This window comes from Columba livia, chromosome 1, assembly GCF_036013475.1.
Source record: "Columba livia isolate bColLiv1 breed racing homer chromosome 1, bColLiv1.pat.W.v2, whole genome shotgun sequence".
Classification (NCBI taxonomy): domain Eukaryota; kingdom Metazoa; phylum Chordata; class Aves; order Columbiformes; family Columbidae; genus Columba; species Columba livia.
The window spans coordinates 13,246,387-13,368,282 of NC_088602.1; the positions used below are offsets into that span (position 1 = coordinate 13,246,387).

General features: G+C 43.2%; 3 protein-coding genes across 14 annotated transcripts; 1 reads left to right on the forward strand and 2 right to left on the reverse strand.

The window, feature by feature from the left end:
• Positions 1-19,753: 19,753 nt before the first annotated feature.
• FAM76B (family with sequence similarity 76 member B) lies at positions 19,754-33,487 on the reverse strand. 3 transcript variants are annotated; one of them, XM_065043254.1, is made up of 10 exons: positions 33,153-33,487; positions 32,956-33,020; positions 32,590-32,644; positions 30,993-31,148; positions 29,863-30,059; positions 27,144-27,191; positions 26,874-26,954; positions 26,066-26,195; positions 22,952-23,053; positions 19,754-22,309 (listed from the first exon to the last, which is right to left on the reverse strand). In XM_065043254.1, the coding sequence occupies exons 1-10, from the start codon at positions 33,255-33,257 to the stop codon at positions 22,220-22,222; spliced, it is 1,029 nt and encodes a 342-aa protein (XP_064899326.1). In that variant the 5' UTR covers positions 33,258-33,487; the 3' UTR covers positions 19,754-22,219. The 3 variants fall into 3 exon arrangements, with proteins under 3 accessions (XP_064899326.1, XP_064899255.1, XP_064899399.1); XM_065043183.1 differs by having other exon boundaries at positions 26,066-26,198; positions 33,153-33,486; XM_065043327.1 differs by lacking the exon at positions 26,874-26,954 and having other exon boundaries at positions 26,066-26,198.
• A 269-nt stretch (positions 33,488-33,756) lies between these two features.
• Positions 33,757-55,895, forward strand: CEP57 (centrosomal protein 57). 4 transcript variants are annotated; one of them, XM_065042814.1, is made up of 12 exons: positions 34,011-34,140; positions 36,654-36,734; positions 39,540-39,696; positions 43,360-43,539; positions 43,858-43,979; positions 44,646-44,762; positions 49,885-49,962; positions 51,122-51,226; positions 51,386-51,466; positions 51,820-52,064; positions 52,751-52,895; positions 54,685-55,895. In XM_065042814.1, the coding sequence occupies exons 1-12, from the start codon at positions 34,111-34,113 to the stop codon at positions 54,919-54,921; spliced, it is 1,578 nt and encodes a 525-aa protein (XP_064898886.1). In that variant the 5' UTR covers positions 34,011-34,110; the 3' UTR covers positions 54,922-55,895. The 4 variants fall into 4 exon arrangements, with proteins under 4 accessions (XP_064898963.1, XP_021147196.1, XP_064898886.1 ...); XM_065042891.1 differs by lacking the exon at positions 36,654-36,734 and having other exon boundaries at positions 33,757-34,140; XM_021291521.2 differs by lacking the exons at positions 34,011-34,140; positions 36,654-36,734 and adding an exon at positions 33,757-33,968.
• A 551-nt stretch (positions 55,896-56,446) lies between these two features.
• Positions 56,447-121,000, reverse strand: MTMR2 (myotubularin related protein 2). Of its 7 annotated transcripts, none has more exons than XM_065042310.1 (15): positions 120,811-121,000; positions 99,219-99,324; positions 82,834-82,909; positions 79,231-79,325; positions 78,943-79,053; positions 76,857-76,958; positions 76,087-76,170; positions 67,356-67,505; positions 66,370-66,558; positions 65,284-65,469; positions 64,202-64,408; positions 62,549-62,641; positions 60,907-61,020; positions 59,359-59,535; positions 56,447-58,483 (listed from the first exon to the last, which is right to left on the reverse strand). In XM_065042310.1, exons 1-15 carry the CDS (start codon positions 120,891-120,893, stop codon positions 58,322-58,324), a joined length of 1,935 nt encoding a protein of 644 aa, XP_064898382.1. In that variant the 5' UTR covers positions 120,894-121,000; the 3' UTR covers positions 56,447-58,321. The 7 variants fall into 7 exon arrangements, with proteins under 7 accessions (XP_064898382.1, XP_005505432.1, XP_064898531.1 ...); XM_005505375.3 differs by lacking the exon at positions 120,811-121,000 and adding an exon at positions 116,657-116,818; XM_065042459.1 differs by lacking the exon at positions 120,811-121,000 and adding an exon at positions 106,985-107,223.
• Positions 121,001-121,896: the final 896 nt, after the last annotated feature.

A 121,896-nucleotide genomic window follows, 5' to 3' on the forward strand; every position in this document is an offset into this window, starting at 1 on the left:
CTGCTGACTCACTTGGAAATTATGGGTTTTCATGCCTAAGTCCTTTGTTATGAAATAGAGAAAAATAAAGATGCGTCACTATTCCCTCACTCAAATAGATTTACACAGTCACTATCAGCAGTCAAGATTGTTTTCCAGTAAAGTCATGACTCCAGGGCTTTACTTTAATCTTTCTCCTTCAGAAATCTTCCAGAGAAATCTCTTACCTAGGAAATCTTTTAGTTGTTGTTGTTCACTCAGGTTTTCCATGTGAGCACTGTACTGCAGAAATTGTGCAAGGCATGCAAGGCTGCTGTACTCCTGGGCAAGCAGAAGCTACCAAGGAGTTCAGGAATAAATGGCAGCAGCATGATTTTCTCTCATAGCCTGCGAAAGGATAAGCCACAGAACCGGATACTGAGCTCAGCCCTGTGTGACGGCTCTTGCATCACCATAATCACACTCAGACCCGACAGACCCATCCATCACGTATGCTGCCTGCTCCCACACTGCCAGCTGTAGGACCTCTAACAAACCTCAGTCCCAGCGGAAGATCAAAAGCTGCTACTGTCACGGCCATAGGGAGGCAGCACAAGAAATGAACGGCATGATCAACATGCTCTGTCCCTCCAAAAGCAGGGGTTTGTTACACAAAAATCAGGCTAACCCTACAAAGTGAACCATGCCCCATACTATAGAGGAAGGCAACTCTTCACCTCCCATTCATTGCCAAGCTGAGGCAAGAGGAAATACCTGATCCCAAATCATAGTAGTGGGGAATTAGCTAAATAAGCAAAACCAGGTATCTGAGCTACAGCAAAATACCTGCACTGAAACACTGCACCAAAGTGTCAGCAAACTCCAGGGGAGGAAAACTCTTCTCCCTACCATTCCTGCAGTCAAGTTTTGTAATAGCAGAGTGAAAATACTCTCCTTGATCCTGCAAATGATAAAGCAGAGGGTGTATATTGTTTTTTTGGATTTGAGAACACACTGCTGATCAAATCAAATGATCAACAAAGAGCGGACATGTCTGTGAAGACAAGACTTTAAGTATGTTCTTCACTTCGTGTTAATTGGCACTTAAAGTCAATAAAGTTTTTCTCAGGGACTGAGCGATTGGGCCAGGAAAGTCAGATTTCTATCATCTTCAGTAGGCTTCTTTCACCTCTTGGCATTATCCTTTCTGCCACCACATACCTATGCTCATGAGCAAAGATGTTTTTTCTCCCAAGACACTTTTTCTTTGGAAGAAAGCTGATGTCTTTCTCCTAATGGTTCTACCTTGGGGAACCACAGCAGAATCATAGAATGGTTTGGGTCACAATTCTTCTGATGCAGCCCAATTTTGTATCTGCCAGCATCCATTCTGCCACTCAGATTTCTATCTCATTTATTGAATGAACTGCTGCGGTACCTAGGTTAGCTTCTGGGATTCACATCTTGGATTCAAGACTTGTAGGCCACCCATAAGAAAGCCAGTGCCCCAAAGAGTCTGACTTATGCCAGGTCCTTGCAGTGCAGCAAAGTGCCTCAAGTCTTGAACAACTCACTTAGAAGAGGGTTTTCATGCTTTCCACTCTTCAATGGGAAACATCTTCTTGCATTCTCTGGGTCTTCTACTATTACCCTCCTCATTAGCACATGCCTTCAACAGGCCCTTCAGAAAGAGCTCAGAGCCATACCTATCGCTAGGAAGAGAAAAGATGTTCTCTGGAAGTCTTACTCTACATGAGCGCAAACCTTCACCATAAACAGCAACAACTGGAATGGAGCCTTACAGATGCAGAGTCAAAACAGCTTCATCAGCAATGCAAACTGCTTAGCCTGCCTTGGCCCAAACGCATTCTCATACTCAGCTTTTCAGACCTCTCAAATTTCTTCTGAACCAGCCTGGGAGATTGAACAATGTCATATCTGGGGGAAGGGCTGTGTTGGGTCAGTGTTTTGGAGAGGGATCATAGCACTAGGGTGCTCTGTGCCTCCTAATGAAAAGTATGCGCTTTTCCATCTTCAGTGAATCTCTGATATAGGCCTCTCCAGCACTCCTAAATCTGAACATGTAGGAGATTTAATGTCACTTCAGAGGACCTCACAGAATTAGCACTCATCCTAGAAAATTTTTAAAATCTAATGTTCCTAGTTTAATGCTAAATACTGTACCTCTGCTGAATTTTACCATTTAACCTTCCTTTGCATATCTTTTTCACCATTCCTGAGACTGTAAGCTGCTTAGTTACCTCTGTTGCAAGACCTTTTGCACCTAATTTCCTCACATTTTCTATAAAAATGTAATTTAAAGAACTCCAGGGGAAAGCGATGCTTTCTAGGTAATAGAATATAGAAATCCAGTGGTTTATTTTTTGCTCAGAGATTCCGTTTAGAGTCTGCAGGTGCTCATAATACCAAGAGACTCATTGCATTGCCTTTCATAAAGTGGTCACCCAGCACCGCCACCACTCCTACCACACCACTACATATTGCCCTAGGTAGCCACCACCATGGAAAACTCTCTCTAGAAAAGTAGCTGCTGGGATTTGGAGCTACTTTCTTCTTTTTTTCCTCCTGCATTTAATGTTTGTGTTTGCTTGCCTTAGTTTGTATGCTCAAGGGATTCCCATTTCAATCCATTATTCTGGGGGAAATTAAATATTCTCAGTGACACTGAGCTACGTTCCTTCTATTGACTTCTTGCCCATGTACTGGGGAGAACATAATCTGAGGACGAGCATTTTGCATATGGCGTTCATTTAGACCATTGGTTGTTGGAGTGAAGATCAATGATGCACAAAAATAACCATGTTCCTCCACAGGGCACTGAAACATGTAGCCTGAGCTGTACCAACTCAGGAATGGAACCGGGAACAGCTGTGGCACGAGACTCTCCATGTGGCCACAATTAATTCTTGCTTCTCCCATCCTATGACAACAGCAAGTAGCAGCCAGTCTGGACTGAAAGCAATTAGAGACCCGTTCATTATCGCAGCTTTGCTCTGTGGACTGATTCACAGGAGCAAGGGAAGAAGCATCACTAGGACGATGCAGAATTGAATTTAGCAGGAGCAGGGCCCAAGTCGGGATGCAGCTTCCCATTCATGTGATACTTGCATTAGCTTATTCCCATAGGTAATCCATGCAAAGGAAAGAAGGAAAAATTTATCTTGCTTTCTTCCGCTCTGTGAGTAGATAAATTTCATTTCTCTCTTTCCCTGCAGCCTTACAGTCTCCCTTCTGATTGAAATACTAGCATTCTAACAATCTTTGCTGGAACAAAACTTGTGCCTTAACTCATCTTGGACTGCAAACTTCTAAATAACGTTAGTCAGATTCTCCTCGTTTACATTAGTTTGGCACTGGCTGTACTGGAGCGATGTCCATCAAAAAGGAAAAGTCATCTCGCTTGCTATATTATTGCTCTATACTTGATTCTTTTTCTCTCTGGTTTATCCTTTTGCAATAATAAAGAGATTTTTCGCATGATTACTAGCTAGCATAACTAAACTGCATAGCTATTCATCACTTAAATAACTCATTCCCTGCTATGAAATTCCATGCACAAAAAGAAGGCATAGTGAAAGCCTATTTGGCAAAGCAAATATTCCATGTCGGCATGTTCATTAATGATGGTCTCATAATAATTTCAAATTCTTGGCATATTATCCTTACATTTCTTCCCAGGAAGACACAGAAATTGCTTGGCAAAGCATTCATCAAATCACATAAGCATATGTCTTAAATAGATGCTTCAAGTTAGTCATATGGTCAAGTACTTTGCTAAACTGGGACTTGTATGTTACACAGTGACTGCTGCTAGAGACCTGGCCCACTAAAAAGAGTAGACAGACAAGGAAGTGTAGGGTTGACAAAAGGAAAAGCAAACTTAAGTTACATGATGACTACCTCTGCTCCAGATAACGCAGTTTTAGGAACATGATGAAGTGTGAATATAAATTTTAAAAAAAATTTACCAGTCACGACTTACCTACAGCCTTGTCATTGTCAGCCTGTAAGCATGGAAGGACATAAGTGAAAAATAGGCAGAGGCCACATGTATAGAAAGACTGTAGGGAAAGACAAAGGTGATTTAAGGAAGATGAGGACAAATGACATGTCAAAGCTCATGCCACTGGCAAACCATAAGTGACAGCTGCAGTGAGAAGATGAGAGGCATGGATGAAGCACACATACAATACTGGAATAAGGGAAGGTTTAAGTGGCACTGAATGAAATAGTAAAGCAAATAAGAACAGTTAACCACATGCAACACTTCTAATTTGACTTCCTATAAGTATGGCTCAATGTACATATGCTGTCATACTAGTAGTGAATAAGAGAAATCTGTCTCCAGCCTATTCCACAGCTCATCACCTCGACATAATCATCTCCATATCTCTTGTGAATATCAATAGATAGGAATTTCACTCCATTTCCATACATGCATTTTAAAACTGTGTTATTCTATCAATTTTTCAAAAGTGATTATTTGGCCTACCAGCCTGGCCTGACATGCTATTATCACAACAGTTTTTGAAGTGTTTTCCAAATAAAAGATAGGCACAGACATGTATTATAAAACCACTTTAAGGACTGCAGTTCAATTAAACCAGAAGTGTCACAATAACCCCTGTACCTTTTGATAAGGAATATTAAGAAAAAAATAAATTAGCTGCAAACTAGCTTTAAATTTCAAAGTACTTTTCCAAGGAAAGGGACATATTGTCCTCTACACAAAGTTCAGTGTGTACAGGTTTGTAGTGGAAGTCAACTGTTTATTAACAAGCAAAGTCCTCAGTAAATATCAGCATCTAATCATGCTATTATACAGTAACAAAGTCCCTGCTTCTATGGCTTTCCTAATAGAGATGTGCTATGAGAAATAAATGAATTTAAGACAAATTATCACCTCTACAACATGTAGTAGCAAGAGCTAGGATTGCTTTTACTCATATCTGTTTTCTGCTTTGAGATGCATGAGTTATTAATCATCACTGTACAGGGAAGTGACTTCTTCTACTCCAAGAAATGAATAATAAAGTTAAAAGAAGATGGGCCCAAATTCTTATTCAAAACATATGATTTTAACAGGAGGCTGTCTCCTCTGCCTTGAGCATAGTCTTCCTGGATTTAAACAGATATAAATGAGATCAGCATATGATAACCTTTCAGATACCTACAAGGAAAATACTCAAATAGCAAAACATCATTTCCAGGCAGTTCCAGTAAGTGCATTATGCTTGTAATTTAATGACTAATTACAAAATCTATTATCTTGGAGATGAAAAGATTTTGGAATATTTAAGATCAGATTTCAAGTTCAAGAGAAGCAGGAAACAAAAAAGAACAATAAACTGTATACTGGAAAACGCATGCATGACTCAAAGTCCTGCAATAGAAACTGTTGTAAGCTCTCATACACATTAATATGATTAAAAACAATTACCAGATATGTGGGAAAAGTTGAGCTCTGTATCAGATGTGAATCAGGAACCGCTGAAAATGAAAAGGAAGGGACAAAGAAGTATGAACTTGCTTTGCCAAAACTGAACAGTAAATGACTGAGAGGTCAAAGTGGTATCACTCACCAGGTGAGACAGCAACATCTGGAGAAGGCTTTGGAGGCCACCATGTCCAAAGGCCAATCATCATAACTGCCAGTTGTACAGAGCAACTAAGGCACTGAAACATCTAAGGCAACTTGCTCAGCCGCATACAGCTAACAGAGCAGGGGGAAAACTACCCAGGAGAACCTGGAGAACAAACTGTCATGTTAGATGTGAAAGGGCTTTTAAATACTGTTCCAGGGACCTGGTTATGTGTGAGACTGGTGGTTACACAGGGAGGCAAAGCACTAGCTCTCAGTGGGTAAGCCTAGTTTCTGTAGCAAAGGCTAGTTTTGAAGAGTCAGGTGGGACAAAAACAATGCATAAGCCTCATGATGGCTCCTCTCAATTGACTGAATTTAGCCTATTGTGCTTACCATAATGACTAGAAGGAGAAAGAGAATATTACCGGCAAGAAAAATAGGGCTGAGATAATCAAGAGTTGTTGTGTTTTTTCAAATAAGCTTTTGGGCCACAGGTTTCGTGAACATTTTGGTAGGTTTCAGATTATTTTCCCTGTGTTCTATCTCAGTCTCTGAAATGAAAATAATCTTTAATTTTCCAGACTGTACATAAGAACTTCAAGTGCCCAGGAGGCACACAAACACACAAATCCTTGGCTCATCAGGGAAAAATGAGAGTCCTGAGACTACTCACTGAAATGCTGGAAGCTATGAGCCGTTAGTCGTGTTGGAGTAGATACAGATGAAGTAAATTGATAGCACAGGCTCAAAACATTACTGCCCAAGAAAAATGAACTCTGCACACTTGTTTGTGCAAGGAAATGTTGAGTGACTGCTTTGCAAAGAATAGTAGAAAGTGGTGCAGAAGAGAAAAGCAAGTAATAAACCCTTTAAAGGAAAGAAAAGTTATGAGATGAACCTGTTGGTGTCTCCGTTTTCTTCTGACTTTGCTGACAGGCTTCTAGAGACGTAGCATTGCAAGACACAAAAGCACAGCTTATCCCTTGCAATATATAGGTGCGTTAACTTAAATAACATCAGTGCTTTGGCATCAGGAAATCAAGGAAGATAGCAAATCAGTTATGGAATAATGATAGGCAAATGAAGGTTACACACCAAGTAATTCAAGAAGATCACAGAGGACTGGCACAAAGAAAGTACATCTGATTTGAAATGAAGTTAGCAAACCCTTCTCCACCAGGACATGAAGATTCCTGAACTACTCTTACTTACATCACCACCAGAGGGTGACAAACTTCAACTAATACCAGAATCTACACATCTACACACACGCAAACATACAGACATAATAAGAACAGGAAGGATCTTCTGCAAAAACAAATCTTAGTCTGTATTATAGACTCCATGGTATGATGTTAGCCATCCCTGCAGTGAACTCTAATCACTCAGGGCACTAATTAGAGGAGCAGACAAAGGTGGGCCAACTATGCCTTTTAAGAAAATGAAACTGGGAAAGAAAACCATGGACCAAATCTCTCAACCATTCAGGTCAGCCAGAGCCAGGGTGAGATACAGTGGGAAGGGCAGGAGTGAGGCTGAAGGACAGAGGTACACTGAGAAATCTGTGTGTAGAAAAAGAGAATCATAGAATAGTTTGTGTTGGAAGGGTCCTTAGAGATCATCTAGTTTTGACAACCCTACCATGGGTAGGGTCATCTTCCACTAGACCAGGTTGCTCAAAGCCCCATCCAACCTGGCCTTGAAAACTTCTGGAGATGGGGCATGGATGACTTTTCTGGAAAGCCTGTTCCAGTGTCTTACCACCCTCATAGTGCATAATTTCTTCTTTATATCTTATCTAAATCCACCCTCTTTCAGTTTGAAGCCATTACCTTTTGTCCTATCATTAAATGCCCTTGTAAATAAGTCCCTCTCCCACTCTCTTGTAGAGGGCATTTCGGCCTTTATCAGCAGCAATTAAGGCTAATCAGCACACTAAACTGATTTAATTTGAGCTCTGAAAATTCTTTTTTCCTCCAAATATAATGCTGGTGTTAAATGTCAAAGTTATTTGTTTTCCTCCATCCTTGTTGAATGTTTTTTCACCATTGTAATGAAAAGAGAGCAATGTCAGATATTTACTGAAATCTATTTCTTTTGCTTCCTATGCTTCACAGTCCATATATCAATCGGGTCTAAGGACCTGTACTTTACTAAAATAGCTGTATTTACCACTCTTTTCCCGATATCTTCTGTTCTCTTTACCTTATCCATGTGCTTTTCTAGTCTCCCCGTGTGAAAGCAAAAACAAAATTAGTGTCTGCCGACAAAATTCACAGTGGTGCAATTCATTAATACAAACCTAGAGCAGGATAACCAGGAACTCCCTGTGGTGTTGTCCTGCATGGCATTCATTCCTCCCTTAATGCGTCTCATTCCCTGAGGACTGCTTTGTCCACTAAGAATTTCTCAAAACAGCTTGTTACTTTAGCCAGCTAATTATATTTTTGCTTTATAAAAAGCATTTACTCTTCATCATCTTAATAATTATTTCTACAGCCTCAGTGTAGAGATGTTTTGCTCTTATTCTTTTTGAAAGGTTTGTATTTCAATCAAGTCACAACATAGTTACAGTGTTTTACATTAAAATCAACATAAAATTCAGATCTTAACTACAACATCCTCTATTTAGCCATTTAGGTAATTCTGTGTTCCCCATTACTTTGGTGTTTGACCATCTCATGTTACTTAATGTATTTTCACGGGGCAGAGCTATTTGCCTGGATAGAGAACTGAAGCAAGGATGTTTGTGAGCATGGATTCACCAAAAGAATAAACAGATCCAGGTTTGCAAGACTGATGGAGAGGCTGAGCTCCTCTCCTCCCATTCCCTGTGCAGATACCAGCTCGGACACAGCGGTGCCATCAGCCGGGCTCACCAGCTCCAGAATTACATGGTTGCGCTGCATCTAGGCATCAGGACCACATACTTCCATCTGATAAAACCTTTTGTTGCATAAAACAGCTTCCAAAATACTCTCTTATGAAGTGGTTGTAATTTGATAGAGAGCTATTTTTCCATAGAATTTAATCCAACTTGCAGGATGTAGCACGTGGTAATATTCCTTCTCTAGAAGTCTGCAGGGTGCTCCTGAAGAAGCCTGCCAACTCTTTTTGGATACTGGCGACAAGCTGAACCTTCCTCACAAAGCCAGGATGTGGATCCAACAGGAGCAGCAAGCAACAATGGGCTTCCTCTTTGTCATGAACAGGTCCTGCAAATCCTTAACCAAGCTACTAAACCTTTTTTGCACTATTTGACGTAACCTATTGTGGACTTTACTGTTTCTTTGTCTTTTGCCAGAAGGGGGAAAGAAGGGCAAGGTTACCCAGCAGTGATTTCATGGAGTTCCCTCAGGAGACCCCAGGAGAGCGGTTCTGCCTGTGTAGCTGGCACACCAACCCTCTGCAAGCTCAGCCCTCCAGGAACGGGGCTGGGAGAGTTTATGCAGCAGCACGGACTGAAATGCCAATAGTAGTTTGACTGCATGTACTCCCAAAGGCTTTTCTCAGGCCACTATAACATGGCACAGATTGGAAGAAAACAGAAGTGATAAAGAACTAATTTAGGGGGAAAGGAAATTCTGTTAAAAAGCTCTGTGCTAGCAAACTGTGAGGGAGAAAAGAGCCTTAAATCCTTAAGACGGTCTGCAGCCTGATATTCTTCGCTACTCTGAGATTTCCAAATGGCTGTCAACATGGAAAGAACACCTTGGCTATCAGCATCTGGTTCCTCTTCCAGGATCCTGTCTTTGCTAGAAGTGAGCCCAGTTTCCAAGACATGTTCTCCCTCCCCAAATACAATTAATTTTTGTTAGAAGGCTAACAGCATCCCCATTTCATCCCTGTTTGAGGATGAAACTGCTTCCCAAAGTATACCAACCTGACATTTAGCTCCATCCCACCATGTCCTGAAGGTGGATCTTCGGAGAAGACCAGGGGGAGGTGGTTCCTCAGCTTCAATGCCCTGGAGACCGCTGACCCAAACAACACCTCCCTAAGTTACAGTGACTGCTACAAAGAGCTGTGTTCTAGCTAAATGATCAAATTTTGGTAGGAGGAGGCAGACTTCTTTGGACAGTAGACTTGCCAATAAACTTGAAACATCATAATCAGAAGAAATCCAGGTAGCTGTGACTCTCATGCCTTCAGAGGCAGGCAAACCGTCCCCCCAAACATTGAGTTTGGAAAAAACAGACTCATAGACAAGATAATGACAGACAACGAATTTGAGTTCTAGCTGGTGACTGGAGGGGAGAGGTAAGTACACCTTTGAGTACTCCATGATTTTGATAAGTATTAACCTAGTGATACTATGGGGGATCATATAAGACCTATATTAAAAAACCAGGGGAAGTAAAAGAGTTACTAAATTGTGTTGTTTTAGAGTATTCCTGTGATTTTGGCTCCACTGCTGTTAAAGTCATTGCTTTTTTTTTCAAACTAGCATGTTTTCATTTACTTGGCAAAACTGATGACAACAACAAAACTATCAAAATGTCAGCAGATCACATGAGAAAGTAAGTACTTTCAATAATGGTTTGGTTAAATTATCTCCTCTGGCCTCCTTGGAGGTAAGTCTGGATTACTGGGCTCTAATGTTGTCAAAAGAGGCTTTGCAGAATACCATACAGCTGAAAACATAATGAGCTTTACTAGAGGGGAGCATAATTCTAAAGTTCAGCAGAAGGTGTATGTTTGTATGCAGTGACTAAGCATATGCAAGTAGGAGGCAATTACAGATGGCTGGAAATATGCTACTACTGCAAAACACAGATGATGTTTTGCATCCCAGAGCAGAAAGCAGAAATGCTCTCAAGTACACAACTCGGCTACTACCTGATACAGTGATGCTGAATGTGTGTTATTTAGGGCCGCAGCATCGCACTCAGCAGCTACAGTTCAGCACCTTTTTTGTTGTTGTTTTTTTAATTGAAAGAAGTTAATACGATCATGGAGAATTTGCAGAGATAAGCGGAATGTACCAAGTGGAGAACAGTTCAGTAAGTTACATCCAGTAAAAGTTCCATTTGAAAAAAGGTATGAGTTAACTATGAGGCAGTATGCTTGGGGCATATAGGAAATGAAATCTCTTAACTACATTTGACAGGGTTGCTAACCTGCTTTCTCCGCTCCATTTGGAGTTGCCTTATCTATTATTTTTTTGCTATACTACAGTTCTGAGATTGGTTTGGGCCTAATAAATACTGCTGATGATGGTAAAATATTAATTTAAGGTGTATTAACTCTCTCAGATATACTTTACACGTGTATTTTTCACTTTTTTCTAAGCAGTTGCCCGTGCATTGAGAGATCAGCCCTCACAGAAGTCACCAATTTGCATCTTCACTGGGAGGTGTCCTGGAGGAGGCTTATCAAGGGATTGTGCTGGAAGTGTTGAGTGGGAGCTGTCATTAACGTGAGGTTTGTTGGAGAGAATAGGGAAATAAACAGGTCCCAGTCCCTCCCTGTCTATAAGGAGGAACAGAGACTTCACACTGGATGACAGGTTCGTATTTGGAAAAGAGATATTTAAAAACAACCAACCAACCAACGCCAAAACCAAACAAAAACTAAAACACATAAACTAACCACCCCCCACCAAACCGAAAACAAACCCCCACAGCTTTGAAACCAAGTCACTTTCTACTCCTTATTCCACCCATTGTAGGTTTCAAACCAAAGAACAACCCTACTGATGTCTATCGACCGATCAGGGGTGAGCTGAATAGAAAGAGCCACTCTGATATTAAAAGAAAACAAGTCTATGAAGGATAGAATGCATGATCAGGACTCATACTGCTCATCCCAGCAGCTTTGCATTGGGTGAGAGAAATGACAGGTAACCAGACATTTTATATAGATACAAAAATTATATAGATTTTGTAATATATAACAATAGTATATTATTATATATTATAATATATTATATATAATCTCATTTTTATATAGTTGATACATACATTATAGCTACTAATTTATTCTTTTTGTTTTCTTTTTCTCTAAGATCTGTTCAGCAGCCTTATCATAGGGTCAGCAGGGCACAGAATTCTGCCTTTTTAGCCTGGAAGTTGCACCAGTGAGTGCAGCTGCATCTTGAAATGCTGGAAAGATGAGAAGAGACAAAGATCTCCTGCACAAATACAGGAAGTAATATAGATTAGCATACTCTGACCAAAATTAAATGTGCAGCAAAGCTCTAAGAAATAAGTCAAACTGAGTCCTCTTTTGGATAAGTTACTCTAAGAGCATTCACTTTTCCTGTTACAAAATTAAGACCCATAAACAATGATGCAAAATAGACTCATCCAGAGGGCAATGTGAAAAGTCATTTTTTCATTCAAAATTGCTTACTAGAGGAATTGGGTGACTTGGTAGGAAGCCCAGGCTGACCATCCTCCTAATCCGGGCAGCATGAAAGGCCTTGAGAATGTGCTAGATGTGTTTGGTCTATTTTGGTAGAACTGGTCAATGAAAACATCTCAGCTTGATCTTAAACTAGCTAACAAAGGCATAATTTGAATAAAGTCTGCTCTCGCCGTCAGGGGTCAGCCATCTCTGTTGCCTTTTCCTTCTCCCACCAGCCTCAAGTAGTTGCTCCCTCACAGCTTCCACCTTCTGACTGTCCATCAGTAAGTGACTTTTGTCAGGTTGACAGCAACAGCTTTCAACACTCTTTCAAGGTACAAAGGGAACGAGAGAGAAAATCTTCACCAGGAAGAGTGCCCAGCAATTCTACTCTCTATCCCATACTTCAAAAAAATGAGATCTTCGTGAAGCAGCACTTCTGATTTTTCTGGATTTTGCAGTACTGTCAATCATCAAGACTTCGCACACTCCGCTACATACACTCAGTAACAAATGCATAACCAGAAATGTGGCAAAGGCACTACGCTTTTGCAGATTAGCTCCAAACTACGGAATTATGACCAGGAACCACCACTACAGAGCATCTTCTCATCACCAAGCAAGCATGGGGACATGGATCTGTTCACCCCTCCTTCATTAGAGCAGGACCCCTCTTCACTCTCTCTCTCTCATGCTCCACCATGGAGTAACCCATGGTGGCTTGACATATACAACCTCTGCTGGCCTCTTGGAGAATGACTGTAGGTGGCCATGGGCTGGACCTCAGCCAGCCCAGTGGGTGGGATGAGCTGGAGAGCAGAGTCACCCCAGGGAGGGCCAGAATGGCTCTTTCACAAGCTCCAGCACGCAAAACTGGGCATTTTTATTGTTGCTAAAACACAGCACTAGAACAAGAGTCAAAAAGATGGAAGCGTATCTTACATTAAGGTGCTGATGGTCCTTTCCTTTTTTTTTTTTCCATAAATGTGGTGACTAACCTATTGACTCCTGGAAGAACAAATCTTACCGCAAAGAGGAAAAGTCACTGGTGCTAATTAGCCACAAAGTAGTTTAATCGAACAAAAATGCTGGGAGAATCTCTAAACATGCTGATCCTGGAGAGCAGAGTTACAGGCTTTAAATTTTAAGCCAACAAATATATTAACTAAGAAAGAACCATCACAGAAATAGTGATTAAATTGGTTAATTTATGCAACTTTTTGCCACCAAATGCAACAGAGATTACAATGGTAGTAAAATTTAAGCAACAGAAATCAGGCTACAGAAAAACTTCCAATGGTGTTAAAAAGAAGACTTACCTGTCAAGAGGTTGTTTTGTATCACCTACTGCTTTCTACTGAAGTAGCAGATATTTTTAGACTAGATAAATTACTGTTTTTATAAGCTGTCTATGATTCTGGTAAATAATGTATCAATATCTCTGTTCTTAACTACAGTCCAAGAATGAAAAAACATGTTGTTCTGCCTTTTTGTAAAACACGCTCATTTTTTGTTTTTATGAGATAAAATGTGTTTATCAGCCTGATAGCAATCTTGACAGTAGAACCAAGTTTATGAGTGCACTCTGAATCACCATTTCTATTTACTGCTTTTCAAAATGATCTGGATTAGTTATCTTTTTTTTTTTTTCCACTATCACCTAGTTTACTCAAAATGTTAAGTATGACAGCATTATAAAGGGATTAAGATGCTATCTGATTTTTCTTATGATTTCTGTTTGCCTGTATTTTCACTCAGGAATAATGTTCCCTGAGTTGTTGCAAAGATACTTTTCAGAAAAAAAATGAATGCATTTGTTCATGCCACAACAATAAAACATAGGGAAAAATTATATTCCTCATTCAATGGCAGGACTTTATTCTCCCAACACAAGGAAAGAAGTGAGGAACTACTCCATACTTTGAGTTTTCTGTTTTAACTGAATCCATAGAATAAAAATACATAGTCATATGAATATTGTGTATAAATACATAATAAACCCCAAGAGTTCCAAAATACTGCTTTTCTGACTCACATGACTTATGATTTGGATGCACATGCAAAATAAGTTTAAATAATAAGTCCAAAACCTCTTTTAAGAAAACTGAAGTTGTTTTAAAAGCACAGCACTTGGGGCTTTACTGAAAACAGGGGATACATACGGAATGTGATACAGAACTCTACTTCAACCATACACATTTTAAGACATATGGCTGGGGATAAATGGAAAGCACCACAAAACTGTACACATACATCCTACATGCTTCATACTAAACTTATTTAGAATGCTTTTACTAAACATAAAGAAAATAGTGCAAAAAGGCTTTAAAGGTTTGGACAGCCAGATAAGTACTCTTGGGACATTTACTATTTTCAAACATACTTCTTCAGACTGTGCATAGTCTAAGAATTATATCATGCTGGCAACAGACTAATGGGAAAGAAATAGATGGGAAGTAGCTGCTCCCTGCTCTGTTTACTTAAAAAATGCTACCAAAAATAGCCTATAGACATGCTTCTCCATGCAAGAAGTGTCTATTTGACAAGCTCAGCAAACTATCTTGATGATTATGTAACAATCATCCACATAATTTAATAAATTTCACTAATGCAGCACTCTGTGTAACAGGTGATCCGCCAGGAGAGAAACTGATGGGCATTTTTCTGTTCTATTGAAATGAACTGAAAACACCAAATCACTGTTTACCTATTTTTTCACAACAAAATACTGTATTTTAACAGATGAATGAGAAGACTTTTGCCCTGTTTAGGTGTCAGAGTCACAGGTCCATTGAGGTCATGTGGTCCAATGCCCCTGCTCAAGCAGGGCTACCTGGAGCTGGTTGCCCAGGACCAGATGGCTTTTGAGTATCTCCAAGGATGGAAACTCCTCTGCATGGGCAACCTGTGTCAGTGCTTGGTCACCCTCACAGTAAAAAAGTGTTTCCTGATGTTCAGGGGGAACCTCCCGTGTTTCAGTTTGTGCCCATTGCCTCTGGTCCTGGTGTTGGACACCACTGAGATGAGCTTGGATCTGTCATCTTTGCACCCTCCCCTCAGGTGTTTATGGACATTTATGGGATCCCCCAGAGCCTTCTCTTCTCCAGGCTGATGAGACCCAGCTCTCTCAGCCTTTCCTCACAGGAGAGATGCTCCAGTCCCTTCACCATCCTTGTGGCCCTTCGCTGCACTGTCTCCAGTATGTCCATGTCTCTCTTGCACTGAGGAGCTGATTGGCCTGTGGTGCCCTGGGTCTTCCTCCTGAAGATTGCTCATAGAATATATAAATGCAATACACAAAATGCCTATAGAGTATATGAAGGAAAACACTTTTCCCCTCTACAACAATTACACCTTGGTTAACCCAAGACTTGTTAGAAACAGCCTGAATTCTTAAATGGTGATGAGAACTCTCCCTTTCACTAGAAAGTCACAAGACTTCAAATTCATCTACTAACAGAATCAGACTGGCAAAAATCTGTATCAGAAGTGCATCAGACTCCAAGAAAGAGGAAAACAGTAAGTCTTAAACCTTATTGTTCCAAGTCAACAGTATATTCTTCTTACCTTTGTATTGCTATCCGTTCTGTGAATAGGTCAGTTGCATTTAATAATGGTTTCTAAGGTTCAGATGCTAAGTCAGCTAACTAATGCTACAGATTTATCACATATCTATGGTGACTAAGACTTTAGCTTATCTGTAGCAGCTCCTCAAAGAAAAATGACACTCAGTCTTGTGTGACAGCAGCCAAGCTGCATTATTCCATGGATCAGTCTCCTGGCCCACAAAATAGGGATTTTTCTTTCTTAAGGTAAAGTGATCAGAGAAAACACAATATAGATACAGATATATTTTTTAGTATTTAACTATGCTAAACATGCTTAATATCGCTCTGCTTAATTTTCCAAATATATTTCCAATTTTCTAAGATATATTCTAAAGTAAAACTATTTCAGTATTTAGGATATTCTCATTCTCAGTGCTGTATTTGAATAGGAACAGCTATCCACTGTGGATGCTGGATGGTGGGCAGAAAGCATTTGCAAACATATATTTGTGAGAAATGGTGAAGTTTAAGCAGCATCTAGTGGCTAAACATATGTAGGCAGCCATTCCTATTCAGCTCTATGTTCTCTTACCAAATGTTGCACTCAGAAAGAGAAGAGGTTCATTCCATCACTTTTGATAAACAAGATCCAAAAGTGTGTTTGCTTTTTAAAAAAATCTTCACGTATCATTACCTCTAATGCAAAACAAGAGGAAAAAATGGACTAATAATCACACTATAGAAACTGTAATGGATTTATTACAGGAGAAAGTATCTTCAACCCAGGAATGCAGGAATTAAGCTTCAACTGCATCTTGCAAGGCAATTTGTTTTTCTACACAAGATAATCTTATGCCTTTCCAGTAAGAGGAAGATTCAAGCTCTCGCTCCGCTTTTGTTGATATTATTGTTATAAGAGATAAAAGATATTCTGGATAACTTTAACGAATGCTGTACCCCCAGTCAGGTAAGTGACCAGCAAGCATTGCTTGAAGGCATAATTGAAATTACTGCTCCCAGCTGCATTTGGTAACGTGCTGTGCAACTACAGCACTACAACAGGTTGTATGAGCGCTACTAGACTGCTTCAGGGCAGTCAGCTGGATTAATGTATTAGTCTCTCAGCACTGATTTAAGCTGTTCCAGCAAATACAGCCTTACAACTCTTCTCCTTTTGGGAAGGTTTTGTATATTCTACTACCTCATACCTGTAAACACGCTAATTTAAGTAGTACTACTCTCATCCTTAAATGAAGGAAAATGCCTGCTTTACATTCATATCCAACAAAAGGAATAATCTCTAACTGAAAAAGGCACTTTTCTGTTAGTAAATTGGTTCAACACGTTTTTATCAATTAATAATAATTTTTTATAAGTTGAATCCTAACCAAAATAGTCACTCAATATTTTCAAGAGCAGACCACAGCTGGACAAAAACATTCCAGCACATCATTCTGTCATTTATGCTGCAGGGGAATTTTGAGCACACAAATGTAAGGGAAAATTAACACACGTGACTCTGCAAAAAGTAAACTGCTATGCAAAAAGTTGTCTAAGAAAGTCCCAAGGAATATCTGTAAATACAACTGACCTTCAAGATTTCCATAAAATGAAAAGACTTGAAGCAAAACACATTTTGATTCAAATAAGGGAAAACAGCTTCAGGTTTTCAACATTCAGTTCAAAATAAATTGCTGTAAGTAACTACAAAGGTGGGAGTGGTACAACCAGAGGTAAAAATCAACTTAGGCTGCAAATTCTAATACCTGCAGGAGCCATAGCAGGAATACATCACATTCCTGTGACCCGATCTGTAATATTTAATCACCATGGTCCAAAGCAGCTCTGACCTATTTGCTGGTCCAATTTATTTTTGTTTGTCCACAAGTGTTCCGCAGTCAAAGCATGTCACTTAAAGAGTTGTCTTCTGCTTAGGCCTCTAAGACTGATCTTCCGTGTGCAAAGATGATGCCGGTTTATCTTCAGCCCCTTGTATTCTTCAGAAGCTGGAATGCCTATTTTCCAATTGACAATTAAAAATAAATGAACTTGTGCAGGTACTCCGAGAGTCAGGAAGCCCTAGCGGAAGGAAAATCTACACTCTACAAACAAATCTCTACCTCCATCTGGCTTGTTTAGCCCATCAGCATCCTCCACCGTACTTAAACCCCCCTCAATGAAAATGCAAAATTGCCTTTAACCACCAGGAGAGATACTGAAAAGAAATTGCCAGGAGCAAGAAGGTCAGTTAGAACAGTGCTAGCTTACTATAATGAACATTTTAAAAGGTAAACGGGCAAATCCGGACTTGTTTTCTTTGGGTTAGAGCAAGCGAAAACAGCAACAATTCATATGCTGGTGAGTAACGTATATTCAAGGATAATTTCTGTCTAATGCGTAAGGACAGACAGAAGGTTCAGGTCGTATGTTGAAACTTGCACCATTACCCAGCCGCGGCAACAGTATCCAGCCCTCTGTTACCGTTTTACCGACTTGCTAGGCCTAGACACCATGACTGCTGTTTGTAAGATGGATTTTACATTGTAGATTGTAACATTTCAATTTAATCAAGCTGTTTATTCTGTTCTTCTCTCAAATCTGGACTCTAGTACCATTAAAAGAAAAACATCTCCCGTAATGCTGCATTTTACCTTAAAGCGTTGCCATTTTTGAACATACATAGATAACGTGCCTTGGAATAAATCTAGACGTGTGATTCAATACATCACTTAAGTGAATAACATGGTATCTCAGAGGTTTCTCTTCCCCATTAGCCCTTACACCTCCCTTACCCCCTCCTTTTCCCAGGAGCACCTCAAACATCTCCCTTTTACCCCTCAACAATCCCCTTGCTTGATTCCTCCTATTTCTTCTGTGGCATTCAACAGATTTTATATATATCTGTTTTCTGTGAAGAAGCTAAAGGAATTGCACATAATACAGGAGAAAATGTATCTTCTATCGCAGTATTTTCAACAGAATCTATGTTTTAGTAACTCATTTGAAGGAACAAAAAAGATGTGAACAGCTTTTACTCCACATAAAGTTATTTACAATTATAGTTCGCAATCATAAACTTCAGTGTTTTCAAAAAATCAGTGTGGATTCAGAGCTTCTGAAGCTACTGAAGACCATTAAGAACTGCCCAAGTGCCTGTACACAGGTTATATCCATTTAAATTTTCTTTAAGGAAATTTGCTTCAAGTGATGCAAATCTCTTTTAGGGACTCAGTCTATTATGTGGCCAGTTAAACAAGTTTTGCATATGTCACATGGAAGCCGTTATCTAAATGAGGTTACCACACACGGTTTTGACTTGCTGTCAGCTTTAAAAATAAACGGCTTCAACAAAGCCATCGCAAATTTGCATTAAAATGAGGCCAAGAACAATTCAATATCAGAATAGAACTTTATTCATTGCTATACCTAATATAAAATATACACTGTTTGAAGAGTGGGGCTCTGAAACTCAAAGATCACCGCTTTCTAGATAATGGCTGTGACCAGAAATTGTTGTGACTACAAATTGCAGCCCAAGTGCTCTAAGCACAAGGAATAGGTTGGGCATCAGGAAAAGGTTCTTCACCCAGAGGGTGCTGGACACTGGAACAGGCTCCCCAGGGAGGTGTCACGGCCCCAAGCCTGACAGTGTTCAAGAAGAGACTGGACAGCACCCTCAGACACACGGTGTGAACTGTGGGGTTGTCCTGTGCAGGGACAGGAGTTGGACTCAATGATCCTTGTGGGTCCTTCCAACTCAGGACATTCCATGAATCCCCATGACCAGGAGCTGGCAGCAGGTTGGTGTGGGACCCCAATTCCTCCTGAGACAAGAAAGGGAATGGATACAGAAGCTCTTGATCTTGGAATCACCTATAACTTGTACACGATGCGTGCAAAGGAAGAACAACCTTATGGTTAACAAAACAAGACCGAAATTCAGTTACTTTTAAACACGAGTGCTGATGTTAATGAAAATATAAAAAGCCTGTTGAAGGCTTTACTAAGCTAGAATGGTAAAACCTTAAGGTTTTTTTCTTCTTTTCTAGAAGAAAATATTTCTATGTATTATAATCCTACTGTAGAAACCCATAATACTTAGAGATAAATTAATCTGAAGCTCCAATTTGTTACAATTTGTAGACAGCCCAAGGCGTCTAATCCTCCCAGAAATCTAAGTACTAAATACAAATATTAAATTCTGCCTTTTTTTTGGCCACAGACTTCCAGCGAGTGACATAGCGTAAAGCTTGAACGTGAAATATGAATTTATGAATGATTTTAAAAGGACAGATTCGTGTTTTGAGAAGATTTTATTGTGAAACATTGGATTTAGAAAAGGTACAAAATGTCAACGGTCGGATGTGTGCCAGTACAGTATTTCAACAGTCTATACATGTGGACAGCTGAACAGCTTCGCTGCAGAACGTGTATTTAGACACACTATCTAAAAAGGGGGTGCAAAATTTACAGGCTTAAAATACATAAATAACTTGAGCCAAAATGGCCATTACTGGTCAATGCTAATCAATCAACATCTGAAACAGCCTAAAAAGCACAATACAGTACAACAATCTCCTTGCAGACCCACGTTTAAAGAACATCAGTTTATTACGACAGTAACCTACAGCTCCAGGACACTCCTTTCAGGACGGGGATTCGGTTGGCTAGTTTACAACTTTAAAAAATTCATGACAAAAATGAGATTATGGAAGAAAACCCACAGGTATTTAATTAGAACTAAATGCTGGAAAGCCCCTAAAAATTGATTGGGATTTATAAAGTCAATCATTTCTAATCTAGAACTTCATTTTTTTCCTTTAAAATGTCCTTACTGCATCTTGATCAGGTATCACTAAGTGAGCTTTATTCAAGCATTTCAGTTTGCTATGCATTTCTGTGTTTTAAAATCAATTTCAGCACACATGGGTTGCCATTCAAATGGAAAAAAAATACAAAAATACTGACCTTGAATTAATGAAAGTCATAAATTTGTATATTAAAAAAAATAATAACATCTCCAAAGGATAGCAGCATTCTGTACCCCATTTTAACAAGTTTAAAGAGGATAATTTATAAACATACAAAGTTGATTTTAGGGTATAGAAATACATGAAATACGACAGCTTTTTTCTTTCCAATTATTCAGTTGTCTGTCACTGCTGGAACTCGTCTGAACTACTGAAAAACTGTTCATAGTTCAGTACATGGGTGGACAACCAAGAAGCTTTAGATTTTTGTTCTTTAATTGAAAGGTGTGTAGCTCATGCTACACAATTAACATTACTGAAATACAAGCAGTTACCCTGTTACCAATCAGCACCCAGAGCTGAACTAATGTTTATTTATGTAAATGCACTTTGCTTTATGCCGATCCGTAACTCACCTTCCTGAACAGAGACCTCGGGCTAGAGTAAATAGAAATTTCTGAATATGATTGAAGTCCATTAGGAGCAGAGCTAAAAAACTGATGTAATTTACAATCAAAATCTACCCAAAACATTAAAACAACCCACCAAGCCAACCAAAACAACCCACTCTTTGACATCCACTCCCTTAATTAATATCAAGACCATTAGTTTTGGCAACTCTCTTCTCATTGTGTATCTTTACTGGGGGATGAGAATCTCGCAATTAATTCAGAAGAATCACCATAAGTTACAACGAAGTACATTAAATCAGACAATGGGGATTTGTTTTTTTCAACTTTGAGTGTATAACACTAATTAAGGATGTAACATTGGGAATACAATGTCTGCTATGGAACTCAAATCAGCGCCGTGCCAAATGGGAAAAACACATAAACGAACCACTGAACTCCAGTGTGGCAAAACACATTCAGTTTTTTGTTCGGGAAGTGTTTGGCACGAGCAGCACTAACAAAATTCTACACCTCACAGACACAAGCTACAAGGTTATCTAAAGCCAATACTCACTGTCCATCAATTAGCTCTTAATGCTGCTTCAAGCACCGCACCAGCCACTTTGATCTTTGTTTCAGATTCCTCTGTACACACATTTATATTTACATAAAACATTTATTAAACATGATTTTAAAACATAAAAACCTTATGTACAAAATACCAACATTCCTATAAATAAACAGTTGGAGAAAGGCACTTGCAAGAAAAATCTACAGTAAATCTTACAAAAACCACACTGCCTCTGTTACTGTACAATAGATAATCTTTCAGTAAATCCCTATCACAAGAATGTAAAACACTAATTACTTGTTATAACTAAGAATATAACCGTTACAGTTGTATTTACACATACATATATGCCTTTTTTTTTTAGTTTCACTTGAGAGCACCATGATTTCCATTCTAAATTCATATTTTGATACAAAGTAAAAGAACAGTTGCCAGAAACCAGTGTTTGGTGTCACTGCAGAGTCATAAACTTTTGGCTGCCATCAGTGTAGTTTAAAAGACTTGGTTGATGTAAAAAGTACGCCTGGTTTGTTATTGCATGTTGTCCTTTTAGAGAGAGCACTGCTATGTTCTCTATGCAATTGTTTAATACTATTGCTGGCAAAAAGTTTCCAATATCAAAAAAATAAAAACATTCTTCAAGCCAGTTGAAGGATTTCATCTGAACAGTAACTAAAAAAAGCTGCATATTAATTATAAAAACGTGTAGGAAACATGCCAACTAATCTGGTGTGCAAAAATATTTTCTCCCCTACATAGGATTTTAAGGGCTTCACAGAGTTACTCAAATTTACATTGAGTAGCAAACCCCACGAATAACCAGTTCCTCAAGGAGACGTTAGTATACTCCCACTTTTATCGAACTTTTTACCCTTTGACAACGCTGCAACCTGTTTGAGCAGTTCTCTGTTTTTAGCCTGCAAAACAAGATAAAAAGAGCTTTATGAATTAACGTCTTAGATAGCACTAATTTCCCACCACATTTAAGAAACAAGTCTCAAAATGTACATGCTGAGAACATCCAAAGAAGTCAATGATCGCTTTTCAAAGATCTGTATGTGCTTTTTGATATGCATATTCCACCTTCAACAGAAAAGGTAACCACATTTCCTGTATTGCAAAAGTATCTGAGGTATCGCACTGAGTATCTGTTCCATCTGTGATTCAGATGGCAACTAATTCAGGTTTTCTTCTCGATAATGCAGGTATGTGCTTTAATAAGAAACATTTAACTGTCCAACGTGTTGCGCTGATCCATTAATCAGATCAATAGCACACTGACAACTGATTAAATATCCGAGAACAGACACAAAAAATAACAAAACCTTTGAGAAAGTGTGTGAGGTAAACCTCTATTTATTAAAGTTAGAAAGCAATTCTTACAGTAAGACTAATTTATATGGAGCTTGTCTGACCGCAGAACTGCCGTACAATGCATCCAAATTTAAATGTGGTAATGATAATTCAATAACTTGGTCTATGTCATTGCTGGGACTGAACAGACTGAATACACAATTCCAGCTGGAGGATTTCTCAAGTACTGATGTGCAGTTACTCACCTGCAACTGTTCCACAGTTTCCTTGTGAGCTTTCTCCATACTGTTCATCTTTGTCCTCAAGTTAGACTCCTGGTACTGGAAGTCTGCCTTCAGTTCTGTCAACTGAAAACCCAAATTGTGTGAACATTCCTTGGACTGCTACAGAAACCTCTTCTAACCAATCTGTGAAATCTTCACAGAAGCCTCGGGAAACACTGTATTTATTTCCTATTGCAGTATTGACAGCTCAGCACTTAAGAAGTAGCTTGAAAATTAAGTATGTCTATTTCATATGAAGAAAACAAGTATACTTGTATAACCATATTGCTTGCTCAGGATTTGATATAAAGAAGGTTAATCTTCAAAAAAAAAAAAATCAAATACAAGACTAATGTTTTATAATCTTAGCTGCTCTTTCAGCTGTGTGATACTCATCACAATCTTCAGTTATGTCTCTTCGATTACAAGGTACCGTAACACGTGAAAAATCATCCCTACAAAGACAACAGAAATTATTTGTGTCCTTTTATGCTACAACTTGTCCTAAACAGAAGCCTACATTCCAAAGTTTCACTGCTTCTCAATCCACAACAACAGTGAATTGAAATGTGTTATAAGAAATGTATAATTAAAAACTACTTTAGTTCTGAGTGTGTGGTGCAGTCTGGCTGTCACTGGCTTCCTCCTGAGGCCAGCAGAGATACAGATGACATACACTAAACCAGCTGTTTCTAAATTGTGATATGTGCTCCTATGTAAGCAGCTGAATGCCTCTTCTGGAAGCACGTGCAACTGGGTGAACTACTATCAGTTTGTTGTATTGGGAACCACTTCTTTTAAAAGTTTAGTTCCACCAAGCATCCCAGATTCACCTGACTGTTTTGAACCTCTCTGGTCAATTTGGATTTATCAGGAAGCGAAGCCTCTTTGCTGGCAGAGAAGCCCGCTATAGCAAACCAGAGCACATGGTCCTGAAATGACTACCTGGACTGTTATTGGCAACCTTAGTACGTGCCAAGTCACAAGTTGTGACACAAGGTATTCAAAAGAACTGTCAAACGGTCCTAAATAAAGCACAGGTATCTTGATACAAGGATATATACCTCCTTGTACACAGACTGCTCAAGGTATTTACTTATGGTGTTGTAAATTCCAGGGGATCTGGTACAAAACCACATACCACAAACGAAATATCAAAGAAACCAGTGACAGTATTGCATCATAGTGAAGTATAGAGCTAGATGAGCAAACACACCGTGCGAACATCCAGCAAATTGTGGTTCCTTCCTAACGATCAAGTGTCAGGGCCTCACAGCAATGTCTCAGTGTCTCACTAACATTTTGTCCATACTGTCCAAAGCCAGTACTGCACACAGCAAGCACTGGTGACATGGCTGAGATCCTGACTCGTAACAAAAAAGGATGAATAAGGATTGTCTGTAAACTGGTGTACGGAGCTGCTTTTGTTGCTATACATTATACATTTCAGAGGTTTTTCCTTTGGAGTGCTCCAAACTGCTCCAATGCTCTCCCTACGCCAATCCCGGGACAAGATCTTAACAGGGATCTCCCACAGGTCTGGCTCACACTTTTATCCCAGGACATGTCTTTACATTTGCTATCTCACCAAAAAAATCTGCAGTGGATTCATTTGTAAACTTTCCAGCTATGCAAACATTGTACAATGTGTTCAGCTTTTCTCCACCCCGCAGCAGCTGAAGAAGGTGACATTCTGAAAGTAATTCATGCCTGAAGGAGTCTTTAGGTTCAAAGAACTTTGAGGTCAAATAAACAGCTTTAGCAGTGGGGATATTAAAATTGCTAGATGATTTTCCTAAAGAAATGGCACAAAACAAGTTACTGCAGTGGTCACGCAGAAGTAGGTGACATTTCCTTACCTAACCCTTTTGTTAGCTTTGCCCAGTCAATCAAATATAAAAAGAGATAAATGACTTTCTTACTGACTCATGATCTTCTACTGGCTTTATATGGCAGAGATCTGGGCCTTAATGTCTGTCCTTGGAAGAAAATACCTACAGAGAATCCATGACAGACTGTTCAGCTCTTTCACATTGAACGCTCGAAGGCTTCAAATAGCAAGTATTCCAACACTAGGTATACTATATCACTGACATAAAAAAAAGGTTTAAATATCCTTTACACAAAACATTTAAGTAGAAATGAAGATATTGAACTGTGATTTAAAAGTGGAAGCATTTTCCTGTCACAATCAATGAGCCTTTCTTAATAATCAATATTTTGACAGGCCACCACGCATCTATAGTCAAAATTTTACTTGAAAATGCATTGAATTTGTTTTTAATACAATTCCATAACCTACTCAATCCTAGACACTCTAGAGCCATCGTTACACACACAGTCTTAAAAGCACCTCGCTAATCAGATGGCAGAGAAATAAGCTCTAATAAAGGCAAAGTATATATCTGTAGTTATTCCTCTTTCCTTGTCAGTCATTAGGTTGGTTGAAGGGTGAATCTCTTACATGAGTTTCACTGCAGCCATTTGGGCCTATTTCGCTTCACTTTGGTTGGCTGCCAGGCATCTAATCCAACTTTTCTTCTAGTCTCCGATAACTTGATAACCTACAGCACACATATGCCACCAATCAAAACACTTAATTTCCATACACTGTACATGTAAATTTGGACACCGACTCCTTAATTACAGCTACAGTTGCTTTAGTTTAAACAAAAACTATGCTAAACTGGGAACGGTTAACTACTCTTAATCCTCCTCTTATCTTCTGTGCCCATCAGCCTGCGTAGGTCCACAGTACAGTTGCCATGACTCAGTTTAGAATATGTAGAACATACAAACCACTGCCTGGCATTTTATATATCACCTGTGGCACGCAGCCTGAGTAACAGTGAAGTGGCTGGCTAGCTTCTAGATGGTTGAATTAAGGGAAAATTAGTTCCTCTTTGAGTTAGAGCCGAAATACATTAATGATACAAAAGTTGCAAACTTTTCCTTTAAATGGTAACATTTGATTAGTTGCTATATAAAAAAAATTGTATCTGATTTCTGGTTTATCTCGCCATTTTGACATTGTTAGGAGTCTACAAAATAGAAAACAAAATGATAAAGTTCTTATTAAGCAGGTGCAACTTTTACCTTTTTATCTTTTTCTAAAATAGTCTGATCTCTTTGCTGCAGAAGACGTTTAAGTGACATTACTTCTTCTTTCAGCTGACTTATGAGGACAAAGTTGTCAGTTCCTCCACTGTCTGCTTGATTTATAGAGCTACTAAAAATGAAAAAACAATAGTTAGTTACAGCATCAACAGAAAAAAAAACAGTATGCTTTTTTAAATTTCAAATTGGATAATTAATAATTCCACAAACATCCTTAAGGACTAATGCAAAAAAAGTATGTACCTGACAGAAATGGATGCAACTGGCAAATTACCTTACTAATGGCACACATTACATACACCTGCAGAAATATAATTAAGTATTAGCTTGGAGGGGGACAAACACCTTTTGACTGAAGCAGCCACTTTTACTTTTATTCCAACTGTTTGGCCAGAGGCAGAATAAAGATTAAGTCTCACACACGAAGGTCCAAAAGACCTCTTTAGATACCTGGTCAACTTAAAGCAGCAGGTTCAACCCTGCATCTAATCAACGAAAACACCAATGCTAGGGAACACTGTTTCATTGATAACTGTTGCCTCGTACATAAGTTTTATTTAATTTTGCCCCAAACAGCTTACAAGCAGGAAAACAGTGCCAGTTTTCTGCTAATAAAGTCATTTAGTTGACTGACAGCACTCAGATGCCACCCAATAACCTGTCTGGCTGGACAACAGTTTCACTTCCCTCATTCTTCAGACCTCCCCCGATAAAAAGAAAAGCAACGGCCCACAAATCAGTGCTCTATTTGGTTGAAACGGCTCAGCTTTAAAAAATATGACTTTACCTATCTCCATTTGATGGCTTGGATTCCAGTTTGGGTTTTTTCTTTGGAATTTCATTCTGAATAGCTGCAGAGGATTTATGGCTGAAATCAAACAAAATGTAAACCTAAAGCCTCATACTATATAACTCTCTAATATACCATTTGGTACACGTACAATAACTAACTCATGCTCTAGCTCCTAGAGACTAGCCAGAAATGCAACAAAAAAGTCCTTTAAATGAAAAGTGCAAGATAAATGAGAAAGAAATGAATAAATAACATTACATTTACCTCTGTTTCCATAGTCCCTGATCTTGTTCTGGACTCAGACTGCAGATTCTGAAATACATGAGATGTATTTGGTAACTGACCAAACACGCCATTATTTCTAAGTTTATGTAAGTTATATCTGTACTTGAGAAAAATCCACCCTTTTTTTAATAAAAATACAACCAATTACGAACTTCCAGTTGGACAATCATATTACCCATCATATTCATCATCACTTTTTATTATGTCAAGATGCTATAAAAATATTTATTAGCTCAATCTTTACACTATTGTAAAACAAGGGGTAAACTTCCAAACTGACAGTTACAACTTCTTTCGGTATCTCCCAATGTTTGTGCACATTATATTGCTAATCTTGCACTCAGCAAGCTGGTCTGAAAGAGCATTCCTGGGATTCCCATGCAGCAATACGAACATTGCCTAAAGTGGTACTTTTGTGATGGAATAAGCACAAAGCCAAGTTTTGGATCCCTGAAAATAACCGCTTTTCAGGTCTATAGATTTGTTTTCAGTTTCTTCAAAAGCAATTTTAATAACACCATTGATATAGGAATAGTAAAATGTAGAAGACTGTGCCAAATGAAATAGTTCAATGAACCTGGATTTCTAGCTCACTGTCTCTACTGTGTCATCTTAACACCCCCTGACATGGACAGGGAAAAATAGTTGTATTTACTGGACCAGAAGCAATGGACCCATGGCAGCCTGTAGGAAAAAGGCACCAAACTGGGAACACTATGATCTGTATAGAAATACGCTTACTTTTATAACTCTTGAGTATATCAGGAGCTCTAGTTGTGGTAAAGAGCTAACTTTTTTTTAATTTAATCCTCACTATATCTCTGCCACATGCATTAAGTAAGATTTAGCTTGTTTTAACTTGATTTCAGCAGAGAGTTGAGAGAGCAGGAACAGTAAAATGACTCCAAGCATGACAAGAATAATTTTCTTCTTCAAATTCCTAAAAAATACCCAAACTTTTCTTTTAAGTGAAAGTATGTATGGAGTATTCTCCTCATTCTCAATATCATTCCAGCTTATTTTATTTCTGTGTTTAAGTCACACTTAGGCAAGTTTCAGTCAAAATTGAAAATCATTAGCACTGGAACAGGGAAGCTTAGAATGAAAGTGTTTGTGTGTCTGGGGTCAGGGTCATTACCATTGCAGAACTACATAATTCAGAAATAAAAATAACGTAAGTAGTTCTAAAGTTACACTGCCATAACCTTACCAATGCAAATATCTATAATGACTACTATTATGCTAGCATAAAAAAAAAAATGAATCCCAGGATTTATAACTAACTAAACTAGTATATACATGAAAGTTGCTATACTGCTTACCCCATGGCCAGAGATGGCACACTGAGAAAAGCTGCAGAAGATGGGACAAAACTGTGAAATGTTATCAGACTGCCACTATCTGAACTGACAGTGTGACCTTCCTGTGTCTGTATGACAGTCACTCACAAACTGCCTATTGAAGCAGGATTTGGGTACAAAAACTAGCAGAGAGATACAAACTGGACCTAGACTGAGGTACTCCTACACTGTTGGTTGTGCTTCTCCATGTAGAGAGCAGTGTAGGGGAAAGGGACCTGGGGGTCCTGGTGGACAGCAGGATGACCATGAGCCAGCACTGTGCCCTTGTGGCCAGGAAGGCCAATGGCATCCTGGGGTGTATTAGAAGGGGGGTGGTCAGTAGGTCAGAGAGGTTCTCCTCCCCCTCTACTCTGTCCTGGTGAGACCACATCTGGAATATTGTGTCCAGTTCTGGGCCCCTCAGTTCCAGCAGGACAGGGAACTGCTGGAGAGAGTCCAGCGAAAGGGCAACGAAGATGATTAAGGGAGTGGAGCATCTCCCTTATGAGGAAAGGCTGAGGGAGCTGGGGCTCTTTAGCTTGGAGAAGAGGAGACTGAGGGGTGACCTCATTAATGTTTATAAATATATAAAGGGTGAGTGCCATGAGGATGGAGCCAGGCTCTTCTCGGTGACAACCAATGATAGGACATGGGGCAATGAATACAAACTGCAACACGGGAGGTTCCACTTAAATTTGAGAAGAAACTTCTCAGTGAGGGTGACAGACACTGGACCAGGCTGCCCAGGGAGGTTGTGGAGTCTCCTTCTCTGGAGACATTCAAAACACTCCTGGGCACCTTCCTGTGTAACCTCATCTGGGTGTTCCTGCTCTGGCAGGGGGATTGGACTGGATGATCTTCTGAGGTCACTTCCAATTCCTAACATTCTGTGATTTAGCTGCAAGTCTGTGCACATAAACACATCAGGACGAAGTAAGTCAGGGTGAGATGAAGTAGCTAAATGAAGTAGCTGTTCTGTGCTCACTGCTAATACACACCTTTTAGCCCATGGTAAATGCATGTAAAATAGCAGTTATTGCTTAGAAAGCCAAAGTCGAGTTTATCCCTAAGTAACTTGCTCTGTAGCCATTCTGTGGGCTTCTCCTCTAGACTTGCTACTAATTTTAACACAGACTTTTTTGATGATCATCAAGAATTTCTACTTTTTGCTGACCTCCCTTCATCCAAACTGTGAGCATACAAGGTTTTTGACAGACCATGGAAGAACAACATTCTGCTGCTGGTTTTGATGCTGTATTTTAAATGGTGTTTCTTATTTCCTTTGATTTGATCTCAGTACTAACAAACACAGAAGAGGAAGAGGTACCAACGGCTACTTTGATTTTTGACATACTTACTTATGATGACTGCTGCTGTGACGATGATGATGGTGGTGATGGTGGTGGTGTTTTGAATGATGCTGGTCTTTCTCGGTAAGAGATGATGATGAGGAGTTAGAGTGTGAAGATCCTAGGCTCTTCCGCTGTTCTTTTGTCTTCTGTAGCACTCTCTTGTAGGACAGTGTGCAGAGCCAACATAACAACTTTCCATCAACCTTTTGGGAAACAATTCACAGCAAGGTTTTTTTTTCCAAGTATACTTGCACTAGAAAGATGTACTTCAATGTTTGAAAGAAAAATCAGTTTCACTTCATCTGTTAACTTTAGGAAAAATCCAGACATCTCTTCAGTATGAAACAGCACTACCATATCTCCAATGCATGCATGTTATCTTTCAGTAGTGAGTCGTATTTCATTCTTTTTGTCATTTAAAGTGAAGCTAGAATTCAGTCTTAACAACCATTGGACTCGCTCTATATCATAGAAGTGACAATCGCTTTTTAAAGGGACAAACCATTTTTAGTTTAGACACCATGTACTCTCTCTCAACCCATCATATTCCAGGCAGAATCAAGATGTCCAGCCAATGTGTTACTTGTACCAAGTAAATTCTTCTGTAAAAACAGCTTTATTCTTGTGTTCAGGCAAGAGGCTTTTGAGGCCATTTCCTCAGCACCTTCTGGAATGAGAAAGTGGCACTCACCAAAGCTATTTAAGAGGACAGAACACAAAGGGCTGCTCAGAGCAGCCTGCCTCTCTGGTGCAGTGCTTTAAGGCAGGCAAATCAGAAGAGCTAAAGTGACGGATTTGAGTTATGGACATATGAAAGATTCAATAGATGGGAAAATAAAATAAAATAAATTAAAAAAAATAAATCAAAGCACCAGGAACTGTTCAGCTGCTTAACCTTTGTTCCCCAGCTACAACTGTCAGCTTACACTTAAGCTTATTCTTAGAGTGATTTAAAGTAAGTTAGGTCAGTAGCTAACATAACAACTGTAAGTTGCAAAACTTAATTCAAATATCGTAAAGCACAGCAACTTTAATCTCAGTGAACATAAGATACATTCCAGTTAATCCTTCTCTTATGAAGGAGGAACACTGTCTGTGGTCAGCCTAAGCCGCCACAGCCGTGGAACAAAGCCTACCTTCCTTCTTCCCTCCTCTTTTCGATCAAAAGCGCACTGCTGTTTGCACTGCTCACATGTCTGAGGCGGGCCGTACTTCTTCTCCGAGTTGGTGCAACGCTGACATTTGGTGCCAATAAATGCTGCAATAATGTTACAGTACTGACAAGGCTTGGGCTGGAAAACAGAGAAGTTGAACTGAAGTTAATACGTGACAGTTTCTGTAATGAAGGAAGGTATTTCAAATCACATAATGATGCTTCTAAACTATAAGGGCTTCGGACAATATAAAGAACCTTTTTCCTACCATTTCTCTCTTCAGTACTAAACTTTTCCCCTAAAATGATGCTCCTTCAATGGTCAAAACCAGCCTGGATTTTCCAGGAAAACCCTGGTAGATATTCAACGAAAGAAACACACACAATGTGACACAAACGCCATAAGTGTCTGAAACACACCCTGATTTATTTTTTAAGATCACATTTTCGCTCTGTTTTATTACATTACTAAAGAAATTACTCAAAACCTTCAAAATAATAATGAAACAATTTTTTCGACTGAAAGGTTCTGAGAACATCCCTCTCCCTTGCACCGCTCAGGGATTTCATGAACCTACAACTCCAAGATTAGTATCCTGATCCCTGCAATTCTGCAGGAAACTTAAAAAAAACCCAACCAACTTCAGATACCATCAGGTCAGGTTAGTAACTTTTATATCATAAGCTCAACTAGAATAATCCCCTGCTGGAAATAAAACTGCTGTCTGTTTTCATAGCCTAGAAATGGCTAATTATCTCCAATGCAGTTCCTTTTTTTTTTAATGAACTATTGGTTCAAAAACATTCTCGGATCTTTCACTACACTTTGGTACTTTTCAGGCTTTTGAAACAATGTTTTTTGTTCAGTTTACACTTACACTCACAAAATGCCTGACTACACACACATACCTCCAATAAGCTGAACTTAATCTAATATGGTTTATGTCAAGATATGCACTGTTGTTTCACAACCAGATTATCTTGATACCTTCCATAAACTAGTACCTGCAGGGCGCTCAGACACAGAGTGTCTGTTAATATATTAAAAAATTAATTTTTCTAACAGAACTGAAGCTGAATTCAAGATGAGAAAATGGAAAGTAACATGCATACAAGTTAATACTCATAACATTTTTCTACTTAATAGCTTACCATGATTAACACGCACTTACATTTTTTAAGACTTACATAATGTAAAGTATGTGGTATTATTAGATTTTCACATTTATCACTCATTAAAGACACAGACAGCTAATGGTTTGCTGTCAAGCGTGTGTTTGAGAATACACAAAAAACTAGTTTACATGCATAAAGCAAAATTAAGTTGTTTTTACTATGAATAGATATAGCGCAGTTATTCGTAGCTCTTCAGCTATTTATAATCACAATGGATTTCGATTTGAAAAAAGAAACTGTCACCTATGAAGGGAATGAAGAGTTGTCCATAATTTTCATCACCTTTCTGAAAGGTAATGTTTGTTTGTTTTCTCAAAAACAAAACAAGAAGTTTAGCTGCATGAGAACTTTTTAAATTTAGAACGTGACCGAACTTCAATATTCAGAACCAAGAGCCTACTCACCGTTCCAAACTGCTTCACGTTTTGGGCACATTTCTTGCATATCGTATTGGTTTTGCTAAAGGAAAAAAAAAGGCACAACGTTGAATTCGGCGACAAACACACCCCTTGAAACGCTTCCCCGTGCGGTTACCGAACACACACGCACACGCAAACGCGCCGGGGGAGCAGGTGCGGGAACAAACGCTGCGGTGAGCAGGTGAGGGGACCAGCCTAAGGCTGTGCCGCGCTAGGCGACGCGCCGGGCTTGCCGGGCGGGTATTTTACTGCCGTTCTGGTCGCTTAGCGTCTCCCCGGGTGTGAATTTCGGCGCTACCGGCGCCGTGGCCCGCGGAGCGGCTGCTCCTCCCGCGGCGGATCCCCCCGTACCTCTCCTGCTGGAACTCGGAGCGGCAGTAGGTGCACTTCACGATGGGGTGGGCGATCCGGCACTCCTGGGGGGACAAGAGCCGCGTTACCGGACCCTCCGCCCGCCTCAGCCGCTGCCCCGCCGGGCCGGCACCGCCCGCTCCTCCCCGGGCTGCCCGAGCCCCAGCGGCCCGTCCCGCTGCGCGCCGCCCCCGCACCTTGCAGAGCTGCTGGCCCTGGGAGAGCTCCTCGAACGGGTAGCGCTGGTTGCACTTGGTGCAGGCATAAAGAGCCGGGGCGGCCGCCGTGGCCGCCGCCGCCATCCGCGCCGCGGCCGGCGGGGCGGACACGGGCGGGCCGAGGGAGGGGAAGAGGGAGGCGCCGGGGCGCGGGCCGGAGCGGCCGCCTGGGAGCCGCCCCGCTCCCGCTCCGCCGCCGCCGCGCCTGGGGAGCGCGCCCGCCGCCGCCCTAGGCCCCGTGCGCAGCCCGCGCCGCGTCCCCTTGTGTCGGTGTCGGCAGCGGCGTCACCCCGCGCCCCCCGCCCTTCCCTCCGCCCCGGGCTCGGGCTGCGGCGACAGCCAATCACCGCCTCGCGCCAAACCTGCCTTCAAAACTCGCCGCCCAATCGCCGCCCCCGCGGGCCCCGCCGCCGCCAATCCTGCCGGGGGCGCCCCGCTGTGCGCTGGGCGCTGATTGGGTGGCCTCACGGCAGCGGTGCTGAGTGGTCCGATCCGCGCGATTTCTGCTTTCCGATTGGTAGAAGTGCGGGGGCTCACTTTGACAAAGACCATCCTCTTCCGCCGTCCGCTCTCCGCGCGTGCGCGGCAGGCGCTGCGCGCCCCGCACGGATCCCGATGCCGCTCGCTCCTCCCGCACGTCTCCGCCCCGCCCAAGCGATTGGCCACGGGAGGCTGCGCCCCCTCGGTCGGCTTGTCCCCTTCGATTGGCTGAGAAGCGCCGTTTTTCTTGTTTTATTGGGTGTCTCACCTGTCACTCAAACCTGACTCTATGACGACGGCTCCTGCTCCTTCGAGGTGGGGTTTACCTCTTGCTCTTTCCTTTCCATTGGTCAGCTGAGGTGTCAGTTAGCCGGGACTCGCTCGGCGCGAACGGTGCTGCCGCCGCACGGCTGTCGCGCCTTAAAGGAACACGCACCAGCGCGGGGCTCCGGCGGACATGGCGGCGGCGCGCGGGCAGCAGCGCACGGTGAGGCCCGGGGCGGGGGAGGCGGGCTGGGCCGGGCCTGCGCCTCGCTGCAGCGGGGCTGTGCGAGGGAACGGGCGGGCGGTGCGGGGCTGGGGCCTGCCCGTGCCGGAGCCGCGGGGACGGTGAGAGCCGTCCATAAGCGCCGTCTGTATACATCTGTGTGAAAACCCTTCATACACACACGTGTATTTTCGAAAAGAGACGGGAAAGGAGAAAGGTACTCTGCCATTTAAACCTCTTACTGTCCCCTTCCGGTGTCTGCAGAGCGTGTTTGTAACCGAATGCGAAGGAAACGTGATTCGGTTTGTTTTCAGAAGTGTTTTGTGCTCGTGTCGTTGTAAACGCGTGTTCCGGGGGCTCGGCTGGACGCTCGCCTGTGCAGGTGCAGGCGCGTTACGGCAGCGTGAGGAGCAGAGCGGGTAACGGGCTTGGTTTCCGCTTTTCCGCAAAGCGAAGCGGCTCCCTGAGCCTCGGAACAGGGCTGGTGCGTGTCCCTGTCCTTGGGCTGCGGGGCACGAATTGCTTCACTGGGTGCTTATGGTGCCTCTACAGAGCTAATCCAGCCAAGGCAGAAGATTATTCATTTCATCCGAGCAAATAAGCATAAGGTAATAAAACCAGAAAGCTCTGCTAGCAGGCTGCTTAACATTTCTCACCTGAAGCACTGAAACCGCTATGAAATTTCTGTACTGAGAGATTTAGAGAGGCACTGCAAAATCATCACCTGCGCAGCACAGGGAGGATTTAACAAACAAATAAAAGAAACCTACAGCAAGAGTGACCACGTTTAGTCAAGATCTCTACTCACAGGCAAAGGTCAAACGCTGTTTCCTGCTATACCCTTCACACAATAACAGTTGTTTTTTAGGATGCTGTTGCTCTCTTGTAAAGCACAATAACCTTGACCTAAGGCCTCGTTTGTTTAATGTGTGCAATTCTTATAGCAAAGGCTGTCTCCCTCAGTGAGCCATCTTGTGCAGCATTATTTCACTATTACTGTTTAAGCTACTGCTCACAGACAAGAGCAGTTGCTGGAGGGTGTAACCTAGCAGGGCACTGGAATTCCCTCCTCCACCTAAGAATTTCCTCCCATGCACCTAAGAAGTGATGAGGCTCGTGTCTCTGCTGGTGAGCGATGAAGAACCAGTGGCTTGTTGGGCACAGGCACCACAGCCTCTGCGGAGCTGGGCAGACAGAGGCTCCTGTCTGTGCCGTCTCATCGCCTGGAACAGAGATTTCCAGCTGGGTTTCTTATTTGACAGTTTGACATTTGCAGCTATCCGAAGACAAGTGGGTTTTTTCTTGGTCGCTTTTTTTTTTCTTTGTAAGTGGCCGTGACTTATGTAATACTGATAAATGTGCAACATATGTCTTGTGAGGATTTGTGGATTGGGGTCCCAATAGCTGCTTGGTGAGCACCCCGCTCTGTGTCCTCTTGTGTGTCTCCTCCTCTGCAACATGGTCCTGTGTTTACACCTGCACCAGCAAGAGGGGTGACAGATTTGAGGACTCCTAAACCCTTCCTGACTGGTATTTCTTTTAATATGCATAGAAAAAGATGTCAATAAACTAGTTTTAGTCTCAAGTAGATGCATGTAGGGTGTTTAATTAATTGAGTTAGTAGAACAAAACTTGCAGGAAATAAGCTGCCCAATGAAGACTTTTTGTATGTGTTGAAAAAAAGGGAAAAAAGCAAACTTTATGCTTCCTGAACTTTGAAAATAGTTGCTTTTAATGCATCTGGCATCCCACAGCAGAAACTTTACCAAAAAATACTGTGTTGTGCCAACAATTTTTTTTTTCCCTGATTTGATGCAATAGCTTGGCTAAGTTAAGTTTTTAATGTCTGCTTTTAACTAGAGGTGTTATTTAAATTTGGAGCACTCCTGGCTCAGGTCTGTATCAGGCAGACACAGCGCTTGTGTTGGTCCCTGGGTGATAGGGGCTGTCCTTCCCCCCCTCCCCGTAATGCGGTTCTTGAGGGCCGAGGGCAGGCTGATAATTGAGATTGTCCCTCCAAAATGGGTGTTTGGAAAGTTTCAGTAACTGGCTACTTGGATATTTTATGCTTAGTGAACTCAGTACCTGATTATTCTGTTTTTGTTTGTTTTTTCCCCAGTCTGTAGATAATTTTATCTTATTTCAGCTTTTTTTTCTTCCTCTTAATGGAGAATAACAGCAACTGAATGTCATTAAAAGTATTACCAAGCTTCAATTTTTTTTCCCCTGTTATTATTTTTTTTCTGTTCTGGGCACCCATATAAGAACTTGCAACATATCCACTCTAATTTAGTCCTTTTTCCCAGTGCCAAAGTGCCGGTACCAAAGGCATTGACTTGGTGCCGTCATTGCTTTTTTTCTGCAGTTATTGCTTGAGAGTTTTTCTGCACTTTTCTGCTTCTTTAGTTCTACAGTTCGTTTATAAATCATCATTATTTTTACTACCCAGGGATCTAGCCGAATTCTGTATGCTAATGAGAAAACCATACAGCTTTTTTTACTTTTCCTTACAGAAAACATTTGGTACACCACTGAGTTCAATAACCTTTGGGAAGGCTTTCCACGGTGTGCAACACAGAAGTAACAATGTTATGGTGGGTTGTTCCTACTACCTACACAAGTTGCTTGGATTGAAAAGTGAACCTCTGCCCCAAGTTGCTGATTCTTGTTTGAAAACTTTCCATATGAGGTTGTGTATTTTTTCCCCTGCTGTGTTCAGTCTTCAGGAGCTTCAGGAGGTCGCTGGGTGCTGCCGGTGTGTCAGGCTGTCGCTGCCTCATGGTTCTCATGTTCCCATTTGCGTGCTTGAGTAGGCAGGTGATGAGCAATGGTAGCAGCAGTGAGTTTTGGAAGGTAACATCCTCAGAAGGCTGAATGTGCTCCGCTTGCTCCTGTTGCACAGTGCAGGTGTGCTCAGCTTCTTGTGGGACCGCTAAGCTGCTTTGTTTACAATAATGAGGCTTTAGTGTGGCTTAAGGAAGGAAAGGCTACAGGGAATACCCAGAAAGAGAGGAGATTTAGTTAGCAAATGTGGCCTAGCTGAGATTCAGAACAAATGTATAGATTTCCCTGATTTTTCATATGTATTTTTTTATGTTTCAAGATTTTCCTGAGCATTACAGTGTGATGCTCCCCGTGAGACCTCCTGTGAGCAGAAACAGACTTCAATGACTTGTAATGACTTGAGAGAAAGTGAAGAGCAACGAATTGGTGTGGTATTTGAGTTGGAGATTTGTGATGGGAAATTCCTTGAAGCTGCTTCATACGCTTTCTCAATTTTTCACTCAGGTGCATTTGGAAGTCACTGTTTGTGAAACAGAATTAAAACCAGTATTTTTCTTAAATGTATAAGGAAAATATACCTGGTAGCCAGTGATTATTTAGACTGAAGCAAAGAATGATTGCCTGTACAGAGGTAATATTTCAGCACAAATTTTTCAGTATTTATTTCAAACAGATATCTATACTGACTGTTACACTCTTCAAATCTGTGCCTGTACCCTACATCCAGGTGAAATTCAGAAGACGTGATTAGGTGAAAGCCTGGGTTTGTTTTTTTGTTTTGCTGTATGTAACTTGGTGTTGAAGCATTGGAGCATGCTGTCATTGCTTTTTTGTTCGCTTCGTCTGCAGTTGCTTAGATAAGTATTACTTACACCTGATGTGGGGTTGGAATAGCCTGACTTTGATTTCATACTCGTTCCCCTTTTCTTTTGGCTGATTCATTGGGTACCTTTGATTTGAATCCATATCAGATAAAAATAGCAGGTTGATATTTGAATCAATAGTTTCTGCTGTTTGTGTTGCTCTGTTGCCTAAAGTACTTTTGTTTGTTCATTTCATTTTTACTCTGTTATTTGGTCTTCTCAATTATTCTGTGTTCAGCAATTCAGTATCCCATAGCGCTGATGGTATTTTTTTCAAGAATGAGGTTTAGGTCTTAATGTTAGCACCTAGCAGGCTTTCATCAGGTTTTAACGTTACATATTCTATCAAGCTAGACCAATATGGCTGCTGAGCATAAAATGGTATGTATACGCATACAGACAAAAATCTGGTCAAAATATTTTTATTAATATATTCTTAATTAGGGATTAGTGTTGTAATTGACTTTCTGTGGTGGCAAAAGTTCTTGTGCAACTGCAGCTTTTCCAAGAAAAGCACTTATGTTGTGTAGGAAAATGTTGTAAACACAAACTGCAAAGCATTCATAAAACTGTGCGTAGAAACACTGATCGATACATTCAGGGTACTTTGGGTCTTAATTTTCTTGTCTGTAGTGAATCACTTTGTTTATAAGGGGAAATTAGCTGTATATAGACTTTAAATAACTTACACACTTTTTTTTTCCCCTGTATTATTTTTGTTCCTCATAATGCATTTTGGGCTCTTACCTAATTTGCTGTGAGATACACAAGTACTTTCTGTATTTTAATCTAGGTCACGGTATGCTCCCAATAATTGGTATTTGCAAAGCTTTAAAAACCACTGCCATTGCTCAGTTGTCAAATTGGTGAAGTAAATACTCTGTGGGAAGCTGTAGGAGCATTGGATCTGCTGTCAGCTCTTGGGTTACTTTCAGATTCTGTTACTGGGATTGTTTAGTGGTGGGTACAGTTGAGAGAAATGACTCTAGCATGTTAAAAATAAGCATTCATTTTTTTCTTAATACATATACACAAATTGGAAATTTTTTGAAACAAAACCGTAAATGCGATATATGGGTGCTCTGGCCCTTTTTGCTTAGGAGAATCCTGTTAAAAAGCGCATGGTTTCATGGTATCCAGGCTGCCCAGCTCAGCTAGATGGTCCCCTCTGGTCACTGCAGCACCCAGGACACAGCAAGCGTCTGGGAGGGTGACACAGGGTGCGGGGAGAGATGTGGTGTGGGTGACCCTGCTTCTGAGAGCTGTCTGGAGCTGCGGGTGGTGGGAAGGGAAGGATGGGAAATATTAATTGAAGCCAGTGGAAAAGAGTGGTTGGGACTGTGCAGCTGGGAGGGGAGGAGAGAGTGTGTCCCCTGCCCCATCTACAGCCAGCGAGCTGATAAAGTGGGATGAGTGGATGTGGAACTGTGGTCCTGGGTGTGCTTTATCAGGCTGGGCCACCTTAATGTGGTGTCTTATGTGCAGTAAGTATAATCAGGAGTTAAGAATGCAGCTGTTTTCCAACTGACTGCTGTGTTACCTTCTCACAATAAGAGACACTATAAATACAAAACCAGAGTGGTAATTGGTAAACTAGTATGGAAAAAATATTTAAAAATAAATACAGCTTTTGAGGTATTAGAGTCTCCTATAACAATACTTCTACACATCATATAATTGGATTCTACTTTCTTATATTGTAACAAAGAAACAAATGTGCTGAAAAACAGCTTTGTCTTGTTTTCTTTTCAGGATGATCTGCATAAAACTCTCAATTCTACATCAGCCACAGATGGACTCTCTGCAACTTCATTTATAGAATATCCGAAGTACAAGCCATTTATTAATTCAGACTTGATGCGCTCTCCAGGGAAACCGGTAATTCCATATCCTGAAAGCAACAGCAGAGGTAATAGTCCAGCAAAGTTGTTTTCTTGCCTGTTTCCAAATCTTGTGTTGAATACTGTATGTCCCCATCTACAAAGGTTTCAGTATTTTATCCTTTTATCACTTCCCAGTAACGTGCAGGTCACTTATTTTGTAGGTCCTTTGCGCTTACCTTTCTGAAGAATACCTAATGAAAAAGGTCATGTTGCAGCTGGAGAAAGATGGTCCCCTTCAGAAGTAGAGAGTTGTAAAATTGGCTGAGTACTTTGTGAAATTGTCCTGACATGTTTTCTTTGTCCCTTCTTCAGTCCTCTTCTCCCTCAACCTTTCCTCTCCTGAGTTTGAAATAAGGAGACTTTAGTCCCCAGAACGGTTTGGAGCAAAGGAAGAAGTTTGGCCATGTTGAAATGGGAAAGTTTGCAGTGGACAAAGGGTGTGGCAAGAATATTTATGGTGTCAGTGGAGACTTACAGTATGCAGAAAAGAGTTCAGTGCAGTGCTGAACTCAGAGCTTACAACATCACGGAGGGGGAGGGTTTACTCGCATTTGTTCTTCCTTGTTTCTGGGCCATTCCTTCTCCCATCTTTCCCACTCTGATTCTGCTGTTCATCTCCAGATAAACAGATTTGTCTTGCCTGTCGTGACACGAACAAAAGCAGTCTTGGTTAGTTACTGTACTTGGAACTGTTAAGGCCCCACCTTCAGTACTGTGTTCAGTTTTGGGCCCCTCATCATAAGAAGGACATTGAGGTACTAGAGAAAGTTCAGAGAAGGGCAGTGAAGCTGGTGAGGGTCCTGGAGCACAAGTCTGATGAGGAGCAGCTGAGGGAACTGGGGCTGTTCAGCCTGGAGAAAAGGAGGCCGGGGGGAGACCTTATCACTGTCTGCAACTACCTGAAAGGAGGTTGTAGCATGGAGGGGGTTGGTCTCTTCTCCCAAGTACCAAGTGATAGGACAAGAGGAAATGGCCTCAAGTTGTACCGGGGGAGGTTCAGATTGGATATTAGGAAAAAATTCTTCACAGAAAGGGCTGTCAGGCATTGGAACAGGCTGCCCAGGGAAGTGGTGGAGTCACCATCCTTGGAGGCGTTTAAAAGGCATTTAGATGGGGTTCTTGGGGACGGGTTTAGTGCTAGAGTTAGGTTAGGTTATGGTGGGACTTGATGATCCTGAGGGCCTCTTCCAACTGAAATGATTCTGTTATGTTCGTGAATAGGCTGGTCATGCGATGAGATGTGCTCTGGAGCTGCCTTGGGGTACGTAGAGGAGGCAGCACGGGTTGCTGGGAGGCGAGAGCAGGGCTGATCCTCTGGTGTGAGCGGTTTGCTCAGGGTCACTGCAGAAATATTCCCTTTAAGACTGGGGTTGCTTGGACGCTTAAGAGTGTGAAAAACTCTATTTTGTCCTTCTAGGGAGAAACATGAGAAAGATGTAGGATGAATCCTTATATTACTCAAACTAAATAAAATAATCAGTATGATAGGCTGAAGTCCCTGTTCCAATAACATAATTTATGTCTGAAGTATTAGAAACTTCTATGTTAATGACATGGTAGATGAAATCTCAGTTATTCAAGTGCCATTTAAAATGTAGGTATATGTTCTCATATGCTCAATGCCATCAGTTTTGAGAGTGCCATTGACAGAAAACTAAAGGAGCTTTGTGACAAACAAAAAAATTGGATGTGCAGAAAACATCCTTATGAATTGCTGTTGCAGGTGTATTTGTGTAGTTGTGTTGCTTGTTGTATTACTGACAAATTTTTGACTTCTGAGTTTTTACTCGGCAGCTTTTTTCAAGCAGAGAGTCTGCCAACTCTGAAATAGGTACAGGTAGAGGGAGACAATCTGGTAACTTATATCCCTTTTTAAAAATGATGGAATGTCTTTATTTAAAAAAAAATGTTTAAATATGAACACATACTGAAAATTAAATTCAACTGGCAGATGATCCAATTTCTTAATGTTCTTGCATAGGTTTTAAAAATGCAAAAGTGTTCTGGAGTGTATATTTCGGTAAGGTTAAGGATATGGGAATTAACTTCAGATGGGAAAGTAGATTTGATTGTTCCTGGGGTCCTTACTGCTCCTCCTTTCCCCTAATTTTATTTATATTTATATATATATATATTTATATATATATTTATATATATATATATTTATATATCTATTTATATATCTATATATATATATATAGATATATATATAGATATATATATATATATATATATAAATCCTGAAGTGGAGTATAGAAAGTTCTGCTTATTTTGGTTTGAAATTCTTTGTGTTATGTGTGGGTGTGTCTCAGCATACATAATCGGGTTTAATATTCTAATAAGGCTGACTGACTGGTACTTGTCATTATGTTTGGTTTCACCTTTATCTGTTCATTGTTTGAATTAATTCATTGCTCTATTTTGTTAGTCATCATTAGAAATATACAGAGACTTCAATTTATCTCTCAGGATAACAGTCCAAAGCTGTTTATAGTCTCAGATATGCCCATTTCAGCTGCATCCTGATAACAGTAACTAAGTAAAGAGGATGCAGTTAGTGACTGATCCTGCAAACAGGGCCAAGATCTGTAACTTCTTAAGTGTGACTGCTGTCAACCTCATTTACTTAACAGTTACCTTAAAGCAGGTAGTTTTATTGATGTGATACCCTAATGTGCTATTGTGCATTTCAAGATTTGATGAGTTTCTACTCTGGGAAACTCATTCTGAGAATTATGCTCAAACAAACACACAGTCCCAGCTTCTCTGTGCTCATGTGTTGGGTAACAAAGGTGGTGCGTTCCTTCTCTAGAGTGGGCTTAAGCACAAAGGAGTGGGGCCTTGCAGGTTAGTCGGCTATATGAGCTGTCTGTACAGATGTTCCTGTGGTTTACTTTAGCGGGACTGTACGGAGGAAAGGGTGGTTCCCTTTGCAGAATTAAACAATACAGCTACGAGATGTAATACATCAGATTACCAGCAGATGGTCTAATTGCAAGGTGATGCGAGTTCTATTACAACTGCTTTTCTTTTAGTGGTGAGGAATATATAAAGGCTTTGTTGAGTAATTGTTAAAGCAGATAATGGAACAGAAAGAGGGAAAGTCGTTCAGCACAAAGGAGATGCATGTCTTGCGGGGGGAGAAGGGGAACAAAAGTGCAAACCAGAAGAATCAAAAAAGAGCTGCCACTTGGAGAAATAAACACTTTATAGCCCTTCTGATAGGTAACCTTTGTTCTGCTCTGTGACCATGCACATGGAACCGTTGTGTTTGTGTGTTTGTTGTGCTAGCATGCACTTGTAGAGGAATAATAATATAGAGAACTGCCACCGCTTTAACTGTCTAGATGTTACCTTTCATTTCCTTTTGATAAAGAGTCAGAAGATGCATCATTTGCATTTAATCTACAGAATACTTATGTGCCTTGTTCTGGGAAATGGATGCATCTTTCCCAGATGTGTCAGATGAAGTTGTGCACCAAGGGCATCTACTCATTTGAGAGTAGTGTTAGAATCAGTTATGGTTTAAAGGGAAGCAGGGCTTAATTCCTGGAAGGAGTTGTGGCTGCTGGTAAGGAACACTCTGACTTTCTCATATAACATGCTTTTATAAGAAACATTTCAAATTCAATGTTATCTTGAAGTGGTGATTTAATGGTATCTAACGAAAGGTACTTGTTCAATTACAGCAATATTTTCTGCTCTGAAGAATCTCCAGGAAAAAATTCGTCGGCTGGAGTTGGAACGGCTTCAGGCGGAGGAGAATGTGAAACACCTCAGCAGGGAAACAGCAGACTATAAAAAAGTACTAAGTGAACAAATGCGACACAAAGAGCACGACAAGACTGAAGTGTCAAAGAAAAATCAAGGTTGTTTGCGAACTTTTTATAAATATTACAGAACCCTGATATGGATGAAACTTGATTTTTATTAATGCATAAAACTGTTTTAATTTACTTTGTTCAGCATTTTCTACTTTGCAGTGACACACGAAGTTATGAAGAAATAATTTTAAAAGCCTACTTTGTTTCAGGGATTTGCATGCATACAGAAGTTCATTAGGCTTAATCTGCGAGTTTCTTTAGATGGTCCTATTCTTGTTTGGTTTGGGACGGTCCCGAAAACAGGAAAAAAAAAATCCCAGGGACAGAGCAGTGCGTGATTTCACTTTTCTGCCCTCTGTTCAGAACTGGCTGCTCAGCTGGCAGCTGCTGAGTCTCGCTGCAGCCTTTTGGAGAAGCAGCTGGACTACATGAGAAAAATGATCCAGCACACAGAAAATGAGAAGTCACAGCTCTTGGAGAAACAGGTGCGTTCTCAAGGTTTATCGCAGGGTTGAATTATAAAAATCATGAACTGTGTCATGATTTTTCCCACTTACTGTAATTTTAATATCTTTAAGTGTGGATTTGTATTTCAGCTGGCCTTTGTATACTTTGGGGTGGATAATTTCCCTGCTTAAAATTCCCAGTCTTATCAGGGCCCTGGTATTTTCTGTTGTGCATCTGTCTATAAGACAATATCAGGCTCTGATGTTAACAAATTGTTTTTCGACATGGTTGACTTACTACAGTAGCTTATCCTTGTGCTTCAGTGTTATACCCATGTGCCACTGGAAAAGAAAACAACCTCACTTTTGTGTTTTATGCTCTTCTTCTGAAGAAAAAAAAAAAATAAGAAAGCTCTCTCTAATAGTGGAGTAATGAGGTTTTTTTACTGCATCCGGTTTGGAGGGAGGAAAGACTCTGCAGAATTCTCTCTTATCTGAATCTGGTGGTGTGTGAGGTTCCCAACAGCGATGAACGAGTGGCGCACTTGCTCCCTAATTGTAGCACCATTGAAAATTGCACAGAAGCAGCAGTAGTTCCTTTAGAGTGTTTATGGGCCTCCTTTGTGCTGCACACACAAGGCTTACTACAGATGGTCTTGGTTTATTGTGCTTATAATTGTTTTGCTTTTTACTTTTTCCTTCAAGGGTTCATTGGAGAGAGATCGTCTTCTTGATCAGTCACATGTTCAGTCCAAATTGGAAAAGCTGGATATGCTGGAAAAAGAGTACAGCAGACTTACTACAATGCAATCTGTAGCAGAGGTATGTCTTTTGTACCAGATACCATATCAGATTTATCTTTTTTCTTGTAATCAGCACTTTATAGCTCTACATCAATGACAGAGCTGAGCTAAATCTTATTCTGTAGAGAAAGACAGCAACTAAACACCTTTTTGAAGCTGAGGTCTTGTAAAAACTTGCAGTTATTGTTGAAAGTCTGCATGGCCAGGTAGGCTTTTGGTCACTACACTTTGTGTAGCCTTAATGGTATCAGTTATTGTTCCTCTTTTGTGGTTAGTTGGTGCATAGGCATAGAACAATAGAATGGTTTAGGTTGGAAAAGACCCTTAAGATCAGAGTCCAAATGTAAACCTGGCACTGCCAAATCCACCATTAAACTGTGTCCCTAAGAACCTCGTCTAAATGCCTTTTAAACACCTCCAGGGATGGTGACTCCACCACTTCCCTGGGCAGCCTGTTCCAATGCCCCACAGCCCTTGACGGGAAGAATTTTTTCCTAATATCCAATCTGAACCTCCCCCGGTGCAACTTGAGGCCATTTCCTCTTGTCCTATCACTTGGTACTTGGGAGAAGAGACCAACCCCCTCCATGCTACAACCTCCTTTCAGGTAGTTGTAGACAGCGGTAAGGTCTCCCATCAGCTTCCTTCAGGCATGCAGGATTGTGTGTGTTCCTAAGCTCCCAACCTCTGAGTTTCCTTGCATTCTACTGAATGCAGTTATATTCTGTTATGACCCAGATTTTACTTGTGTGGGTTTGATATGTTTGTTTTTTCTTTTAGCCACATGCCCTCCTCCTTAAGAAACACAATTGTTACAAGTTACATTGTGTGCAGAATTTCGGAGCCCAGCGTTGCTGGGCCTCTAGCACTGCCCGGCTGCCAGTGGGGTTGAACCAGTCTGCATGTTCAGGATTCCTCTTGATTCAGTAGCTTTTACAAGTCCAACATGACTGTCCTTGGTCATTCTTTCTGTGTACTATCTGTGGTGTTGGCTTCTGAAGTCTGGTCCACATTCTACCTCTTTCTGCTGTTGTAGAGAGACTCCCAAGCATGGAAGTACAGAACACTCACCAGGGAGAGGCTTCCACCTGCAAGTTGCCTCTGTCTCAAAGGGGCAGACAGTACATTATTAGATGGTGGTATTGATGGTGGGCCCTGTCAAAACTGTAGGGTGGGCACCCTGCACACCAGCCCTTGCCAGGTACGGAAGTAGGTGGTATTTTCCCAGGAGTACATAAGGAGGTGTTTGATGGTAAATCTTTAGCTAGTTGGTGTGCTGGCAGACCTTTAGACACTACAGCTGTTCTTGGGTGTCCCTGACCCAAGGCAGCTGGGACAAGCTGTTTCAGATCTTGACACCTCGTTTGGGAAGTGGCATTTGTGGAATAAAAGTGCTTGTGTTGTTTACCTGGGCTGAACTTTCAAAGCAAGAAAAGTGTCTCCTGGGCCTTGTTCACTAAAAGGAGCAGCAGGTTCCTCCATGGTTCCCCTCCAGGGTTGAAATAACTGGCTCAGTAACATGAGTTCCTTCTCAAGGGCTTTTACCAAGTGTTTCACTGCTAACAGCTGGAGTTTGGTGGGCTGGGTTGTTTGTCTTTTTGTGCCTGGCTATAATTTCAACATAACATTTCTTTTTTATTGTGGTTGGTTTTTTTTGTTCTATTTTTTTTTCCTGAGTCCAACTAGATTTCTATTATTCTTCAATATCCTTAGGCATTAGTAGCTGTCACAGCTATATCTATTTTGGTGGAATTGGGTGTTAAACTCACACAATTTTGAATCAATTCTAGGAACTGAAGGAAATCTGGATTTAACTCTTAACAAAAGGTCTTTTTCTTTGTGATCACTTCGCTGTCATGAGACATTTTTTGATCAACAGGGCCATCTGCCTCTGCTTGCAGGCTGTGTTTCTACGTGAGCATCCATGGGCAACTTGCCAATGTTAATATTGCCTGTGAAAAGGAAATGCCGATACTCTTATTCATGTGAGGGACTCATAACTAGAGTACTTGCCTCAAAGTGTTTTCTGGTGTGTGTTTGTGACGACTGTACTCCTGCAGTTCAGTCTCTGGACAGCTGACTGAGAGTCTGAACGAGTCTGTGTCTGAGGATGGAGTAAAGGGATGGGGTTATTCCCTCAAAGCACAGTTGGGTCAGTTGGGCCTAGAATTTGAATGTGTGTGTAGATTATATGTTTGAAAAACTGTAGTTGGTAGTAATTGATCTTAATGTTAACAATAAGAATTACTAAAACCCCATCATTCTGTGAACAGCAGAAGTAACAAATCCTTGGATTCAGTTGTGGCTGTACCTGACCTACATCTCTAGTTTTTCCTCCATCCTCTAATTGCCAGGTGGTGAGAAGCAACACTTGCCCTGCTCCAGCTGGGGACATCCTGACTGCCCAGCTGCTCAGCAGGTGGTGATTTGCAAGGTAGTGAAGCACAGAGATAAGAGCTGTCTTCACACTGCAGACATTTCCTCTCTGGAACTGATTTGGATGCTTAAGTCAGCAGCCAGTTTTTATGAAATGTAGGTGCTCTGTATCTTTGAGGTGTCATACCTTTCTGTCTGCTTTGGTTAAAGTTGTTTGAGGGACAGGATGCCATCCAGAGGGACCTGGACAAGCTCGAGAAATGTGGCCATATGAATTTCATGACATTCAACAAGGCTAAGTGCAAGGTCCTGAACCTGGGTCAGGGCAACCCCTTGTATCAATAAATACAGGCTGGGGGATGAAGGGATTGAGAGCAGCCCTGCTGAGAAGGACTTGGGGGTACTGGTGGATGAAAGATTGGACATGAGCCGGCAATGTGCACTTGCAGCCCAGAAGACAAATTGTATGTTGGGCTGCATCAGAAGGAGCGTGGCCAGCAGGTGGAGGGAGGTGATTCTGCCCCTCTGCTCCGCTCTGGTGAGACCCCACCTGGAATCCTGTGTCCAGCTCTGGAGCCCTCAGTGCAGGAAAGACATGGACCTGTTGGAGAGGGGCCAGAGGAGCCACAGGAATGATCAGAGGCTGGAACAGCTCTGCTGGGAGGACAGGCTGGGAGAACTGGGGTTGTTCAGCCTGGAGAAGAGAAGGCTCCAGGGAGACCTCATTGCGGCCTTTTAGTACTTAAATGGGGCCTGTAATAAAGATGGGGACAGACTTTTAGCAGGGCCTGTTGTGATAAGACAAGGCAATAATTTTAAACTAAAGGAGGAGAGATTCAGGTTAGACATCAGGAAGAAATTTTATGTGATGAGGGTGGTGAAACCCTGGCCCAGGTTGCCCAGAGGGGTGGTGGATGCCCCATCCCTGGAGACATTCGAGGCCAGGCTGGATGGGACGCTGAGCAACCTGATCTGGGTGAAGATGTCCCTGCTCATGGCAGGGGGTTGGACTGGATGAGCTTTGAAGGTCCTTCCAACCCAAACTGTTCTATGATTCTGTGAGTGAGGTGATTGCATGAAACTTAATTTCCTTTAGAAAAGGCAAAAATAAACAATGAAATATTTCTGTTTTTTCAATTACATTTTTTGCAGTGGCTACTGGCGACTGAGCAGAGTGTTTTAAGCAGCTCGGTGCTGAGCTGCAGCGCCCTTTCCGTGCCGTGTTGTGTTTGGTGATGGGCAGCATGGCTGCAGAGTGTCTGTCTTTGCTGTTAGGTGGCCCTCTGGGCTCTTGCTCCCAGTGATGGACCAGTAATCTGAGTAATACTTTATTCTATAAGCAAGGAAACAATTTATTTTGGGAATGTAACTTGTGCAGATAATTTCTAGCAGGGTCTGTCACTGATGATGCAGTAAGAGAGTGTTGCTGTGCAGTTTGAGCTGCGCACTGCAGCTGAACAGCTGGCTGAGGGAATACTCGTTCAGTTCAGTGTGAAAGCATTGGCCCAGCTTCATGTCGTCTTCAGTTCAATCAGAAGATTTGCTGCAGCATTTTCATATTAAAATTTTTGTCATACTTGAAAAGGTCAAACAGAGATCTGTGTGAGACTTACCACATGGAAATCAAGAGTTGTGTCACATGCTGTAAAGTGCAGATGATGATTTTAAGTTACCTGGAATGTGTTTGATTTGAATGAATAAGGTGAAAATCGAAAGGGTTCCTTTATTCAATAGCAAAAGTTGGCTCCTATTATATAGTGCCTTTGTACTCAATGTTTATCCAGGGTTTTGCCTTTTAACACCTTTATATAACAGCTGATTACATTAAGCAGTTAATGCTGAAGTGAAGCAGAATGGAAACGTTTAGTACTTCAGAGTAGTGGGTTCATAAACAAACAGAAGTGCGCAAACATAGTTGTTACTTTGAGTTTTGTGCTTTTCTGCCTCAAGTTTGATTAGTGGGTTTGTGAATTCTCAGTCTATGGAGGAAGAGGAGGGAAGTTGGTTTGTGTCCTGGAGCTCTGAGTTGTTTTTTTCACTCTCCTGTCTAAAATCAGAAAGTTATTTGAAAACTTTCACATTGGGAGTTTAAGTAAGTGTTATCCTGCTTAAACAAGGTTTTCGTCTTGTTGGAGAGTTTACAAAGAACTATGTGCCTTTCCCTTGACTCTTCCATTTAAAAGGACTTTTGAAAGAGTTCTTACGTGGTTTTAACCATAAAAATATGGAATTGCTTAAAGATATTTCAGAGGCATCCTATAAACTTTTCTCCCTCTTCTTTATTAAGAAGGTGGCTAGATGTTCAAAAATTCCTCATTTCCAAGCATTTAAGTTACAGATACTAGCAAAAATACATTTAGTGCTCTAAATAAATCTTCTCTCAGCTTACAATGATATATGATATACCTTTGTTGGCCCTTTTGTAGCACAAAATCTTTCAGGACAATGTACACGAAACTACGTTCTGGGTTTATTTTTAAGCCGAACACAGGCTTATGGATCGCTCTGCCTGTAGGCTGCGACTTAGATACCAATTGCAGAAGTAAAAATAAAAAGTCAATGAAGTTTTAAACATAAGCACTTGACTGCTGTATTTATACCTATGCAGACAAACCATCAGCAATCGTTCTAATGCTGAAGTCTTCTCTTAGCTTGAGGTTGTAAGTTGAACTGATAGACTAAGAGCTCAAGCTCTTAGTATTGCTACATGAAAAAAAATAATTGTTTCACTAACAATGCTATTATTTTTTTTCAACTTTGACTAGAAAAAGATGAAAGAGCTGGAACAGAAGCTTCAGGAGGAAGAACACGCGAGGAAGCTTGTTCAGGAAAAAGCAGCTGAGGTAACCAACAGGAAATTTCTTTTGTACTGGTGTGTGCTGTAATTAACTCTTCCTTTCCATCAGCTTTTCAGCCTAACTTGCTGAAAGTGCATCCCATATACAGAATAATGAAGACCTTATTTTAGTGGTGTGGTTCTTTGCTTTTTGGGTTGTTTTTTTTTTTTCCTCTCCTGTCTGAGTTGCCAAATTTTCTGAAGTTCTCTGAGCTTTTTGGAAACCTTTTCCTACCAGCACCTATGCACTAAAGCTTGATTTCTTCAATAAAAGAAGCTAGTTGGGAAAGAGTAGAAATTCAGACTAATCCATAGTTGAGGATGTATGAGGATCTTTGCTTTAAATAGATAAAGGTCAGCAAGGGTGCTCCCTAATTGTAACTAGAAATATTGTAGATGGAGGTAAACAAAGAGGTGATATACTACTGGTTATAAGCCCATGAGGACACCGGTCTCCTAACCTTGGAGTGCATGACACATTCACTGTATGCTGAACAAGTTATTTAGTAACGTATTAGGCTGTAGTATTAACCTTTGCCTGAGTTTGGAGGGGCAGAGTGTCTCAAATTAATCATGAATAATTGTTCTCTGAGTGCTTCTAGTTGAGATTGGTTAAGAGGTGATTTCTAAAGCCAAGCCTTAGCTTCCTCTTAGAAGGAACAGTGAAGCGGATTGAGCTCACTGTTGATAGTGAGAATCCTAACCTTAACTCTTCCAAGAAGTGGGGTTTTGTTTGTTGTTGTGCTTGGGGTTTTTTTGTTGGTGTTTTGGTTTGGTTTTTACTGTCAAATTTAATAGATCAGAAGGAATGTCTGTTAACTGTGTGCTACAGGATCAATTAAGCAGGTTTGGGTGGCTTGACTTCCCTAATATTTTGTCAAGCATAAAGCCTAGCTGATGTTTTGGCACTTGTCTGTGTCGCAGTAATGCAGTAAGACTAATTCTCTAACTCAATAGGATTAGTGATGAGTAGTGCTATCACAGGAGTATTCTTATTTAATGTTTAAATTGACCTTGAACTGCAGAAACGTGCTAAAAACTTGCAGCCCTTGCTTACAGAGAGCCTGTATTTTAAAAACTGTTGTTTTGCAATTGTCAGCTTACTCTGTCTCTGATTAGTCCTGTAAATAAAATTCCAATAATTCCCTTTGTTCCCTCAACTAAAGCTTCAGACAGGCCTGGAAACCAACAGACTACTGATTCAAGCAGCGTCACCACTGCTTTCTCCAAAGGCAAGAAAACCCAGGAAGAAAACTAAACAGCCAGAGAAGGTAACATGGGGGGAAGAGAAGGACAATTACTGAGCAGTTAAATAAGGGTGTGTGCATGCAGTCATGGGGATACGTTGCCTGTTTTATTACAAAGCAATGGGAAAATGGGTTTGCTGTAGTGTCATCTTTGAAAAACATTTCTCTCCGCTTTCCTTCCAGAAACGCGGTCTCACAGGCCACCCCGCTGCGCAGCCCCATTACAGACTGTGTCTGGGCGATGTTCCCTTTGTAGCGGGGAAGGTGAGCTGCTGCCTCCAAAGACTCATTATTGCTCAGTAGCTGCAGCTCCTGAAGCGGCTTTGGCTTTGTGCGCTCCTGACGCCCAGCGGTCAGAGCTTTTCTTTGTCTTTGACTCTTCCCGTTTGTCTTCAAAAGGCTTGTTGAATATTGATAACTTGCTGAAGTGGCGCTTCCATAAATGGTCTTCTCTGTGCCGCTCGCGAGCTGTTCTTCTTAGTGTATATTCAGGCAAACAGAATATACATTCTTGGCCTCAAATCAAAGATGTTATTTTTTTTGAATGTTCCCCATTGTTATCGAGTAGGTCACTGACAATGCCACTCAAAAGAAGTCTCTTTCCGTTTTCTTTCCAGTCCACCAGTCCCAGTCATTCAGTAGGCGCCAATGTGCAGCACGTCCTGCACCTGATGAAACAACACACGAAAGCTTTGTGTAACAGTCGTGTGGTCAATGATACTCCACTAGCAAAATCCGTCAGTACTGGTCATCCTGCCAGCAAAAGCAGAAGGTCCTCTCTGCCAAAGGAATACTCCTCATCCCAGGAAGAGCTCTCGGAAGTGCTGCTGACTTTACAAGATGAATTCGGGCAGATGAGTTTGTGAGTTGGGCATATTCTCTATTGCAGATTATGAATGTAGATGCTATATATTTTTAGCCTTTGCTTTAAAGTTGGAAGGTTTTTCCTGAGAAAAGACCTAGTTTTGGGAAGTCTCTGGCGTATAATCTCTCTGTTCTGCTGGCTGCGAAGGTTGTCATTTATTTTTGCAGTTAAAAATAAATTCTGATAAACAGTCTAAACTGCATACCAGTTTTTATATGCAGCAGTATCAAATTTGTGAGGTTGGGGAGAAGTGTAGTGGCAGCCCCTGGTGCAATGGACAAATATTCTGTTGAAGGATGGCTTTCCGAGTCATTTTGCTTGTCCCGCTTTAATAGAACATGAATTGTTATCCCACCGCACAACTGCGGTAGATAAAGATACACAAAACAGTAATGGGATGAGTGCTGGGATTGTGCCCTCAGGGGGTTATTTGATCATTTTGAATGTGTGAAGCTCCTTACGTTACCAAGACTTAACGCTGCAGCAGTCTGCCACCAGGATGTGCTGCTCTAATAATGCTGCTAACCAGCAAAACAGTTCTTGCTGGTTCATTATGGCATGTTGAACATGTGTGGCTGCTGATGCTATGGTTTCCCAGAAGTGTTGTTTCTGAACTGGGTGTACAAGCACTAGAAGCCAAGGGAGCCTGATGTGTGCTTTGTTCTGTCTGAATTCCGTGCCAGTGATCACCAGCAGCTCTCAAAGCTTGTCCAGGAAGCCCCGACTGTTGCAGTGAGGGGAGATCTGGAGAGGGAGCTTGAGGCACTGGTGGAAAAGATGGAAGCCAAGGCAGACCAGATCAGCAAAGTCCAGAGGCATCGCTTGCAGGTGAGGTACTTTTGATTATGTTCATGCTTCTGTAGAATTGCTGTCTTAAATGGTTTTTTTTTTTCTTTGTTTGTTTTTGCACTGTATCCTTATCTAGCAGCAATGGAATAAAGCAGAAATGACTCCTGCAGAGCAGCAGTGCTTAGCTTTAGCTTGCATGTCCCCAGGTTAGTCTGTGTGCCTCCATCTTTCTCTGTCAGTATTTCTGCAGGAATATCCTTTCTGTCTGACCATGTCGCCCTTGTGCCCACTGTTCGTTCTGTCCTGGGCAGAGCTTTCACATCTGTTCTTGCTTTGCCTTTTACACTCATCCCCAAAACAAGGAAAGGATCATCCACTGTACAATAGTGAATCCTATGGCTGTTAATTCTGTAGACACAGCATGGGCTGCTTGGGCAATGCACAGGATGAGAAAGAGCCTGTGGGGCTGAAAGGCAGAGCTGCCTGGGCCCCCAGCGCTCTGCCCGGGAGAGATTCCTGGTGGGATATCCGATGTGCCCTGATGAGTCACGCTCCCTCCTGGCCTGTGTCAGACAGCTGTGCTGAACCAAAGCATCTGCTTTGCGGGAGGTCCCTGGTGACAACCGGCTGCCCAGGTCGAGGGGGAAAGCCCTTGTGCAATGCTGTTCCTCACACTGAGCTTACGGTAACCTGACCTGTGTTCAGAGAGAGACCTCGATTCCCAGGGCTTCCATGGCGGAGCTGAATCTTGTAGCACTTCCCCTTTGCTTCGAGTAGATGGCCTGTTTGTTTTGATTTGCATTTTACGCAACCTGGTATGTTTCAGTTTAAAACAACTTTCAAAATGTTTTGCATTAGTGTAGCCTGTTCATTCAAAGCTATATAACCTATTTATTCGCTATTTTCGCTAATCATCATTCATTTTAACTAAAATTATTCCAAAGAGTTCGGTTCATATGAACTGAGATTCACCCTCATCTGACGTGACTTACGCACAAAATACGCACTGAGAGCGCTGCTGCTGACATCCAGAATGGGCACGTTACGTGTTGTCAGACAGAAGCATTACTCACCTTTGATCTCTTACGATCTTCAGAGGAACTGTTGCAGAGAAACAGATGTGTAGGAGCTCCCCGTAGTAAGGGCTCTGCAGATACTGCAGGCCTCTGGCTGTCCACAGCAGTTCTAGGGAAACTGCTGCGTGCTGTGACGGGGAGGAGGGAGCGCCAGCCCTGGAGAGAGGGGAACTGTAGAAGCCCCTATTTTGCAGTTTGAGAGCACAAGTGTGTCTGCACACAAAGACTCTGTCCCACTCCCCACTCCAGCTCAGTCTTTGTTGCCGAGTTCCGAGTCGTACAGCTGTGATTTGTAGTGCTGTGTGTGGGTACCAGCTCTGCGCCCCTGCGGAGTTTCGCTGTTCTTTGTAAAGCTACATCTCTGACAGTGACTACCTATTAAAATCACTAGTATGTGTGTAGAAAATTTGTTTTTATTTTATTTTAATCAGTGGATTGTAACAGTGACAAAACAACTTCATATCATATATAACTTTCTATTATGTTTGTGATGGAGACATTCCCCATAATCAACTTGTCAGTTTTTAAAGAAATAACCTCGTTCAGCCTATAAGCTGAACACAGTTCTGAAAATGCAAATACAAATGCTCTGTAAGAAGAACAAAGTATTTATTTTCAGGATGACTTGGGGGCATCCATTTGTTTAGCTGGGTGAGGCGAGTGGGGGGGTAATTCAGCTGTCTGGAAGCATTGTCCAACATAAACTGAAACAAGGTCACTGCTTAATGTTTTTCTTCGGCTTTCTCTTTCAGCTAGAGAGACTAAAGAGAGAATGCAAGTCCAGAAAGACTTCTGCTAAACAAATAAAAGACAGCAGGTTCCCTGTTAATGAAGTTAGAGTAACAACTACAGTAACCACAAAGGGAAAGAACGCTGGTCCCATCAAAGTGAGACCTGGAGAGAAGAGTCGGAAGAACCTTCAGTTGTTGCGAGACATGCAGACCATACAGACTTCACTGCAGAAAGACGATATCAGCTGGGACTACTGACTGTGCTGCAGGAGATGTGCTTGACACTGTCCCGCTCAGACTTCTCACATCTGGATACAAAGCAGCTGCTGGTCTTGCTGTGTGAGACTACTGTATGCCAAGTGCACTTTTTGAAATATGGGCCCTGAATTCTCCATCCTTGCGTTTGATTGTATGTATATTATGGTCTGGCTTAAAACACATTCCATTTCTAAGGCACCCAGACACCAAATCTAACCATAGGTCTCCACCAGTTCATGTTATGGCTCCAGCAGTCCCTCTCTTTTCTTTCAGCAGCCCAAGTACCACGTTTCTGTGGGTTGGTGTGCGGATGTGCCAGTGCCGTTCTGCACTGGTTAACTGTGTGGAGGCTTCTCAAGATGTGCCTCATTGAAAATGATGCTGTGACCCCGAGTGTGAAGGGCTTTTGTCAGCTCTGCTCTGTGTGCAGCTGCAGTTACTCAGTGTTGAAGGGAGAAGAGCTAAACCCTCCTATGGAGCTCAAAAAGCTTTTCCTATCTGCTACATTGCATTAGTCAGCATTACTGGCAACAGTTGAGTACTCAGAAAAGAAGCAAAATAACTTTTCCAAGTTACTTTGCTTAATTATTGATCGAATTATTTACAGGTTGGAAGAGTGACATTTTTCTACAGGAATCCTACTTTATGAAAAAGCTATAGGATAAGGGATAATATGTGTCCTAGTCCACAGCTTTGGGTGGTGAAGGAGTTAGAGAAACCAGAGGTTTTAAACTGCAAGTGCCTCAATCATGCCTTTCAGTCCTGGCATCTTGCTTTTAACTTGAAATACGTGCTTTGATGAGCTATCTACTTTGGTAGTGGTGCGGTTCATTTTGCACTCTTGACTTGCACAGCTGAGTAAATGTTATTTATTATGTTAATAATGTAAAGAATTTCCTATTAACAGAATGTATAGAAGGACCCACATTATCTGTTTATAGTTGAAAAATAATAAAGCCGGCTTGCCTGTTGAATGAATTGTAGGGAAGCTGCACTTGCTCTAAATTAAGGTGGTGTTTGCAGCAGCGCTGTGCCCCATGCAGGGCGCTTTTTGTGGTGACACCTCCCTGGTCTGGGTGATGATGAGGGGCCAGCAGATGAGGTGGGGGGCAGAGCTGCCCCCGACTGCAGGGTCAGCACAGGCAGAAGGGATGTGAGGTTTCAGCCTAGAAATTTGGGCTTAACATGAGTTACATTCAAAAATGTGAATCCTCCTTTTACACAGACGTTACTGTGCTAATGTAAAGTGCAGAAATTGATTATTTTTTTTAATTGTATTTTTGTAATATTGAGCAGCCAAGCACTATATCTGTATTTCTACTGGTCTGTATAGGATAACAGAAACTTGTGCAAAGATTAATTTAGTTTTCCTGTCATTCTAAATTTTGGAGTTTGAACATTAGCACCTTATAAGGCCATCTGCAGAAGAAAGAGATTTGGATTTGACATACTAAATCTTCAGTACTATTTTTATATCCTGCACATCCTTTGGAGAACCATATAGTAGAAAAGAAGAGCACAGAACTTTAACCATTTGTCAATTTTTATTAGTGTTAAGGAAACCAAACAGCCTTCATCAAGAAACAAAATATACACACATACTCAATTTGCTAATAGAGAAAAATGCTATGAACCATCTTATATAGTGATTGTACGTAAGAGCAGCTCTGCCCTTCAACTTTAAAGCAAATCCAAGTCCTTCAGCAGGTGTTTTGTGTGGATTCTTTGCTCTATGGGACCACAACATCTCAGGCCACCCTATAACAAGTAGTGATGCTGTAGAGCCTGTTGCTTACCCTGTCAGAAGGCGGCTGTGGGTTTCTCTGTACAGATGGAGACACCGTTTGCAGCAGAGCAGGTGGAAATGGAGACTGCTGGGGAAATTACTGTTCCTGCCTCGGAAGGAATGTGGCTTTAGAAAGGCAGCTGCCTATGTGTAAATTGGTCCACTCTTGTACCCACTCAGAAAATACTTCTCTGTGGTGGAAGAGGGGCTGAGTGAAGCAGCAAGCTGAGGGGTGCACCAACAGGCGACCAGAGGATGGGATCCTACCACAAAAGAGCAATGTGGGCCCCCAGAGCAGGCAGGGCCCTCAGCCTGAGCACGGAGATGAGCAGCAGCCCCGAGCAAAGAGCCCTGCACGTACGTCACTTCCTTCCCTGTAAGCCTGACTTCTACAATTTGCACTTGCCTGGTTGGAAGTCCTGGTTTCACTAAGTGTGTTTCTTATCTCTGGTTCTAGAGTAAAATTTTGTATTAAAATTCAATTTGGACCCAAGTTCAGTAAGATGACACTAATTCTTGAAGTGTGCTATGAGGAAGAAGACCTAAATGTGGGGCTCAGAACCTGGTGAAGCTGTTTAGTCTACCAGAAGTAGTTGCAACGCGGCAGAAAGGCTTCTTTGGCTGATATACAGTTGCTTCCATTAGTTAACAGAAAACTGCAATACCTTAAATATGTCACTATGATCCTGCACAGACGCTTCAGCCTCACTAATTATTCTTACCCAAGCAAGATGAAATGACTGACCCCAGCAGTTCACACGTGCCCCTCGGCGTTCCGCTCCCTTTCCCCTGATGAGTAGAGGCACTGGTGGACAGAAGAGCTGCAGAATGCCTGGGGGGGCCATGCTCTGCTTCCCTCCCCAGAGATAAAGGTGCTTTAAGTTGCATCCTGGCACACCCCATGTAAACCATAAGCGAGACTAAAGCCACAGAGATGGGAGTAAACCTTGTCCTACAAAGTTAAGTCCTGTAGGTTTGTTCCTCTACCACCACGTGTGCTGGGTAGAGGGTGCCCTTTCTGTAGATAAGGCATTGTTTACATGGCTTCCTATGATCTAGATCAAAGTGGAAACAGGAAAAACGAGAGCAACAGTGATATGTTCCAGACTCTATCGCTGTTTGTCTCTGAGGATGTTGGCAAATGCTCTCATTAACACTGCTATGTAGACATAAATAGCGGAGGGTTCCATGACTTTACAGCTGTATTCTGGGCTCTGCCATAAAGTCATTATTTCCTTTTAGGAAAGGGGACATTTTTCAGACATTGGAGTAGATGTTTTTCCTCCACAGTCCTTCTTCATTCTAGCGCATGGTCTTTAAAGCCAAGTGATTTCCAGCACATAAGTGAACAAAGAGCGAGCTCTAGGTTTCTTTTAGGTGGCAAGTGCAATTAGCTTGTGTGATAATCTAGCCACTGAGAAGGTTAATTGCATAGGGGGCCTTGTTTGTTTGGTTTTGCTTAAGCTTCCTCTAGTGCTACAGTACTAATAAATTACCCTGGAGAGAAATAAATAAATAGGTTGGCATCTCCCAGACACCGCACTGGAGATCCAGAGGGTTTCAGAAAAGCTACCCTGATGGTCCTGGGAAGGTACTCAGCAAAAAAAGTCCGTATTATACAACTGTCTGTACAGGAGCGACGCACTGCGCGGGAGAGCCAGCTCTCTCCGAGGACGAGGTGGAGCGGTTGGTGATTTCTCTCTGCAGCTCCTCCACTTTCTTCTGCAGCTCGGCCCGCTTGGCAAGCAGCTCCTTGTAGCGGTTGTGGACGGGTTCCTGCAAGAGAAGGGGAAGCTGAGCGCTGGGAGGGGAAACCGAACCACAAAGCGTTGCCTTGGCCTAGGGATGCTCATTTTTATCCAACATGCACAGTGGCTAAACAAAACTTTGTGCATATTTTGAAAGATGATCATTACAGAACTCTAATCTCTGACTTTTCTGGTCGACACTGGCATTTCAGCCTGGCCATAATTTCAGGGCTTTGGGGGGAAAAAAAATACAACACAGATTTATCTAAATATTTTCACCTAGTTCTGACTGTTAAACAGTTAGTACTGGAAAGCATTTGTTTGGTTCCTGTATCTAACGCCCCGGATTTACACAGCTCTGTTAACTGCAGTTGGACACGGAAGCAATCCAGGAATTTTTGTCCCTTTCTATTAAAAAGTGATTTCAGCATTTAGAGCCATGTTCAAAGCGCTTGCCCCGGGCAAGTCAGCGTGTCCCTGCTGCCAGCGGGCAAGAGCGGAACAGGGGCTGCGGTCAGAGCCCCGCGCCTCAGGCAGCCACAGCCATTGCTGGGCATCTAAATACAAAACTCACATGTAAAATCCCACATCTGAAGAAGTCTTAGGTTTTTAGGCTCTTCTATAAAGAAGAGAGTATCCAGATTATTTTCTTCCCATATTCTAAGTGAAAAATTGTCCTAACTGCTGAATATCTTCAGCTCCTGCAGATGTCACAAGGTGGCGACCTCCGGCTGAGCACCCACACCAGCCAGCTGTCGATGCTGCTCTTCCATTGCTTCTATTTGAGTTCAGGCTTTCGGTTTTAGATGTAAGCAGCGCAGTTTAAGTTTGCACATGACTTCTTGTGTTTCAAAGGGCTTGAGCTCCAAAATGACAGTGCTAGTAGAGAGGGAAGAGATGTACCTGCGGTTTCATCCGGGGGTTCCAGCGGATGTAGTAGCCGACCCACAGCTCGAGGTGCCGCATGCTGGCCACGGGGTACAGGACGTGGTTGGAGTAGCTCACGTACAAGGGGTTGGTGAAGTCTTCCAGTTGGCTGTTGATGTAAGACCAAAGCGACACAGTCTTTTTTGGAAGGCTCTGTAAGGGAAGGGGGTGGAGGAGGCTTTATTTCCCATGTGAGTCCCACCAGTTATCTACAAAGACTAACAACATCTACATACGCTTGGCATTAATGCAGACCTGGCTGCCTTTTTGTAGCTTAAAAAAAACCCCAACCACGTTCTTTTGGGGTAAGGGAAGCAGCTGGGCGCTGGCAGGGACACGGGCAGCCTGGCACAGACACGGCCCCTCCTGCCCACCCAGCTGCCAACGCAGACCGGGAATCGCCATCGGCGCAGCGAGGGGACACCGGCCTGTGAACTCTGTGCTTCAGTTAAACTTCGCCTCTTTGAAGCGCTCCTGGAGGACTTGCTGGAGTATTTAATTGCAAAAAATCATTTGACTTAGGCCCTGATCTAGTGGAATAATTAGGCCTGTGAATAGTCCCAGTGAAACCAGCGTTGAAGTGCTTTCTAGATTAAGTGCTTCACTAGGCCTTTAAAAAAACCCTCCAAACCCACGTGCAAACACCAGGCAGGTTTTCTTTGGAAATAACAATTATTCAATCACTGTGGACTCTAGGAGAACAGGGACCCTGATTTCACTACAGTACAATGCTATCAGTTCTGTATTAATTTTTTTTTATTATTATTTTTAACTGATGTGCTGTCAAATGTGATCACCTCAAGTCCACACAGCACTGTCCTCAATGTACCTCTGTGATGTTAAGCTGCAACCTTTTGGTGCCAAAACGCTTCATCTTCAGGTAGGTGAGACAGAGGGAGTGTCACCGCTTTTCCTTCTGATTCCAGACCAGGTCTGAACAGGGCAGTGTTTGAATGGTCTGAATGTACACATCTATATGTTCCTCCCTCAGCAAACCAACCCTGACCTGACTGTGGGGTAGACCTGGCTGCTGGCAGGACCCAGAGGCACGTCCTTCCCCATACCAGCAGCTTTGTCCTCTCCCAGAAAAATGCAAACACAGCAAGAACACACATTGACACCAGTTGCTGTCACCTACGTGTGCAGAATGACAGTACACGCATGGTAGTTAAAATCAACCTAAAAGCACCACTGTGAGGAAAAGGGAGGGCAAAAAGGTAGCAGTGTCCACAGAAAAGGTTGCATTAAACTGGAGTTCAAAGAAAAAAATGCACTTCAACTACTCGGGAGACACCAGGAGCTACTGAGCCACCAGTGAGTAGCTGAAAGCCACGCTGACAGCAGCGGGTCTGTCCATTTCATTGCTCTGAAATGCGAAGTCTCCAACAGGCAGCAGTTTAAGCTGTTAAGAAAAGGGGCTTGGCATAACCCAGACCCGCACCTACCGCTGTCTGAGCACTGACAAGACACCTCCCGCAGCACCTGGCCGGCTGAAGCAATGCCGGCCCCGTGCCTTCCCCTTACCTCCTTCACCCTCTGCTGCTCGCTGCTGCACAGGAACGTCCCGAACAAGCAGCTGTACAGGTGATCCAGGATGGTTATCAGGAAGTACTCGTTGAACTCAAATGCTGTAGGAAACTTCAGACAGAACCAGAAAATTAGGTTGGGATTTTAAGACAGGAACTGCAAGTAAACTTCCTCCTGCTTTGTGGTCTTGGTGAGCAGTTGGCCTTACTTCTTTGTTTCAAAAGCACGATTTGTCTCTGTTCTTTCCCTGGCAGAATATTCAGATCATATATTTTCGTTCCAGGAGAAAGAGTTTCTCTCTTGGAAAGCTGCTTCACATGTGCAGAGAGGAATTTTGAGCAAAAGCCAGAAGTCGGAAGGGTTTGACCACTGTGTTTATACACACTGGGTGCTGCTCCAAGTGGAAGCTTGCTCTGCTCTGCCTGCCCCTCACACCGGACCACGCAAGGAGAAGGCAAACAAAAGGCTGAAGCACATGTGAAATAATGCATAAAACAAAATGGGAAACTTCCTGGGGCCAAAAGTAAAGGTTCTGTGTGTGTGACACAGCAGGGAGGGGCAGGTGTGTGGGCAGGGGCTGTGTTTGCTGTTGATATTCCATCCAGAAACAACCAGACCCAAGACAGGGAGAACTGAAGCTCCACCAAGGGACACTAAGAACATGTGCAGTGAACTGCCAAGACATGCTGGGGCTGTGGAGAGGAGAGCAGGAACTGCAAACTGCCCTTCTCTTCCCAGGCTGCCCCAGCTGTGACATCCCAACCTCGCCAGCTGCAGGTCAGCCTGCCTGGACAGCACGATGAAAGTGACTTTACTGATGGTAAAGCCTCCCCCTTTCTCTGCTTGGATACAGTACAGCTTCATGTATAGTGACAGCTTTTCCATTTCACCTGTTTTAAACCATGATGAGCCTCATTTTTTCATTAAACTGCCTGACCACAGCTGACATTTGCCACGTGACACTTTTTGTGTCACAGCACACACAAAAAACCTTCCAGGTGGTGCATACCTGGGGAGAAGCCCCCCAACCATAGGGGATTTCTCCCAAACTGTGCCTCTGCATGCCTGGTCTGAAGTGAGGCACTCGGCTCTGTACACCATGTACGAATCAGGAGCAGACTGGTTGCCTTCAGAAGTTAGAACGGATCAAAGGTACACCTTGCTGTGGGTTGGTTATAGGATCGGCTGGAGCGCAGGAAACAGGGATCTGCCGGCATGCACCGTGCTACAGACTGACGTGAGCAGCTCATGTCACTCGTGCTTCTGAAGGCAGAGTGGGCTGCTGAGGGTGGCTGGGGTGTCTGTTCCTGCCTGTGACAAGTGCAAGGCAGCTGTCCCCTGCGTCAGGGTGGGGCAAGCTGCTTCTCACAAGCTCACATTTATTACAGCAGCACACAGGTAAGCAGCACCCACTAACCAGCTGATCTGACGGGAGCTGACGTTGTGGCCTTCCTGTACACGTGCATGTTGAGGGTCTTTGCTAAACAGACTCCCAAGAAACTTGTTGCCAGACTGAAAATGAGCAGAAGCCCGGGATGGTGAGCCCATGCAGGTCAGCTTGGAAATGACTCCTGTGGCCGGACACCATGCCATGTCGTGGTACAGTGGCTTTGTGGACACGTGTCACGCAGCAATTTACCTGTCTTGTCATTTGCCAGACACAGTCGATGAACTGGAGGAAGACAGGAGAGCGATCCGCGTCTGCGTGATTCTTATCTCCATGGCCAACCCTCTGAAACAGAGCAGGACAAAGAACAAGTCACATGGGGTTTTGTGGGGAAACTGCTGGGGTCACCGCTCAGTCACTCCTCAGCCACCCCAGCCGTTACCAAGAGCTTTAAGAAGGCTGAAATGAGTCCTGGTTTTGCTTTGTTCACATCAGTGAGTAAAAGAGTAAAGGACAGCTACTCCCTTTGTCTTTGAAGTGAAATTTCTTTATGGGGATATTTTCATGCTAAATTAAAAGAAAAGTTGTTGGAGTAGAAGCTCCAGATGCTATGCTGGCACGGATTTCAGCTAATAGCTAAAGTTCAGAAGAAAAAAAAATGAGAATGCTTTTTGCTTTGGTTGCAGCTGTCGTCCTGGCTACTTCAGTAGTACAGTGTGTTAGCAGTACCTACAGGCACAGCACGCGGCGATAACCGTCACACAACACCTCGCAGCCTCCAAGCGCTGAACAAACACTGTCCCAGCCCATCTCCCGCCACCTCCTGAGAGGCAGTGATGGAAGTGTCCCCAGAACTGGCCTCCAACCCTGACCGTGCTGTGTGGCCAAGATACGTGAGGCTTGATTCCTTATAACTATATAGTACATTAGTGGCTATAGATCACGCAGGAGCTCTAAATACTGTACACAGACAGAACAAGAACATATAAGTCACAAAGACCCCTACCTCTGCCATAATACTGTTCTCCCCTCACCAGAGGAAACCAATATCATTATCTTCTTTGTATAGACAGGGAACCTAAAATACTCATAATTCACAGACCAGATAACAGTTTTGCTGCAGCAGAAGGTCAGTTGCTTAGTGCCTCTGTTTCCCACCTTCCTCGGCGCATTTGACGACACAGCCCACCACTGCACGTGCTGTAAACAGACCTTGTTCTAGCCCTTGCCAAAATTAAACAGCCACAAAAGAAGAGCTACAAGCAAACCAAAACTGGAGCAGAGACTGAAAGAATACTACTGAAGGACCAAACCATAACAAACTGCTGTGTCACGAGTCCCCAAAGCCGCCTCTCTGCCACCTCTAGGGACATAATCAAGAGCTACTCTTGGTCCAGTCTCAAAGTGTTGATCTTTTGCCTAAACAATTAAAAGGCTCCCCAAAAACAAAATGGGCCTGAAGAAAATGTGAGGTCAAGGCCATAACCAAATTCCTCAGCCTCTTCAGCACTAAGGCATTTGTTAGATTATGGTATCCAAGCAGTCTCAGAAAATTGACTGAACTGGAAAGACCAAAAATACCCTATTGGTCTCTGCCAGCTCACAGCAGAAATGCCTGTTCTGAACCCAAAGCACACTGCTAGCTCAAGCCTGAGCAGGGGAACACGACATCAGTCAGGCACCTGAGAGATTTAATACCACCTGTTCCTCATATGTAACCAATACCACCTCCAGGGAAGTTAAGAGATGACTCAAATTATAGGCAGAAAACAGTAGCAGCAGCATTCACCTTTCTTTTGTGAGTTCAACTGGGAGACTTCTCACAGAAAAAGCCAAACTCCTTTGAAATCCTTCAAGGTGGAAAACAACTTTCTGCTCAGTGCCTTCCAAGGGCTAGTGACTCACCAGCTGAAATCTGTGGCCGAAGCTCAGCCACTCCTTCTCCACCAGCACTTCAAAGCCCCTGATGGTTCGGTAGTAGCCATCCAACATGAGCAGTGACAGGGAGGTGAGCTGGGCTGTTCGGTCCCAGCCGTCACTGCAGTGCACAACCACAGACGTCTTCCCCGATTCCACCTTGTCGGCGATCCGAAGGGCTCCAGCCAGAATGAGCTGGGGCAAGAAAACAAAACAAAACACCAACAAGTTACAAAATCTCCCTGGAACACAAACTACAAATGAAAAATGGTTTGTGACAACACAGGACAAACCAAGGGCTCCATCTGCCTCGAGGAGAATGGTAAATCAGTTCCAACTACTTTATAACTAGGACAGCAAATTGGTGAACACATTTTTTTGTTCCAGCAAGATGACAACACATCTAAACTGTAGCATAGGCACAACTCTAGAAGAGCCCCTGCATTAAGCTCAGTCCTTGGACAGACCAGGATTTAAATGCAGGAGTGTTCCATGTCTGAATACGAACACAAAATGGCCATCAGCTTGCAATGGACCCTTTTTGTATTAGCAGGAAGGCAATGTAAGCTGGATGTTTTTAGGAAAGAAAAAGCTTAATTTGAAAACCAACATTTGTAGAAGCTGAAGCATTTTGCCCTGCTCATTCTAGTTCTGCTTGGATTCCTGACAGGCTGATGGGGCACAAACTCCCAACATCTGCTGGTCTGGACCAGGCAGCGACGACAGGACATCGAGGATCCCTGAGCCGAGAGCTTGGCAGCTCTGGGACTCCTGTGCTGTGACCGGACCTTTCACACTTACACATTCCCCAGGAACATGCTTCACTTCCAAAACACCATCTTTCAGTATTTCAACGCCCTCTCTTGTCCTTCTTCCCATCTCCTCAAAATTGCGCATTCCAAGAAATTGTGGTTTAGTTGTTTTCAAATTAAAAACAAATATTAAGCCTTTAAATTTCTCACTAATTGAAAATCCAGCACTGGAGTTACCTCTTGATACATCTCCCAGGGAACAGACTGGTAGGGACTTGTGGTTACTCAGCCCCATGCAGTGGGTGCAGACATACCCACCTTGATATGCTCCAGCCAGTGAGTTGACTCTAAGTTAGACAGCCAGTGAGTCTCCTCGATATTGGGATACACAATTTCTTTCAGTTTTCTCAGTGATTCTCTCATAACATGAATATTGTGAATGTCCAGGAACACTAATTCTGCATTCTGATAGGCATCCTCACTCTCATAGCCACCTCCTTTAGCCTGAAGAACAAAATCCACATAAAGATCATTAAGCAAAAACCTATTTTACATTTTATCACAATTGTTTGTCCTGAGTAAATATGAGCTGACAAAATACCAGTCATTGTGCTATCTAAAGCAGGCAGAAAACATTAGATTTATCTTACAATTGGGAACAAACATGTACATCCACACACTTTGTGTCTCTTTCCTGCAACAGTAATGAATGCTATAATTTTTACCAAAGAATATCACATTACAAGCCTTCTTTTTCTCTGTAATTATCATTTATCCCCATTCAAGCTGCTGGCTCATTAGATTCACTATTCTGTCATTTACAAATTTACCATACTATTATAGAGGAGTATATCCCACACAATAACTGCCTCTCCTAAGTAGCACAGAAGACAGATTAGAAAAAAAGAAAAAAGAAATCAGCTTTAGTGCAACAAAGCAGTTCTGCCATTAAAATGGAGTGACGGAATAGGACATAACAGCAGGAAGAACACAGCAACACTCCTAGACATTAAAGATGCCCAGCATTTTGAAATAAAAGATCATGACGCCTGATTTTTGGAAGTGCTGAGCAACTGCTGTCCCATCGGGGTTAACGGGGACAGTTCTTTCAGCCATGTGAAGTGAAAAACGGTGATGCACAAGAACCCAGAGTGCTAGAGTCTGACCTCAGTACTACTCTGATTTTTCCCTTCCGATCTCATTTCACGTGGATTGATCCAAATGGACCTTCCATAGTCACGCTGATATCTACTGATAACAGTGCAGGTGTAAAAGTCTTCTAGAAAATCAGACCACTGCATATGAATCTCGTCATAGCAGAAAAGGAATACTTTGAAATGGGGGTGGGAAATGTGCTCTAAATGACTACGTTCCCGACTCCTGACAGAGGGAACAGCACCTGACCTTATTGGCTACAGCATTCACACTGGGCCTTGCATCAAAGATGAAGATTTTATGGGACTGAGCATTAGAATCCATGATGGCTTGAAGGTACTTTTCATCTTCCTTGCTTCGTTTGCCGCTCACTCCCACCATTGGCTGGCTACAGCGAGTGATCGTCGCTTGACTTTCTGGGTGAATCCATGACAAAACCTTCAGAAACAGACGAAAAAGAAGAGAAGGAAAAGTGAGATTCATTTAACCAGTGAAGTGTTTTACCTGTAATTGCTTGTGCTGGAATCCTGACATGTATTAGCTGGTTCCAGAAAGCTGGATTCTATTACATCATGATTAAATGAAAAAAACTCTTCTGTCCTTACTCATTCCCTCTGGTGGCATTCCCAAAGATTGAACAAACAAGAGGTGACCAACTAGGTTTAAATCTGACTTCTAAATATGATGCAGACTGTTTACTCACTGTTGTGTGAGTCACAAACACACCTTCTCGCTCTGCAGTCATTTGGCTCTGCCTCACTCTACATTACACCATGTAAAAATGAAGCACTACAGGAAAAGACTGAATTTTCTACAGGCTTATTTTTCAGTTAGCACTGAACTAATCATAACAATGTGTTTTGTCTTAATTTAATAACAATTTCCACCAAGAATATCACTAAGTACTCCTCTGTCCTGAAAGTCAGAGTAGGCCAGACGATTGTAAACAATCTAATAGGGTTTGTTTGTGTTTCCTGAAAACCAAACTAAGATTCGGCCTGGGTAGCGCTAAGTTATCTTATCTTCTCATTTTGGTTTAGTCTACATCTCTTTCACAACAGTAGTTTCAGCAGATAATGCTGCTTTCTAACTCCTCAGACATGTCGCTGTCACTTTTATTATCCATTGACCATTTATTTGCTCCCTGGAATCCACTCAGCCTGATCTCGGCATTATTTATGGCCCAAAGGTATGTAACAACTCCACATCAAAGCGGCTTCTTTTGTCACACTCACTGGTATGCGTCCTCTTGATCTGAAAGATGCTACTCTCTTTAATTCTTCATCGGGAATGTTTACGGGCACAGCTAGAATGGCAGGGTATGTATCACACAGCTCATAGCGCTCATTCATCTTGGTCAGCCTCCAGCTTTCATTTGGAATCCCCTGAAGAGGAAACCACAGCAGGTTAGCAAATGACTTACTCTGAGGCCTCAGCACAGTTAAACCTCCACACCTGAAATTCAAGACAACTTCTGTTAATGAAGGACATTTAGGGCTGGAACTGCATTATCTTGGTAACTTGCATTTCACACCTCTACCCAGAGAGGCAGATGTTTTGCTCAGGTCACTGAAGAACAGGAAAACTAGAAGTCTGCAGGCAGGTTCACCTACAGCAAAGGAACTGTGGAGGCTACAGATGTTGCAAACACATTAGAGATGCTCTCAGGGGAATCACCTGTACCTCCTGGTCCCATCACAGTGCTCACAGGAGAGCCAGGAGCAGGACAGAACGGGTGACCCACAGCCCTCACTCCTCTCTCAGCACTTGGCTCAGATGTGGTGGGTGGAAACTGACTATGGAAAGCAAAGTTACCAGATGGGATGGAGGGGAAGACAGAAGGGAGAACTGGCAGTAAAACACCCCCAAAAAAATAAATCTGTTTTGAGCCTTGTTTAGTGTTTGTGGCACAGCTGTGCAATCTCCTAAAAACACCAGAAACCTAGTAAGTGTTATGCCTCTAGCTGTGTGACTGTTCGTGATATAGACAGTGATGTGTAACTCCCATGTTCCTCTCAGACCAAGCTCTATGGCTGTACTGGTCTGACTTGGGCTGGAAGAGCAGGGAAGGAACCTCCACACGCACATCACCAAGCTCAGCGTGCCCTGATTGGGAAGCAACTCAACAGCTTCCCAGAGAAAAACCTCCAGGTAACACCAGAAGCACAACAGAGATGGTCCTGCCAACCTGCAGACTTAATCTGGCTGACACTGGGAGTCAACAGATGAGAACAGTGATGTTGCTGCCACGTGCCTGCAAGGAGAAGTTTAAACACTTGGTGCAGCTGGGGCAGACACCAACACAAAGCACCTCTGAGGGGAAGGCAGATCTACTGCAGCTCCTGTGAGCAGTGAACATGGCCAGACTGTTAAGCACAGAGTCTGATTTAGAGGAACATCAATCAGTTCTTAAAGCAATACATGATTTTGTTCTTGCCCTTCATTTTAAGGAGGGTGGTGGGACACTGATTACTGCTGTCGCAGCTCCCTTGGGAAACAAATAATGACTCTAACGCAAGTCAGACGAGCTATGGCAATGAGGGTTGACCCACACAGACTGCAGCCAGCTCCCAGTCCCAGCAGTGAGTCACACTGCCAGACAGGCCATGGTTAGAAATATGAGGGGAGGACACACCTGTCTAACACCAGTCACACCCTGCTTGTGAACCACCCCAGCGCCCTCCCTGGGACGGAAATGTTACAGCAAGGAATCAGCAGAGCTGCCAGGATCACGAGTACCCAAAGGAGAGCTATTTTCAGCACTGCTTGGAGCCAAAAGAGTGGCAGAAACAGGCGTCAAACAGTGTGTATCCACAGTCCAAGCTTACTGACGGGTAAAACATGCTCAGAGGTCTACCTGCTGTACACAGCAAGGATGGACTCTCCTGGATCCACCAGCTCTGCTGTCAACCAGGGACCAGCAAGACTCATGCTCTTAGGTGTCCACCAGCTGTGATCAAACTGGTTACTACCTGGAAGTGAACTAATGGCAAACAACTAAATTGTTCTCAGTGCTGTCTTAGGAAGTACTGCAGTGTATTCAGCAGCAATGCTTGGAGGCTGCATCTCTCCCAAATCTGAATTAGAGCTCTGCTGTTGGCACACTCATGGCAAGGAAAGTGGGAGCTCAGAAGCAGCTACATGGAAGAAGAGCTCCTTTTTGTTCGACCCTACAGCTCTGCTAGCACTCACTGAGAAGATTAAGCAGTCACTGTCACTGAAAACCATCCTCGTCACTGCATGGGGCAGAACAGGTTAAGAACATGCTGCTCGGTCCAGAACCAGTATCTCCAAAGTTCCAAGTCTGACACCCTGACAAATTCAAATGAAATCTTTCCTCCACAACAGCCCAGACCAGGAAAATCCATGACGATTCCTCAAAGAAAGAAAAGATGCTGCTTATCAGCATTCAAATTTCCTTTGAACCACAGGGAATGTCTGCTTTCCCCGGCACAGGAGCCCTGAATCACAGCACCATGCAGAGGGCCTTGGATTCAGTTCCTAAGGACTCACAGCAGGCAGAAATAAGCGAAGCAGGCAAGAAAAGGAGCTGAATTTGCATCTTCCCAGGACATTTGCCATGATGAAGTGTATCTTGTGCATTTATTCATGCTCCTTCAGATTTGCGCTCTCTGCAGCTGGAATCAATAGGAAAAGCTAAACATGATATAAAGCACATTGGTATTTCCTCATGTAAGATACATTTCACTGCTTCCTGGAAAACTGTAAGCACCCAACAGCCCACTATCAGCCCAATGCAAGTGTTACAGATGTCACCCAAGAAGCCTCTGCAGGCTCAGGAGCAGCTCGGGGAGCCCCTGCCCATGCACCTGCAGCACGAACCCTGGCATGTCTTGCTAGCAACAAGGGTGATGGTCCTGGACCTGCCAGGGAACGTGGCTGCTGGTGTCCAAGTTAGTGACCAGAGCATGCAGCCCCAACCAGTGCACAAGGTCTGCCTTCTCCAGATACACTAACACCATTAGTAGACCCCGATTTCAGGGGAACTCACGTTTGGTTGCTGGCAGAGGGCAAAGTCATAGAATTACAGAATCATTGTGGCTGGAAGAGACCCTGAGGATCATCAAGTCCAACCATAATTCAACTCTAGCACTAAACCATGTGCCTAGGAGCCTCATCTATACATCTTTTAAACACCTCAAGGGATGGTGACTCCTCCACTTCCCTGGGCAGCCTGTTCCAATGCCTCACAAACCTTTCCAGGAAGAAATGCTTCCTGATATCAAAATCTAAACGTCCCCGATGCAACTTGAAGCCATTTCCTCTTGTCCTATCACTTGGTACTTGGGAGAAGAGACCAACACCCTCCATGCTACAACCTCCTTTCAGGCAGTTGCAGACAGTGATAAGGTCTCCCCTCAGCCTCCTTTTCTCCAGGCTGAACAGCCCCAGCTCCCTCAGCTGCTCCTCATCACACTTGTGCTCCAGACCCCTCACCAGCCTCATCATGCTCCTCTGAACACTCTCCAGTGAGGAAGGCAACATGGCCACATCTACAGTTGTAAATCAAATGTGGCCATGACTGCTTTCACCGAGACCAGCTGGCACAGGCCACCTCACATCCATACTATTAAATTCCTTTATCCTCAAAATGGCAGTTTGTCCAGACTGCCCACTGGTGATCAGATTCTGAAATGTGCCCAACTTTGCGACGTTTGGCCAGCTGGCCTTGCAGCCCTCTCTCCTCTCTGCTCCAGAAGGGCCCGACTGTCTCTTCCAGGTCCCAGCTCTGACGTGGCCCAGGTGCAAAACCATGGCTCAGACCACCAAGGACGCTGCAGAGCCATGAGAAACAGCTATGTGAAAATACATGGAGAGACAAGAAATGTAAAACTGCAGATAGAGGAAGAGGATCGTTGAGATGGGGATCACTGGTAGCTCAAGATTTCAAGGGAAAAACAACATCATGAAATAGTATGAAGTCCAAAAGGAAAAAACTGTGAGTCTAGTAGGCAGTCACTGGTGAGGGCCAACAGCCAGGTCACCCGTGTGTTGGTGTTGACATGACCGGTGGGGAACAGCAACAACAACCCAAGGGAGGGAGGTGCAGATGCTGATCCTTCTCTGACCAATGCCTGCCTGGCCAGAAAAGTCTCTTCAGATGCCTTGTCAGAGGTGGTGAGTACTAACGCTCAGCCTAGTAGCTAGTTAAGTCTCTGTCATCTTTTTTGTCTGTTAGCCAGTAAATAACTGCTTTATACTTCACCCTGCATGCAGCCTGCTGGCAGAGTGTCTTTGTGCATGGCCGAAGATGCCCAAACACACTCAGGAGAGGGGCAGTAACCACCTGGACTGAATCTATGCCTGGAACTTGCAATAAAGGTGCCTCAGTGTCTGAGAACATTCCTTACGACTGGATTATCTAACCATGGAGATTCAGCCTTCGTGTCGCCTCCACACACGAACCAGACTTGGTTTCCCTCTGGACAGTCATTCATGGCTTATTTCAATGACCTGTGCTCAGTTATCACTTCACCTACGCACATTGTAGGTACACACAAAATGTGGGTAAATTTAGCAACTGTGCATTAAACTGATACTGGCAAGAGTGTGGCAGAGGAGTGACGCTGTCCCACTCTCCCTTCACAGCTTTGCCAACACACCAAGTGCTGCCTTGTGGCTCCTGCCATTTGCAAACTGGGCATCATGCAGCATCTTTCTTCTGAGGAGAGACTGAGAGCTGGGTCTGTTCAGCCTACAGAAGAGAAGGCTGAGAAGGGACCCTATTTATGCTTACAAATACCTCAAGGGTGGGTGTCAAGAGGATGGGACCAGACTCTTTTCGGTGGTGTCTGTTCAGGGGCAACGGGCACAGACTGAAGCATATGAGGTTCCATGTAAACATGAGGAGAAAGTTCTTCACTTTGAGGGTGCCAGAGCCCTGGAACAGGCTGCCCAGAGAGGCTGTGGAGTCTCCTTGTCTGGAGACATTCAAGACCCACCTGGACACATTCCTGTGTGATCTGCTCTGGTGAACCTGCTTTAGCATGTGAATTGGACTAGATGATCTCCAGAGGTCCCTTCCAACCCCAAACATTCTGTGATAGACAAAGGAGTTTCTTTGTTTGCAGGGAAAAGCTACTGAAGACACAGCAGCGTGGCACTGAAACCACCACCTTACAAAGCACATGTTTAAGCTAAAGCACATGAGGATCTTTCACTGACAGGAAAAAAATAATTTCCTTGCTGGAATTACACAGAGTGAGATCTCTCTCAGGGATCCAGTGACCAATTCTGAGCTCAGCCACGCGGGTGCACCTTCAGCTGCCGCGGACACGGCAGGAGGGTCCAGAGGTACCACCAGCTGTGCCTCTCAAACTCGGTTTGAGCCATGAGATACCAAGAGGCTGAACACATGAGCTCTGGCGCATCCCTGCACCGACACGGGACACAGCTGCCAGAGCCGAGCTGGTCCCTCTGCCATTTGCTCAGCCCAGGTTGTGTCCCCTCAGCACAAGAGAGCTGGGATTCGCATTGCAGTGGAGATGTACCTACTATAAGCAGGACCTCAATTAAACCATAGGGCATCTAGCAGTTCAGTTCTCATTTTAGTCCCCTCAGTTACACCCAACAATCCACTGCAGGATGCTGTTCTCACGCTCTGTCTTTCCCACTCTGCTTGTATGCTAATGCTGGGCACTTCTTTTATCCTCAAAACAGGTGAGCCGCTCTTCTGAACTATTAATTTCTGTATGTCTTCTTTAAGCCTATACTGTGGCTCCCTAGCACATATGACCAGAGCAGAGGATTAGACAAGAATGACATCTGCAGGGAAACATCACACATTTCCAGCTTCACAACGCCTTGTAATATTTCCCAAATGTTCCCCACCTTGTCAAGGAAAATGAAAACTTCAAGTTACTCCAAAGGCATCTCAAGGCCCTTTGGTTTCAACTGAGTCTTATTCACTTTGCAACTCTGTTTCATACTCTGCCAGTCTGTGTGTAATAAAAATCAGAGAGTAATTTCAGTTTTAAATTTCATTTGCCACATGTGATTCCATTTACTGACTAAATCCCAAATCTCTCTGCGTTCCTTTTGTTCTCTACAGGTTGTTTATTACTCCCCATAGCTTTACAGAAACACAGATTTTTAATAAGTTACATATTTCCATATTTCCCAAGCACACTAACACAGAAGTCAGAGGGTTACTGGATATCTTTCCTAACTGCTACAATCTCATATCAGGGTGTCTCATATCAACACACTTATACTAATCTGAAAAAATATTATAATAAATAAATCACACCACAGGCAAACTTCCCATATATACCAGTGTAGACATAGATCTTCCCATGGATCTTACTCTAAAGGTCTTTTCTGGATGCCTGGTAGTTGGCTTCTACTTCTGCTTCGCTCCCCTCTCTCCATGTTCCTGCTCCCTCAGGGCAATGACTGACCTGGCCTAAGATGCACCAAGTTAGTGTCTGGCCATATGGAGCTGCTTATGCCCTAGGCCAGATCTTCTCTAACAGTTTTTAAACCGATTCCAAGAGGTCTTGCAGATAGTGCATATGTCCTGCTTTTCTGTTTCTGATCACAAATCACACCGTCAACGACAGGTAATCTCATTATCTGATTCAATGACGCCAGTTTTGTTTCACTGTTAACGAATCCCTGTTGCCATTTCAGGACATAATCCTGATTTACTGTAGTATTTGTTACTGCTTTAACGGAACCTGGTTGGATTAAGAAAAAAGGCTATGACATTCACACAGATAAACTGAACATCTATAGTTATAAAAGCTGAAACTAAATAAACAGACTGAAATACCTAGAAGTTTTGGAGGGGACATAAAGCTTCACCCTGCAGGACCTAAATCAACTCTAATGAAAGGGATGAAGTTCTCTTCCTGGCCAGATCACAAAATAAACATCTACTGTAGTATGGTTTGCCTCTTCTTCAGCAGCTGGCATTGGCTTACTTCTGCAGATAAGCTACTGGAACAGATGGATTGTGTGATCTGGAATGGGAATGACTGTGTCCCATCACGGGTAAAATTCAGATAGGCCATGGCTGCAAAAAGTCCTGGTTTGGATTGATTTTTGCAGTTACCAATGTAAGCAAATGACTGGGGGCTTCCACATATGGACATGAGTGTGGTTTCTTGACATAAAAGCAGTCAGGCTAAGTTTTTCCTGAGTGCTCAAAAATGATACAAAAGCAGGTAATGACAAAAGAAGTACACGCTGCAGCAATGTCTCAATCATGATATGCTTTACACACAACGATGCTACCTCATGTGACCACAAGCAAACACATCATGGTCCAGAGTTCCATTTTCTTTACAGAAAGGCCAAGGAGAGCTGCAAATCACATGCATGTAAATATATGTAAGCTTTCACTGTGTAACCAAGCTCCTACCAACTTCAAGGTACAACCAATTACAATATAAAAAGTAATATGGATAAAAAAGCTTGTATTCTAAAAACAGACATGCCAGCATTAAGAAATTGCAATAATTTACCCTGAAATTCTCAAGGGTCACCCTTCCTTCTTTCCAGGTATCGTAAAAAAGCCTTGTGTACTTAACCTTTTTTAAGTGAGGATTGGCTAAGTGAATGCTGTGCTTTTCAATGGAGTTTATTTTGACAGCACAGGTATTCTTTAGTCTTTACTCCAAAGTTCTCAGTCCTGTAAAGAAACATCTTTCCTACACATCTTGGGTTGCAGATTCTTCTTTATAAACAGATGATTCCTTTAATTTAACTACCAAGAGAGAGGTAAATTCTAAACAAAGCAATAAGCACTGCATTATCTGGTCTTATTAGTCAAAGTTGTCCTTGGACACAATGTGTGTCGTTGATTACAAATGACTGGAGTTTGTCTCTAATAGGAGACATACACGTTTTTGCAATGAAGACAGCGGAGGCAAGATACATCTCACTTTCAATTAGCAGCCTGGAAGCCTGCAATATATCTCAGGCAGCTATTTTTGGAGGGAACAAATCACCCCCAACAGTGAAGCAGTCTCTCCCCATCTGTTAATGACAGGCCTAGAAAACCAATTTAGAAGGCATGCCCAGCTTTTAGAAGACCAAAGCTAGGAAAATTAATCCCTTCCTTAGGTTTTGGATGTCAGGAATTAGATGAACAACTAGGCTAGGACAGATGTCTTGTTTTGGTCTGTTTTATGGGAAAGACACAAATAAATCTTTAAATTACATGCCTGTAAATTTCTTGATTTTACAAAGGAAAATTTGTTGTATCCAGGCAGACCTGAATGAGACAAAAGTTTACTGTGTCCAGAGCAAAACTGTCGTCAAATTGTGCTGTTTCCTCAACTTGAGAATATTCTGACAAGAGTGATTTAATTATAAAAACCAAAATTCCTCCATCTTCTCCACTAGGGAGGACCACTCAAGTTTTTATTGCAGTATTCCTAATTGTCAGCCTCCCACTCAACACCTTTGACTGCTTTCTTCCGGACACGCTACAGCTGTCTGTTCCAAGCTACGGTTAATCACAACACCCTCTAGGTTGACCCCTATGCTGATTCCCCAAGAAAATGAAAGCATTCTACATGTATCTTTTTTTCCTTCCAAGTTCCTGTTTGAGATATCTCACAGAAAACTGTGAAGAACTAAAACTGATACAAACAAAAGCTGAGGTGTGAAGCTCAACAATGGGATGTCTGTACCCACAAATGCATCCTCTGTTCCTCACTGCCAGCAGCGGCTGATGAAGCCAGAGCACTAATTTTTTCTACCAAAGCCTAAAATCAGCTCTCTGCAGCCTGGGCGATCTCCATCAGTGGATGTTACTGTCTCTGAAACTGCACTGTCATCAATCACTGCAATGTGAGAACGATGTCCTAACCCAGTCTGCGCAACATTTGTAAGCGGGATCATTCTCTGTTCCATACAACCTGTAATTATATCGCTGCACAAAGCCTCACTTCTGAAGAGCAGAGTGGATGAGGAAGGACATGGCACAGTACCTACCTGTCTCTTGTACTCCCAAGTGGGGTCATACACCTTCCATCCATTTTCTGGGAAAACCTCTTTGTACTCAAATGCAAAAAGTGGCTGAAAGAAAGAAAATTTACCATTAAGAGCCCACTTAGAGCCCATTTCCAGGGTGTTTGAGATCTCAAATAGTACGTCATGACTCGTTCTTCTTTTTTCCCACTACACTGCTTTTCTTCTAGGGCTTTGTGAAAAAAATTAACATGCTCGCTGCAGCAGGTAATTACAACAACGTACCTTCCTTCATACCCCTGATCTTTCTTGTCTATTACCTGGTACTTCATGGACAAAAGAGTCTCTTATTAAAGAGAGAAATAAAAGACTATTTGGGCAAGAATGCTTTTACATATTAAGCACTGAATCCTTTCAAGCAGTATTTGAAGCAACAACTGGAGTGTCATAACACCACAGAGACGATGAACTGCAATCCAGATTTGGGGCAGTGCTGTCACCATGAGCTGTAAACCTCTGATGGATGTCACTGTGTTTTGAATACCTTCCCTCTGTTATATGGATGTATCGGTAAGTCATTCTCCACGCATCTCTCACAAAGCAGACCTTTCCTGTTTTCTATACAATCTAAAATCCCACAGAATTAATTCTACAACCGATTTTAGAAAAACAGCATTTCTCCCCCTTCAACTAAATGCAGCCCATGTGAATACTGTACCAGGTAGATGAGACTAAACAAAACGGCCTACTGCCACTTTGTGTCTTTTGGTGAAAACTGAAAAGAAAATACTTACCAGATTATTTGAAACTGGGAAAGCATATTTCATTAGGTTCTCAAATATGGACCGTCTAGTTCTCCCTTCAGGTTTATGAGCAAACCGCAAGTTTCGAATATCCTAAGAAAAAAAGAGGGAGATCAAACTTCAGATTTCAGAACCAATTCAAAATCCAAAGACAATCCAAAAGTGAGCATTCAAAACAGGGTCATATCTCACTGCTCTTTCTAGTACTGACTTAATGTTGTACTTTGAACACTGTTGTAGTGCAACTCAGGGTTTCAGTGGTTGTCTGCAGCCTCCAACAAAGCCTGTCACAACTGCAGAGGAGCAGAGGATGTGCACAAGCGCACCTGACACAGCCATCTTCCCTTCACGTGAAGCCTTCTACCTGCTGAAAGTCTAAGGGAGAGCACCACTCGGGGACAAACCACCGCTGATCGGCAGCTGGAAGGGACCTGTCTCACCAAGTAGAGCTCCATAGAGCTACTGCACACAGGGAGCCCAAGTCCCGCCAGTTTGGTGCAAAGCAACTACTGCCATCTCCACTTAAAGCTTTCATCTCTCAGAGCACTCAAAAGGATGTCTTGAAACTGAGAACTCCACCACTTTGCACAGCAGCACAGTTTCCACAAAGAGTGGTAACCCATGGCCTCCTTTCCATACTCATCTACTAAATCAAATTCAGAAACTAAATAAAGCATCTCTAAGGTGCCAAGATTTTCCAGCCAAGCCTACAACTCAAGCACTTCTAGTAAACAGTTTAAAAGGCACCAGCAGGAAATAAACTATCAAGTTCAAGCATATGAAGATGGTACAGCAAGTGAGAGAATGAAACAAACAGCTACAGACTTCACTGTTTCGCAAGACTGAGAGAAGGTAACTGGTCTCAGAGAACATTTCAGGATGCATAAGCTGTATCTGTACTGCTCTGTTACCACACTAAACTGTTGTGCATATCCTAGGCCAAGCAGGCTGGCAGATATATATATACTGTATAAGGGCAAGATACCTATTGTACAGTTTGTCCCTGGGTTTCCCACCCAGGGAAATAATGTAGTTCAGTCCAAAGTTGATCGCGTGTGCAAATTTGCATATAGGCAAAATGGCTGAGGACTAGGAATCCAGATCAAAACATGCAACAAATCAGCCTGCCAGCAGACGCACCCCTGCATTAGCCAGGGAGATCACAACTGCAGCAGGAGGAGGGAGCAGCTGGATGATTTGGTACAGATTTTACCAACAGCTCTTGACTCAGCACGCCCACAGCTTGAGAGTCTGAGTAGCTTCCCAGTGCCTCAAGATCACAGCGGCAACCAGAGTAGTTTGGGACTCATTTTCATTCCAACTGCCCTCATCCAGAAAACAGCATTCTCTCAGCCCCGAGAGGGCTCTGACGAGAGCTGTGAGCAGTCCAAGACCTACAAGGTTCAGAATCCAGCTCTCCCCACACGGCCACCACGAGAAGAAGAAGGGCTGTGCCCGGGTCAACAGCATAGGTGCGCATTTAGGACTGGAGACAGTGGCGTTATCTACTCTGTGGGTCTACAGTAAGCAGACATGAGGAGGTGAATGGTTAATTTTTATTGAAGTTTGCACTTCCAGTGTTCCCAAGGGCTCTCGAGAGGCACATGTGAAATAGGAACTGCCTTGAAAGAACAGCCTCTAGGGGGACTGAAGGCTACTTGCTAGTCCCTCACCACCAAGCACAGCAGCACATGAACACCAGCTAACGATTTAGGGGGAAACATGCCCCTTTCTTGCTCTTGAAACATGAGTGAAAGGCATCCTGTGAAACGGATGTGTGAAATGCACAATGACCGGAGTCTTCCTGGGACAGCCCAGTGTGCAGCCCCGAGAACTGCAGGCCTAGGCTTCCACTGTGAGGAAAAGACGTGATATAGCACAAAGCCTGAATAAAGGTTTGGATCTTGTCTTGAACCAGTGGAGCTGGAGAATCCTGAAAATTACTTCTAAAATCAGATGGTTTTTGAAGCCAGACTGACTGAAATGTTTTGCAGAATTTCCTACAGTACTACAGAGAAAACCTTTTAAAATCTATGTTCCCCTTCCCCTATTGTAAAAAACACAGATAAAAGTTTACCTTGCATACAATCTCCAGCCCGTACGAATTCTCACCACGACTGGAAGCACCTCCAATTTTCTCCACTCTGTTGATCACACCTAAAGATGCATCTAGGACAAAAGGAGGGTCCTGTAGACAGTTGAAATTTGTGAGTTTAAAAAGGGGAGGGGGAAAAGTCCCCAGCTCCTGCTCCCTTATGCTTATAATCCCAAACATATAACTGTGATTCACACAGAATTACTCTCAAACACCATCCAGGTCTAAAGATTGAATAGCCAACAAAAGCAGATTATTTCAAAAGCTTACCCGTTCCATGCTTTTAAAATACAGTCTATAATTGGTAACAGTAAGGGTTCCTCTGATTGCTCCAGTGAAGGGGCAGATGTAAGTAACATCCTTAGCTTAAAAAAAAAAAGAAAAGAAAGGTTGTTAATTTATGGGAGTAAAATTATGACAACGACAACATTTGGGGGTTCTACTTTTAAGGTTATGAAATGAAAACAAGTTTAATCTGAGTTTCTAGCCTAGAGCTAACATCAAAGTTTCAGTTCTGTGGAAAAGGTAAGAGCTTGGGTATAAACTAAACTCCAGGCAAGTACCATCACCTGGAATCTTGTATTTGCACAGAACTGTTAACCCTGCAAAAATGCCAGGATTTGGCTGCAAACTCTTTACTCTTGCTGAGTAATGCATTGCCAGTAGCTGAAAACAGCATGCAAAAAAAGGAGGAGATGACTCCTGCCTGGATGCACAGACTTGAAGCTGATAACAATCTGCATAAAAACGAAGGATCTTCATTAAGCTGGTTTGCATCACCAAGGACAGGAGAAGGCAGTTCTACATGTGGCTTTTAGGATACCCAGGTCCCTGTGCACAGCCTTGCACACAGAGTCAGGTCCTCATGCTAAAAGCCAGCAGAGCTACAGCAATTTCATAGAATCATAGAACACTTTGAGTTGGGAGGACCTTCAAAGCTCATCTAGTCCAAGCCTCTGCAATGAGCAGGGACATCTTCACCCACATCAGGTTGCTCAGAGCCCCATCCAGCCTGGCCTGGGATGTCTCCAGGGTTGGGGCATCTACCACCTCTCTGGGCAACCTGGGCCAGTGTTTCACCATTCAGTGTAAAAAATTTCTTCCTCATGTCTGGCCTGAATCTCTCCTCCTTTATTTTAAAACCATTGCCCCTTGTTCTATGACAACAGGCCCTGCTTCCAGCAGCCAGGAATCTGCATAGCACCCAGCTGCCACTGATTTTAAGTCTGAAGTCAGCGATCAAGTTACTCTGCAACAGTGCAATTATTTTCGAGCCTGAGTGTTGGTGACTCAAAACAGTCCCCTTCTTAAAAGTCCTCAGACATTTCTCACTTGTTCCAGCAAAAGGCAAGAGGTGCTGCTGGTTTTCCACACTAAACACCTCCTCTAACTGCCCTTCTGTTTTACCTCAATTAAAAATGCCAACATCTAAGTAATTCCCTTGCCCTCTGTCGCCAGGCAGTGACCCATCGCGTCTTCTGCCACTGAAGCAGTCGGCTGGCTGTGCAGGGCGATGGTTTACGCTACCACTGTCAAGTAAGGAGACCCCTCAGACACACAGAGGTGCTTTCAGGAGGAGACCCTCTGACCAGAGCTGCCAGACCCATGAAAGAATCTTCTGGAGCATCTTAACCTCAAGCCTCCAAACCCAACGGGATCCATTTTGTGAGGGCTGTGTGAAGCTAGGAGGACAGGTGGCCTCCGAGCCAGGTGACAGTCACCACACACAAGAGGCATGAGGCTACGGGGGTGTCAGGATGAAGACCTGAATTTTTTCTACCTTTATTGCATGAGATTTAGCCTGAAGGGAGGGAAGAAGAGAGGCTGCCTTACTGCAGGGCACTGGCAGTTCATATAATGAAATCATCCTCACGTTAGCTCTGCATCTGCATAGTCTGCACTGATTCTTGAGATTCAGATATGGAGAAGGATCCTTAAAATATCAGGACTGACTAATTCAGAGCAAAATATGAAGCACAGAATTTTTAGTTAAAAATAGCTAAATAAAAATATATAGCTACTCACTAGCAATTTCATTATTTATTTATTTTCATTTACATGTGTTCATTGGAAGAATAATTAAACACAGAATGCTTCTAGCCAGTTCTAATTAAAACACGTGTTTCATTACTGGCTGATCATTAACCACTTCTTTTCAAAGACCAGTTTGACAGAGGTTTGAAAGCAGACTAATGAAGCACAACAAGGTAAGGGCAGCCTGCCTGGTTCTTCCACGAGAGTTCCCATTATTCAAAATGTAATTTCAAAATGTTTAAAAAACACCCCAGAATCTGCTAATAAGAGAAGTGTGCATTTACATCTGCAAAGGAACAGGATTTCTAGGTAAAGTAGAAAGGTGCTAGAAAAATGTTTTCCAGGTAAGGAATCCCGGGCATGATCTCAAACACGGGCCTTGCCAGCTTGTAAGGCACGTCACCTTTACATTTGCATTTTATAAGCTTGGTTTCCTAAGGAAACAATTTTACTTAATTACACGGCACATGTACCCACATGCATGACTTATCTGACCTTAACCCTACCACGGCAGTATGATTTCAGCGGTCTCTATCCAATAAAAAGGGATTGTCAAGGCATTACAACGCTTCATTGTTTGTGAGAACAGACGCCAGGTATAACAGAGAGGTTCTACTAGTGCTGCTACTACGGGAAAGTCTAATAAGCTCAGTCTTTGGTAGATATAAGAGAATCCATATGGGGAAAACTTACTGGAAACCAAGATTTACTAATTCCCCTGCTTATGGAATTCCTGTCTTTTATAGGGCCAATCTTACCCTAGATTATTGGGTTGGCTGAAATAATTTTTCTTCCTTTCCCTGTAAAATACAAAGAGAATTACATTTGTCTTTCTCGACACTTTTAACAGGAAATAATTATTGCTGATGAATGATAAAGATTTCCTTTTTGCTACCTTTAACTTCTTGTTGGACCAGAGAGCTGCTGCCTGGCCTAATCCAAAAGCCACCCAGTCTTACTGACTTACGTGGCTCAGCACATCACTGCCAGCAGACAAAATACTGATAACTCTGATCTTTAAACCATCCCCAGGAAGCCTTTAAAATACAGTATTGCTGTCAGAGCCAACTGTGTTAGATGCCCGTCTGCAGTGCAGGGCTGGAGTACAAGTTTGGAGTCCTTAGGAAAGGCGTAGAAAAAAGGACTGAGTACCAAGATGGGATTTTTTTTCTAGGGTGTTTTTTTGTTGTTGTTGTTGGTTTCTTTTGGTGAGGTATTTTCAGGGTTTGATTGCTTGATTGACTTTATTTTTAGGAAATTGCACTCTTTCATACCATTTTAAGAGGAAGGCAACATGTTAAACTAGTGAATGCAAAATGTTCCATAGAAAATTAATCAAGAAGGTTACTCAGACTTTCAGACTGGAGTGCCTCGGCAAACCTGATGCATGTCAGTGTGTCTGAATAGAAAAAAAGAAAAAAGCCCCATCCCCATATCCCAGCATGTTCTCTGCAACAGCACTGTACCCTCTCCTGCAGCCTGTGACAGAGATGCAACACACAATGGTGCTGTGTCAGCCTAATAAGCTACCCTGTGGCAAGCACAACTGGAAACAGTCCATCCCTGTCCTCCCAGGAGGCAGCAAATGCAAAGCTGTACAACCGATCTCAACGCTCATGCGAAGATACGTTGAAATGCCTTGTATTTGCTACATGCTAAGACGAGATGTATAGTTAACGTGGCTCGTGTGGTGTGTAATAACTTGATTAATGAAACAGCCTGATCATGGTTCTCAAAACATCAGTAATTTGCTGTTGTTGGTTAATGACCGCCAAGATGTTTTGCTCTATGGATATTCTATCTGGTCAGCAAACAATAAGGAATTTCCTTCTCACATACCCATGTCTTTAATGGTTTCTCCTGGCAGCAAAGGTGGCTCTTCCATTTCAGCCAATTTATTAGTCTCCCTCAGGACCTAGGCAAAAGACAGAGGCAGAAAAAAAAAAAATCTTTAATTTTTCACAAACCAAGAAGTTTACACTCACCTGCAATGGGTCAGCAATATCAGGGACAACAAATATTCAAAGCTCCTCAGGTACTGCCTAGTGCCTCCGCTCCTGAAAGCTCAACACAAAGTGCAGCCCTCCCGCACACCTCTGGGCCAGGCAGGAGCGTTCAGTCAAACTCCCCAGTTACATATGGAACTCAAGGGACTTGTTCCTTTCCCAGCTGACGTGATCAACTATTACCATGATGCTACCAGCTATCAAGTAGAACAATCTCTAGTTTACACAGAGGAAAAAGGACACCATGTCACATCACTGTCTCCAATGAGCGTCCAACAACCGCAAAGCTCCTGGTTCAGCTCAGTATAAGCGACTCGTTACAAAGGCTGTGTTTTGATAGGTATGTATAGGAGGTACAGTTTCTTTTTTTTGGCTACCAAATGACCCCTCCTCCACTTTCCCTTGGGTTAAAATTATACCACAGGGCATTACTTCTCACAGATACAATTCCATTTACTCAAAGGTTTTCACAAGAACGGCTGCTACCAGGAGCAGATGGACATTTTAAGAAAGCACAGCTCTAACTATGAAAGCCTATCCTGAGGTCTAAACCTATACTACGAATTAGAGGAGAAGAGCACATGTGGCCAAGATTAAGACCGAGTCTACGTGGCCAAAGACAGACAGATTTAATCATATTGCCCATGCTTCGAACCTGCCAAATGGCCACAACCACAGCAACACACTGATTGCTCAACCAAACAACACAGAGAGCAGGTAAGTTAGTCTGAACTATGCCTCATGCTATGGTAACCACAAGACTTTGGGTTTAAAGCTGGCCTGCATCCCACCATCCCACTACTGAACATGCAGAGTCGCCCAAAATGCTTTCTTTATCTTAACGTGAGGAAAGAGAAATAATTGTTTTAATTTGATATCAGGAAATCCCTGCAAAGAAAATTCAAAGACATGGCCTAAAGTGGTACCTGACATGTCTGTAGCTGACTTTCATGTAGGATCAAGCCAGGGGGAGAGCCTCAGGGAAGAAAGATTCTCTAAACTATGCAAAAAAATGAAGACAAAACCCAAAGAAACCCCATGCCACAATAAAAGCACGTTCCAGCATTTCCACACAACAGATTGATATATAGATGAAAAGATTAACGAGATCAAAGCCTGCTTGAGAACAAGACATAGATTTTAAAAAATGCACTCAAAAGACTCTAGAAAAAAAAAAAAAATAAAAGCAAGCACAGTCCTGGCTTCTTAACAGGAGCCTCACAACTGCACCACTTAGGCCAGCTCTTAGCAGGGAGGCTGCCAGAGCAGCTGAGCGGGGTCTGCAGGAGGGTAAAGGGGTGTCCACACCGACAGGGCTCATGCTGAACTTGCAGGAAATCTTCTCCTCCCCCACCTCAGCCATGCTAGTAAAAACAAAGTTTTGCTGGTATAACTAGCAGAAGTCTGTGCTGAGGACTTCTTGTCAGCACAGCTGTGTTGGCCACAGATCACACATCCCATCAAAGCCCTGACTGACGGCCTCCCCAACAAAAGCCTGTGACGTAGACCCGCTCTCCACTCCAGTGTATCAAGTTTTGCGCTTGAGTAACAGCCTTGAAATTAGCAGGATAACATCTGGATTATGATAAATGAGACGGAGGCTTCTGGCTCTTTAGTTCTTAAGTGGTGGTCGTCTTTGCAGCCTTTTATCTTGGAAGGGCATGAGTAAAAACACACTCTGTGTTCAGGACGTGATCACAACTTCTTTGAGAAGGTCCGTACCCCAAAGGGGCAGCAGCTGCTGTAAGGATCACTTTGGTCAGCAGCTGGACTCGGGGCTCTCCTGCAGATGTCTGCGGGAGCAGGTCCAGCAGTAAACATTTGGGGGACTAGGCTGAGTTCTAAGCCAAAACAAATATGAGGTAAGATACACAGAAAGCACTTGGTATGACAAAGAGCTGCCCTGATCACTAGTGCTCAGGTGGGTTTTAAACACTGTACTGCAGGTGGGGGAGAGAAGGAGGGAAGAGGCGCACAGTGCGAAAGACAAAGATCTCCATGTCAACACCATTCTGCTAAAGACAAGGTTGAAAGCCTTTTCGGTTTAAATACTGGCTCTTCTAAGCTTAATAAAATCCATCTGCTCACTCATATTCCCTGAAATGTGGAGTCCCCAAGGTCAAAGGAAAGTATTAGCGATCCAAACCTGTGTTCACTTCAACATAGGGCAGCAGACAGATGGCCTGCTGGAAACCAAGCACTTGCAGGTAAAAAGCTTCTGCTACGTGTCCCCCCCCCCTTTTTTTTTGTACCGAGTTAAGGACCAAACTGTCATTTTCTCCATTCCCCAACTGACCTCAGCCACACAACCTACCTCAGGTAAGGCAGCACCGACTGCTTTCACAGTGATTTCGAAGTCGGCACAAGCACATCCCCTGTGTACAGCCACCCTTCCCAAGAGGCTGAGACGGACACGGTCAGAAAGCCCAGGGCAAACACTGCTCTGGTGTGCCGTTCTTTGCAGCATCTGCCCAGCTCTAGACCTCGAACAAGCATCCTAGTTGGAATGCGAAGACTCGAAAACCGTCCTGCCAGGAACTAAGAAATGAACAGCAGCCATTTTCCTGAAATCCACCTCCATCAGCGGCTCCTTAAAATTGATTGAGGGAAATACAATCAGTGTGCAGCTGACAGTGCAGCAGAAGAGATCCGGGGCAGCACTAAAGCACGGGGTGGCAGGAGGGAGGAAAAGTGGGTGGATAAGGAAATGGGAGTTTTGGAAACAGATCAAGGGAGAATGGGACAGACAACACACATGGAACTCTGGGAGGACACTGACACCACAGAGACACCATGTGCCTCTTACAGGACTAAGGAGATGCCATGAAAAGCCTCTCCATCTTACTGTCATCCTTCCTTCCCCGCTCAAAATCCAAAAATGGCTCACTAAACCGTGAGAAAAATCTTTTCCTGTACATCAGCCTATTTTCAAGACTCTAAAAATAACACTGCTGGGCCCAGATTTATCCCTCTGCAAGTCTTGCAAAATGAAACTGAGAGCTCCAGTGAGGCAAGGAAGCAGGTAGGGGAGCTGGGGACACGGCTGCGGCAGCCCGGCTGCAGCAGTGACGGCTGCCTGCTCTGCCGCTCGGACTAACAAGGTCTTCCGTAATTTTTCCCCACAAAACTGTTATGCTTGTAACTGAATCTCCAGGGGAATTAAGAGTTTAGTGATACACCAGAATAACCTTTATTTCTGTTGTCTTTTACTGAGTAATATGATCTACCCATTCCACCAGTCAGCAGCTCTCCTCCTGGATAAAACAGCTCTCTGGGATGCTGAGCATGGTGGCACCTCAGCACCTGAACACAGTGCTGCCTCAGCTCTGGGAGGGTGTGAGGACTTCATGCCACCACCTACCTTTGCTCTCTGCTCAAGCAGCGACTTGGCAGAACAAACCCACACTTGCTACATTTAACAGCTGCTTCTCTTACTCCAAGTTTCTACCTTGTGTTATCTCCAGCCCACTTACCCATGGCTGAAGGTGCAGAGCTGTCTCAAGCCCTCCCGCCTATATCACCCAAGGCAGGAAAACCCCAATGCTGTGTTGAAGACACAACCTCCAGATCTCAGCAACAAAGCAATCAGCTCCTTTGTTTGCATCTGTGGGGCCAGGGAAAGAGGTTTAGGCCCTGCTAAAAAGGTACGACTGCTCCCTGCCTCATCCCTTACCTCGTCATGCTGCAATTACCGGCTGGATCGCTGGGCTGAGGCCAATTGTATGAGGTTTAACAAGGCCAAGTGCCAGGTCCTGCACTTGGGTCACAACAACCCCAGGCAGCGCTACAGGCTCGGGAAATAGTGGCTGGAAAGTGTCTGGCAGAGAGGAACCTGCGGGTGTTGATTGACAGCGGCTGAACATGAGCCAGCAATGTGCCCAGGTGGCCAAAAACGCCAACAGTATCCTGGCTTGTATCAGGAATAGTGTGGCCAGCAGGACTAGAGGAGCGATTGTGCCAGTGTACTGTGCCACTGGTGAGGCCCCACCTTGAATCCTGTGTTCAGTTTTGGGCCCCTCACCATAAGAAGGACATTGAAGTACTGAAGGGATTGCAGAGGAGGATGATGAAGCTGGTGAGGGGTCTGGAGCACAAGTCTGATGAGGAGCATCTGAGGGAACTGGGGCTGTTTAACCTGGAGAAAAGGAGGCTGAGGGGAGACCTTATCGCTGTTTGCAACTACCTGAAAGGAGGTTGTAGCATGGAGGGGCTTGGTCTCTTCTCCCAAGTAGCAAGTGACAGGACAAGAGGAAATGGCCTCAAGTTGCACCAGGGGAGGTTTAGATTGGATATTAGGAAAAAATTATTCACAGAAAGGGTTGTCAGGTGTTGGAACAGGCTGCCCAGGGAAGTGGTGGAGTCACCATCCCTGGAGGCATTTAAAAGGTGTTTAGATGAGTTCTTAGGGACATGGTTTAGTGCTAGAGTTAGGTTAGGTTATGGTGGGACTTGATGATCCTGAGGGCCTCTTCCAACTGAAGTGATTCTGTGATTCAGGGCACTGTGTTCTGCTGAGCCTCTCCAGCCACGTGTTCACATGCCCCCTGACACAGCGGCCAGCGTGCTGCTCCAAAAATCCCTCTCCTGGCTGACGTCCCTGCAGGACTCATGCACACACACAGCTCACCCCTACACCGCTACAGCGTCTACAGAGACACGTTGTGCTGTAACTCTCACTACAGGGTCTGAGAGGCCTGTGCATCACTGAACACTGCTCCAGAAGGACCGAGAGGGTGCATGAAGCTCAACAGTCAACGGTTTGCTTTTGTCTGTGAACAAAACAACTGATATATTTGGCTCTTGCACTGCCTTAGGCATTTGCCGACCAGTGGAGCAGCACAGCCAGGATGACAACATGTGTCTGGTGCCAGCACGGCCTGCTCCTGCCCGCTCTGCCACCTCTCCCGCATCTTGTTCAGTCAAGACGCCTGAGTTCACTTAACGGCTTTTTTAATGGATGCTTTCCCATAACATGGATCACTTTGCCAGGGCTGGCTTGGGGCATGGCCATACGAGCAACTCTAGTGTAAACCCAGAGCAAGAGAGGGAGAACAGCCAGATGGGCAAGGGTCAGTAACCTTATCCCTGGACACCAACACCTGCAGCAAAAGCCTCCACATAACAAAGGTGCATGAAGAGAGCACCTGAGGTCTCTCTATGACACTTTCCAATTATTCTCTTCTACTCTTTCTCCTGAATACCTGAGTCCTGAAACACACGAAGTTCAGGTATTTTTGGCTTCATGCAACTTAAGGAGAGTCTACAGGTCTGCATTACCAAATTGCTGTGTAACAGTTTTCCCAAGTCTGCATAGATTCTTCTCTCCTGAATCACAATCAGAATGAATAAAAAAAAAGAATCTTTTTTTGTTTAGACAAAATTAAAATGTAGCCTTTTTGTAACTTCCCCCCCTCTGAGTTAATTTACCCTTGGTAAGCTCCTACACACTTCAAATCATTTGCACATTTTGAACAGATTTGTTACACATAAAGCCACAGCGCTGGTGTGACACGTGTGACCTGACAGCATGACCACCTTGCTCCTGCATTATTCCTTCCCCCAAAACCACGGCTGCCCCATCTATTCAAAAGAAGCTTCCCAGGTCGGAGCTGCTTTTGTTAGAGCTACACATGGTCCTATTCTCTGCTTCCTACAGCAGGAAGCCAGTCTCTTAACTGGACCCTTGACATAAACACATATAACCCATCTGCAGAGACAAACATTATATAGAGACATACAAAATCCCCTTGCACCTGCAGCCCCCAAACTCACAGGTTTGGCAAGTCTACCTCTACATCTACCCGGGTCAGCAGCGACAGGCAGGATATACTCTGTATGGCCAAGAATGTGCTCTTATACATGTATGTGCAAGAATATAAACATAGAATTAGAAGATTTGAAAAATATGTAACTTTTCAAATCATGGGTGAAATATGGATTTGAAACTCAACAGCCAAGTGAAAGGTTCTACCTCCTACAGGAAAATATTTGTAGGTAACACACCTAAACTTTCCTCTCCCTCCCACCTTTTTTTTTTAAAAATGTCTTTCTCTCAAGGGCTGGCACAAGACTAAATGTCCTCCTGAATCAGCACTTGTGCCACTCTGCAGGCAGGGTAGTCAGTAAACTGCAGGAATATCCATTTCATCTAAAACAGGAGATCTACATCTGAGCTAATCACCCCAGGAGCTCTGTGGAGTCGGTGGAAAGCAGGACAATTAGGAGATTCACCTCTAGAATGAGCGTCTGTCTTCCTACCAAAGGCTGAGAACTAGGGTGAGTAACTCCAGCACAGATCTGGTAGGGCGAATCCCATCTCTGGTGCTTCACTGTGGCCAGCATAGCAACGCCCAATCTCCTGCACATCCCCGTACAACTGAGTAGTCATAACCTGTATTTGCAGAGAGGTCCTAAGCAGGAGACGAGCCAGGCCAGATCCAAAAAATGATGCACACATTAAAACAGGCTGGTAGGACAGATCTTACTAGCTGAGTTCCCAGAGACAGACAGTTATCGGGTCAGAGCCGGCTCCTTTCTGCTCTCTCAGGGAACCACATGAGGAAAGTCACTCTTCCTGCAAAGGCTTAGCCGCAGGGTTATTTTTACATACTTTATTTTTATTTATTTTCTTTGTAAATCAAGAGCAAAAATATGCACTTAAATAACCAATGCTTTTCTCCTTTCAAATGCCTTTTGGTGGTCTCAGACCACATTCACCTATTCCTTCCCCCCAGTCCCTCTCCTCTTTCATGGCTGTTGCTATGACAGTCAGTCAACAAAGGCGAGTGCCACTTCGGCAGGTGTTTCAAGATTTAGCATCACCCCAATGATGATCGTAAAAACCTCTGAAACAAAACAGAGACAGAAGCTCTTTCTATTCACAGAAAAAACACAGAGGTATAATTCTGTCCAGCTGACGTTGACAGAAGCTGCAGAACTGACACGAATATACACACAATCAAGACCCATATGCCTATTTACGATAATTTTTCATAGCTTCGTTGTTTTTTTCTTAAAACAAAAAAGCGCACATTTTTTCTAGCATTTCGATGCTTGGATACTTCTGTCTTCTCAGTGCTTAATTAGGACTGCAGAACAGTAGCCGTGTTTACTTGAGAAATCCTCCTGTAGAATGCAAACACTGCACTACTTTGGAGAGATTTTCGGCTGCCATTTATGGCTATTTCAAGTGTACCTGGAGGAGATTTATGTGCTAAGTATCCTACTGGAAATGTAATAAAACATTAATCTGTTGATTATTTTTGAATCATTAAGAACACCACAGCAGAATGACTATGGGAAAGAACAGCAGCATCTCTGCATGACTGAGGCACATGGACTTTTCTGAGGATTATGACCGGATGGTTTGAAAAACTACGGTAGGGACATTCAGACCAGCCAGATATTAATTGCAGGGAAATGCTTTGTGTCTTATTCTTTTGGGATATTAGAAGTTGAAAAGGACAAAACACCATTGACACATGGATCATTTCAGCATAGTACATAGAGAACCAAATATACTGTCCAAAGACCACATCAAGCCCATTGAGCTCCTAAGAGAGCACTTGGCCAAAAAAAGGTTTCCTAGCTTGGTTAAAAAATAACACAAGAGGTGTTTAAGTTACTGATAAAATGTTCTGACAACAGATCATCTATTACACTACTCTAAAGACAATAATCACACACAACGTACACTGCAACTGCCTTTTAACTACGCTTCCCTGACACAACTGAAAGAAAAGCAAATCACAAACTGTGATCTCTACCTACCATGTATATTTTGAGAAAGTATAAAAAGTCTTAAGAAAATGCTTACTTACCACTGTCTTGAAAATCTTTAAAAAGCAAGTGAAGATCAGTCTACTTAAAAAAAAAGTAACACACAGTCACCAGAGTAATTTAAAAGGGCTCTGAGAAGGAAGCGGCCACCACCCAGTGTTTGCTTCCTTGGGGTTTTCTGCTTTGTTTTTTCCACGATGCACTTCACCCGGACCTGAGTGTCTGGGGATGAAGAACAGTCTCTCCGGGCTGGTGAATGTCCTGGGCCCCTGCTGCACAAGGTGAGACTGAGAAGCTCAAAGGAACACATCGTTGAGGGCCACTCGTTCCAATAGGGCTGGCTTGTCTCTTCCCGTCTGCATGGCCTGGTGCCTCCAGACAATTCCCTCGTTGGGCTCTGACAGAAAGTCATCACTGATTCAACCCGGCAACACTCCCTGGCACAGAAGCTTGCAGATATATCTATTCAGACAAGTCCAACATTTTTTAATACAGAACCTTCTTTGGCGCCAAGGGTTCCACCTACGTCTCAAATGACAACAGCTCTGTTCTCCGCTGGCCACTCAAAAACTTGGGACAGCACTGACTCTATCCTTTATTTTTACTGTATTTCATTCAGCAAGCAACTTTTATACAGGAAAAACAGATTAAAATTTTCAAGGAAAGCATTAAACTAGTTCAGTGAGGTTCATATCGTCAATCTTCAGAAAAACACTGACCAAAGAGAGTAATAAATTCTACCAACTAGTCACAGAAAACTGTCTCTGTTACCAAGAATTTCACTTTGTAATTTAGCGATATATATAAGGATTCAAGATACAAGTAATTATGTATTTACAATGAGTAAACAATCACACAGAGAGGAACGAAGATGTTTCAGTGCAAAAACACCTACAGAAAATTAAATTTTGGCTGGTACTGCATGCAGTCACAAATCCGCTTGCTCCTTTTAAATACCATGCTTGTTCATTCCTGCCTGATTTGTGCTTCAGTCTACAAAATTATAAACATAGGGGAGAAAAAAAGGGGGGGGAAAAGCCACTTCTTACCCAGTTTACTCAGCAAAAGGAGAATTCTTGCACTTCGTAGCTAGGAGAAATACTGCAGTCCATTAGAAAGAGCTGAAAATATTTTTGAGGAACACATGAGGGCCATTTTCTTATTCTCCTTAGTTTTCCAGTCCTAATAGGCAGCAATCATAAATGCTTCCAGAGATTTTTTTCACTGAGCATTACTTCATATTCAAACATTCAGGTACCTCTATAGAAGAAAAAATAGCAGCACTTGCTGTCTTTGCTCTCTCCTAACTAGACGAGCACTTAGGGAGTATTATTTCCATGTAAAGGAGACAGAAAACTGACTGCATCTGGCTCTTCCCCCATCCAATTTGCATGCAATCAATATTTTGCAACCCAGAGGTTGGCTACTCTGTGGTTTTGTTTCCTTGAAAGGGGGAGGTGCAGAAAAGGACTTACTGGTGAGCAATGTAGGGAGGGGACCAAGATTTTCCATCTCTTAGGACAGTTTAAAAAGAAAAATATTTTAATTCTCGTGAAATATATAGCATTTACGGTCAGGAAACTGGAGTCCTAAAAAAACATGGCAATGGCAGGGGCTAAATTCTAGTCACTCATGGGTCTGTCCTGGAATGACCACACTTACGGACAAGAGCGTCATTCATTCTCCAGAAGCAGTCCTTTGTGTGCATGTTCATCAACAGCTTAGTGCTCCAAAGAAGAAAGGAAAAGCCCGTTTCCCACAGACACACACACACACAACTCATACAGCCAAAATCAGAAATTTGGGATAGTCAAAATATTTTTTTCCCATAAGATTTTCCTACTTTCTCTTCTAGTGTTCTGTAAATCCCTCTACTTGGTATCTCTGCTAGTGCAAAGCATCGCCTGTTCTTGGATTTGGCCTTGATTTCATCCTTGTGTGCGAAGGGACCTGTGGAAATACTACATGCAGGTCAGGCAGGGGGCAGTTCTGCCTGCACAGCTTCTCCTCCTGTACACCCACAAAACCTTGAGGTGCATTTCTGTGTGAGAATACGACTGAGCCCAACGCGATGACGCAGAGAAACACCTATGGTCTTCACACAGTGACAGTAAAAAGATGAACTGTTTATTTCATCTCACTGCTCTACCACCACTTCACATCCAGCCAAGTCTTTTGTGACCACAGGTCAATTATCTTCACCATCTGGTGGCTTTTGCAATATGGTCTGTAATTTAATAGCAGTCACAGTCCGGTGCGCTGGGAACAAGAGCTCATATCACCGAAGACATCTTCGCATTTGCTACAAAGTAGGCTCTTTATGAGCAGTCCAAGAGCCAAGGGCCAGTCCAAACCAGGAACACTTATCCCCATACATCGCAAAACAAAGATGGAGCTGACTGGCAGGGCAGAGTCTTCAACTACCCTGGAGGTACTTAGGCAGCGTTTTTTTCATGATTTAGTGCTTCCAAACTAGCATCAGTCACTAACTGAAAAGTCCCTTAAAAGCAAAAATAAAAAACATTGCTTAAATGAGTGCTTAAAGTTTAAAAAGTTGTGCCGGTCTCTAAACCCAGCTCTTGTTGAACATGTGTTACACATAACCCAGGCCTGACACGCTTCCTGCGTTGGCAGGGAGATAGAGATGGAAAAGCTCAGCGAGGCGAGTTATAGTGATTTATAGCAAAGGATTGGGGAGGGGGGAAATCACATCTTTTTTCAATATGTTTTTCTACGAACAATATACATGTTCTACATAAAACTAGCCTAAGCCACTTTGCACTGAAGCTAGAATAAAGTAACGCAAAGGTGGGAAAGTCAGTGAGTGGCATTTTGGTTAATCCTGCCCAACATCACCTGAGGGACAGGATTTACCTTGCTTTTAGAGGTCCACAGCTGGAGTAATGACCCTGAACTCTCTTCATAGTCAGGCAAGGAACGCAGTAGGTTTTCAAATGAGACAAAACTGCACCTCTGCTGGAGCACAGCTAAAGGAGAGACCTACCCCGAACCATCAGTTGCTGCCCCTCAAATGACATCCACAACATCCTGCGGCAAGGACTCCTGGAGCTCAGGTACATGACGTTCTCACCTAGTGTGGGCATTTCTGTAAAGTCCAGATAAACCAGATCATAAATGATCTATTTCTTTCTGTCGACTACAAAGGAATTGTGGTTGCCTAGCTTGAGCGCAGACTTGCTCAAACTGATTTCACCCAAAAAACCTAAGGAGATAGTGATGGTATGGAGACTCCTTCATATACCTTTTGTCAATCATCAATTATGTGTCTTACCAAAAAAAAAAATCACACCGGCTTCTCTACAGTCTCCACCCATACAAACAATGGATAACAAATTAAGGTTACACAAGCAACTCTGTGTCTTCCCTTTTCTAACCTTGGAGTCCTGGGCATGCTACGATAATGCTCTTGCATCTCATATGTAAACCCATTGCTAATCCACTGATTCCTCATATATTAAAGGAGAAAACTATTATGGAGGGAGCAAACAATCAGGGAGGATGGGACACACACCTGTACAATATTTTACTGGACCTCACAGGAATATAAGGAATTGTGGATCTTACTGTTGCCCTCAAAGGGGAGAATGGTTTAGTGGCCACAAGCAGCAACAGCAAGAACAAATATATGAACCACACTCTCTGAAGCTCACAGAACTAAGCAGATCTGATGTACTGCTTTCCTCTGTCCACAGAAGGGATTAGAAGCAAGAAGCAACATAAGAAAGCCAACATATGAGCTTCCATCCTCTGGTTCAGGCTTTCACTACATACAATCCAAAACCAAACACAATGGACTGCAAATTTTCAGGCAAAGGTGCTGTTCTTAAGGGAAGTGGCAGCAGGAGTCACTGGCCATACCCAACGCTTCCCAACTCCAGATGGAAAGGATCCAACCCTTTTATGCGAGCTATTCCAAAGCTTTGAATATGGTAAACTTTGGGCATTATTCTATAAATCAACAGCTAACCCAAAATGGAAGTCCCCACTGATAACAGCTAGAGCCTTAAGAGATGTACTATAAACTGCACAGACATATCTGCCCATAGGCATAGGAGAAAATACAACCTTTAGGACTTTGGAGCAATAACCTCACTGTACTTTAATAACCACAAAGTTCCCAGAACCGTAAGAGATATTTATGCACTTTAATATCTTTGGCAATGTTGGCTCTAAGGTGTTTTTAAAATCTCATCCCAAATTACAAATTATCTATGAATTTCCAGCTCATTTTCACTTCCAACTACTTCTATTCAACTCTGTTCTTGCCTGATCTATAACTTATGCTAAAACATATGGCAGTGTATTTGCTAAAAATTCCTTCAAAAAGTGCATTCCCTAAATCAATTCTAAACAGCTTCAGACTTGACATCACAAAGCGGGTGCAGGGGACAACCTAATAGTGCTTGGTTGTTTTTATGCTGTGGTTCAGGTTTTATTTTCATCTTTTTTCTCCCTCTATGAAGCTAACTGAAGTTTTTTAGAGTTAGTTTATGAAGTGAAAATTCTATAAATCGTAGCAGAAAGGCAATTTAATTTTAGTTATAGATACTGAAATGCTCAATATACAGTAATAAGCTCCCACCCTTCATAAAGGTTATTATTATTATTATTATTAAATGCTTTGAAGTAAGATTTAGGAAAAGTACTGCACATGCATTCAGTAGGAATCCCCAGTGGTTGTCTCATTTACTTCATTACACACATGCACACACACACACAGAGTGTTAATTGCACTCCAAAAGAAAACTGCAGGCACAGACTGCAAGAAATGATGTGGGTCCTTCCCCTGGTTCCCTCCTCCCGATGGACGCCTACTATTCTTCTAAAAATTCCCCACAGAAAAAGAGTGCTAATTGTAGCTATCACAAAGCGTTTTTCCATCGTCACAGAAATTTAATTTCTAGATTTGAGTCAATGTGCACGCAGAGGCAGAGATCAAGTAGAGGTAGGAGTGATGATGGATCCACGAAGTAACTCATTCTAGCAAGGAAAATTTAAATACACATCAAGAGCATCATCTCATAATTGGAAAATCCACTTCAAAATCTTGAGAAACTTATTTTCAACCTCTTAAAGCTAACTGATGCAACACCTCCCTGTGAGAACACCATGTAGCCCAGGCACTTGTCTCCCATTCCACCGAGTTACCACAAAAGGTATTAGTTCCCACTTCAGGACTTATTATCTTATTTTCCAGGAACAACGTGGAACTTCTTTTTGTCCTCAGAGGAAATAAGGTGCTAAGCTCAAATCTCAGTACCTGTTAAGACTTGGGAGTTCGTGCTGTTTTGTGCCAATCAAAGCTGCACAAGATGCTCAGGCATGTAAGGAAAGGGCTGGAACCGAGAACACTCTCATGCCACTGTATCAGTTCATGGTGTGACCTCATCTGCAGCATCAAAGCCAAGGCCACATCTCAGAAAGATCAAAGAAGATACTAAGAACAATCAGGGCCTTGAAAAATCTCCCACAGAACTGACTTTAAAAAAAAAAAAACAACTTGCAGAACTGTCGCATGACAGAGATGTTAATTAGGAGGAAACCGGACAAAGAATGATAAGCCCAGAGAGAGGATGGCTATTCTTCTCAACTGAAGTCCCGAAAGAAACAGGCGTTAGCTGATCACCACTTATAATAAATCTTTCATTTAGGAGCTAGCACAAGGCTCCAAGAGCAAGTCCTGGGAGCGAACAGTAACACACCAGCACTGACAGCGGCCATGTCCCTGCAGTTGCACAGGCAACACCCACACAAGAGGCTGTCCACACGTAGAGGACAGATCTCAACCCCACCTCCCAGGCTTGTTCTCCAGCATCAAACAATTCCAGGAACAAACAGAAAAGCGGTTAATGCATTAACTCCTCTAGGAGAGCTAAAGCCAACCTGTACCAGTGGAAACTGCCCCTTTCTCCCTATACGCCAATACAAGGACCATGGGGATGCACTTTCTCCAGGCCTGCTTACCAGGGACAAGCAGTCACTCAAGCATAAAGGCAAGAACCTGCTTTATGCCTACACATAACTGCATCATAGAATGTCCTGAGTTGGAAGGGACTCACAAGGATCATGAGTCCAACTCCTGTCCCTGCACAGGACAACCCCACAGTTCACACCGTGTGTCTGAGGGTGTTGTCCAGTCTCTTCTTGAACACTGTCAGGCTTGGGGCCGTGACACCTCCCTGGGGAGCCTGTTCCAGTGTCCAGCACCCTCTGGGTGAAGAACCTTTTCCTAATGTCCAACCTAAACCTCCCCTGGCACATCCTCCTGCCATTCCCTTGGTTTCTCTCACTGGTCACCAGAAAGATCAGTGGCTGCCCCTCCTCCTCCCCTTGTGAGGAAGCTGTAGCTGCCATGAGGTCTCCCCTCAGTCTCCAGTTTGAACAAACCAAGTGACTTCAGCTGCTCCTCATACGGCTTCCCCTCCAAACCCTCCACCCGCCTTGTAGCCTTCTTTGCAGCCACTCACACCACCTCCTGCAAGAGGCAAAGCACAGAGGGCTTATGCTGAATTCAGGCCCTAAAGATGATGCAAGTTACAAGCAAGAAGCATTTTGCCAGCAGAGGCACATGCTCACACTTGGCTGGCAATGTCTTTAATCTAAATAAGTAATTCTCTGCTTTACCATTTCTCCTTAAGCACTCTTCTGAAATGAAATGGGAGCAGCACTTCTTTAAACCACAGCACAACTTCAGTTTGCTTGTTCATAAAGGAAAGGAAGAAGGGGGCAGGCTGTGAAGAACTCGCTCTGCACATCACACAACTATGGCACAGCCAGGGAGGGCGGCTGCTAAGGGCCTCCAAGCAACAGGACATACACATCTTCTGCCTGAAAAATGTATCATGCAGCTAAGTGAAGGTTCCTCTGATGTTATTTTTGACTGAGGTACAGCGGCTCTGTTGGACGGGGAACCAGACAAACCCAGGAGAGTGGGAAACCACACCCAGTCAGATTAGAATTCACAGGGAAGAAGGTGACAAAAGGAAGAGTCACACGACTGCATCGGGGTTACAAGGAAAACACGTTGGGCCAACTTAATCACCAAGAAGGAAAGACAACATCGATTCTAGAAAAGAAACGTTGCTTCATTCTCTAGTCGTAAAGGTAATTCTTAAGTGTTGAAAAACTGTGAAAATGCAGTTGAGTTGTGCATCGGAAAAAGATATGCCTGGAAAAAGAAACCCACTTATAAAAACTTCAGGAAAAAAATAAATAAGGTCATAAAATAAGCTGGCGTAAAATTTTGGTTTTTATATTATACAGTTACAGTTGTAGTAATATTTGCAATCTTACCTATATTTGTACACTTAATGACTTGGCCTCAACCTAAAAACTGTGTTTTCTACATGGTGGAGTAACTTAAAACCCCAGCTTCACAGGGGAAATAACTTCAGACCTATTACATACCTCTTTACCCAGACATGTTCTAAAGATTACTTTTTGTAAGGTTAGCTAAACATGTAAACTATCAATAGGTCACATAAACTATTGATTCATCTTCAATTCTTAGCTTAATACTGGCTAATAAGCTGCCTTTAGAAAGAAGCATTCCTGTTCTTGCCATTTCTGGACAGACTTTCTGTGATTAATTACACACTACTGAGACAACACTCATGGGACAAAAAATTATCATGGTTGTTGAAGGAATTGGTATTGCATTTAGAGGTTTTAATGCAACCTATCTGTGTTCATATTTTACAAAGATGCTCAAACGTGGCTGAGAAAGGCTAAAAGTCATTACTAGAATGTACCAACAATTTTATACCTATGGATTTTTTTTTTTAAAAACCAAGGATATATTGGCAAAACCCTTGGTTTCACTTCCGAAAATCCTGTGACACAGAACTAGGACTTTGGATTTATAATTAACAAATCTAATAACAGACTTAAAAGAGCCTTGTTTGGACTTTTTTTCATGTCAGAGCAATTTATTGTGACCGAATATTATTTTATCAGCTTGGAGATAGCAATCTTTCTCTGAAAGAAGGTACTTCCAAGGACTCAGTGTTTACAAACAAGCACAAGTTCTCAAGAGAGAACATCTCATATATACACACAACAGAGGGGGAAAAAAAGGATATACAACTGGCAGGTTGAAGATTTCACTTAGAGCACTTAAAAGAAAATGGAGCTCCTTTCAAAATTCATCTCCAAGAGTGGGGTGCAGAGTCTGCTTTTTGAAGATTAAACAACTTTATAAAGAAGGAAATAACACCGTAGAGATTAAACTTCAATTTCTATTTCACCTGTTTGACTTTGGGTCCTTTCATGCTTTGGCTACATAAAATTAGGCATAAAGCTGACAACATTTTACCATATCCAAACTCACAGGAGCAAGAAATGTCCTCTGAAGGAGGCCGCAACACATATACATATGTATATATCTTTTTTAAGACAGAATGTACAAAATATACGTACCCTTAAGTCTGGAGAGAAGTTGTCTGCTGAGGTGGAGACTGAGTCGGACGATACAGCAGAAGCAGATTTGGTGTGAGACGAATGGTCTGAGTGAGACGTGGAAGCGCTATAAAGAAAAATACCACAGTGTATCAAAACCCAGCTCACGAACGCTCGAAAACAGAATCACTGCCACTGCTTACAGTCATATCAGGCATTTTTCACTATTTCCACCCTTTCTATTCTCATTCAGCCCTCAGCAGTGGTTTAAGAGAACCTGGTTTACTCACTGTTGCCATGGATTACCAAAGTCAATTCATACAATACAATTCATTACCAAATCTCAGCTCAGACTGAACCAACATTATCATGATCACAAGCCTGATCAAATCCTAAATCACAGAAACTAAGGGCCCCCATTTCAGCCTTTCAGATGGGAGACATTAGTGCGCTGCAAGGGGATGAAAACAGGCTCGTGAACGCACGCCAGCACAACTCCCACAACAGCTTCACAGCGGTGGAAGGAATTCAGAGTTAAAACTCTTTCCATCACACAAAACTTTCCTCCTTCAGGTGTAAGTACAGCCCTTGGGAGAATTAGAGAGACTTTCCAAGCATACCTCTCTGGCGATACAAAGTGTGATTTGCTAAATAACAAAGCAAAACAGCAATCTTCTTTTCCTAGATGATTTTCCTAGTATAGCTGTAAGCAATTAAAATAAGCTTATTTTATAAGATTTTTATACTGCGACCTCTCCTAGAACCGTAATTGCTTAAAATTAGCATTCAATAGTAATGCTCATAAGCCCAGATGACTGTAAAGAAAGATCCTCCATGGTGCATCGTTACTCCCTGAAGCCATAGTGCAGCAGTGAATGCCACCTGAACCAAGTAATTCCCACACTCCTGCCAACCCCAGAAAGGTTTTATCTGGGTGTAAAGACACTCTTAGGGATCAGCTTTAGGGCTTGCAAGCCTCGCCTTGGCTGAAGCAGAATGCCAGCAGGAATACTGCGGTCACTAGACTTGGGGTAACCTAAAAGAGTGGTATCTGAGCTTCTAAAGGGCTTGGAAATCTGTTAATTGTCTGAAAATTGTTTTGCTGCCGGTAAACAGCCACCAAAAGGCCAAAGTGTTCCATTTTCATTTCTATTCTTCACGGTTTGCCAAAGTAGTACGCAGGCAGTGTTAAAAGCATGAAGGACTACAGCAAAATTGGGCTCTTGCTGGGAGATAGTCCTTTCTCTCCAAGCATTAAAGAGTATTGGCAACTCTTTCATCCTATGAAGTAGAAAGTTAGAACTGGAACCTTTGGGAACAGTAAAAAAATACTTAAAATAAATGATACTGACTTTCCAATCGAGTAGCACAATTCCACTGAATGCATTTGTTGTACATGGTTCGAGAGCTAATCACTCAGCTTTCCAGCTCGCTCAGCTCCTGCGGTGTTGCTGGGTGAACTCATGTCATTTCGGACGGACAGTGGCACTTGTGCACCCAGTGCAACAGCCCCAGCGTCTCCATCCCATGCAGAAAATAATCTTACACTAAAATAACAAGAACTGAATATGCAAAGCCTCCTGTTCTTACGGCTCAAAGGGCCTCACACATACACTGAATTTGCGTACAGTTTCACATTACAACAAAATTGATATAAAGCATCCGCTGCTGCTGAACGGGCCACTGACGTTCCCCTCCGTTCCTCCTCCTCTTGGCCTGGGCTGCACAGCATCACAAGATGCACAGTTCAATTTGCTGATCTGCTGGGGCAGTAAAGTATTAACAAACATGAAGACAGTCTTTGGTCGGATAATAAGGCCGATTGGATTCATTACATGGCCATATAAACCATCAGATGCAGCACATGGAGAGGGAGGGAATCCATATCTGGAGATAATGAGGAAGCTTGAGAGCACTTCTGCACACAGCAGCTTGCAGGCATGCTAAATTAGGCTTAGCATTGAACCTAATTTTTACATTGCTTTACTAAAACCAGCTCAGACCCCTGGATGTGTTCCCTTGAAGCTCCTTTCAGTCTGGTTTCTGCATGGTCAGCCTTCATCTGCCAAGTGTTATCCCTTGTATTTGCAACTGTTTAATTAATTTGACTTTTAAAAGTATGTTAAAAAAAAATAAATCACAATTTAATCCACAAAGCAGCATCAGTTTACTGTTCAGCAACGCGTAAGGAGACGGCACTTGAAGTTACCAACAAAGAGCAAGCGGATGCTGCAGATGCCTTTTTCACTGGGTGACAACTGTCTGCTGTCCCTGGGTCTCTCTTGTGCTTTCTGCTGTGGTAGCTCCAGCCGAGGGAGCCCAAGGCTCAGCACAAGCCTCCGGAGCCGGGCCTTCCAGCTCCCTCCCCTTCCAGGGCCCAGAATTTTGTGTATTTAAATGCATTTTACAGCTCAGCAAGTCTGCTCAGAGTTTACAAGTCATTTAGCACAGATGTAAATAACTAAGCAAGGGGCACAGCAGCAGCTAACGTGGCCTGTGTGCACCACGCAGGACAGCTTACTCACTGGGCAAACATCGCTAAACCACCGAGCACAGTCACCTATTGAGAGAGGCACCGGCATTCAGAATTTCACATCCTTCAGTCACAGAAAGGGGAGCTGGAAAGGTTTAATGGAGTGTGCTCGTCTCTCTGTCACCAAGCTAGGACAAGCTACACTCAAACAACTCTCAAGACCTGTCTGTGTAACCTACTCCTAACAGATCCCAGGGAGGGAGAGCACTAACAAAAGAATCAAAATTTCACCAGTTTCTTTGCTTACACAACTTGTCTGCCCTCATACATTCCCAGTGTCTACCTAGTACACAAGCAGTGACTACCTAATCATTGTAGACCAAAGATTTTTATGAAATTGTTAATTAATTTCACTTCAACAAGCTAAGCAGCAAACTGCTCTATGCAGAAAAAAGAAAAAAAATAAGAGAACCATAATCCACAGCATGTCTGAGCTGTGAAAGTGTTCTGTGTTCATAGATCACGCTTGGCTTCAAGTGGGTTGTAATGAAGGAAAGCATTTGCATTTTAGAAGTGGATTTTCGAGAGCTCCCCGCACCAGCGTCCCTCTGCTCCCACAGAAAGCGCTGGTGAAGCCTCACTCCAGCTACAGCAGCGCCAGCTTTTGGAACCGCCGCCTGCACACACAGCGAACAATACCGCTTGGATTATGCAGCTCTGCACAGTATGCATAGGTTGCATATGTTTGGCTCCCTGCCTCTGTTCTCCTCATCCATCATTTATAGGGAGCGGAGATGGAACGAAGGAGCAGACAACCGAAATGCCGCTGGCTTGCGGCTCCCTCATCGTCGTCAGGCAGTTGCACGGCTCCAGCTCCACCACTTTGCAAACTAATTAAATGGATGTCCCTGCATACACATGAGAAGTTTATTAGCTTCAGCGGGTTAGTCAATCTCGAGCTCTCCTCTGCTGCCAATGCAAAAGGCAAGATCCTCAAACCAGGCAGTTGGGTGGGGAGAGGGGGAGAGCGTCCCTGGGCTGACACGCAAACTCACAGTGAGGAGATCAGAGCTCCCTCCATGCTTTGCCACCAGCCCTTCAGCATCATCTTGGGCAAATTATTTACTCCTGCTTCTGCCATGGCTTCTGCACATTATTCCAGCTTTTCCCAACGTAAAGTTAAAGCTGTCTCAAACAATTCTTTCAGCAGCGTGACAGGGTACTTCTGGTATCAGTCTAAAATCCTGAGGACCCCACCAAGGATGCTCTGTTCTCATGGGGACACAGCCCCAACACCTGTATTCCACCAGAGATAACACAGAGCAAACCTGAGTGACAGCAAGGGGACAAAGGTCAGACATAACTGCTGGGTTCAGGGGCACCCCAGAAACATCTGAGAACACAGGCAGGTTTGGCCAGATTTCAGCGAGGGTTTAAAACCACTGGCACTGAAGTTGTGCCAATCACTGCTAGGTCTGGTTTAACACAACTTAACAAAACACACAACATAATATTAACTCTGAACTTCATTAAGGCTTTAGGAAACAACATATACTCAGGTTCACAAAATACTTTGAGCTCTTCCTACAGGAAAGTGAGTGAGTGCAGACATTCTGTGAGAAACCTGTGAAGACCAAGGACCCCCAGAGCAATTCCCTTCCAAGGCCCCAGGCGCAGGCAGGCCCGCAGCGTCCCTGCTGATGGATTTCTGCGTTAGTGCCAAATGAGACCCCGACACCAGTTCCAAAGCACCTTCAGGGAGAGAACCTTCTGCTGTCACTGCCATCTCCATTTCCTCCTCTCATTCCTCCCTTCCCATGCAGAAGTGGAAAACAGGTTTAGGATGCAATTAGCACTGATGTATGTCTTTCATCTTAGTAATTATTTTTATTATTTAAATGTATTTCTTATAGCCAGATTTTGAACAATAAATGAGTGACAATGAGGGCTGTTTGCACAATGGTCTTGCACAGTATCTGCACGTAGTATTAACCCCTTGGCTATAGAAAATACATATACGCAACTAAGAAGAGAATTACAATGGAAACCAAGCACAACGACTCAACTCCTGATAAAGTGCTCACTGTTATTATTAGGACTATCTCACAACATGCCAGATGGTTTTCCAACACAATTCAGACTCAGACAGATGCCCTCCGGTAATTCCTGTTCAGGCAATTGAAAGCTGTTACTGTACCCGTAGCAGAACTGAAGGTATGCCGGAGTGTTTAGCTTCACCTGTCAACAAAGATGTAAAGAAGCTGCAAACAGAAGCGCCTGAGACATGCAAACTTATCCTGTTAGACTATGACAGTGCAGATGAAATATTTTGGGGGAAAGCAGTGATGAGTCTTCAGCCATTTCAAAAAGTTCCATTAAATGGCACCTGCCAAAGTCATCGGAGGCAACCTCGACCCTTATACCCCTGCAATCTAAAAAACACACTCTTTAAGAAAGTCAATGAAAAGAAATAAAAGCTGGTAGCTGCAATTTTTTTGTCAACTGTTAGAGAAAGAGTTTGAATACGAAGCCATTTCCTTCCCAAAGCAGCTAAGCAACACTTTTCCCTGGAAGCAGAAAGCACCAGTACCTGAAGACGGCAGTTTGAGGGTTCAAGCACGACACAGTGAGCTCAGGTCAGGTAGCAGATGAGCATGGAGATGCAAAGAAAGCGCCCAAATCAAACTGGAGCCCCATGGCTTTCACCTGATGAGAACAAATGCACCATTTACGCAGGACTGAGTTCTCCTCCCTGTATCCTTACACCTATTGTGGGAGATTTAATACAATGTTCTTTGTACTCCGAAAAGAGGATATTTTCCTTCCCCGTCCCCACCCTCCACAGGAAGGAAAACTGCTAAGAGATCTCTACAAAGAGCTTTCTGTGAATGTCAGCCTAAGGACAAGCACACTACACAACCTCTTCTCCTAGGCCACGTGACTCAAGAAGAAAGTCACAACAACCAATTTCATGTCTCACATAAAACTTCACAACAATTTCTGGCAAAACTTGAGACAGCGGTCATGACTTCACTTTAAGGGATGGTCCTGCTAAACCATCCCGGCTGGTAATTGCTGAAATCGGTCCAAGCAAGCACCTTAAGGTATGCCTCTTTCTGGTCAGCATGAACATAAAAATATAGACAATATACACCTTCCTAAAGACAAGAAACAATCCTTTGCAGAAGGGAACTGGCTACAGCGAGGGTGGTGAGCCACTGGAACGGGCTGCACTGAGAAGCTGTGGATGCCCCATCCCTGGAAGTGTTCAAGGCCAGGCTGGATTTGGTCCTGAGCTACCTGGTCTAGAGAAAGATGTCCCTGCCCATGGCAGGGGGTGGAATAGATCTTTAAAAGCCCCTTCCAACTCAAAACATTTTATGATTCTATGGGCAGCAGCTCCCTGAGAAACTACCGTTAATTTCTGAAGATACTTCTTCAGACTTTGAAAACTTATGAAGAGACCTCTGTCTTGCTCATAAAATAAAAAAAAAGAAAACAAAAGGTATTGAAAAAAAAAATCCAAGACTGTGAACCTGTGTCTGAGTTTAACCCCCAGACCTCCGTGAAAAACTGTTGGGACAGGAGGAAAACCCATCTCTGCAAAATGTGCCATTTTTATTTACAACATATGCATAGGGCTCAAGGACACCTACTTTTTTTTGTGGCAACATCTTAAAATACTGACCTTGCTCACTCCTATATGTAACACAACCAAAATGCAGTCGGTGATGAAAAAGTCAGCTCTCCAGCACCTTCTTTATGAATATTCCTTCCCTGACAACACAAGTAGCTGCTTCATTGCTTGCAGAGGTGTGCCAATTACTCAGATGCTAATTGGCATGAGATGCTCACACCATTTCTTCTGTATCAAACTGAACATTTTGTTTCAATAGTCACTGAACCGACATGGAAAACAGGTGATAAAATGCACCACTGGGCAATACAGTTTCAGCTGCAGAGGTCATAAATGAGAAAAACACCGCGGAGGGCAAATTTCCATTTCCTCTCTTCCTGTTTTTGTAAAAGTTTCTCATTATGTCAACTCCTAAAAATTAATCAAGGTGAAAACTGCAAATTAATGATGACTAGTGGCAAATACAATTTAATTTGGAAGCTTTGGATGCCAAGAGAGCAGGATCCGATTGATTCAAGTTTATAGCAGGGCCATGAATAGGAGCACGTGCAGCACTTGGGCACTTCTCTGAAAAGCGTAATGACACAGAGGTACTGAGCAATCCCCACTCACCGCTCAAACCCAAGCCGACAACTCTCCCTCCTCAACGCTTTCAAAGCTCCTGTTTCTTTCAGAGAAGGAAAAAGAAATACTGAAAAACCTTTTGGGTCACATCAGAGCAGAAGGAGACAAACTGGTGCTTGTTCCCCATGAATGTGACTTTGTCCCGGCTGGTACTGGCTGAACTGGTCTGGGAAATCCAGATGCTGCCCACATCAGGCTCTCCCATTTACAGCAGCTCTCTGTGGAGCTGTGCTAAGTGGTCCCCAAAGTCTTTATCTGTATACATATATATCTATATATATATACATACACACCTAAGGGTACTCAGAAGTGCCTCGTATGCCCCTCTTTGGGGGCTGGCATCTGACCAAACCAGGGCCCTGTAGAAGGACTCGGACGCTTTGCACTGGCTTCCACTCCACCACAGGGATGTAACAGGCTGTACCACTGTAAATTCAATTTTAGCATCTTAACAACATCTCTGCCAGGACAGGAATCCAGCAGCGCTCAGCACCGCGCACGCCCACAATAACAGACAACCCTCTCCCAAAGAGCTTGCACGGACAGACAAAGGAGCAGTATCTACAGAGAGCAACGACCCGAACTTAATTCTTCACAGCAAAACAGAAAATCAAAACAGGCTTATTCTACTTAGACAATAAGTACCAAAGGAAACTACCTGTTGCATACATAAGGCACCCCTCCGAATACCCAGTACCCTCTTTTTAGGCACACACAGAATAGACAGTTGCTACATTTCAGAACTACAAGGAACTCACAATTTTTATAAACATTTAAAGATGCCACTTGAACCTCTGCTTGATCTGTAACAAACTCAGAGGGGGAAAAAAGCCACAAACAAATACACATTTGAAGGAAAGAAAAGCACCAACTGCCAGGCTTCCTCTGGCATTCAGAGGAGGCAGACAGTTCTATAATATAATAACACACCCTCTCCATTCAAAAGGGCTGGCAGTGTCAGAGCTCAACAACATCTTAAAAAGAAGCCATTTCAGCAAACAAATCATTGTGCATGTGTGTGACAGACCTAAAATAGCCCCCCACGCCACTCGCCTGAATGAAGAAGATTCACTTCTGTTGCCAAGCAAAGCTGGGTCTCAGTCTGACTTCAATGTTCCAAGGGAGGAAAATGTCATTTTTTAAAAGTTGATCCTTCTAAGTAGCATCCTGAGCTGAATATATAGTACATGTTTTCCCATGAGCCATAAAGACAATGTCCTATATTTTGACCGTGAACAAGCTTTTCTAGGAATGCAAATTCTGCTCTCAGTAGTCACACAATGGACTACAGTGTCACAAGCACTGTTCGTGCTCCATTAGTCATTCTTTCATTATTTTTTTAAACACAAATTCACAAAAGGCCTACAGTGTGTGCAGAGCACTTGCTAAACAATAGGCTGATTGTTTAAAATATTTGCAAGATTCCGAGAATAGAAAGCCAACACCCAAAGACAAACCAATATGCAGCACGTAATTAATAACAAGCAAGAAGCCCACAGGATCATGCTTTCATGAGTCAAACAATCCAGAAGGTAAAAAACAGGAAGAACAGCAGCTATCAGAGGCCTGAACTGATATCCTCCGATCTGCACATGGAAGATAACTACAAAATTATATGTCTTCACGAGAGGAACAAGAGGGGAGTTAAGTTTCTAACAAGCTCCAGGCTGCTATGGGATGATGCTCAGCTACAAGGAAGAAAAACAAATATTTTTCAAGAAATTGTTAGACTTCTGCTGGGAACTGACATTTTACCTCTGTTTCACCAACTATATTGCAGCCCATATCTACGAAGCCCATAATTAGTTACTACCTCTCGAAAGCAGGCTGATAATTCAGTATTTTGGTCTGATCCCAGTTCCTAATGGAAATTGCCTTGCGATAACCACCACGAGCACACATGCCTTCATGTCCAGAATTAGCGATCAGGTGGACAAGGTGAGTGACACACCTGCTCCAGGTGACACCTGGTGGAAATACAACCCAGTCATTGTGGCTGTGCTTGGGGGAGATGTCTGACAGACCTCCCGGAGATGGTGCACACCTGTGGTCTGTGCTGCAAAGCTTTGGGGTTGCCAGTCACCAGGACAGACCCTTAGCATTGAAAATAAAAATAATACAAATGAAGACTGGTTCAAAACACAAGCCTGCTTACAGTCCATGCAAACAACATTGCCTGCTTGAATAATTACCTCATTTCTGTGCCATCCTACACATTAGGTTATTGCTATGCTTTTGAGAATCGTCTGGGATTGTTCAGAAGGAGCTAGAGCCTTTGTTTTCAACTATAAGATATTACAGAGGGTGGGGCTGAACCTGAAGCAAAGAAGATCCCTGCTCCCAAGAAAATAGTATTTCAGGGTCCAAAACACACAGTTGAAGGAGGAAGTTCCAGTACCTCGGGCTTCAGATGGTTGAAAGTGACAGCAAGAAAGCCATCAGGTGATCACTGATTGACAGGATGTCTGGCAAGTGATCTCTCCGGCTGTGATGAATCAGCACAAGTCCTGACTTGCAGCTTTCTCCCCCAAACAGCCGCCCAGGGGCCCTCTGTGCAGCATGACGGCCTCTAGCAAAACAGCAACTCAAGAATCCAAATCCAAGTGTCTCCTGGTGCTACAAGACCAGTTTCTTAGCCCTACCTGTGGAAGAAGCTGGTTCCAGGGCTCAGGACATTTTGTGGCAGAGAAGAGACCTGGGTGGTGCTGCTGCCTCCTACATCAGAGCAACCTCAGATTTACCACTGCACCCCACAGGAAAAAGAGGGCTGGCAACATCTGTCTCCACAGGAACTTTGAATGCAGACAAAAGTCACTACAGAAATCCTACACACAGTCCAAAACCACTCTTACTGTTTACTAATATTTATATATAGCATGTAAACTTCCCCTCCCTTCCTTTAAAATAGATTAAGCCAGAGAAAAAGTTACAAGTAAAAAAATATCAGGATTTTGATATAAATTCAGCAAGTCAAATGATAAGGCGCAATAATAACTCCAGAGTCTGAGAGCAAGGAGAAAAACATTGAAAGCAATACGGGATATTTAATATTTTCTTTGCTTGATAATTTCATCTCTTTTTTTTTTTTTTAGAGGAAACCTCTTAATTTGACAAAGGAAAGAAACAGAAATAATACCCACTTTGGTAAGTACTCACCTTAGGACAGAAAGGAGAACTGGATAAAAAGACAGATATAACTTCTCTTTTACTACTTGTGTTCTTGCAGTGCCTTAATTTCTAGTTACATACTAGCAGCCAGTTACATACATTTTAACCGTATATGTATACTTCTGACAGTTCATTTGCTGACTCAGTTTTTCTTTAGATTCCCACCTATTTCCCTATTTATAAAACACCTTAGTTAGAACGTAACATGTATTGTTAAATGTTCTGATTTTCTTCCAAACACACACCACACAACCCCCACACCCCAATAAAGCAAACACCCACAGGAATTAAAAATACCTGCAATTTACTCACCAATGACATTACTTGTTCCATACTGGGAATAATAAAAAGGAGGAGGAAATAACATTTAAACACAGCCAATCTGGAGAGTCTTGTATCACCTAGCAAAACTGACAGGGTATCACCTTGATAACCTTTCACAGACACTATGCAGCTGCATGCCCTGCCAGGCTCAGCTCAAAAAACGGACTGGGAACAACTATATTCTGTTGGCAGCCCAGCCCCTGCACAAAATTGGTCCCTAGCAGAGTTTCAAGGCTAAAATAAGTCAAGCATTCAATGATCTGGGGGCTTTATTTCCAGAAGCTGAATCTAAGACAACACATGATGTTTTCAGAAACACTGAGCACCTCTATCTTGTCTCAAGTCCCAGAGAGCCCAGCAGCTTTGAAGATCGTGGTCCGTCAGCCCAAGCCCTCATTTTCAACACTCATACCTGGGACCAGGTATCCTCACTAACTCAGTTCAATTTATTGTCCAAATAATAAGTCCGATTTCCAACGTGCTCAGCAGCCACTGATTTCTATAAGGGCCAGAAGGGCTCTGCACACTTACTCACCCCACTGGCCCGTTTCAGGATGCATGTTGAAACAGAGGTCTTTCGAATTCTTCCACCTTACAATGAAGTGAGGCAAGGCAGACAAAGTTGCAAGCTCATCTGCAGATTTTCTGTACATCAGCTCTCATACATCGAAAATAAGGGTTTATCTTCCCAGTTCACCCACAGCCACTTCCACCCGCCACTTCTGGTTCCTCAAGCAGAAATCAGTGTATGCGAAAAACAAAGTAGCTCAAAGAGAAGATGGTTCAGCTCTGGCTGGCAGATACCACAGGTGTCTCTGCTCCCACTCAGTCAATGGAAACCCAGGTGATGGAGTCCAGACAACAGTGCAAGTCTCCCAGAGCAGACACCTATCTTTGTCCAGCTGAATTATTTGTGCAGTGTATGGACTCTGCAGAGGGTAGGAAAGTTTTAGATACCTACTTCACATGGAGATAGGAGCTAGATCCTGCCCTGGTTTCCAGGAGATGAGTGCCTTGTGGCAGAGAAGTTTGTATTTGCTTCTTGTTTTCAACTGAACGCAGCCTTTTGCAGACACCAGAGGAAGCACAGGGAATGAAGGAAATGCAAAGATGAGATAATATAATGTGCTTCTCCAACTTGAGAGAAGCCTTGTCCTAGAGAATCTGCACATATTTGTGACATCTTTCTCATCTAGGCATTCCCTATGCTAAAAAGGAACAAGCTTTTTCTGTAATGGAAAAACTGACATGGCCTCCCTTCCCATCTCCATCTTTGTTTAAATGCAAAACTTGTCAGAAGTTATTACTTTCACTCCTCTGTCAAGCAAGGTTAAAAATGTCTAAATATTACAAAAACTACCAGTGGAAAAACCTGACAGACATACACAAGTACACAAAGAAACAGGTTTAAGAAACTGGACTACAAACCTCTGCTTCCTCCTCGGTTGACAAGAGATTTAGTTAATATGTAAAAAAAGAGCAATAATATGACTTAGGAAATAGCTCCTTCCTTTTTTTTTTTTTGGCGTGCAGAACAACCCAGACTCAATGTACTTTTTGGCCCTACCACAATGCTTGGGAGGGAGTTCTGTGCAGGTGGTCACATCTTCATCACTCACTGTAGGCTCTCCTTACAGTCACTGGCGAGACAGATGACTCCTCCTTCCCCGCTGTCCGCAAACACAAACCCAGAGACCAGCAGAAATTTGTATCACTCCAGTGAGATGAGACAAATCTCACCCCAGGGTGCCTGTATTTTTCCTCATGCAAGGTGGAAGCAGAAGGTAGACTCTAGAATCAGAATATGTTTTAGAAAAAAAAGATGACAGAAGTCCCTCCATGGCACTGGAAGCAGCAGCGATCAGCAGAAGCTGCACCCCAGCAGATGGCAACAAGCAAAGGGCCAAGACTGCTCAGCTGGTGAAGTCCTGAGCACATCCACAAACAGTCCCACCGCATTCTTCTTCTCACATCCCAGTATTTAATAACCATTCTGGTAGGATGCTTCTTCACCTTTGAGGAAAAAGTCTTGGGAAGCACTCTGTCGTGAGGTGTGGGGGCTCATTTTCCGGGTGGAAGTTGGATGTCAGTTCTTAGACTGGAGGACACAGCCTGAATTTTCAAGAACAGCCTATTCCAAAAGTCAACTTGGGTAAAATGTGAGCAGACGATCCTACATTTTTCATTTCTTAACCAGAGGTGTCCTACTTGCAAATGAGATGCTGATGAGTTTTGATTAGTTAAGGGTATCCTATCTACTGGTTAAACCAACCTCTGCTCTGATGACTGATTTTGACAACCATCCTTCAGCAGCCGCTCTCTGACACCACAGGTTCCAGTGACCTGCCCCTGCCTTCAGCATCTGCACAGCAGTCAGGCAGCCTCTGTAATTTTCCACTTGTAACCAACTCGTTCACAGGCTCCAGCTCATCCATGGGCAGATTTAGCTGAAACAGCTGAGGAGAATAGTCCTGCTAACTGTCTGTGCAGTAATTCAGATATTAGTGCTTTCTGTGCCAGGAAATACAAACAAACAAACAAAAACAATCAAACAAAAAACAACACCAAACACTTTTCTCACAAATCACCAAGCAATGATCAGATGCATACTCAACCCACCAGTGAAATTTTGTTCAGATAAATATAGATGGGTTAACTCTTAGCCCTGTCATTCAGTACTGTCATTGCTCTTCATAGGCCATAAGTTTTGTAGTGAACTTTCAAGGCCTCAGGACCGAGGTTTGTTACTCTTGCTTTGCCTGAACTTTTCTTCGCCAACCTGCAGCTTTGTTTTACATGGTTGAGTTGTGATTGCAATTTCTGTAATTGGCCAGGTGTCTGTATCTACTCTGTTTTATTTTTGTTTGTGTTTGGTACAACCACAGTTTTGCACAGAGAGCAGTAACAAGCAGTTATTCTGTATAGAATGAGATATTTACCACAAATATAATGAGTTTGTGTAGAGGAAATATAACAGTCTGGGATGACAGCAGGGACCTGGAGACAAAGTGGAGACAAAGGATGTGGCACAGAGGAGTACAGGGGATGAGATGGGGGACAGGCTTGGCAATGGGGACCATGGCTATAAACAGCTCACCAAGGGTCAGTTAAAGAAATGCCAACCAGGAGCTGGACAAAACCAGTCTTAGAGGTAACAAAGATAACAAATAAATAGTATCTAATACCATAAAAGCAACTATGTATAGCAAAAATCAGATGTAGTGTGGAATTGCAGAACAATGAAGAAAGAGATAGGTCTAACGTTTTACCAAACATACTAAAATGATCCCAGGTGGTTCCTGCAGTGAGGAAAGAAGAAACCATCAACATGAACCTCATAGTTCACCAGCAAAGGAGTCCAGATGCTGACAACTCACTGTAACACCCACCGCCACCAGAATAAAACCAGCAACACTGGGACCCAGAGGAGCTGTGGGGGGCGAGTGAAACACCAGGAAGAGGGACAGAAACAAAAAAACATCATGACTGTTTTAACTGCATCATTATTCTTTTTCTGTAATAATTTCATCTGGACTAACAATAATCAGACTCTCACAATTTCAGTTACACCAAGAATAAGTTCCTTGCTATCTAAAGATGTGCTGCCTTTTTGCCCATGAACAACATGTTGAGCATAGCACTTTGTATGGACAGGTAGGCTCTTTACATCACAGTACATAAATCCAGATTAAAATGCTGTTTTATTCTAAACAGGTGTTGTACATCTTCTCAGAACAAAGGCAAAAAACCCATAAACTCATGTTTTTGTAACTAGTTCAGCAGAAGTATGATCACATACCCACACCTGACCCAGATCAAATTTGAACCATTGGGTGACTTAACATTAATGACTCTGGAGCCATGGCCAGAAGACTAGAGGAAGGCCCGATATGTAAAGTGGGAGCATTTGTGAAGAGCTAAAAAAAACCTACTAGAACATCACCTTGAAGGGGTTATGGACTAGAAAACTGCTAACACTTTCTCTTCATCAAATATATCAGGGTTTAGAAAGCAATGGAAAAGAATTCATGAAGCAGAAAGGCAAGAGAGAAGCAAGATAAAGAGCTACCTTGAAATCACTGGAAAATCACTGAGTGAGAATATTATCTGGCAAAAGAAACTACAGATGGTAGGAAAAGGAAAAACAAATACTTGAAAAGTTCCACTGATTTTTGTTGTTGCCTTTCACTGAATTTTCCTTCAATTAAGCTCCCAGTTACTGGGGCTATAAAACACCCAAATATTTTTTAGTTAAATATGAAGATGAGGATAATTTGTGACAGTGTCTCCTTTGTATTCTCTCTTTGCTGAGTTATCCCCAACAGCTCTGCAAACCAAGCACTTCATTACCTTCCTGTCACCCTCCTCTTCATGGTGCTGTGGGCTTCCCATGGACAAATGACAAGACCACGTTTTTCATGTCCCATTTTACATCTACACCTTGTATATAACACCTTATCAGAGTGACCTCTGGAAGGCTGCCGATGCATTTCTAATGTATGCTTGCTGGTTTTTCCCTCAACTAAGCTTTCTGGTAATGTAAGCCCTTTGGTGTACAGATCAGGTCTCTTTTTACACTACCCGATAGCCCCAGCGCTGAGAAAACAATAACAGTAAAGCAGGTCACCAGGGTAAGACTCATGAAAAAGAAGCTGTGGACTATTGATTCTGCTGAGCCATTCACAAGGTGCTATGATGTTTCCAAATGCAGTTCTTGCCTAATAAAATAATTAGCAAAGGAAGGGAGACAATAAAAAAAACAGAAATAAATTAAAAACCACGTTTGAGAAAGGTGTTAACCTATAGCTGAAGTCATAGCAGGAATACAATCACGTAACAGATAAGAACTGTGTAATTTGACATCATCAGGTCATCCTCAATCTTAAAATTCAGCTTCTGTAATTGCATCTCTGTTGTAAATAGCCTGTAGTAAAGGTGTACAAGTCAAAACTGTCTAGCAAATAGGCTGTTGGTCAACGTAACATTACCGTGTCTCTTCAGAAAAGGCAGGGCTTGATGTGACCCAATGCAGTCAAGTTCTGAGCCCAATTTTACTCCTCACCAACCATCAGATCTTGTTTCATCTCTCCACAGCAGTTTTTCATCTCATCCTTAGACTTTCTTGCTCTTCACCCAATCTCTCAGCAAGGAGTCTCAGCACTTAACTACAAGTTCAAGAGCTTAATAAAATTACTCACCAGGCAAATATAATCTTGGCTTAAGCACATTTAAGTAGTTGGTCCCTGGCTCTTCAACACATAAATCGTCACTATCTGTATAGCGGGTAGAATCATGGCACCCCAAATTCCTGTGAGGTCTTTAAACAACAATATAATATTAATTAAAAGAGACAGGTGAGTGTCAATTGTATCTTATATTCACAAACTGAATGGTCAGAGCCTGGCAAAGAGATCTGTGTGTGCCTGACAGAGAAAAACTTATAAGACTGAAGGTCTTACACTCCAAGAGAAGTAGGAGCAGTTTCTGCTGAATGCAGCAGTCGAAATGTGCATGCCAAACTTTGCTACTAAAAACAATTCCCAAGTTCTTCAACAGTAAGTTTCCCTTCCCAAGTGTAGCGCATAACTTAAAAGCTCTAAAGTCTATTTGACTGACTGTTATTTTCACTATTTTCTGCCCCAAATTCTCAGAATCTAATAAAAGACTCTCCTCGTTTTGCAAATGTATATGCAGGCAAAACTGTTCTTTATCTTCACAATATAGAGTACACAAAAAAAACTTTCAGAATGCACTTCAGTTGCAAATAAGCGCTATAAATTATCACTCACATTTTAAAATTAATGATAATGAATCCATCTGGAGTTGCTAATTGTTTCTAGGCACAGTGTTAGGTTTCTCAGATGTGAAAACCAGTTCATTATGAACACTCAGCCAACAACATACTTGTCTTTAATGGTAATAACTCTTGAGAAATCCTGCTTCATGCATATAAGAAATCAAATGCAAGAAGTGCTTGCAAAACCCATGAAGAAAATGACAGCTACTCACATTTCACTGAACACCAGAACTGGCAAAAATCTTCACTTTCAAACTCTAACTTGAATGACTCATCACAAAACAACTCAATTGGTAAATCTCACACATCTGGTAGCAATGTGGTCCTAGAGAGCTCTCCTTAGCCAACAGACCCAACCCCTTCCAGCATCACTCTAACCCGTGGGGAAAGAATTCCTTCAACGTAGCCTTAAATCAGACCAGGTATTGACAGGACCTTATTTCAGACAAAGCAGCAAGTCCATACCTCATGGAACTATTGCTTCACCAGACCGTGCTGCACTGATTTACACAGAGTTTATGTTTTCAGAGTTATCCCTGCAAGCATAAAGACAAGGAGCATGATTATTCTCATATGCTTCAGTAAAAGTGCAATGCGCGGGATCCCCGTTGTCTGCAGATCTCTGCGGATGATGAGCACCAGCAGAGAAGTGGTAACAAGCAACCAGAAAGTGGTAACATCAAACATCGCTACAGCCATGCTGGCAGGAAACATCTGCCCACTGCCTTATCTCTTATCTCATTTTATACTGATGTTGAAATATCCCTGACGTCTCCTACAGCAGTTTCTTTACAGTATAATCAGCTCCACACTTGCGCACAGGCAATACAAATTTACCTTCAGCAGATCTAACAGGCAGCCTCTTAGCTATCTGACTGGACTGTTGTTCAGACTGGACTGTAATATGCTTTTTCAGATATTTCAGAGGAATACAGAGATACATATTCATTCAGAAACTATAGCACACCATCGCAGACACTGCACAAACAAAATGTCTAATTGCTTTTAATGAAAAGCAAATATCTGAAGTTTAACATCCCCTTTTTCCTCGAGTCATGTGTTCTGCTAAAGTCATGCATGGCTCTATCTGGTTTTCCTTTCACAAAAGGAAAGATTGTGGTAGAATTTTGCTGACATTTATTTTGAATTCCAAAGGTCAGAGAGTTCATATGCAACCCCAAATTTAAAAAAAAAATAAATAAAATAAATAAATCCCAACACAAACACCACCCACCCACAGCTCTACCTACAAATTAATTTTAAAAGTTGTCTTTGTAGAAGTCTGATTAATTGGCACAGCTGAAATGTGTTTCTCTCTCACCCAGGATTCCCAGGCCATTCTACAGATATAAAAGCAGTCCATAACACCGAGGAAAGCTTGCTCTTCTGGACATAACCACACTGTAGCTCATCAAATGTTTAAATCAGTGTTTTACCTCACTCCTTTTTCTGTCTCACGGGCTGCTCCTCGCCTGACACTGCAGACACACAAGCGCTCCTTGCCAGCTGCTGGTTAAATACCACAGCAGCTCTTTATGAGTAGTTGTCTCAGTCGTCTGTCTTCCACGAGAACAGGATGCAAGGGGAAAGTCCATCCCAAATACTGACCTTTGGAAACCCCAGGAAGCTGCAGAACCCAGGGCTGTGCCACCCAAAACTAGCACTGGGTGAGGCAGCTTAGACATGACAAGCAGAACAGCTGTTTCAGCACAACTACGAGGGCAGCTGCGTTAATTTGCTGTGATCTGCTAATTTGAAACTAACTTGGTATTTCCACACAGAGCTGCGGATTTTTTACTATGTACAAACAGCTACACTGTGAGTCTCACAGAGTTTTTCAAACATTTTTTCTAGTTGGGAAAATACATAACATTTGCTATTATCATACAGGTACTGCATATTACTAGGGTCTATTAAAATACCATAGCAACTTTCACTGTCAAGTGCCATTACTGACATATCTTATGTGCATTATTAAAGGCCAAATAAACATATATATGTTCTTTAAGGCAATTATTCATGTGAGCAACCTTAGATACGAGTAAACTCTAGCAAGCATGTCTTCTTGAAGAGTTAGATTTTAAGTATCTCCAGAAATATGAAACTCAGCTTCTGAGCTCAAGCTCAGCTGATTGTGTCCCTGTACTCAGTGCTGGTGAGGCCCCACCTTGAATACTGTGCTCAGTTTTGGGACCCTCATCATAAGAAGGGCATTGAAATACTAGAGAGACTGCAGAGGAGGGTGATGAAGCTGCTGAGGGGTCTGGAGCACAAGTCTGATGAGGAGCAGTTGAGGGAGCTGGAGCTGTTCAGCCTGGAGAAAAGGAGGCTGAGGGGAGACCTTATCACTGTCTACAACCACCTGAAAGGAGGTTGTAGCATGGAGGGGGTTAGTCTCTTCTCTCAAGTACCAAGTGATAGGACAAGAAGAAATGGCCTCAAGTTGAGCCAGGGAAGGTTTAGATTGGATACTAGGAAAAAATTATTCCTGGAAAGGGTTGTCAGGCATTGAACAGGCTGCCCAGGGAAGTGGTGGAGTCACCATCCCTGGAGGTCTTTAAAAGACATTTAGACGAGGTTCTTAGGGACATGGTTTAATGCTAGAGTTAGGGTTAGCCTTGATGATCCTGAGGGTCTCTTCCAACCGAAATGATTCTACGATTATATGACATTTGATACTAGTGCCTTTCTAAGTCTTCTAAATCTTGCATAAAACAATTCTGTCAACTACAAATCAATAAGGCTTCCCATTGCTAGGTAACTGTGAATCTGGGATGAGTAGCCTTCTACACTTTTTTGTTGTTGTTGTTCCTTTCAAAAAAAACAGATTAGAAAAACTGATGACAGCACCCTCGTGATTCATTGTGCTCCTCACATCATCCCCAAAGCTTTTTCTTTTTAGATAAAACCACTTAGTGAAAATGAGTCACATCTCTATAGTCATAGGTTAACAATTCAAAGTTGGTCTAGCTATTAGACCACAATCACAGAGATGCAAGTATGTTTCAGTGCATACAAATGGCCACATTAGCTTCAGAAGGTTTGTTCTGATGCACAAAATCAAACTGCAGTACAGTTTTAATGAAAATAAATGATTAATACCCCCTGAAAATGGATCAACAGTCCAATTCATACAAAAATTATTTATTTGTATAAAAGTATCACTGGATTTGCAGGGGAAGCAGGTAATAAACATTCTGAAGGTCACCACGCATTTCTCATTACATGGTATTTTACTTCCTTATAATTCTGTCTTAATCTTATCCATTTCAACTAAAAGTTTACAGAGTATAAACCAAATCAAGATGAGGGTTTTTAAACTAATAGTGCAGGTGAAAAATATTTTTCTTTCCAATATCTATTTTCTTTGAAATACATCATAAATAATAGATAGCTCTCTTCTACAAATTCTAGATGTTGGAGCAGAGACTTGAAATTCTGAAAGCTTTTGGATAAGCTTTTTATATCCCAAGAAATCTGCTAAAGTCTGGGCCTTTCCAGGGCTTGGAGGACATAGCCTTGTGCATGCTCAACAGAAACAGATTTATCATCTCAGTTTCCCAATGGTTCCATCTGTGCAGGGGATACTGCTGAGAGGCTGAACAGGAGTTTCCTTGTAGCCACTGGCTCTTCCGAGTTAAGTCCTCTTTTGTGTCCATAGGTGTGTGTCTTCTACAGTGACTGACCTCCAGATGGGTCCAAAGTGATGCAGAGGGAAAAAGAAGAGTACATTCGGTGAGTGAGATAAGGGGTGTCTAGACACCTGACATGGCGCAGGCAAACTCCACAAGGGAAATTATAAAGACAGCAGAGAACAGAATAATTTCACGAAGGAGGGAAAAATGAGGATGACAAGTCATGAAGGATTCAAGAGGGAAGAAGCCTAAGTGCAAACGGGGCACTGCCTCTCTGGGGAGCAGCTCTGTGAGAAAGGGGGTTCTGCTGGGGAAATGCCAGGCACAGGAGTACAGAGACACTGGCAGCAAAAAGGCCACCAGCACCCTGGGCTGTAAGAACAGAGGCACAGCCAACAGATTCAGGGAAGGATCCCCCTCTACTTGGCACACATTAGAGCACTTCTGGAATGGTGCATCCAGGTTTAACCCCCCCACCAGTGCAGGAAAGGCATTGATGAGCTGGAGGAGTTCAGGGAAGCACAACTGCAGCAGCAAGGCTGGAGCAGCTGCTGGCGAGGAGAGGCTCAGGAAGCCTGGAGCAGAGACTGCGTCAGGGAACCAAAACCGGGCTCAGTGCCTTTGTGGAAAGTATCCAGGAGACGGAGATGGGCTGCCCAGAGAGGCTGTGCAGTCTCCATCTCTGCAGGTTTTCAAGACCAGATGTGGCAAAAGCCACATCCTGCTCTGATCTCAGAGCTGTCACTGCGGTGAGCAGGAGGCTGGACTGAGGGATGCTGAGGTCCCTTCAGTCTGAGTGACCCTGAGATCCTACTACCTGAGCATGGCAAGGGCAGCCAGAACAGGACAGAACAACCTTCAGCCATCAGGTCATCCTGCTCCCAGGCCCTACTACGAAACCAAGGGCCTCCTGCACCAGCACCCTTCCCCGTCAGCCAATGTCCTCCCTTGTTACCCTGCCACACTCTCCTGCACCACATATGGCCCAAGCAAGACACGCTTGTGAGTCACAAATTCAAACTCCACCAGTAGACTGCGGAGGGTGGGAAGAACAGAAACTCCTCCTTTCAGCTTCTGTGGCTTAAAGACTTTGGAGATACCCGTGTGGCATTGAAAGTCATTCAGACTGCAAAGTCAAGCACTCAGGAAAAGCTGTGAGGACAAAATCACAAATGCTTAACACATCCCAGGAGATTCATTGCTGAAAAAGCACAAGAGAAGGTCCATCTGGGAACAGCAGCGTGCAACATGGCAGCCAGCACACCTAGTGCCCTCCCCGTGCTTCCAGCAAGCTCATGGGTACTATTGATTCCTACACCCATCCACTGGACATACCAGACAGGCAGCGCAGCTTTGGTTATTTAGAGCTTTTACCAAACGGCTGGTGGGGGTGGCACCTCCTTCTCTGACTGAACGCCTGCAAAGGGAACCGGCTTGGCCGCAGTCGAGCAGTGCCCACGCATGCACGGCCACCCAACACCACCCCGAGCAGCGGGACATCCCCCAGGGAGAGGTCACCGGGACATCCCACCGGGACACCCCGCAGGGACACCCCGCAGGGACATCCCACCGGGACACCCCGCAGGGACACCCCGCAGGGACACCCCGCAGGGAGAGGTCACCGGGACATCCCACCGGGACACCCCGCAGGGACACCCCGCAGGGAGAGGTCACCGGGACACCCCGCAGGGACACCCCGCAGGGAGAGGTCACCGGGACATCCCACCAGGACACCCCGCAGGGCAAGACCCGGCGGCGGGGAGACGCCAGAACCTGCTGCCTACGGGGGCAGAAAATGGCACCAGCTTCATGCTCTCGGTTTCCCTCTCCCTGCCGGCCCCTCCTTCTGTGTCCCCCCACGCCCCGCGATGGCTCTTGACTGACGAGGGCCCCCCAGACCGCCGAGCGGCCCGGCCCCGGCGGGGGTGGGTGGGCGATGGCGCCGCGGCCGTTACCTGGAGAGGGAGTCGCCGCTGGGCGGCCGCGCCGCCGCCGCCCGCCCGGCGCCCAGGCTCTCGCAGCTGGAGCTCTCCTCCATGCCGGGCGGCGGGGCGGCCCCGGGGCGGGCGGCTGGCTGGCGGGCTGTCAGCCGAACGGCGGGCGCCCGGCGGAGCAGGACGCGGCCATGTTGGCCCAGCGTGCCGCGCGAGGAGGGCGGGCTGAGGCAGTGCGGCGGGAGGGACTGCGGGAAGGGAGCGGTGCCGGCAGCGGCGACCCCACCCGGGTCCCCTTCCCCTCAGCCCTTATTCCCGGCAGCCAGGCTGTGAGGCGCGGGGGAGGGCACCGGGCCGCCTGAGGGAGGGGAAGGGGATTGGGATTGTTGCCGCAGCCCCTCAGCGCTGTGAGCCTGGCCGGGGACACCATAGCCCCCCAGCCCAGGGGGCGAGCGACAGGGGGCAGCCGGCCAGGGGAAGTGTTCGTGCGGTTGCAGAACTGGGCAGCATCTCCCTGCTCGGCCTCTTCCAAACCACGGGAAGGCGGCAGCTCCCGGGTTCCCTCCCCAGCACACAGAGGTGCTTCCCAAGAGCAAGGAGATAGACTCTCCCCAAGATCTCCCCGAAATCATCTTGTTTCTGTGAGCCTTGGTTGCGAGAGGTTCTGCTGAGACCCTGCGTTGTGCTGGGTTATGTACTCGTAATAAAAACCATTTGTGCTCCCCACGTTATTAATTGCCAGTATCAGCTCAAGGATGCCGCCTGAATTTACACCTGAAGCGGATGGGGAACGTGTCAGGTGAAATGGGACAAGTCGCAGGGTGCAGACGTGGCTGCTGCGTGTGCTGGCGGGGACAGGAGGCCCCTGACCGGGCCCTGGGGTGTGCACCCGGGCATTTGTGCCTGGGAAGCTCTGTGGTCACAGCTCAATATTAAATGTTCTGCACGAAGAGCCGTGGTACGTTCATTTCCTTGGAGCAATTCAGTGAGCGAGAGGAAAACTCTTGGCGTTGCTTACAAAGACTAAGGAATAGCATCTTAAGCTTCCCATACCCAGCATAAAGGTGTCTTCCAAACGCAGAGCTGTTCTGGCAAAAATCCCGTGAG

Coding starts and splice junctions, on each gene's coding strand:
- CEP57 (XM_065042814.1), top strand. CDS start 34,111: ATGGCGGCGGCGCGCGGGCAGCAGCGCACG. Junction 43,540..43,857: donor AGTGTCAAAGAAAAATCAAG/GTTGTTTGCGAA, acceptor CCCTCTGTTCAG/AACTGGCTGCTCAGCTGGCA. Junction 51,227..51,385: donor AAACTAAACAGCCAGAGAAG/GTAACATGGGGG, acceptor CTTTCCTTCCAG/AAACGCGGTCTCACAGGCCA.
- FAM76B (XM_065043183.1), bottom strand. CDS start 33,257: ATGGCGGCGGCGGCCACGGCGGCCGCCCCGGCTCTTTATGCCTGCACC. Junction 31,149..32,589: donor ACGTGAAGCAGTTTGGAACG/GTGAGTAGGCTC, acceptor TCTGTTTTCCAG/CCCAAGCCTTGTCAGTACTG. Junction 23,054..26,065: donor TTTTAGAAAAAGATAAAAAG/GTAAAAGTTGCA, acceptor TTGGGTTTTCAG/TTGACAGAACTGAAGGCAGA.
- MTMR2 (XM_065042310.1), bottom strand. CDS start 120,893: ATGGAGGAGAGCTCCAGCTGCGAGAGCCTGGGCGCCGGGCGGGCGGCG. Junction 64,409..65,283: donor ACTGGCTGGAGCATATCAAG/GTGGGTATGTCT, acceptor TTCTTGCCCCAG/CTCATTCTGGCTGGAGCCCT. Junction 58,484..59,358: donor ACCCCCGGATGAAACCGCAG/GTACATCTCTTC, acceptor CTTCTCTTGCAG/GAACCCGTCCACAACCGCTA.